This window comes from Bos taurus, chromosome 15 (assembly GCF_002263795.3).
Source record: "Bos taurus isolate L1 Dominette 01449 registration number 42190680 breed Hereford chromosome 15, ARS-UCD2.0, whole genome shotgun sequence".
Taxonomy (NCBI): domain Eukaryota; kingdom Metazoa; phylum Chordata; class Mammalia; order Artiodactyla; family Bovidae; genus Bos; species Bos taurus.
In genome coordinates, this window is record NC_037342.1 from 24,328,091 (window position 1) to 24,440,455 (window position 112,365).

General features: G+C 41.4%; 2 protein-coding genes across 14 annotated transcripts in view; one reads left to right on the forward strand and one right to left on the reverse strand.

Moving 5' to 3' along the window:
* Positions 1-767, forward strand: part of CLDN25 (claudin 25) — a 769-nt gene extending 2 nt beyond the window's left edge. The window contains exon 1 of the mRNA XM_002692993.3: positions 1-767. This exon is cut by the window's left edge and continues 2 nt beyond it. Within this exon, the coding sequence (XP_002693039.2) occupies positions 75-767 (693 nt within the window). The 5' untranslated portion in view covers positions 1-74.
* Positions 768-8,167: 7,400 nt separating this feature from the next.
* On the reverse strand, positions 8,168-71,893 carry USP28 (ubiquitin specific peptidase 28). Of its 13 annotated transcripts, none has more exons than XM_024975127.2 (26): positions 71,802-71,893; positions 52,694-52,771; positions 51,629-51,758; positions 41,927-42,032; positions 40,841-41,000; positions 37,515-37,601; positions 36,679-36,816; positions 35,724-35,797; positions 34,746-34,822; positions 33,439-33,587; positions 31,309-31,436; positions 28,470-28,565; positions 24,131-24,310; positions 21,595-21,815; positions 20,707-20,777; positions 19,626-19,854; positions 17,446-17,640; positions 16,717-16,856; positions 16,446-16,559; positions 15,309-15,404; positions 14,438-14,616; positions 14,263-14,341; positions 12,773-12,852; positions 12,116-12,239; positions 10,497-10,692; positions 8,168-9,388 (listed from the first exon to the last, which is right to left on the reverse strand). In XM_024975127.2, exons 1-26 carry the CDS (start codon positions 71,856-71,858, stop codon positions 9,213-9,215), a joined length of 3,360 nt encoding a protein of 1,119 aa, XP_024830895.1. In that variant the 5' UTR covers positions 71,859-71,893; the 3' UTR covers positions 8,168-9,212. The 13 variants fall into 13 exon arrangements, with proteins under 13 accessions (XP_024830895.1, XP_005215869.1, XP_005215871.1 ...); XM_005215812.5 differs by having other exon boundaries at positions 16,374-16,559; XM_005215814.5 differs by having other exon boundaries at positions 34,746-34,825.
* Between the last annotated feature and the right edge of the window lie 40,472 nt (positions 71,894-112,365).

Sequence of the window (112,365 nt, forward strand, 5' to 3'; positions counted from 1 at the left end):
AGTCCTGCCTGACGCTGTCACTGAGCCGCCTCTCCTCCTTTGCTTTCTGCCTTTATTCTCTGGTGGGAGCAACCATGTCCTGGAGTTTCCACGGGAAAATCCAGCTAGGGGGACTGCTCCTTTCTCTCCTTGGCTGCATCTGCTTATGCGTCACCACTATCCTTCCCCGGTGGAAGACTCTCAGTCTGGAGCTGAACGAAATGGAGACCTGGACCATGGGGCTTTGGGAGGTCTGCGTGGATCAGGAGGAAGTCGCCACCGTGTGCAAAGCCTTTGAGTCCTTCCTGTCTCTGCCCCAGGAGCTCCAGGCGTCCCGCATCCTCATGGTGGCCTCCCATGGGCTCGGACTCATGGGGCTTCTGCTCTCTGGCTTTGGGGCTGAATGCTTCCAGTTTCATAGGATCAGACGGGTGCTTAAAAGGAGGCTTTGTCTCCTGGGAGGGACTTTGGAGGCATCAGCTGCGGCCACTACCCTCCTTCCCGTCTCCTGGGTGGCCTACGCCACAATCCAAGACTTCTGGGATGACAGCATCCCTGAGATTGTGCCTCGGTGGGAGTTTGGAGATGCCCTCTACCTGGGTTGGGCTTCTGGTGTTTTCCTGGCCCTTGGTGGGTTACTCCTCGTCTTCTCAGCCTGCCTGGGAAAAGAAGATGTGACTTTTCCCCACATGGCTGTTCCTACAACAGCCCCACCATCCTGTGCTCCAGCAGAGGTATCTGATGGCTCGTTCTACCTAATGCCAAGACCTAGGACCCTGCTCATCTAGGACAAGCTTCTCTCAAGGAATCTCTGGGACAGAGGAATGTCAGTAGAATCCTTTTTCTTCCTTACCCTCTTCACTCTATATTTGTTTGCCTCATTTTAGGGGTGGTGGTCACTGTCCTGTTTGTTCAGGAATTTGACTGTCTTAGTGATGTGATGATCCTAATTTCAGAATGAAAAATCAAAGCACAGTTTCTAAAAGCATATTTATCTGATTTAGATTTTATTTACATAACATGCTGTTAAACTTATGAATTATATACTTGATTCTTCTATTACCAAGGAAAACATTACAAAATTGCATCCATCCTAGAAAAACTAGTCTACTCTACATGTAGATAGAAAAGTTTAAGAATATACCTTGGCAATTGAAAATGAAATATTGGCCTAGAATAATACCTCAGGATTGGAACCCTCCTTGCCTTCATTTTCAGCTTCAGGTGCATGATTTGAAAGGGAGTGTCACAATATATCTTTGCTGTTTTGTAGATTCTTAATATTCCAAAGGGAAGACATATTCTTATTTCTGCTATGTTAGGAGGCTGTATGTGGTCTGTCTCCCCAACATGAAGGTAAGAAATGGTGTGAGTGAGTGATAGGGTGACCAACAATCCTGGTTTGCCCAGAACAGGGCACTTTCAGCACTGACCCTAGGAAGATCCCTGCGTGGCTGTGCCCAAGGACTGCCCAACATGGGCATATACCTGGAAAGAATTGTCAGCTTCCTGGAAATACCTTTTACTATATGACTCACATCATAAATCCCTTACATTTTAATCCAAGTGTCAGATGACCTACCTAGGCTGTAGCTACCAATAAAGTCCCTTTCACACAATGACCCCAGTTCCTTTGCTTGTCCCCCTTTCCTGACCATCCGCCCCAAATCTTCCCTAGGAATTTCTGCAGGTCCTCAAGAGGAAGCCTCCTGCTTGCTCGTAAACCTGCTCATCAGCTGAAATTACCCTGCAAACTCGCCCTCTTCCTTTCACTACCATCTGCCTCCCACTCCCCTAATTGGCTAAGAGTCACCACTGACCCTATCGACAATTCCCACAGGAGAACAACTAAGCGTGATGGTCCCAATGTCCTCACACAGATCGCTTCTTCAAGTTCAAAGGCACCTTTGCTCACAGGACCCAGGAGACCCTCCCTCCACACACTGGTGGTGCACTTTGCCCTTAGGCTGTACTGTTTGTGTTCAGATGCTTCTCCTTCTCTAATGAAGAGCCCTGGCCTAGCCCTGGCATCTTGAGGTACCCATTGCTCAACAAGAATATGCACATACCAACACAAGAATAAACCGTTTGCCAGCGTAGCCCATATCAGTTCCCTTTATTTTTTCTGAGGAAATGAGTCTGCCCTGGTGCAGCTTTGTCTGCAGTACCTGACTCACATACCTTCTCACCCAGAATAACATCCTGTAGGGATCGGTTTCTCCAGAAAGCTCTTTTCCCTTTTACATATATCCTTTTGTATATGTTCACTTCACATACACAGATCTAAAAGCCTTAGGTAAATGAATTTTTCAGTATAAAAGGGGATTGCATCAAATTTGTATTCTGGCCTTCTCTGGTTTTGATGCCCATTTTATCAACTATCCTTTCTCGATTACATTTCAAAGATCTCGAGGCCAAGTTTCAACCAGGCTGCTGCTGCTAAGTCACTTCAGTTGTGTCCAACTCTGTGCGATCCCATAGACGGCAGCCCACCAGGCTCTCCCGTCCCTGGGATTCTCCAGGCAAGAACAGTGGAGTAGGTTGCCATTTCCTTCTCCAATGCATGAAAGTGAAAAGTGAAAGGGAAGTCGCCCAGTCGTGTCCGACTCTTCGAGACCCCATGGACTGCAGCCTACTAGGCTCCTCCGTCCATGGGATTTTCCAGGCAAGAGTACTGGAGTGGGGTGCCATCGAAGCTCAAATAGCCAAGAGTTGTCCTTGGATCCCATAGGATCTACAAGGAGGACCCATGTCATCATTCATCCATCTCTTTGAACAAATGTTACTGTCCACCTACCACATCCCAGGCATTGTGCTAGCAACCAGGAGTAAGACAAAACTTGTCCCTGCCCCTCATCTAGGCAATTAGGGGACACAAATATTGACAGGGAGTCACATCAGTGGAAATTGTAATTGTGACAGACTTTACAAACTTGGAAAGGTGCATGGTTCCATGGGCTTCCCTGGTAGCTTGGTGATGAAGAATCCACCTGCCAATGCAGGAGACACGGGTTTGATCCCTGGGTGGGGAAGATCCCTTAGAGAAGGAAATGGCAACCCACTCCAGGATTCTTGCCTGGGAAATCCCATGGACAGAGGAGCCCGGCAGGCCACAGTCTGTGGTGTTGCAAGAGAGTCGGACATGACCGAGTGATTAAACACCACCACCACATAGTTCTATACGATCATGCAATAGGAGGACTTTAACCTAGTCAGGTTCGATGAGTGGGTACCCTAAGGAAATGGTAACTGGCTAAAAGCTAAAGGGTGGACAGCAGTTCTAGATGGAAAGAGAAGAAAGTGTAAGGCAAGGCTGGTGAAGTAGGAAGGAACCAGACCTTGCAGGGCCTGTAAGGCCTGAAGAACGTTATCTGTGTTCTTAGAACCACAGGAAGCCAAGCATGGGGCTGGGAATAGGAGCTCAGCTGACCTGCAGCAGGAGCCCACCCCACTTTCCTAACACCTAAGGCTATGGTTTTTCCAGTGGTCATGTATGGATGTGAGAGTTGGACTGTGAAGAAAGCTGAGCACCGAAGAATTGATGCTTTTGAACTGTGGTGTTGGAGAAGACTCTTGAGAGTCCCTTGGACTGCAAGGAGATCCAACCAGTCCATTCTGAAGATCAGCCCTGGGATTTCTTTGGAAGGAATGATGCTAAAGCTGAAACTCCAGTACTTTGGCCACCTCATGCGAAGAGTTGACTCAATGAAAAAGACTGATGCTGGGAGGGGTTGGGGGCAGGAGGAGAAGGGGACGACAGAGGATGAGATAGCTGGATGGCATCACTGACTTGATGGATGTGAGTCTGAGTGAACTCCGGAAGTTGGTGACGGACAGGGAGGCCTGGCGTGCTGCGATTCAAGGGGTCGCAAAGAGTCGGACACAACTGAGTGACTGAACTGAACTGAACTGTCCCTGTGCCATATCCCTGCCACATAGCTGGGTGGGGTTTAAGCATGACAATGCACTTTCACATATCTTGTGCTTTCTTTACTGTTATTTTGAGGGTTGGTGTTTTGTTTTTTGAGCTGGGGAGAACAGATATTGTTTTCCTAATGAGGAAATGAAGAATTTAGGCAACATGCCCACAGTGAGTAATTAGCTGGCAGAGACTTGAATCCAAGGTTTGGATGCTGCCGAAGTCTTTCATCACGCCGCTGGTTGCTTCGTGGGGGTGGGCTGCCGACAATCCACCAGAACAAAGAAAAACCAGCAGCCCAGCAGAAGAAGAAAAAAGACCTGTCAGAAAAATCTCGTTCTCTGTGCATTTGTTGGGGTCTAAACAGGGTCTTTGTTGTCAGATAGCTCACCTGCTCCTGCTGGTGGCTTGCAGCCCTCACCCTAATCCCCAGGGTGCAGGTGCTGACGATGTTTTCCATCAGCATGTGATTATGGCTTCCTCTGCAAAGAAAGGGCACAAACTAACATCTGTTAAAAAAAAAAAAAAAGTCTGTTTTTCTAACTCTCCTTTAAAAAGGACACAAAGGCATTAAACAAAAAAAATTCGGGAGTGGAGCAGGCCCTGTTGATTGATTCCCAAGCAGTCAATAGCATGTCATCCCCTGAAGGAAGTGATCTGCATTCTGGACAGAGTCTCCTTTTCGAGAAAGAATCTGAGCAAGAAGATGTTTTTCACCTAAAACTGCCACGGTGCTTTTATCTACCTGCTACTTTGTAGGGAAAATAATGAGAAATAAAAATAGAACTCATTAAATCTTAGCTTCAGCTCAGTCTTTTCTCATACATTTGTGGCAAATTAGCATTAAAAACATTTCTTTGTTGTGGTTACACATGGAGAAGTGTGTTGTCATATGTATGAAAAACAGAAAGGGACATCAATCAATTAAGGTTTCAAGCCAAAAGCTTTTATTATGTGCAAGGCATTTTAAGAAAATAACTCAGGGACTTGCCAAACTTAATGCAGTTAGAATTTGATGAGTTCCGTGTTATCTTCTCCACTGGCCTTCCTTTGAATGGTGAACATTTCACCATTTGCAAAGAAGGCATTCCAGGAAGTTCCTGTTAAAATATTCATGTTACCCTTCTGAGCCTCTGGGACTAGCTCTAAGGGGAAAGTCGCAAGGGTGAGACACATTTTGGAATGGGAGGAAAATCAGAAATAGATTCATGGGCTTCTGGACTGGAGGTGTGTCTTAGCAGCTAGGGTTAGGGTAATACAACTGTTTAGTCGCTGGCCTCTGATGTAGAACTGAAAGAAACTGGAATCACACTCCACTCTACTAATTGATGGATTTATTTTTAAAGCCAGGTGTTCTTGCTACCTTGTCCATATTTATAGTTGCCCAGAATTTTGAATAGTACCTCAAAGCTAAATCCAATGGGTGACATATGCCTTGGGTTCTTCAGGAAGCCCTGTTTGCTGGACAGAGGAGCCTGGTGGGCTACAGTCCTTAAGGCCTGCAAAGAGCTGGACACGAGTGCATTGACTTAGTACTAGTACTCACTCTAAAGACAGGGGCTCACCACTCCTGCTAGGAAGTAAACTGGTGGTCAGCCTTCACACAGCCCGCCTAAGAGAAGCACCCAGACTCATCAGGGAGGATTCCTGGAAGGGAATTCACAACAGTTGGGAGCACTGTGATGTCTCCACCCTTCCTTGTGAGGGGGGCGGCAGGGAGATGGACCACAGGAGAACCACTCACAGATGCAGCTGCTCCCAGCAGGAAAGACGGTATCTGAAACATATGCATCCCACCCTGCTGAGCGGCGCAAACTCCTGGTGACCGAGGCACAGAGGAGGGTGCCTGAACACCACTGGAGCAGCCCGTGGCAGGGGGCTGGCTGGCTTGGATGGGGCGAGGCAGCAGCACCAGCCCCCCTGCCTTTGACTGGTGCATGGATGGCTAAGTTTTCTGTAACCCGAATGGGTGCCGGGGAAGGCAGCCTGGGTGTCACTGTCCGGAGCACTGCTGGAAGGTGGGAGTGGCAAGAGCAGGAGCTGAGAGGATTGGGAGAGGTCAGTCAGAAAGTCCCAAAGCTGCACCAGGGAATGATGTGGAGGTTTTGCACAGGGTTCTCTTTAGAACCGTAAAATACCCAACACAAGAGCTAGTAATTGGATTCCTGCCATAAAAAAAAGCCAAGAAATTATTTTTTAAAACATTGATTGATTGATTTGCTGTAGTGGGTCTTGGTTGTGGCATGCGGCCTCTAATTGTCCAACCCAATCAGGGAATTGGTGTTTTCAAACTGGGGCACTGGAGAAGACTGTAGAGAGTCCCTTGGACTGCATGGAGATCAAACCAGTCCATCCTAAAGGAAATCAACCCTGAATATTCACTGGAAGGACTGATGCTGAAGCTGAAGCTCCAATACTTTGGCCACCTGATGCGAAGAGCCGACTCATTGGAAAAGACCCTGATGCTGGGAAAGACTGAAGGCAGGAGGAGATGGTTGGACTGCATCCCCAACTCAATGGACATGAGTTTGAGCAAACTCCGGGAGATGGTGAAGGACAGGGAAGCCTGATGTGCTGTAGTCCATGGGGTCGCAGAGTCAGACATGACTGAGTGACTGAACAATAGTTCTTAAAAGAGCTAACAAAGCCCAACAGAAAAGGATTGCAATGCCAGTTAACCAGGGAGAGGTGAATCCCAGTCTCCAGGGAAGTCATGGAGAAGTCATGTAACCTGCCCAAACTCTTGAATCATTCTAGGTCAAGGGTCAGGTTGGTTCTTTTCCCACCTTGTCCCCAACATCCCTTCCGCTCATCCTTCTTTTTCACAACCCTTGAAATAAGTAAAACCATTCTTAGCCTGAGGCACTTTCCTGACCCTAAAAGAAATCTAGCAATACCTAAGGCAGTCCCAGCACCCTGCTGGGTGGTCTGAGCAGATCCACCTCTACAGATGTCCAGCTGTTCCTTTCTTCACCAACTATAGATTTTCAAAAGCTGATCAGGAAATAACTAATGTGAAAAGGCACAAAGCAGTCGAGTAGTTGTTAATAACACAGGTTATGACGGGAGACACACCAAGGACAAGTGTCCTGGCTCCACTACCTAGGACACCTGTGACCTTGGGCAAGCCAACAGTCCTCATTATCATCCCAGGGTTGTTACATAACTGTGCACAGCACTCAGTAATGACAGGGATTTAAAAGCAAAAGGCAAATGGTAAATAGTAAAAGCCTTCCCAGGTGGCACTAACAGTAAAGAACCCACCTGCCAATGCCAAGAGACGTGGGTTTGCTCCCTGTATTGGGAAGATACCCTGGAGGAGGAAATGGCAACCCACTCCAGTATTCTTGCCTGGAGAATCCCATAGACACAGGAGTCTGGAGGGTTACAGTCCATGGGGTCGCAAAGAGTCAGACATGACTGAAGCGACTTAGCACACACACAATCAATGAGTAAGATAATTAATCAATTCCCCATGAAAAAAATCTTTGCAGTGAGCTTTAAAACACAAAAGTACCTCTGAATATCTGTAAAAGATGGCTTAACCATTCATTTGACCAAAATATAAAATATTCAGCATCAAGAAAAACTTTTTTGCCTTCTGAATCAAATTACAATGTGAATACACTCAAGTGCAATGCAACAGCAAATGAGAGGAAATCAGACACCACTAGGCGTTGCTCAAGAAGTGACTTGCCTTTGTGAAATGGAGTATCCCCTGCCCTATCTAGAAAGGAGGTCACAGCCAGCTGTGGTTCAAGGCCTCCAAATGTCCGTTTCTGAGCCCAGAGGGCCCGAACAGGGAGAACAATGCCCCCAGACAGCTGAGATGCATAGGAAAGGAATGAGTTCAGTGAGCCCAGATGCTTGCACCTTCCCATAGAGAAGAGCGCTGAACTCCTTGTGATAGCTGGTTTTCCTTAATTATCAGTAATCTTTGATGTTCAGACTATCTACCTCTCTTTGGTACAAACTTCTATATAACCTGACTCCTTTCCCCGTCGCCTCCTTGGAGCAGTTTCTCGGGGCTACTTGAGAGGCTGCCTCCCAGGCTTGAAGTTCTAAAAACTCCCACCGAATAAAACCTCTCTCTGCTTTCAGGTTGTGACTATTTTTAGTTGACACTTTTCATTCCCATCAAGCTTCTTAACCCTTTAATCTGCTCTTTTCTCTGTAAGAAGAAAAACTGAAACATGAGAAATGCTTACTGAGTCCATCCATTTCCAAAATAGAACATATATAAACAAAGGCCATACTGCATACCAAAGGTAAAACAAATACTTTTATTGCACATTTATAAAATCTGCATAGTTGTAACAAGTCTTTGACCCTCCCACAATTCCCCTGGTAATCTTTAAAATTTGGTTAAAACACAATACCCAATCTGGAGCCTTCTAAAAATGGTCAACGGGATATTTCTCTCTCTACATATACATATATATATTTTTTTTTACAAACCCACATCCCCTACTTTTTAAAAGGAAAAAAGGGGGTGGGGTGTCAAAATGTTCTTCTGGACCAGCAGCAGCCTTAGCCATGTGTTTTAGCCATTTTCAGATGCTAGAAAAATTTACCTTTAAATAGTTAACAACTCTGAAAATGTGATCTTTAGTCAAGTTTCACAATGCTGCTCTTCCATCTGATGTCCTTAATGCTTTCTCCTTTCTTTCACTCGGGACTGAGTATGAGGTTTTCTGGTTTATTTAAAAATATAAAATAAAATAGAAGGAAGAAAGGAGAGGCAGCCTTCTTTTGACTTTTCAGCCTCTTACTGCCACATGACCTTATGTTCTACCCACATGTGAAAGGGTGGTGGCTCATCAACAACCTATTTTTTTCATCTCCTGTCAAGAGCCGGGCAACAACCCATTTTTTCATCTCCTCCCTTGCAGCTAATTTTTTTTAATGTCATCTGTATCTGATAAAATAACGAGTAGCTGTTCATACAGTTCAGGTCCTGATGAATCACCCTTTTAGTCTGCTGTCAAAAATACTGATGCCTGAAGGATACTCTGAGGCTCAGAAAAACCCAGGCTGTCTTGCAGGGACAAGAGACATTTCAGGGCTTCTGCCACAAATCAATGCCTTAATATACTGGTTCCTGCCTTTTTTCGTGAAATTGCTTCTATGATTCTGTACCTAAAAAGTGCAGTTTTATTTTCAACCCTTCTTTACACACACAGCATAGTTAGGATCTCGATCTGAGTCTCACTTTCCCACCTAATCCCTTTCCCAGGGTAAACACTGTGACAACAGACTTCTGTGCAACAGACGGTCAACCAAAGACCAGGCTGGGTCTTGAACACGTGGGGGCTTATTTCACTGTCACAGCTGACACTCCTTGAATTGACTCCATGACAGCTGCAAATCGGCTACAAAGGTCATAGGGAGAATTGGGCCGAATAGTTGGAGGCTCCTTTAAGACAATGATTTCTGCAGAAGGATCTAGAAGTCTGGGTAGAAACTCCCCTAAGCACAGCTGCAGATTTTCTGTGGAGGGAAAATAGATGGTTAGTATACAGCTAAATAAATCTCTTGAGTTAAAACTAGTAAGTCTGCAACAACCTCCAAGTTCAAAGCATTATTCTGGCCAGCTAATGACAAATGACGATTCCTTCAGGCCAAATCAAGAGCAAAGACCTATTTGCCGATTATAGCAGAGTTTTAGGTCATTGTTTTAAGGCATCTGACATGCGGCAGGATAACACTATATATTCACTTCATTATGGACATGTCTTCTAATCAATCATCCTTTAAAATTTGACAAAGTACCATAAATACAATGTGCTGTGAACATACTACTGCCATAAAGATAACGCTGGTCTTATCCTTCAATTAAAATATACCAGTGTGTACATGGCATTAAGTAAAGCTATAACGTCACACACAGTTTAAACAAAAACTGAAAACATTAAAATGAAATTCTTAGCTACTAATTATTATAGATTTTTTCAATAAATATCATAAACTTGAACACTTTGACAAATCACCAGAATATCTTTACATCAGTGAGCAACAAAGAGGCTTCATATTAGGATACATAACAACTTTCTAAGTCAACTAAACTCGCCTAAAAATATCTAGTTTTAGGCTCTCTCTCCAAAATGCTTTGGACAGGCACAAACATCCCATTTACTAATTTATTAACCTTGAAGGCATCACAGTTAATAAAATGTTTATGTCTTGCAACTTCAAGTCACAGGAAAATTTAATTATGGCACTGACAGGTAATGAAGCTGCATAAACAGATTTTTTTTTTATATTTAAACTACAAAGTTCAAGTTCAGATTTTGGCAGATGGAAAAGTAACAGCAGTCTAACATTGCTGGAGCACAGTGATATTTTTTTCCAAATAGAGCTGTGTGGCTAGCTGTGGAGGTGATTCAGCAACCAAAGAGGAGGTAAGGGGAGGCTAAGGACAGGGGTTCAGGGTCCTGTTCCTTGTTTCAATACAACAGATGTAATTTTCATGCATTTATATGCTCGGGGATTCCAATCCCTTAAAAAGGTTTGACAACCAGTGCTACAGAGTCCAACTGTCATTTCTAGAACTCTCAGGGGTCTTAGAAATTATTAGCAATGGCAACAAACAACACACCTGCGATATCCTGCCCAAGGTAAGAGCACCAGTGGTTTCTCATGACCTCAATGGCATCCAGGTCATCCTTGGAGATGTCATTATTAATGATAAGGTGAATACAGGGAATGATCAGCTCATTCATCACATTAATACCCTCTGTTACAGAGTGCTCATCATTTGTTTCAAAGAGAGAAGCTGCTTTGGCATTCAGCTCCTATGGATAAAAAACAGTGGGGAAAAAAGTCTCAAAAAGAAGACAAATATTTAAACAAGTAGTTCCCAAACTTCACTGTACATTGGAATTGCCCGGGATCCTTAAAAACCACAGATACCCTAACACACTCAGGCTGCTTTGATTGGTATTTGGCTGACCTAGGCACTGGGATTTTTTTCTTTAAATGCCCCCAAGGTGATCCGAATGCAGCAAAGCCTCTTATCAAGTGGCCTAAACTTATAAGTCAAGGTCATATTTAACACCTGCTTCTATCAAAAGACCTATTTGATGGTTCTCACTCTTCACCAAAAATCAAAAATCACCTGCAGAAGACAAGGTGGTGCCCAGGCCCCTCACCAGGAGACTGGTTTAACCGTCTGGAGGAGGCCTGGGCACCAACATGTGAAAGCCCCTTAGGTGATTCTGACACACACCGGGAACTGAGAGCCAGAGACGGAAAGAAGCCAAATCCTTATTACTGCCTTCCTGTGGCAGCTGAGCAGGACGTTCAAAACGTAATCTCTATTTGGTGATTTAAAAAATAAAAGCACTTGCGGTCCATCAAATCTACAAGGCTCCCTTTTCAGCTTCAAAGTGCCCTGCCATATCTACAACTGACACAGGAATCCAAGTATAATAAGAAAATGAAGCTTCTGAGATACATACATGTCACAACTTAATCTCTTCCATTTGGCATTAACGAGAGGTAGTGGCAGAAATGCGGGCCTGACTGCTCCTTGGTGGAGGGTGATCCTGCTGGGTGGCAGGGAGGCCCAATGCAAGCTTAGCCTGAGGTTAAGCCGCCTCTGCAGTTTTCTGAAGACAAGCACCTGGAGGGACCCCTGGGGAGGCAGACAGACTATGGGTGCGCCTTCCCACACAGCAGCCAAGTGCAAAACGACCGGGCTAGATCTCCTGTGGTTTATGACAAGAATGTTAACAGAATGGCAGGATCAATCCTTATGGTTCAAACCTTTTAAAAACTGGAGTCTCTTTAGACATCACTAAAGCTTCTCATCTACTAGCTTATTAGTTAGGGAACATAGAAAACACATGTTTATTATATGCTTACTGTGTGCCAGGCACAGAGAAAGGCTGACTAAGAAGAGGGTCTATGCTCAAGGAACTCACAACCTAGCAGAGAGGCGTGTGATATATAAGCTGTGATGCGGCACACATGAAGAGCACCAAAAAGGGGAGATGAGGTTCTCACCTAACTTCTATCAGGGGCGGAAGAAGAATGATGTTCACTGAAGTAACTTAATCTGTTTCAATGTAGAACTACTCTTGAGGGTTTAGAACAATCTAAAACCTGCAGGAGGTTTTTTTTGTTTTATGTTATATTTCTTCCTGGCTTCTAGGAACAGAGGTAAATAAATACAATAAAACACAAAAATTGTCAGGCTTTATACAGAGTACACACCAGAAGGCATTTTCTTCGGTATAAAGCGATCACCGACTCCTTTACGCCCCGCTGGGGCCCCTTCATCAGCAGAGTGGCATTACTTTGGTAGGCATACACCAGGTAGGAAAGCGCTTCTTGGTACCTGAGAAAGTTATCGATGAAAAACAGCTCAGTGCTCCTTTCCCAAACCCAGGGCTTAGTCCCCATCGCTCTCTAATACAAGAATGGAACCGGCTACAGGGATGGAAAAGTCTTAAGCATGGAGGCAGCATGGTGCAGGTGGAAAAGAGGGCCAAAGACCACAGCCAGCCTCAGCTCCTCTGCAAACTGGCCGAGAAGCTCAAGGCAAATCATGGCACTTCCCTGGACTTCTGTTTCTCCCAACTCTACAACAAGGAAGTGGACGAGAGGCTCACTACGGTCCACACTGACTCTAAAATTCATTTTCTGAGTTCATTTTCATTTATCACGAAGAAAATTGGCCATTATATCTCTCAACCAAGAAATCTATCATTATATAAAAGATGAAGATACATGTTTGATGTTCAGTGCAAACGTGAAGCAGAACACTGAAAAAGGTAGAGACACGGTGGGGGTGTGGAAGGGGCTGTGGTCCTTAGAGTTCCTGGTGGGCATCCACAACCAGTACGCTCGGCAACATGAGTCGCCACTTACTTTCCTTTCTGATAGAGTTCCAGGCCTGTCAGCAGATACACAGACACCTTTCGAAACAAACTGTAATCTTCATGCCACTTCTGAAAAGGAATGACAGCCATTCATGATTATGACCAAAACTACTTCTACCCTTTCCCCACAGCAAGTTTCAAACTCAGTACTAATACTTACGGAGCTCATATGGCCCAGCACAAAAACAGGAGACACAAAAGCTTTCAGGTAATAAAGTACTGGACATTTATGATAAAAGTCTACCGCTGACCTTAATTTTCCATGTCCTGTTCCTGCCACCGAGCAACAGAAATATTCACTTCACATGAGCTTTAGAATTTCGGATCTTAACTTCCAACACCCACGCCAAAGTCATTCAGCTCTGGTCTGAATGAATGGCCTCCCGAGTTCTGAGGAAGCCATTCAGATGAGGGAAGACAGAAGGTCAAGGCCGCTCCAATCTCAGGAACAACACTAACCTTGCCTGGGGGGGTGGGGGGTGGGGGCCAGGGGCGATGAGTAGGGCACACCGAGGTGGCACACAACAGTGTTGTACCTACATGATGTGTTTTGTTTTTGGAAATCTGTAGTCAAGCATGTATTTTAATGCATAAAAATTTAGTTTTGAATACAGAAATATTAGAAAACTGTATTATTTAAAGCAAACCAAAACCATGAAGTCACGAATTATATTGCCTAGGACAAGGCTGCTGCTGCTACTAAGTCGCTTCAGTCATGTCCGACCCTGTACGACCCCATAGACAGCAGCCCACCAGGCTCCCCCGTCCCTGGGATTCTCCAGGCAAGAACACTGGAGCGGGTTGCCATTTCCTTCTCCAATGCATGAGAGTGAAAAGTGAGTGAAGTCGCTCAGTCGTGTCTGACTCTTAGCGACCCCATGGACTGCAGCCTACCAGGCTCCTCCGTCCATGGGATTTTCCAGGCAAGAGTACTGGAGTGGGGTGCTAGTGCCTTCTCTAAAGTGAGTATTTAAGGGAAATGAAGTGCTGATCAGCTGAAGAGAAGAATGGCATAAAGAAACTGGCCATTCAAAGGGTTAAGAAAAGATCATTCATTCTGACTCAGCTTTTTTTGAAAGGTGGTGGGAGTCTTGGCGATAATATAAAATTGTTTGCTTTATAGCTTATAAAGTTTATTAATATTACTACAAGTTGTACAAATTGGATTATAAATATATTGGTGCATATGTATAATTTACTATATGAGGAGGAACATATTGGAGAAGGAAATGGCAACCCACTCCAGTATTCTTGCCTGGAGAATCCCATGGACAGAGGAGTTTGGCAGGCTACAGTCCGTACGGTCACAAAGAGTTGGACACCACTGAAGTGACTTAGCACGCACGAGAAGAACACATAAATGACAGCCCCAAATGTTTCAACAGCTTGGCCTCCTTACCTTTTTATTTGTTTTTTAATTGTTAGGGTTGCCTTAGAAATTTATATGTTTGCTTTGTAGACGTAAAGAGAAGACCTCACCTTGTACTCTTCCATATTCATGTCATCTGGACCAATCTCCTTCAGTTTTGCTTGAGCCACCTTCATAATACTGATCGATCTGTGGACAAAGTTAAGAAAGCAATGACCATTTCCCCTCCAGAGGACTAAGTCAACATAGAAGGAAGGGTGGTTCACCGAAGTACTCCCTTCTCACCTTTCATCATAGCTAAGGTTTTTATCGGCAAATTGTTCCAGAAGGGTCCGCTCTACTACCCTTTTAGGCGCTTCATTTTGGAAGAAGTAGATGAGCACGTGCTGAAGACGAGGATCACTGTGAGAGGTGGGGGTCTCCTTGGCGAGCTGATAGAGCCTGGAGTACTCTTCATGGAATGCCTATTGAAGACAGAACTGGTAGTCAGAAAAGGGGGCATGGTGGGCTTGTACACACAGAAACCGCTGCCTAAGGGGGTTTTCATCACTCTAAGAAGACTTCTAAGAAGTTCTTATTGAGGAATGACAGAGGCAAGTGGAGCCTATAATCTCTTTGCCTTTCAAAAAAGAACAAAACTCCTCTAGCACCAGAGACATCCTGTACTCACAAGAAAATCATTTTCCTCATACAGTGCTCAGAAAAACAAAAGTTTTAATTGTTTCAGGCGTTTATCTTTGAGTACCAAGGACCTGAAATTTAAAAATCCAAATGTATTTCTTTTCTTAAATTTTATTCAAACACCTTAAAAAGCATGGCCTACTTTCTTATATTACAGCCTCCAAATTACAAAGGCAAGGTCTCACTCACGGCTTTATTAATAGGCACCTCCTAAGAACCAGGAGGTTACTCCAGGCCAGGTGTGACCTGAGCACCGAGGCTGTGTTACTGCCACGAGGGGAGGAGCCATCAGTGCCGTGGAATGGCTGGGCTGTTGGCCGGGCAGCAAAGGGAGTTTTACGTTTTACTTCAATGAAAGACATTTTTTTAGCATCTGATATAATCACTGCCCCATGATTATGATCCCTGTGGTATAAGGATTAGAATTTAATCCTAATTAAATGAGAATTTAAAAGACAAGACAAAACAGAGATACCTTAATAAGCCCTGCTTCAGACCCATCTCGGTCAAAGGTCTGACGGGCTTTAGCTATGGCCAGGATGACCCCTTGCATGGCAGGGCTCAGCATCACCTACCACAAGAGGACACAAAACACAGAGAGAAAGCAGAGAAGAAGGGTTCAGAAGAAGACTGTGAAAGAAAGGTGAACAGACCGCCGCAGGGAAGTGGGGCGGCGTGCTCCCCGGCCAGCGGCCACTGCAGGGGCAGGCTCGCACACCCCGCTCCACACTAGCGGCCCCTGGCCCTTCTGCACGACCACAGACCTTGCCCATGACCAGCTATTCCTACAGACGCTCTCTAATTTAGCAGATGAATAAAGAGGTATGTCTAAAAATACCTACGATGTGGCACTGCTACACAATCAAGGTAAGTTACAGCTCTCAGAGGGGAAAGGTCTGAGGTGAGAATTCCACCTGAGTTCCGAGGTTTGGGTGTCCATCCTAAATACATCGGTCTTTCAGAGCTTTTATCTGGGTGAACAGCACATTTGAAACAGTCTGAAACTAGCAGGTGCACAAATAGGACTTTATAATGTGAAAACCTTGCAATGATTAAAAAAAAAACCATCCCACAGAAACCTGAGGACAGGATTCAGGACTGTTAGTGTGTGGTGACAGCTGCAAAGGAGGCAGACAGCGAACAGCCCGGAAATCTGCAGCTCCTCCCCGGAGCTTCCGAGTTAAAACCAGGTCAACTCACATTCGACCTGCTCACTAGACAACTGAAATTTTCATATTTGGAGGAAATGCAATGGGCTAATATTACCAAAGACTCCTAATTTAAAAGGCAATTTTGTGTTCAGGATATGACGCATGGAACTAAATTCTACCTTTCTGAGCCACCTGGACTCCACAGTGGCCTTGTAAGGACAGGTCTGAGTAGAGACCTGCTGGCAGCAGTGTGACTAAGGCCCTCTCGCCCACCACCTGTGTCTAGGAGAAAACACTGTTGCCAAACACCTTACACAGCTATGCTTAGTCACTTGAGAAGGAAATACAAGACTGACAACAGACAGCTAGACCCTGACTCATCTCTGTACCTCCTCATCATATCCATCTGCATCAGATCTAACCAGAATCCTTCCCACACTGGGAATCTCGACTTCAGAGACCTCAGCATTAGGCTGGGCAGCAGACTCTGCGTCACGAGCCTGTGGGGGCTGCTCTGACTGCTCTGCAAGGTTTGTTTCCGGGGGCATGGGCTTCTTGGGTTCAGCTTCCTTAAGCTGTGGCAGCAGAATGGAGAGAAAGAGTAAGAAAAAAACAGAAATAAAGAGGGATTGGTTAAATGCAGCAGACACAGAGTAACAGAAAAGTGAGAAAACTGTGGCAATTATTGCCGAAAGCCCACCCCTCCAGATTCTGGGCTTCCCGGCCTCTCACCTCACTCAGTGCAGCTTCTACGCCACTGTTCTCATAGGCATGTGCTGTGTTTGCAATCGCCTGGGCAGTCTGCTCCTTCACGATCACAGCGTGCTCAGAGGACAGGCACCGAGCCCCGTGGGAAGAGGCTACTGAAGATTCTGAGAAAGAACAGCAGGTACGAATCAGCATCTGGTAATAAAACCACTAGAACACTCTACAAGGCACGCAGGACTGGATACAAAGTTTAATGTGCACACCTTCTAACTCACCTTTTGAAAAAATTATGTAAATTTCCCCTAGAAACAAGTAGCTAAAAGAAACAGCTACTTCAGCAAGGAGTCACTGATGACTCTGTAAAGTTTAATGTGCTCCCAATATTATCATATTTCTTCATGGCAAAAAGGCTTCCTATAAATAACTATCCGTTAGGAAGATCACTTTACAGAATAGTTTTCATAAAATCTACCTATTAATCTCACCATAGTTTCTCCTGCAACCTGGGAAACGAGCAAGCACTAAACAGAGTGAAAGTCCAGGTAGCTAGCTGCTAATCCTTCTGCTATTACTTCTGCTCAGCAGAACTGACTGTCTAGAGCCACAAGCTAGGCTGTCAGGCTGTGCAACACCAACTCTGATCACACTGTGCACAGCGTGGCATGGCTCACTCAAAGGATGCGCACGGGGCTGGCTACGGGAGTGCAGCGTGAACTCTCCCAAGTCACTGGCATAAACAGCCTGCTCAGATACCTTGAGATGGAGAGAAGTCCTGTGATGCTGAGCTGGTGGAAGATGCCATCTGAGGAATTTTACAAGACTGCTCTTCTTCCCATTCCTCCACTTCCTGCTCAAACCTCCAGTTATCTTCCTGAATGTAATGCTTAAGTTCAACAGACAGGGCTTCTACTTCTCCTGACATCTGATCTAATTCATTTGGGGCCGCCTCTGAGGAAGAACAAAGACACAGTTAAAACAGAGTCCCACCAAGCAAAACGTCTCAAGGAAACCAAAGCTCCTTTCCAGAAAAAAAGAAAGTAAGACACTTTGTCTTTTTTCTTACTTTTAATGAAAAATACGCACATAACCCATCCATTGTCCGAAGTGCTGACAGTATCAGGCCAATAGTCATGGTACCCTAGTAACAGTGGCTGGCATATTGGAAGGGAGGGACACTGAATATTTGTTAAATGAATCAATCAATGGTAACAAGTGAGGATTTGGAATAGAGGCCAATCACAGACAAAGCAGCAAGAACAAACATTTCTTGGGAATTCAGAAAATCATTAGATTCAATGGAAATTTCAAGATAAACAGTTTTATCAGTGTAAACAGTGCCCCTATTACTGTTAAGAATATCCATCTCCAGGACTTCCCTGGTGGTGCAGTGGTTGGGACTCTGAGCTTCCACTGTAGGGGACATGGGTTTGATCCGTGGTGAGGGAAATAAGATCTCACATGCAATACAGTGTGGTCAAAAAATAATAATAATAAACTGAATTAAATAACAAAGTATATCCATCTCAAGATGGTTGAAAATGAAAACCAAGACATTTATACTGCCTTAAAGTTCACATAATCAAGTGCTACCACAAAGCAAAGGGATACAAAGGTTAGATCAATAGGTCAATAATACCTGGGGTTCACTAAAGGCTATGATGAAAAATGACAAGGCTATCAATGACATATTCAATCTCATTTCCAACCCTACAACCGAAACAAATCATAAAAACCTACAGAAGAGTAGCACATCCACATACTGGTTGCTGTTAACTAGTCTTTCAGTAAATGACAGCTCCCACTTTTTGTCTATTTCTATAGATGAGCCGTACCCGTTATAACAAGGCCCCTATATACCACCCACAGCCAGCACAATCATTTGTACAGAAACTCCCACGAGCAGCTGTTCCTGCCCTCACACTGCAAACACGCAATTAGGACGATCAGTTACTGTGAAGTGAGCGTTCTCTCCATCCCCTACCCACCAAGCCCAAGAGAAAGATCACTTGCTGCCCAGACAAAATGCCTTGTATGCTTCCTTACTTATGCAGCACAGTGAAGTTTGAATATTAAAAGAAGACGCCTTGTATGATCTCAGATGTGAAAGAAGAAAGAAAGAGTAATATACATGGAAAACAGCACAGAATCTGGAACCAGAATATTTACTGGCTGTATGACAAGTACAGAACCTCAGCTGGAAAATGTGGGGGATAAGAATTTCTGCTCTGCCTCCTCCGTGTTAAGAGTTAATAAGTTATTAGAGAAATAAAGCTTGAAAGCATGCAGTAAGGAGGAAAGTACCAGCATAAATGATAATTATGATTACTGTTAGTAGCAGTATTAGGAGAAGTCTGAAAGCGCTGAGGCAAATCCACTTGTAAAATCTAGCTATTCTCCAAAAGGTGCAAAAAATACACACACAAGAATGTCACTAAAAAAGGGAAAAACTAGAGGCAGCTTAAAAGTCTATCAACAGGAAGCTGGTTTAATAAATTATATATATATATATCTTCCATGCAATGGAAATTATTTTATAGCTGTTAATAGGAATAACTTGGTTCTATTTATAAAAATAGAGATTACTAAGAAAAACAGTGAAAAAGATGCCAAACAGAATGGAAAAATATCTCATTTGGGGGGAAAAAATGGGGTGTACATGAGATATCAATAAATAAAACCTAGCATCTGCACAGAACATTTCTACAAGACTACCTTAGGAGCCTAAGAACGGATATTTGTTGGGCTCAAGGCAGTAGGAAAGCAAACTTATTTTTCCTTTTTCTTCTCTTTTATACGATTTGTATTTCTTAAACACATCATTACTTTCTAATAAATCCGAGTTTTTTTTTTTTTTTTTTAAACTACAAGACTGTTCCCTTCCCTGAGAAGTACAAAATCTCCCCTAGCCTGGCCTCTGCTTATAGTATTTTTACCTGCATTGAAGTGGGGCAGCTTGTCGTTAATATACATCAGGCAGTAAGCACTAACATTTCTCTGGCCCCCATAGGAATCTCTTTCAAGTTCTTCCCAGGAAGACTCAGTAACAGAGATGTCGTTGTACTTGAGCCAGACTTGTCGCGGCTGATTATAGACGTAGGCCCAGTAGTGCCCCGCGTTTGCCTGTCCTTCGTGAACGAGGACCGCGTGCAAGCGATAAGGCACCTGCAAGTCAGAAAGCGTTCCCCGTTTTAGGTTAAAGCAAAGTCATCCGACAGGGGTTTACATGACGAAAATTCCAAAGTGTACCCAACCATAAGACCTAAGAAAACTGCCCATTTACACGTGTGTTTGATGTAGGGTTCACATCAACAAAACATCTTGTTGATTCAAGATGAACTAAAAAAAACACAGTAAATTTTTTTAAAGAATAGAAAAGAGAAAATGGTCAACACCCAAGATTCACGTGGTGCATAACTACGGTTTCCCGTGACCCTAGAAACAGGGTTCTCCTCCCACAGTCCCTCGTTTACACAGAAGCCCGTGGAGGGCAGTCCCCTAACTGCAGCCTCTTTCCCGTCTATGCCCAGAATGTTATTCTAAATAAAAACATATGTGGAAAGTAAGAATTTCTAGCATGCCTACCTATCTTTTGGAATTAAGAGAGACATAAAGGTTAAAAATCATACTGCTAAATGAAGGATCATGAAGGATCATGGTACTTTACAAAGGATGGGGAACCAGTCCCTGGTCAGGTTTCCTCCACTGTACCGCTTAATTACCATTTTATGAGAAATTTTATTAATATTTAACAACAAATCTTTCCAATACATGGAAAAAATACCATGTGGCAAACTCAAGACAACTACATTTTACATCCTGTTGGTGGTAGAAGGAAAATACACTGCTTTTTTTTAGCCTAAAATATAGAATAATACATATTTCTTTCCAAAATTAACTTTTATATCTTAGGGAAGTTTCCATTCAGTTTCAAAGAAAACCATCAACTTCTCTGTCTGTATCCCATTAGCACCATTAGAACATGCCTTGACTACTTCCCATCAATTTTCATTCTACCTGACGGAGGAGAGGATCACAGTACATCTGCTCAATAGTCTGGGTAGTGCTTGCAATACTGTTCTTTAAGTCTGTTAAAAAAGAAAACTCAGTTATAATGATTTCATCCCACGTCACACATGCAGCTTTAGCTCTGCAAAGACTACAGCTTCTCTGTACCTGAGGTTTTCACCCTTTCAGCTTCTATGAACCATAAGGAAGCATGCAGTTTTAAAGCAGCTAGTCCTTTAGGTTACAAAGGCTTATAGTTTAATATAACTACATTAAGATTTCTAAAAAAAAACTAGAGAGGAATCTAGATTTGTATCATTTACTTATTTATTGCTCCTAGATAAAAGGAGAAAGAAGGGGAGGACGAGAAACAAGACAAGACCAAAGGATTTTAGGAACAAAATACTGAATAATATGATTTTACACTGCATGCATTAATCAAATATTCTTTGCCTCCTTAACTGTCAATAAAGCATACTGTATGTAGAAAACATTTTTAAAGTAGAAATTCAGGAAACTGCAATTCTAAGTTTGGGTCAACTGAAGTCAGAGTTCAGATAAACTATGGGAAAAGAAATCCAGCAGACGCAGAAAATTCTCTAAGGTGAGTGGCGTTGTGTGTCCAAGATACCCAGGCATTCCCAGAAAATTTGAGGAAGGAATCTAGGGAAGAACTTTTCATGGTTATATTACTAACGCAAAGTGTCTGACACTCATTGTAATTACACATTACAAAGTGTAATCTCACAGGGAACAAAAAGTACCAAAGAGGTCAAATTCCTCAATTCAACAGAATCCATGGCCATGACAGGATGTGTCTCCAGATGCCTAATTTCCATGTATTCACACAAACAGAAAAGGCAAAGAGCAACCCTCTGACAAGCAGAAAGAGCCAACCTTGTATATCCTGTTCAATCTCGTTCCTCCACCTCTGCAGGCAGGTCTTAACAAAGTTTATCTCCTCATCTGTGACTGTTCGAGGAGCTGGGTGTGCGGGCATTTCCACGGAAGAACGGGGAGGTTTAAGTGGCTGCTCTGCCATCCTAGACTTGCGTCCAGAATCTTCAGAGGAAGAAAAGGTTCCTTCAGCTTCCTGAGACGTGCTCTCTTCACTTGTACTGAAGGAAGATTAAAAAAAAAAAAATGCTCAGATGATAATTTCCGAACTACGCGTGTGTGCTCAGTCGCTAAATCATGTCCGACTCTTTGGGACCTCATGGACTATAGCTCTGGAGGAGGGCATGGCAACCCACTCCAGTATTCCTGCCTGGAGCATCCCATGGACAGAGGAGCCTGGTGGGCTACAGTCTGTATGGTCACGAAGAATTGGTCAGATATAACTGAGGCAACTTAGCATACATGCATGGACTGTAGCCTGCCTGGCTCCTCTGTTCATGGGGTTTCCCAGGCAAGAATACAGGAGCAGGTTGCCATTTTCTCCTCCATTTCCAAAATATGTCTTTGCCTAAATTAATGCACTCTGTAAAGCAAGCTGCTCTGTGGGAAAGCACAGCTACAATTTAGTGAGTGTTTACTCTATAAAGTTACTGAGCCAAACCTTTCCTTTACAGGCATCAGCAGCAGCAGCAGCAGCTGATGAGGCAGGTACTATCACCATTCCTATTTTACCAACTTTCAAACCTAAGATTCAGAGAAATAAAGCAGTGTTCCCAAGTTCACCCAGCTAGTAAAGGACAGGGAGGGATTACACTCACATCCGCCTGAATTTACAAGTCTATGGTACCTGCTCTGTAACCACTTGTAACAATGAACCTTCTTCTCAAGAAGAAAGGATGAGAAGGAACATGGAAAAGAGGAGACGGGGAGTGGAGTAGTTAAGGGATCAACTATTGTGTTTCCAAGATGTAACTGACCAAAGTGAGATGGACAGGTGGATCCAGGAACAAAATACACAGAAGAAAAATAGCATCAGCTGTATACCCAGCACGCAGGAACGCAAACTAGGTGGCGCTCTGGGAAGGCACAGGGTGCAGAACTTACAGGCAGACAACTCCAGCTCCACCGCATCTCAGCTAAACACCCAAGGAGACGGTAGCAGCCTCGGGTAAGGAATCTAACACCTCAGCTGAAAGAGGTGGATGTCAACCACTTTACATCATTGTTATAAACTGAGAATAATGTATGTAAAGTAACTGTTAATTTATCTACTAATTAACTACCGCCAAAAAAACTGTACACAGACAAATCAGCAGGAATACAAACCAATCTAACGGTTCTTAGGTTTCTGTTTCACACCAAAACTGAAGAACATAAACTTCCCAGCTCTGACTTAAACTCTCACTCCCCTTCCTCCCTGCCTCTCTCCCATATACAAAATAACAGAGCAAACCTCTTTTCCCTGAGGACCTATAAATATGGGAAAACAAAGCCAATGTAAGCAAAAGAGGAAATGTCTCAATCTCAAAAAAGATTACACACATACACACACAGATAACTTTAAAATCTAATATCAGTCAGTATCGTTTCATATTATTAAACAGATAAAACCACTTTTTAAAAATTAAAATCATTTATATTTTACAAAGGACATGAAAACAGTCTACAAAAATCCAAACACACACCTAAGTAGAGTACAAAAGTAAAGGAACCCTCCCTCCACCCCGTGCCTAGCGCCATCTCCTAGAGATAACTGCTATTACCATTTGGTATGTTCTATCCAAACAGGCACTCTGCACACACGTGAATGAATGAATAGTAACACGTGTGTGTGTGTGGGAGGGGCGGCAAAGGAATGATTGGGTTTCTTTTAAAAACATAAAAAAGTCTAAACTCTTCTATAGGCTCTAGTGTTTTTGCTAGCCAGGACACACAGATCACATTTGATCCGAGCTGGCCCCACTGGCTCCTCCAGACCACAAAGGCTGCTGCACAGCTGAGCCAGAAGAGAACCAAGGCTCGCGTGCCATGGCCTCTCTGTCTCTTCGCTGGATAAGCCGCTGGAGGTTGTCCTCTTCAATTTCTAGCCAGTTCTTTCTCTTATTCTAATTTTCTACTTGTAAGTAAGTTTCCCTTTGCTTGGTGTTTACTTAGATGTGCCGACTCCTTCACAGCAGACGAGTGAATGCCATGTTTTAGAAAATCAGTGGCTGACTTTTCCTCTGGGCAAGGCCTTTCATGGCAGTTAGCTTATAGCAAACTCCGAGCCAGGTGGGCCTGGCAGAGAATGAACACTGTTCCAGACAGTTCAAGATGTCTCTGTAATAATCCCAACTATCCCTTGGGTGAGACGAATACATGAGTGGGAATAATTACGAACAACTCACTCAAGTGGCAAAACCCTTCCCTGAGAGACAAAGAGCTCGTGGCCCGTGAGCTCTCACAGGGCGAGTGTTTGTCGGGTGGAGATGTGGCACACAGCTCAGAGTAAGCCAAAATCACCAATATATACTATTTTAAAACTTGTTTCTGTTACCTTTCCTTGGATGTCAGATCAGAAGTCAGGCAGTGTGCTGAAGAAAGTGGTTCTGTCATGCACGCATCACTTTGAGATGCAGAGCTCTCTGAGGCAGGTTTTGTACTAGCAAATTCAATCACGTATTTCAACATGTCCGGAAGCGGGAACCGGGCTGGGCCCGAGCCATACTTCACATACCTACGAGGCAGAGAAAATGGTACTCTAGTGCCAAAGCATCTTCTTCTTTCAGGCTCGCTACATTATTATATGGAGAGTCAACGGAAAGGCTTATCCCTAAAGGCTATACAATAGTTAATATATTAATCTATAGAGCAAAAGTTTTCTAACTACGAAAGTGAAAACTGACAACAATCTGAATCTTTACACTTGACAGAAAGCATTTCAGGTGGGCTCCTATTCAAAGTCACACCAATGGTGCTTTCTCTTAATTCAAATCACATTTAGGCTCTACTCATCAAAGTAAACTCTATTTTTTAAAGGAAGAGAGATATATTATCATTACTCAAATCTGAAAATAATGCTGTTGAACTATCAGGTTGGTGCAAAAGTAATTGCAGTTTTGAGTTGCTGAAATTTGCCATTTGATGTTGGAATATATTCTTAAATAAACGTGGTTATGTTATACATTGTAATGTGCATTTCTTGCTTTATGTTTTTTTGCTAATGGCTTATTACTTGTTGTTTATTTTATATGTGTTTTAAACTATGGAAATGATGTTAGTCAGAAAGCAAATTCAAGCGATTTTCTTATTCGAGTTCAAAATGGGTCATAGAGCAGCTGAGACAACTCACAACATCAACAATGCCTTTGGCCCAGGAATTTCTAACGAATGTACAATGCAGTGGTGGTTCTAGAAGTCTGGCAAAGGAGACCAGAGCCTGAAAGATGAAGGACATAGTGGCCGGTCACCAGAAGTTGACAATGACCAATTGAGAGGATCACTGAAGCTGATCCTCTTACAACTACAGGGTAAGTTGCCCAAGAACTCAGTGTTGACCATTCGATGATTGTTTGGCATTTGAAACAAATTAAAAAGGTAAAAAAGCTCAGAAAGTGGGTACCCTCATGAGCTGACTGAAAATCAAAAAACTTGTTACTCTCAAGTGTCATCTTCTCTTATTCTACACAACAAACCATTTCCTACGGTTTGTGATGTGCAACAAAAAGTGGATTATACATGACAACCAGCGACAACCAGCTCAGTGGCTGGACAGAGAAGCAGCTCCAAAGCACTTTCCAAAGCCAAACTTGCACCAAAAAAGGTCATGGTCACTGGTGGTCTGCTGCCAGTCTGATCCACTATAGCTTTCTGAATCCCAGTGAAACCATTACATCTGAGAAGTATGTTCAGCAAATGGGTAAGATGAACTGAAAAGTGCAACGCCTGCAGCCAGCACTGGTCAACAGAATGGGCCCAATTCTTCTCCATGACAACGCCCAACCAAACGTCACACAAACAACGCTTCAAAGGCTGAACAAACTGGGCTACAAAGTTTTGCCTCATCTGCCATATTCACCTGACCTCTCGCCAACTGACAACCACTTCTTCAAGCATCTCAACAACATTTTGCAGGGAAAATGCTTCCACAACCAGCAGGATGCAGGAAATGCTTTCCAAGAGTTCATCGAATCCGAAGGTACAGATTTTTATGTTACGGGAATAAGCGTACTTTTTTCTCGTTGGCAAAAATGTGTTGACTGTAATGGTTCCTACTTTGATTAATAAAGATGTGTTTGAGCCTAGTTATACTGATTTAAAATTCAGGGTCTGAAACCACAAATACTTTTGTACCAATCCAATGTACCCAAGGTTTTTTTTCTTTGCTGCGTTTTAGATCAAGTAATCTGCAATTAGGAAAAATGAGAGAGAGAAAGCTGGAAATGGGAAGTAGGTGTTGACAAAGGTCAGAGTTTAAGTCCTATGTACACTATGATTCACGTACTCATTTAACAGTGCAGACCAGGCATAAATTACTGAAGATTTCTTTGGAATCAGTAAATAACAAATGTCTTTGGTATGTAATCAAAATAACTAATTATTTTAGTAATACCCAAAGTTCTGCCATTACTAACACATGTTACACTAAGAAAAGAGATTTACTTTAGTGAATTCTACAGTTCACTGCAGTAGAGAATCTAAATGGTACATAAGTTGACTTACTGGTATAGGTAAACTATAATTCTGGGATTCCATTTACAAAAGGAGAGAATCACATTTTTCTTCTCTAACTAAAGTGAAAGAAACAGCCACAGAACTAGGGAGAAGTAAAACTGTCTGTTTCTATATCAAAAAGGACATTATGAAATGAAAAATAAAATAAAATGCAACTCAAAATCAACCACATGTTAGAGGATATGTAGCAAAGACACTTCATCCTCTCTAATTTAAAAGAGAATCAGAATGATTTCTCCTGTGGATGTGCCTGCCACAGAGAGTTTTGGCTTTCAAAGAAAAGGATATTGAATATATAAAGCTAGAGGAACTTTAAATAACTGTTTCTGGTCTTTAGATCTGTATCTTTGGCTTACTTTCAGCTATCAACTTATCTAAACTTGACTGATCTTTCAAGATCTATTTTCTCCATGGTCTTCTTTCAGCATGTCATTCCCTTGAACACTTAAGGAACATCTCCCATCTCTGAACTCCTTGTCTATCCCACAGACATGGTAAATGTCTTCTTAAGCGCTGTTTGTTGAAAGAATTTATTAGTACATGACTGCCTTGGACCAAAGGAAACATCTTTCTAGAATTGCAGCACTGATAATCTGTCATAAGATTTTAAGCCATCATTTTTCATCTCTAACTCTTTCCAGGTTTGTTGTATTTTAACATGATATTTATACAAAATTTCAGGAACAAATTTTCTTTGAGAAACTTATCTTCAATTCTAAGACATAATCATTTTCCTGTTCTTCTAATGAATTCCTACATACACTGTATTAATTCAGTAGAATTAGAATGAAAGTGGTTTCAAAAAAGATGTCTACACTGTACACAAGAAATCTTATTTTTAATATGATATCAAGATACTTTTACAGAAGAAATGGTGAACTTTTTTTTTTAAATAATAAAAGTAATACATACACCTGGTAAGAAAACTCAAATTCAAACAAGGGTAAAACAAACCATAAAAGCCATCCATTCCCACCTCAGTTCTACTACCTAATGGTATCCATTAGCAAGTTCCTTGCCAAGATTCCCAGAACTGTGTCACACATAGACAAGCAATTTTTCAAAAGTAATTTCTCAAGTAAAATTATCCAAAAATTTAAGTCACTTTATTTTAAAAAGAAAGTCGTATTCATACTACAGAAAATACTCCTGTACGCTATTTAAAATCTAAATAAGTCAGAATGCCTAGCTGGTTACTGGCAAATTGAGTATTTTTCAGCTAAAATACATCCAATATACCAGGTATGTTGTATGAAAACAATTATAACTTTCCAATCTTATAAAGCAACACTCAAACTTTTAAAGTAAAATATTGCTATAGGTATAAAGTCCTGTAAACCACTTCCAAGAGTATCTGAGGACTCAATTTCCAGCTTAAGTCTATTAAGACAACGAGATGATGGATCATAACAAGTCTTGGGTAAATTCTTCCTAAGTGAGAGGGAGGGAGCTGGGAAGTGGCACCCAGAGGTGCAGGGTCTTTCTCAGGCTGGTATAGCGGGGTTTGCCTCTCAGGGAAATCACTGAGCTAGCAATGAAGCAGTCAGAGACGGAGTAGTGGTAGCAGCAAAAATAGTAAGTAGATAAAGGCAAAAAAAAAAAAGCCACTGACATTGTATGGAATCTCCTTTCTAAACTAATAGTCTCTGACTAGAGAGAAGTTACACTGATTCCTTCTTAGGAAGTCATAGGGTGACTTCACAAAAGCAGTCAGCAAGAACAGATGAACAATGATTTCTCCGCAGGAGAAAGGACTTCGTATGTGTCAAAAATACAAGCCCTCTCTTTGAGTCAGCACTGCTGACTTGTTTTACCTTCACCAGGCACTTCAAAAACTGCTTTCTCAAGACAAAGGGATTAGAGTTTTGTGATAGTTACCTCTCCTGTGTTTGTGAACAAGATGGCAAGGAGAGCAGAAAAAGTAAAGAGCTATGAAATCAGAACTTGGCTTCTCTTCAGTACACTGTCAATAACTCACCATGTGACTTGGGTCAAAGGTGTCCTGGGACCACCACTGCCCATCTTAAAGACTGTTTCACATTTTCCTTATCCATTTTATAAAATATATTAGTTAATACTTAAACTCACAATTAATTTTTAGATAAAAGCAAATTATCCAATTTTAATACCCCATTCTAAGTACAAAGGTGTCTATGACTCACCTTTCCAGTTTTTGCTGCAGAATTTTTATTTCTTCTTTGAGTTTTCGAATACAATCTCGCTTACTTCGAACAAGCTCTTTGCTCCTGTACATATACCTAAGCAAATAATAATCCCACAAACACAATTTATATTTAAAAACATTAATAACACAAAGTTTCAGCGAACTTTGGATACAAGGAAACTACCTTAATCAGACACAGGGTTAGTTCTATGTTAGCTCTATGAAAATACAGAGCTAACATCATATTTAATGATGAAAGACTAAAAGTCTTCCCCTCTAAGATCAGGAACAATCCAAGAAGGACCACTCTTGCCTCTTCTATTCAATGTTTTTACTGGAGGCATAGTCAGTGCAATAAGGTGAAAAAAAAGAAATAAAAGTCATATAGATAGAAAAGGAAGTAAAACTGCCTTCATTTGCAGATAACAGGATCATGTACATAGGAAATCTCAAGGAATCTACAAAAATGTATCAGAACTAATAACTGAATTTATTAGTAATGCCAAAAGACACAAAGTCAATTAAAAAAGAAAGAGGAAAAAAAATCTATTGCATTTCTATATACCTGTAAAGGACAAATGAAAAGTACATTTTTTCCAAAGCCTTATAACGTCAAAGGCAATAATTATTTAGGAATAAACAACCAGATATGTGTAAGAACTATACACAAAAAAATTATAAATCACTGCTGAGAGAAATTAACAAACAGTTGGATAAAAGAAGCTATACCATGCTCATGGACTAGAGGACTAAAAATTGCTAAAATGTCAATTTCCCCAAATTGATCTATACATTCAACACAGTCCCAATTAGAATCCCAGTAGCTACCAGGGGTTTTGACAAGATGATTTTAATACTTAGATAGAAATGAACTGAGAATAGCCAACACATTTAAAAAAAAAAAAACAGTAACACAGTAGGAGATTCATACTATCTGATGTCAAGATTTATAATAAAATCACAGTAACTAAGAGAGTGTGGCACCGGCATAAGATTACACAACAGATAGAATAAAACCTCCAGAAAAAGACCCACAAATGTAAGTCCAACTAATTTTTTTAAAAAGTATCAAGGTAATTCAGTGGGGAAAAGGGAGCTGTTTAAACAAATGATGCTGATATATCTGGATATCCACATGCTGCCTGACTGCCTCCTACAAAAATATCCCCTTACCACATACCATATATGAAAATAAACTCTAAATGGTCATAGACATGAACATAAGAGTAAAGGTCACAAAATTTCTAGAAAAAAAGTTTCAAAGACCTTTGTGACCCTGGGTTAGAAGATTTCTTATTTAGAATACAAAAAGGGCAACTGATATATTAGACTTCATCAAAACTAAAAACTCCTGCTCTTCTAAAAATACTAGTAAAGAAATGGAAGAGACAAAGATAGATTTATATTCATATCTAAAATATATAAAGAAGTCTTACAACTCAGTATGAACACAATCAACCAAACTAAAAAGTGGACAGAAGACACCTCCCCTAAGAAAACATATAAATGACCATTAATTACGCACACAAAAAGATGCTCAGTGTCATTACCATGGAAATACAAGTCAAAAGAAAAATAAAGATATCCCTATAAACCCAATGAACAGTGAAAATGAAAGTCACTCAGTCATTTCTGACTCTCTGCGACTCCATGGACTAGCCCGCTAGGCTCCTTTGTGCATGGAGTTCTCCAGGCCAGAATACTGGAGTGGGTGCTAGCCATTCCCTTCTCCAGGGGATCTTCCCAACTCAGGGATTGAATCCAGGTCTTTCGCATTGCAGGTGGATTCTTTACCATCTGAGCCACCAAGAAAAGCCCCAATAAACCCAACAGAATGGCTAAAATTTTAAAGACTGATAATTCCAAATACTGGTGAGGACTTAGAGCAAATGTAGCTTTCATACCCTGCTGACAGAAACACAAAATTGTATAGCCACTTTAGAGAACAGTTTAGAAATTTCTTATAAAGTTAAAAACATACTTTTCATACAACAACCAGAAATCTCACTCCCAGGTATCTTACCCAGAAGCACTAAAAGCCACACCAAAACTTTTATGTGAAAATTCATATTCATAATAGCCTAAAACTGGACACATCTGAAATGTCCCTAAACTAGTTAATGGAAAAAATATTGTGGTATGTCCATACAATGCAATACCACTCAATATTAAGAAAGAAATCACTGATACATGCAACAACACACATGAATTCCAAAAACATTATTCTAAGTGAAAGATGATGACCACAACAGGGTGCATAATGAATATTAATGTCCCTAATTGCAACACTTTATAAATGACAAAACTAGAGGGCCAGAGAATAAGTCAGTGGTTGCCTGAGGGTAGAGGGAAGGGACTGACTGTAAAGGGCATGGGTGATGGAAATATTCTGTATCTTGACTGTGGCAGTGGTTACTTGACTGCATATATTCATCAAAACTCATTGGCTGTACACTTAAGAATGGTAACATTTCTTTGTATGTAAACTATATGTTGATAAAACAGACTTAAAATTCTGTCAGTCTGTCTAGTATTTTTTTCAGGAATACAAATAGTATTCAGATGAGAAAGAAATACACGGCAGCTACTCCACATACTATTCATCATTGCAGAGAGCAGAGCTTTCACCTAAAGCCTAGCTACTCAAATTGTGGTCCAGAGATCAGAAAATAGCATCACCCTGAGAACTTCTTACAAAGGCAAACTCTTGGGCCCCCACCTAGATCCACTGAATCCAAATTTGCATATTATCAAGACCTCCAGAAGAGTACTATGGATATTACATTAACTTACTTCTGCTACAGCACATCAAGAAGACAATCAACCACAGAACTCACCTGTCCATATAAATGATCTGAGGAAATTCAAGCTTATTGTGAATTTTCTCTGGCTGACCCAGGGACTGATTGAACTCAAATCTTGAGAGTTCAAAGGTCAACACTGGAGGTAGCTTTGTAAACCAACGCTAAATCAAGAGTAGAAATACAGGAGATAAAAGTTTAGGAAACAGCAATAGCCAGATTTAAACTATCCCTCATTAGACTCTCTTTTGGTATAGAATTTATATTCAAATCAAACTCATACTGAAATTTTTTTTTAACCCCAAATAGTTAAAACACCCACACAGAATCATGCCTTCTTACAGAATATGGTTAAACGCCCCTCAAGACCCCGAACTTACAAGCCAGTGAACAACATTTTAATTCAACTATCATCATCAGAAATAATGACCTTTAAATATGTGAACTGCACCAAAAATCTACATATCATTCACTACATCATCAGCATTTAAGAAGCTTAAAACCTGGAGAAAATAGCTAGCCCAACCAACAAATTCAAAATTGTCTAAAAAGACTAATACGTGTACACATCCTCTATACTACTTAATCACACACAATTTGAATCCCCTTTACTACTAAAAACAAAATTTGAAATAGCCTCATGATTCTGAGGGTTCTGAAAAAAATCTGTGAATTCCAAGAATTTATGGATCTCACAAAGCACTTTGTCAAATCAACCTATTAAGTTACCTTGAGTTTCAAGAAAAGTACGGAGTTATTAAAAAAAGATCTCAACTGTCACTGATCATAGATGAGGAAAGACTAAACCAGGAAAGGCATTTCTGTTCAATTCACCTGTGTGGCAGAGGTTCATACCAATAACTTTAAAATGTTCCCTTTACCAAAGATGCAAATAGCTATATTCCCTCCACGTACCCTTATTGGCATGAGGTGAACCAGACAGTCTGCCTGATCTCCTCAGAGCTAAATCTAAACAGGCACTGTTTCTAAGTCACTTCAGTCGTGTTTGACTCTGTGCAACCCCACAGATGGCAGCCCACCAGGCTCCCCCGTCCCTGGGATTCTCCAGGCAAGAACACTGGAGCGGTTGCTATTTCCTTCTCCAATGCATGAAAGGGAAAAGTGAAAGGGAAGTCGCTCAGTCGTGTCCGACTCTTCGCAACCCCATGGACTGCAGCCCACCAGGCTCCTCCGTCCATGGGATTTTCCAGGCAAGAGTACTGGAGTGGGGTGCCATTGCCTTCTCCATCTATTTTTTTTAATAGAGAGGTCTGATTCTTGAATAAAAGTCTCCAGAGGTCCAAGTTGTGAATAAACACTCTTTCTCTTTTGTAAGAGCATGCGTCAGCTCTGTACAGATGACACAGATGGTATGCCTCCCAATCAGGAATCAACACGCTCCTTGAAAAGCCAGGGAGGCAACAGTTCTCTCCCCGTTCTAACACTGCTCTACAGCTAATGTACTTTGACAAGGCTCATGTCAGGCTCCCTGTTAAATTCAAGAAAGATTTTCCTCCTCTTTTAAGTAATTAGTGGACTGGACTCATAAAAAGCACAATTCTGTTTCAAAATGTATGATGAAAGGAGAATAATTCAAGCTGTGTGGTGCTGGCAATTATGCTACAATATAACTCACTAATTCTTAACCCAATGGGAATGTTGAGATATTAATTACCCTTACCCGTCCTTCACCTTCCCCCTTTCTTTCCAACCCACAAAAACAAATAAATGAATCTTAAATTTAAAAAAATTTAAAGAAAAGGCAGAATTTACAACTGCGAACAGTAAATACTATAATAGGGAAGATATTCTAAATGGCATACCATAGGAATTAATCACTGTACTTTTACCCTCCGAAAATATGGAGGCAGTGGGTTCTCCCTACTCAGGTACAGGTGGGCTTCAACAGAAAGAGAGAAACTTGATCATACTTAAAACATCAGAGGCAGCATACAACCTTTATATGATTAACTCAAATTATACAAGAATTTAATTATCAAACACTAAGACTCACTACTCTTACCAACTCATGAGACACTTCAGACTAGTACAAGTCCTGCTAAGTGTAAAAAGTTATTTAATACATGATGTGAAAACAGCCTGCCCAAAAGCTCAGTCCTATTTAACTGGCTTTGTCATTGGCAAAAGCAAAAATATCCAACTCACCTCTTGTCCGTACTTCACTGAATGATCGGAAGGAAGCAGCTCAATGTCACCCTCCACCATGGCCCCTTCTAAACATTCGTCTAAGTTACGATAACCGTTTACCTGAAGGGGATACTGGCCGAAGGTCTCATTGTTACAAAAGGGCTTTCCTAGGCAAAGAGACAGATTGCTTTTTTAAAGGCATCACTACTGCTTTCTAAAGCTTTTTTCCTGGCACCACAGAAACAGTATCTTCTTAATTCAGCAATTTGCTGAAATCAGGTTAGAAGTATACATGGCCTTGATGAACCAGTGGATCCATTCACAGATCACTGACAACTGCTAACCTCATAAAAAAGAAAGACAACCAGAGGTAACATGCCTCCTAATCAAAGACTGTCCCGCCATCTACAGATTAGTCTTGACTAATGAAAAAGCCTTACCTGAATCTGGCCAAACTCTAGATCCAACTATCAATTTATGAAATGATGAGCAGAGAGGAATATGCTAAACTATATCACAGATAAGTGAGAGCAAAATTCTAGACTGTAGAGAATATAAGAGAACAACCCAATTTCTTAAAAAAAAAAAAAAATGTATTTCGAGGAAGAAAGAATGGGAGGACGGGATAGTCTGTAGATTCTGGAAAAAACTGAAAAGACATATATCACCAGTCACAAACGAACCACATTTGATCCTGATTAACACAAACTGTAAAAAGTATACACATAGGGAAGTGCACGTATCTTTACATACGTAAAATTATTCATTTATATACACAAAAAATTATAAAACAGATAGGGTATTGGAACACTTGGCTAGTTGTATACAACAGTAAGAAATGCTGTTTTGGGGAAGTGATGATAGTCAATTAGATTGTTTTAAGGAGGCTATCAGAAGGGTAAAAGATGACAAGGGTTAGATGCGGAACGACTGGCCATGTGTCCAATGCACAGCTAGATAAGCCACTAGAAGAGATACACATTTTTTGGCAGTCTGACTCAACAGAACTTTGAGCTTAGATATTATGTCTGAAAAAAACAGAGAAAACTGATAAATATCAGTGTACGTCTGATATTAATACCAGGTTTGGGCCGGGCAATATTATACAATTCAATATAACATCTCTGCAACAAACACTGTGCCCATTTTGCAGATGAAGAGACTGAGGATTCATGATCCAGGATCATGGAGCTTGTCCATGGTCACACACATCAAAGAGGCAGAACTAGTATTCAGACCTGCATTTGTCTGACTCTCAAGCCTCTCCACAGTAAATACACATGTGGCCACAAGTTGAGAATTAACATTTAGAGCAGAGGATTTACCTTCACGAATCCCTTCCGTGAGGAAAGTACCATAGAACAGCTGCACCATTGGATTTTCAGATTTGTTCCTGGGATTGCTACTTTTAAAACAAGGAAACAATTCTGTACCATTTGGATGAGGTAAGCAATATACTAAACCAAACAATCATTCAAAAACAAAAATAAAACATTTTCATTAAGAGCCAGGTATGGTCTAAAGGATTAGTTACTCACTGAACAAGTTTAGTTCAAAACCTCACTGATCAAGTATCTGCCCAGCACTGTACTAAATTCTGGAGACACAAAGGCTTGATTGCTCGTCTTAAGGAGCTGAAAGTCTAATAAGTCATACATGCAAATACATGTATGTGTGTCTGTTCAGTAGATAACATCCATATCCAGTGACAGAAGTATATAAGGTACAGAAGTTGTACAAAAGCAAGAATGAGCCCTCTTGTGCAGTTTTTCAAATGAAAAAGTTTTCCTGGTGGCACAATAGAAATGGAAAGAGAAGTTTATTTCTATAATCCCTTCTTAAATGTACTGGAAAGCTGTTTTATGATACATACTTCTTCCATGTAGAGTTAAAAAAAAAAAGCTTAGGAAACAAATACCTCTGCATCTATATTTGGTAAGAGGTATTTATATTCTTTGCCTTGAATTTTACTTCTGTCAGTAATTGAAACAATTAAATTCAATGTATTCATATTACAGCTCCATTCTCACATCAACGATTGATTTGACCTTTCAATACATTTTACAGCACAGGTGTTGACTTTTGAAAGTTAATAGCTATGGCCCTTTGTTACAGGTTAATGTGATTATCTATAGAGGGGAAAACCAAAGGCAAGGGGGATAAACAATGACAAACATGAGTGGTTACCCCATGGGGTTTGGTAAAAATCAGTAATTTCTACTTGAGAAGAATAATCTTCTCCTGTATCATCACTCTCAGTGAACTGCTATGAGTAGGAGAATGCACAAATCCGCCGCACTCACTTAACATTAACAGCTAGCTGGAAGGCGTCCTCCAGCCAATCCAGGAGCTTGTGTGTGAACTCACTCACATCTTGCTGTAAGAGAGGCACAAAGTGCAGAAGAGTTAGACTCAACACTGTATGTGGGCAAATGAAACTCTGCCCTTACCCCACCGATGAGTAAGGCTCTATGACTGCACAAGATTTCTTGTTCAGGTCCAAATATCATGAAGATACAAGGAGTACTGGAGCCCAAGGCTGCAGACAGCACACGGGGAGCTAGGATCTCTGACTAGAAGGAAACGCAGCCCCTTCCAACCACGGCTATTTGTAACAAACTATCAAACACTTCCAGCTAGGCCTTTTAGAAAGTTTCAAAGAACAGACTGTATGGGAGATTTGTGGGGAGAAAGGAAACATTTTTAAATATTCTGAGAATTCTGTAGAACTGTAGGACCTTTAGACAAACAGAGGAGAAAAAAAAGTAATTGTATGAACAGTGCTAGTTTTGATTTTAACAGGAGACAGGGAAAGGAATAGACTTGTGACTAGACAAGAAAGATTGCTCAGAAAAGCTACTGAACTCGGGTTTAGACAGTTTTAAAATTAGGATTTCGATCTGGGCCATTCCAAGACAAAGGTGCAGAAAAAGGACGGACTTTCTTTTCCTCTGTGACCCTTTGCCATGACTCACTGAGGTATCTTCCAAACTCCTCCTTTCTAATTCAGCAGCCCCTGGAAAACTCTATTCTTTCTCCTACTTCTTTCCTTTAGCACCGCCAGCCTCCTCTACACAACACACACGTGCATGTCCGTCCTTTTCACCGCCTGTTCCTTAAGCATTATAAAGGGCAAAAGCGGGCACTGAAGCCCCACACCGTCACGTTCACAGCTTATTCTACAGCCGAGACAAAGCAGCATCACAGTGATGGTCGCAAGGCATCACTGCAAGCTCCAGGACGAGAGGCTTCCTGTACCTGCTGTTCCTCAGGGGATCGGAACGCTCCCTTTAAGAGGTCCAGGGCTGCTGAAGGGTCGACAAACTTGCGATTTGATCCCATCATCAGAGCAAACAAATATTGAAGCTCCTGCATAAACACGATATTTCTCTTTTCCTGCAGGAAAGACAGCCATACGTACTTATAACCTCGTATTTGGAAAATCAGAACACGTAAAGAGAAAACTGTTAACAATCACTCCCTAATTTATATTTATGAAGATCTGGATCAGAGTCAGGTCTCAAATTGTTACCGGCATTCTGATAAGGGCTGTGGTGGGGACTGCCCTAAACCCAAGCCTACCTGTGTACTGACAGAAGCCAGAGACAGAATGCTATCAGAAAGCAAAAGTGCTCCCTTTCTAAAGCCGCTGCCCTCCCTCCTGCTGGGAACAGCATCACCATGGTGAAACCTTGGCGGGGCAGGGTTGATCTGGGCAGAAGGCTACCCCCTTTGGCAAGAATGAGCTGAAATCTCTTCTATGATGGTCCAGGCCTCCAGCGTCACGTCATCTACTCTGCATCACTCAGTGCAAATGGCTGAAGGAGCCTGAAGGAGGCCCAGTGGCAGAAAAGCTGAGGCCACCAGAGTGACTCGTTGCTTTCTTAGAACTATTTTTATCATTTTATTCCTGCTTAACTTCACGTTTTTGTAAATCCTTATTTCTTGTCACAAAGAAATAAAAGGGGTCATCAGGAAATGGAAACAAATGTTGCAGAAGCCAGAGAACATCACAGTCACCAGCTTTAACCAAAATCTAAAGGTCTTTGGGATGAAAGGGGCTGAACAGTGAAGACTCCTCAACATCAATTTACCGTGTGACTTGGACAATTTTCAAGTACGTTCTGTGGTAGACTATAGCTGAGGACAAGTCTTCGGAATTCAGGCAATTGAAACAGAGACTGAAATAAAGAAGGAAATGGATTAATAGCCTTTCTTTCAAAATAACTGCAGCAAAAAAATATTTTTTATCTTAAAAATATGTGTATAACCCATTAACTTGGTAATTCTATTCTAAGGAAATAATGGCTATGTATAAAAATTTACAAGGAAGAATATTAATCCTTTTTAGAGAAAAACTAGAAGCAACCTAATGGCTAATAGGAAAAGATTACATAAACTACAGTGCACCTGCACAGCAGATTATTATACAGTCATTAATACTGTAGAAACAACGTTTTCATAAAACGGACACGTACACAGTAAAAACGAAGGCTCCAAAGTGACATGTATCAACATGGATGCGTCTCAGAAACATCCCGTGTAGAAAAGTAAGAGTATATGCTGTGTACATGAAGTTTAATCATATAAAACAACACGGTACACTGTTTAGGGTTACATACCCCTGTGGGTGTATCTAGGAAGGTGCGGAAGGGCACAACAGGGACTCAATAGTACAGGGATTTGAAACATTTCTTTCTAAAACTGGGTGGTGAGTACAGCTGTGTTCATTATTCTCCACTCTGTCGTAAGTACTGTATTTTAAGAAATTATAATAATAGATATCTTGGACTGGCAGAATTAGGGAAAGGAATTCCTTTTTATTGCTTGTAAATTACACATTTTTCCAACTATGACTAACTCTCTTTTAAAAGTTGATGTTTTAAAAAACCTCTTGTATGACCCTAACTCCTCATCCCAACATACTCCTCCAGTGAAAAAGCCTTCCAGCCCACAGACCGGAACTCTTGAAGGGGCAGCCTGGGTGGACAACAGGCCTCCAACCTCCCACACTCCATCACAAGCTCTGCAGGTTTCAGCCAACAGTACACCTGGACTGGGAACATCACAAGCTCCACTGGGATTCAGCCAACAGGAGGAGTGGACACCTGGCCTGGCAACTTCAGTCAGGTGAGGCTGGGATAGCAAAGTTCTTTCTGGAGCCAGGCCTTGGGAATGCTCAGCTCTGCTTGCCACCTGCTCTCCTCTCTTCCCACCTCCCCTGTCTACCTAGCCCATCTCCACTCCTCTCAGTTTCATCCCTGTTCTGCTAAGAGGAAAGTTCCAGGAGTTCTCTTCCACCGTGAGAAAAATGGTTTTACATTCCCAAGTCTCCTCACTGCATGTTTTGATCCCATGATCTCTAACCACCCTTCATTAAATTCTCAAACTGCCCTTTCGTTCTTTCATCTAACCCAGCAAATCCTCCAACGTGGATGAACTTAATTTTCCACTTAAGCAGTGTGGAGCACCGCCAAGAGAAAAAGTCTCGATAAAGCAGGGCACACTGATACCACTATGCGTTTAAGTCTATAAGCTCAAGCAGAGCTTCGTATTTTTAGAAATTCTACTGCTGTGGTCTGGTGCCAACTGGTTTCCCGCTGTTGACAACTCTTTTTAACTTTCACCCTCTTAAAGAGATTCTGTCATCTTTTCCACGCTGTCTCAGAAAGTGGTGCTTATTTCAGAGGAAAAAATGACAATTTAGGAACCATTTCAACCTGAGTTAGCAGTCATCACTTCTTCCTTGTCCTCTGCTGTTACTCTGCTGCCCTCTTGCTACTGGAGACCAAGCCCTCCCCACACGCTCCTTGTCCCATCTTCCCATGCTTTCTCTGAAACTTTTCTCAGTTGTCTCCTCATCATCATCTCTCACAGGAGGGACGTCAACTCAGGGCGGGGTTTCAGTCTTGGTCAATCTCTCTCCCTCTCTTTCAAAAGGAAAGAACTGACTGGCATCCCTAATTCCCAATGAACGCCCTATAGCCTGTTCTCGACACAGAAGCCAGTGAGCCGCTTAAAGCGGAAGCAGACTCACAGGACTTGTCTGCTCCAAACCTTCCGACACTTACCACCTCTCATAATTCCTGAGTCCTCGGCATGACCCCCAGGTTTCCCCGTACCCCCACCACCGCTGTTGTCACTGCTGTCTGCTACTCCCCCTTGGTCACACTCAGTCCCAGCTTTCTCCCTATTTCTCAACGTATTAAGCTCCTGACCCTGAGTCTTTGTACTTGCCGTCTGCAGCATTCTTTATGTGATCATAAGAAACATTCTTCATGTAACGACATGGCCCATCCAATGCCTCGCCCAAGTCCAGCCTCTGCTCGGATGCTCACCGTGGCAGAAAGGGCTTACCCAACCCCCTTGAATGAACAGCACCCCTTTCCTCTCTAGTCCCTCTTACTCTCATTCGTCTTTATAGTCCTTAGCACCACCTGATATGTAATTTGTATCCTGTATGTCCCACTCTTTTCAAACTCCCTGGGAGTGTGGGCCTTGTTTTATCTACTGCTGTTTCCCCAGCGCTAAAACAGTGCCAGGCAAGGAGTCAGTTGAAGGAACCCATGGAAGCAGAGGATTCAGTTTTTGGCTGAGCAGTTGGGTTGCTGTCAAGTACAATGAAGGAGAAGCTTGCAGGATGGGGTCAAGTGCTGCACTGCAGCCACGTTAAGTTTAAGAGGCAACACGCTCCCCAGGGTAATTCATCCATCCATCCACGGGGCTTGATCACCAACTACAGGCTACTGATTCCCAGAATTTTATCTGCAGCCCAGGTCCTTTTACTGAACAACAGATTCACAAAGACAACTGCCTACCCAGTAGTCCATGTGGACCCTACAGCTCAGCATGTTTTAAAACCAACCAAACCCCACGTTTAACACACATGCAAATTATTCCTCCTCTGGTGTCAAACGGCACTGCTGCCCACCTGGTAGCTCAAGTCAGAAATGTGGTCTTCCTCAGCCCTTCCTGCACATATCCCTACTAGGCTGCCTGCCATGCCCTATACATCTGATCTCCTGAACACCTTGAGAATGTTTTTATTCCCACCTTCCACAGTTTATGCCACTTTTCCATTCCAGGCCGCGACCACTTCCTTCCTGCTTGGTCCCTTACAATAGCCTCTCAAAGACGGGTTTCTCCTTGTTAATTAACTCGTGCTCTGCTGTAACACACCACTCACTCAACCTATTTAAAAGCACAGAAGACTTTGTTTTCAGTACTGCCCGCTTTAGACACCAGAGCATCTAGGTCCGAAACATAAGAAAGTAACCAAAATACAATCATACCGTGGGGAAAATGCTCCAGTTTTATTTATCTTTCTCCATTTTTTTCAAAGCTGTTTTTCTCATATTTCAGCTTAATACATTACAAAACTGTCTCCAAAAGACACAGTTGTCTCTTAAAAATTTCATACCTGAATAACAGCACTAAACCAACATGTATTGCCAACATTTTTCAGCCCAACTGGCCAACCATCAACTCGTCTCCAGTCATTGGGATTGGGATTTTCTCCCCAGACTTCACAGCGTTTTCTCTTTGAGCGTTTAGTTTCTGCAGAGGTTGCCTCGTGCATCCTATATTGTGCCAACATACCACACATCAAAAAGAAAAGAGTTAAACAACAATAAGGAGGCTGTAGATAACCTTTCATAGGAAATTCAAAATGCCAGGTACACTACTAACTGGGTTATCACTGGGCATATCATAACTTTAGTTTTAACATAAATGAAAAGTAAGGTTTAAACATAAAGTTGTTAACATTCTTCCTAGCAGAGATTATTACCAGTAAGGCCTCTGATGGAACCGAGTTGAGACTCAAGACTATTAAAAGTTTTACATTTCAATGAAAGTGCCTTATTTCAGACTTGCCATTGAAAGAGGTAAGAGAGACACTCTGCGAAAGATAAGAGAGACACTCTGCGAAAGATAAGCGCCTCCAAACTGTTTCACACACATATCATGGTCCTAAGCAACTCCGCAACAGGAGGTGATCAACGTGTCTACAAACTAACATGCCACCCCTGGAACTGGGTATTTGTGAACAATACCAACACTAAATCAGTACCAATTCAAAAAAATATCCGTCTAGTCACTTCTGAGACAGGGGAGTTAATGATAACTTTCCTTTTCAAATAGCCAACAATGTAACTCTCAAAGTTTACAAAGGCTCAAGGTTTATGAACAGAATACCAACTCATAGACACCTTAAAAAAAAGAGAATATGTATTTATCAGATATTTGCACTAGTTTGGTTTCCCTCCTATCAACTGAAAACTACAATACCTTGCAGTTTCTACTCAACTCAAAGACAGCAGGCTGCAGTAAGACTCTTATCATATTTAGCTTCTTCAAAAGTGAACCAAAGAGTAAGTAAGCTAACATGAATTTAAATTTTCTCGTAAAAGAAGTTTCATTTAGGTGCAATTAAAGAAGCCTGGCAGAACTGTCTTCGACCTACACACTAAGGTGTGGCGCAAAGATTATAAATTAAGTCAATAACCTGTTAAGATCTCTTCCATCAGCTTGAATTTTGGGGGACTCCAGCAGACTCAAAGCAATGGCAGCCTGAAGATCATCCTTGCTATCGTGAGTAAGGTCTATCACTTCTGTAAGATAAACAGAAATTTAATTAGTCTACATGCAGGAAACACTGCCTTTCTGTCTATATTGTCTATATTAAAGGCAAAAAGGTAAAAGCAGTCACAAAATTAGCTCTCACTACAATGGCTCATCTGTGAAAAAACAAGTTGATTACTCCTTGCCAGAGTCAAAGTAATAACTTACTGCCACACTGTAACCTTAAGATTAGCTAACAGTACAGTAACAACAAGCTGCTGAAGTACAACGAATCAAACACCCCCTTTTGCAGCCTTACTTCACAGGGTCAGAAATAGATCCCATACCTGAAGGTTAAATAATGTACTTGTTGTAAAGTAGCAGCTAAAAGTTAAACATTCAAAAAAGGGGTACTTTCGATCTCACACAAACTACTCTAGAGAATAGGGAATATACTCCTCAACCCACTTTACACAGCCAGCATAACACCTTGTCACATCCCGAGCCAATCAAGGACAGTAAGAGAAAGGCAAAATGACAAGCTCACGCACGATCACAGACGTGAAAAGCCTGAATATAAGCAAACAGAATCCTGCTAACACACCACAAAAGATTATATATTAAGACCAAGCTGAATTCACTGTAGAAATGAAATACTGAGCTACTGTTAGAAAAGAGACCGGTAAAATTCATCGTCTAAACAATTAAAGGAAAAAATGATCATCTCAATAGATACAGAAAAAAGTATTTGATAACATTCAACCTCTATCAAGGAATAAAAACTCCAAGCCAAGTAGGAAGGGAAAAAGTATTTTTAGACTGAGAAAGAATTATCCATGGAAAACCCACAGCAGACTTTATACTGAATTGTGAAATTTCCTTTAAAACCAAGAGTAAGATGAAGATGTCTCTTGTGAGGGCTTTTACTCACCGTGGCTCTCAAAGTTCCAGGTAGTGTGATAAGAAAATAAAAGTTGAAAAAATAAAGAATGCAAAGTAAGAAACAAAACTGATAATTCACATATACAATGAAGCCCAAAATAATCTATGGAAAATGGGCATAATGAATAATAAGAGGTGGTTAGATAAGCCATCAATGAACAAAAGTTAAATGAATTTCTATACATGAGCAATGAAATAATTTATAAAGACAAAAATCACAAAGAACACAAAACTAATAATCAAGACCTTGTCTACCAGCCTAAGAATAGATGTATGGATCAATGGAACAGAATCAGTGGAACTGAATTGACGGTCCAGGAATAAACCTCATGGTTGTAGTCAACTGATTTTCAACACAGGTACCAAGGCAATTCAACAGAGAAAAAATATCTTTTCAACAAAAGGCGCTGGGACAATTGGATAGCCACAGGCCAAAAAATGACTTTTAACTCTTTCCTCACATCATTTACAAAAATGAACTCAAAGAGTGGATCAAACCCTCAAGATAAGAGGTAAAATAAGTCTTAAAATAGGTAAATCTTCATGACCTTGATTAGACAATGGCGTCTTCCAGATGACACTAAAAGTACAAGAGTTAAAGAAAAAACTGATAAATTTGACATCATCAAATAAATACTTTGGGCTTCAAAGGATACCATCAGGATAGTGAAAAGACAACCCACAAAATGAGAGAAAAAATTTTGCAAATTGTCTATCTGGTAAGGGAACTATGTACAGAATACATTAATTCCTGCAACTGAAAAATAAAAAGACCAACTTTAATATAATAAAATAATACATAATTAAAAAAAAAACTTTAAACGGGCAAAGAATTTCACTGGACAATTCTCCAAAGGAGATACACAAATGGCCAATAAGCACATGAAAAGATGTTTCACATCATTAGCCATTAGGAAATTCAAATCAAAACCACAATGAGATTAACATTTCACACCCACTTGGAAGGCTAAATAACAAGTGTCAGTGAAGATGTGGAGAAGTTAGAACCTCGCGTAGTGCTAGTGGGAATGTAAAGTCATGCAGTTGCTGGGGGAGCTAGAGGAATGGAGTTTGGCAGTTCTTCAAAACGTTAAACACAAAGTTTCACGAAATTGATTTTCTGGATATGACACCAAAAGCATAGACAAAACCAAAAATCAACAAACACAGCTAAATCAAGCTTTGTAAAAAACTTTAAAAGCATGAATGGACACAATCAAAAGAGTGAAAAAGACAATCTACAGAATGGAAGAAAATATCTGCCTATCATATATCTGATAGACAGTTAATATTCAGAATATATACAGAACTTCTACAACTCGACAACAATAAAAACTCAACTAATCTGATTGTAAAATAGGTGAAAGACCTGAATAGACGTTTCTCCAAAGATGATGTAAGATGGCTAACAGGCACATGAAAGCATGCTCAGTGTCACTGTCGTCAGAGAAAGTGCACAGTAAAACCTCAATGTGCTGCTATCGCCTCACGTCCATTAGAATGGCCATCAAAAAAACAACCAAAAACCGGAAAATAACAAGTATTAGCGAGGATTTGGAGAAGCTGGAACTCTTCTGCATTGCTGGTAAGATTATAAAACGGTGCAAATGCTACGAGAAACAGCACAGAGGCTCCTCAAACAATTAAAAGTCGACTCCCATATGGTCTAGCGATTTCACTTCTGGGTACACATCAGGGTCTCAGAGCTATCTGCACATCCAAGTTCAAATGGCTCTACTCACAAGAGTCAAGAGGTGGAGCAACCCCAATATCCATTGGCAGATAAATGGATAAACAAAATCTGGTATACATATACAATGGAGTATTATTCAACCTGAAACAGAAAAGAAATTCTAACATGCTACAATCTGAATGAGCACTGAAGACCTTATACTAAGTCAAACAAGCCAGGCACAAAAGGACAAATACTCTACGATCCCACTTATAAAAGGTACTTAGAGTAGTCAAGATCATGGAAAACAGAAATAACAGAGGTTGCTAGGAGAGGGAGTAATAGGGAATTACTGTTTAATGGGTACAGGTTTCAGTCTTACAAAACAAATAAAGAGTTCTGGAGATGGACGGTGATGCTAGTTGCACAATGACACGAATGTACCTAATACCAGTGAATTGTACGCTTAAAAATGGTTATGATAGTAACTTTCATGTTATGTGTAATTTACCATAAGGAAAAAAATTGGAAAGAAAAGAAAGTCACATGCCACTGCATCAATGAACATTGAGGACATTATGTTAAATGAGATAAGCTAGTCATGAAAACATAAATACTATATGATTCCACTTATATGAGGTATTTAAAGTAGTCAAATTCATAGAAGTAGAAAGCAGAAGGCTGTTACCAGGGATGGGGTAGAGAGAGAAAAGGGTTGCTTAATGGGAATGAAGTGTCAGATTTACAAGATAGTTCTGGAGATCTTTTACACAATAATGTGAATATACTTAACACTACTCAAATATGCACTTAAAAATGGTTAAAATGTAAATTTTGTTAATGTGTTTTTACCACAACTGAAAAAAAGAATTCTAACTAATAAATTACAAGGTAATGATATATAAAATATTATCATTTTGAAATCTCCAATAAAATAAAGAATCTAAGCAATAATCACCAATGGTGGCTGGAAACACTAGGTGGGGAATTTTATGATAAACGAATCAAGCTGACAACCTGAACATACTAACAATTTTAACAACACAAAAAGGGGGTGACTAGACATTATTTGCTTCTTGATATGACAAAACAGGAGAAATATACACAATACTACCTGTGACACTGTCATGCCAGATAAGCACCTAAATTAACAGGAAAGACAGAGGACATAAAACTTCATTAAAGTACACCACAGGACTGCAAACAGCAAATTCCAGAATGTATGAAACACGACAAAAAAAGAGATGGGGAATGTATAGATAAAACGAACCTTAAAATCATTTCAAACATATTTTAACATATTATTTTTTATGGAAGTATAGTTGACTTACAATGTTTCAGGTGTGCAGCAAGATGATTCAGTTATACAAATATACATACATTATTTTTGAAATTATTTTCCATCAGAGGTTATTACAGGATATAGACTATAGCTCCCTGTGCCATAGAGTAAACCTTTGTTGCTTCATGCATTATCTGTTTTTTAATTAGAAATCAAGCATTCTATTCATACTAAGTCAAACAAGTGGAATCAAAATGTCATAATTTTTTTAGTTAGGCAAAAATTCATCCGTTTTTTAAAATATATATAATACATGTTTATATATATGTATACAAAAGATGTTCTACTACACCTGATAAAGGCTTGAGAAAGAAAATTTTAAAAAGAGATGGAAAAGTTGGAGAACATAAACTAAATGAAATGGGAGTACTGAATATGAAATAGAAAAAGTGAAACAAACTAGATAAAAGGTCATCATATAGTCCAGTTGTTTTTATTTAAAATTTTTTTTTACTTTCTTTTTTAACTTTACAATATTGTATTGGTTTTGCCATATATCAACATGAATCTGCCACAGGTATACACGTGTTCCCCATCCTGACCCCTCCTCCCTCCTCCCTCCCCGTACCATCCCTCTGGGTCGTCCCAGTGCACCAGGTCTTTCGAACTCTGTGGGAGAGGGAGAGGGTGGGATGATTTGGGAGAATGGCATTGAAACATGTATAATATCATATATGAAACAAGTCGCCAGTCCAGGTTCGATGCACAATACTGGATGCTTGGGCTGGTGCACTGGGACGACCCAGAGTCCAGCTGTTTTTAAACATGACTGCTCATTAGAAACATATCTGGAGCTCTGGAGAAAATAAGCAATACCTGAGCATTTGTATTTTTCAAAAAATTTCAAGATAATTCTGGTATGCACCTGGATTTTAAAAACTGATTTTTTTCAAAGGCTTTTCTATTATATCCTAGTTTTGGTGATATCGAGCTCATTTTTCTGTTGCCAATCATGATATAATGGTATTAAACGAGTTATAGTTACATAATCACAATAGTAAAAGATGTTTATATGTTTTCACAATCAATAGCCAGAAAAAGAAAAAAAAAGATAATTACAATTGCAAGCCTTAATGGGAACATGATTAACTGAATAATATAAAATAATTATAATATAAAATAATTACATACAATTTGGGGGGGGGGTCAAGCAGAGTGATTGGTAAATGGAAGTGCATACATGCACATGTTTTCATCTCCCCAGCAAGTCTATGTCTTTTGGTTGATGCATTTAATCCGTTTACATTTAAGGTAATTATCGATATGTATGATCCTATTACCATTTTCTTAATTGTTCTGGGTTTATTTTCTGTAGGTCTTTTCCTTCTCTTGTGTTTCCTACCTAGAGAAGTTGCTTTAGCATTTGTTGTAAGGCTGGTTTGGTGGTGTTGAATTCTCTTAACTTTTGCTTGTTCGGAAAGCTTTTGATTTCTCCATTAAATCTGAAGGACAGTCTTGCTGAGTAGAGTATTCTTGGTTGTAGGTTCTTCCCTTTCATCACTTTAAATTTATCATGCCATTCCCTTCTGGCTTGCAGAGCTTCTGTTGAGAAATCAGCTGACAGCCTGATTAGAGTTCCCTTGTAGTGTTTTATTTGTCTTTAATTTTGTCAGTTTGATTACTATGTGTCTTGGTGTGTTCCTCGTTGGGTTTATCCTACCTGGGACAGACACTCTGTGCTTCCTGGGCTTAGCTACTTCCTTTCCCATGCTCAGAAGTTTTCAGCTATTATCTCTTTAAGTATTTTCTCAGATCCTTTCTCTCTTTTCTCCTTTGGGACCCCTATAATGTGAATGTTGGTGTGTTTAACATCGTCCCAGAGCTCTCTTAGGCTCTCTTCATTTCTTCTTTCATTTTTCTATATTCTGTTCTGTGGCAGTGATTTCCACGACTCTGTCCTCCAGGTCTTTTATCCATTCTTCTGCCTCGGTTATTCTGCTGCTGATTCCTTCTAGTGTATTATTCATCTCTATTTGTCTGCTCTTTAGTTCTTCTAGGTCTCTGGTAAACATTTCTCGCATCTTCTCAATCTTTGTGTCCACTCTCTTCTGAGATCCTGGATCATCTTCATTATTATTATTCTGAATTCTTTTTCTGGAAGGCTGCCTATCTCCGCTTCATTTAGTTGTTTTTCTGGGATTCTATCTTGTCCCTTCACTTAAGACATAACTTTCTGCTTTTTCATCGTGATTAACTTTCTGTAATACAGTTTTTGTTTTGGCCATCTGTGAGACTGTGCTACTTCTTGCTTCTTCTGTCCCCCCTCTGATGGCTGAGGCTTATGTAAGCTTCTTGATGGGAGAGTCTGGTGAAAAATTTGATGGGAAAAACTGGGTCTTGCTCTGTTGGGCAGGGCCTTGCTCAGTAAAGCTTTAATCCAATTATCTGCTGATGGCTGGGGTTGCACTCCCTCCCTTGTAGTCGTTTGGCCTGAGGTGACCCAGCCCTGCAGTCTACGGGCTCTACAGTAGGGTTAATGGCAACCTCCAAGAGGGTTTACTCCAAGGGGGCCCTTCCAGTGGCCCTGTCTCTGTGGTGAGCCCCTGCTGACCCACGCCTCCACAGGAGGTCCTCCAACCCTAACAGGGAGTTTTGGTTCAGCCTCCGGTGGGGTCACTGCTCCTCTTCTCTGGTCTTGGTGCGCACAAAATTTTGTTTATGTCCTCCAAGACTGGAGTCTTTTTTTCCCCTCAGTCCTCTGGAAGTCCTGTAATCAAATCCTGCTGGCCTTCAGGGTCAGATTCCCTGGCCTTCCAGTCCCTTTGTCAGATCCCAAAGACGGGAGAGAACTTCTTTGGCGTTATTGTTCTCCAGCCTGTGGGTGACCCACCCAGAAGATATGGGATTTGATTTTTTTCATGACTGTATGCCTCCTGCTGTCTAACCTTGGCTTCTTCTTTTTCTCTGGATGTGGGGTATCTTCTTTTGGTGGGTTCCAGTGTCATTCTGTCTGGCTGCAAATTTTTGCAGGTTGTCCTCCTGCAAAGCTAGTTGCAATTTTGGTCCTCTTGCAGGAAGAAATGAGTGCACATCCTTCTATTATCTGCCATCTTGAACCAGACTTCAAACATAGCTTAATGTTTTATTTTATGTGGGTCATTATACTCTCAAACCAACTACCAACATATTGTTCATGAGACAAGCAGGGAAATTTCTACAATAGTATTTGATGAGATTAAGAAATTGTTATTAATTTTTAAGTGTGTTAATGTAGTAGTCATGGAAAAAAAGGTATTCTAGAATTTTTTTTAACTTAAGCACAAATTGTTATATGATCTAGCGATTCCACTCCTAGGTATATACTGCAAAGAATTAAAAACAGAAATGAAGTAAAATGGAAAACACGAAAATAATGTACAGAGCTAATACTACAGATCAGTGGTAAGTACTACCTTTTCAATAAAAGGTCCTGGGTAGTGAGGGGAGGTGCTGGGGGGCAGTGATAGATCTAACTATATTTCTATCTTATTTCTTACCAAAATAATCCATTTCAGATGAATTAAATATTTAAATATGAAAAGCAAAACATTACAATTTTAGAAGAAAATATAACAGAATATCCTATGACACCATGGTATAGGAGTTCTTAAACAAAAACCATAAACCACAGAAGAAGATTAATAAATGAAAGCTATTTATTAGCTCATCACCACAGAGGAAAAACACAGGTCATCAATAAGAAGGTATTTTGCAAAGCCCAAGTCCAGAAAGACGGATTCATATCAAGAAAATAAGGTCACTATCAGTAAGAATATCAAGAATCAATACCAAGAAACCAACAGAAAAACCAGTAGATACTAAGAGAAATGTCACATGAAGAAACATGAAGGTCAAAAGGGAAAAGATGACCAGTATCATTATTTAAGTTTTTTAAATTCTAGTTAAAAACAGGACAATCATTTTACATCAAAAACACAAGCAACAATTTTATAATCTAACAATCGTAAGAGCAAGAGTTACCCTCAAACTCTATTCGTGGGAGTATACATAGGTTAAAAAATCATTTCGGAAACTAATGTCACCAACGCTGTGTGCTTAGCCGCTCAGTGCTCAGTCGTGTCCGACCCTTTGTGTCCCCACAGACTGTAGCCTACCAGGCCCCTCTGTCCACGGGGATTCTCCAGGCAAGAATATTGGAGTGCGCTGCCTTTCCCTCTGGGGATCCTCCCAACCCAGGGGTCAAACCCAGGATTTCCGCATTACAGGCGGAGTCCTTACCATCTGAGACACCGAATACCTACTAAGATGAAGACAGGCATGTTTCAGTACTCACCGATTACATCCTGAGTTTTTAAACACTAAAGAAACTCTTGCATACATGCACAAAAAAACGCGAATTAAAATAGCTCACAGTAGATTTGTTCATAATGGCAAAAAAATTCAAAACAACTCCAAAGTCAATCAACAAATATATCAATTCTCTTGTGTATTCAGACCAAGAAATACTATACATGAAAAGAAATAACTACAGGTATAGCCAACATGGATGCATCTCAACAAGAAAAATATGGATTGAAATAAGTCACTGTGTATTAAAAGACATATAGAAGAATATTCACAGCAGCAGCACTCAGAATAGCTCGAAACTGCCCAAATATCCATTAATACCACCTGACCCAGCTGGCAGATCCTCCTCCCAGAAGCCTCTCTGGTCTCCAGAGTACCACTCTCTGGGTCTTTCTGCTATGCCTCCATACACTCTTCACTGCCCCCTCCACCTTCCCCAGACATCTCAACATCGGAAGTACCTACTGCTGAGACACGAAACCTTTTCTCTTTTCTATATCCGCTCCCTAGGAGAGCTCATCCTTTCCCATAACTTTATGTACCATTTACAAATTTATGATTTCAAGTTTTATCCAGGTCCAGCCCAGCTCTCTCCCCTGAACGGCACACTTGGATCGCCACTGTCTTTCTGACACTCCACCTTGATGTCTAACAGGCCTCTCAAATTTAATATTGCCAAAATCGATCTTCTCATTTTCCACCCCAAATCTGCTCCATCGGTAATTGTTCCCATGTCAGTTAACTACAGCTCCACCCTTTCAGCCGCTTAGGAAAAAAACCTGGAGTCACCTTTAACCCTTCTCTTTTTTGTCACAGCCCCATCTCCTGTGTAAGCAGATCCTGTGCAGCAAGCACGTGTCACCCTTCCACCACCGCGCCCTGGCCCACACTGCCCTCAGCAGCAACAGCTTCTTGAACGGTGCTGGGCTCCCTTCTCTGCCCCATGCTCACTACTCCCTCCCACAGTTCTGTTCTCAACATAGCAGCCAGAATGATCCTTAGGGAGTGGAAACCAGTTTACAGCATGCCTCTGCAGCAAACTCTCCAATGGCTGGTCCTCCAGCTCAGAGTACAAGCCAAGCAGCTATGAAGCCTCTGCATAATCTGCCTCCCGTTCACTCCCTCCATGGCCTCATCTCTCACAAGGCAGCAATTCTTGTTCCTTTTGTTCATCTCCAGTGCCTAAAAGAGTGCTTGGCACCTAACAGGGGCTCATTAAATAACTGCTGAATGAATGGAACCATTTAAGTGCTGAGAATTGTGCCTGGCACCTCATTATGGCTCAGTAATTAGCCATGATTACCATTATTTCCGAAGGGTTGATGTGATGGAAAGGACACTCACAGAAACTCATCTCTTAATTTCTGCTAGTTCAGAAAAGGGCCCAGCCAGGATATACCTACTTGCTAATTCCTCTTTGCTGGCAGCACTCCCCTCTTCTTCAGATGGTTCTGCAGCAGTCTCTTGGCTGGGCTCTTTAACTCTTTCATCAGTGAGAAGGCTGACGGCCTGGGTGATGTCACCATTACTGGCCTAAGAGGAGGGAAAAAAACAAATTTCAAAAGTCAAACATCATGGCATTTAAAATAAACAGCAAGTGAGTTTGGGGGTTATAACTCCTTACTATCCTGGTGTCATACTAAATCTAGATATAATTCTAGGATATACGGTAGGAAACGTGAAGCGATGCCATCACACTCCCAGGTACAGGAAGGGAGTGGCATGGGCTGATTCCCCACAACACGCAAACAAGAATGAAACCTCACTGCTTTGGATACTTCTCCTCCCAACTGCACAATGGCTAAGGCACGATGTATCAGACTCCAAATGAAGTCAGCCCCTACAATAAAGGTGCCAGTCAGTCATCATATTCTCTAGTGGTGACCATATTTCTATTTCGTTTTAACTTTTTAAACTTTCCTTAGGTAAAAATTCTAACGTATACAACAGAAGTGGGAACATATAACTGAATCCCAAGTGCCCATCACTTGACTTCGATAGTCACTGAGCCACAGTCAATCTTATTTTATCTCTTCTGCCTCCTCTCCCCCAGATATTCTGAAGCAAATCCTAAGCATCTTATTACATCATCATCATTCAACATTTCAGAATGTATCTTTAAAAAAATATACAACCCACAGTGTTATTCTCACACAAATCACCAGTTTAAACTGCCCTGACTCATTTATTTTTTAGTTTGAATCAGGATCCATAAAAGGTCCATACAGGGCAGTTAGTTGATATTTATCTCAAATCTCTGCAGAGTTCCCTGCACTGTCTCTTTCATCCTCAACTTTTTCTTGCTCTTATAATTTATAGGTTGAAGATACTGGGTCATTTGACCTCTAGAACTTCTGTCCCTATACATATGCACTTTCATTTTGGCATAAAAATAGCTTGGACTGACATAACTATGATATGAACAACTGTTTTAAAACCTGTTGACTCAAAGAGGCCTTGAAACTAACCTTCAGAGCTTCATGAAGAAAAGAAGGGTCCTGAATGCCTGTGATTTCTCTCAGTTGATTTAACAGCATTTGGCAGCTCTGTATTTCAGAAACAAAATGAACATAAGACATGTGTCAATCAGAAAGTAAACCGGGATACATGTAACGAAGAGACATGAACATCTAGGGTAAACAGGCTTGAGAATTGCATTTCTTACTTTAAGAAACCAACAAGCTCCAAGCAACAAGGTACTGACTGTCAGACACACTGTGAAATGTCAAATGTATTACTCTTTTAAAAGCTTAATCACAGAAAATGCTTTTGATACTTGTGGAAGAAATACAAGTGACAAGTAAAACTACAAATGCATAAAACATTTAAACGTAACATTCTAGCCTTAATGGACACTTAAAGTGCCTCCTGTTTCTCTGTGAGCAGTGCGTAAGTAGGTCACTATAAGGAGTCCAGGGAATTTGCATGGATGTGAAGATGTGCTATTTTAAGCTGCACTGCACATGCCATTTGTGTGTGTCATTTTTCACTGACAATAAGTTTCCGATCATATAATTAACAAACACCAACAACGTCACATTTGAAACTTTAGGTCTGATTGATTAAAAAGAAGTATAGATAAAGCTGGAATTTTCTGAATTACAAATAAAATTCCAGAGAGAATAAAGTATGGAGTGTTTTCTCTTCACTAATCTGAATCATGGCAAAACCTTCCGTGCTATGAGATCAGTTTATAACCCCTTTCAGCCTCAAAGCCTTCACTAAGCATTTGGTCCTGTTTTGCACAAAGACAAAAGTTAACACAAAACACGTATTTACAAGTAAGCTCAACTTAAACGGTCGGCTGGCCCAAGTGAAGACACAGTGATCTTTCAGATGAATACTAAAAACGAAATAGTTCAAACTTAGTCCAGCCAGCAGAAATCTAATTTATACTATTCTTAAGGTTATCCTAGAATGAAGCCCCGAATCAACAGCTGATGTTGACCACTAACTATCTTTTGGTTAGTGCTGTGTCTCCAAGAGGCAGTCTAGTTCCCTGCCAGCTGTAAGAGAAACAGTATCCTCTGTTCTTCAACAGCTGAGGGCCCAATGCAACACTCAAGTATCACGAACTAGAAAAAACGAACTGAAACACCCCTGTGCAGTCCTCAGAAAAGCATCAACAGTCTTTCTGTTCTAGTCACAGGCCATGGTCATAGGCTCGAAATGGAACCCTACCCTGCTGAGCCCAGCAGTCCTGGAGGCTGGGCATCTGTCTCAGGCAGTCACTGCCTGGGCACTGGGAGAAGGACTTTTGCACTAAGAAGTGTCCAGAGCTAACCTTGGAAAACACTGAAAACACCCAGCATGTGATGTTTAGAAAAGTAATGCATCAAAAAGTCTGTTTTCAAATGAATCCTAATTCCGTGATCATACTGTGTTGCTGCTGCTGCTGCTAAGTCGCTTCAGTCGTGTCTGACTCTGTGCGACCCCATAGAGGGCAGCCCACCAGGCTCCCCCGTCCCTGGGATTCTCCAGGCAAGAACACTGGAGTGGGTTGCCATTTCCTTCTCCAATGCATGAAAGGGAAAAGTGAAAGTGAAGTCGCTCAGTCGTGTCTGACTCTTCGCAAGCCCATGGTCTGCAGCCTACCAGGCTCCTCTGTCCATGGGATTTTCCAGGCAAGAGTACTGGAGTGCGGTGCCATTGCCTTCTCCAGATCATACTGTGTAAAAGTGTGCAAATCTATATAGCTCAATCATATCCAATTTTCTAAAAAGTCCAAAATGACGTATCCAAAAAAGGATGGAATAACAACTGCGAAGGGGAAATGGGTAGTGTATCAGCCTTGAACTGGAACCAAGGAGAGAAGAGTGGGATAGACAGACACACCTTCACCTCAGACCACTCAGTGTTTCAACAAAAGACAATGCCAGGTGGAATAACAGCTCACTCACACTGCTTACTTCCCACCAGGTGCTGTTCAAAGCACTTCAGAGGTATTAACTCATTTCTCTCTCAGAACAAACCTGTGAGAAACACACTGTGGCCGTCTGACAGAAGACTGAGGCACAGAGAGGTTGAGTAACTTACAGAAAGTTACTGCTAGTAAGGGTTGGAGCTGGGACTGGACCCCAGGCTGCCCGACCCCAGAGTCTGCACCCTAACCTCTATGCCATGCTGTATCTGAGAAGATGAAGAAAACAGGCAAAAAACGCCTACTTAATGCAAAACAATGCAAATATTTTATTCTTAAATTTTGACCTTGATCTTAGCAAGTTTCCTATTTTTACTGTAGCTGCCTTTATAGAAGCACAGTTTTGATTACTTAGTAGAACAATCAGTTCCAAATAAGCTACCATCAGGAGCTAGAGAGGTAAACACTAGAAGATACTGAATCTAAGGTGCCATCAGTTATAAAATGGTGTCACCAAAGAGAAAAACTGCTGCTCAACTATGACACAATACCTTCACGACAATCCTAGGAGACACATGACCTGGTCACATCAGCTTCTCGTAGCTCCAAAATGTCTCATTTATGTTGAGAAACACAAGTCACCCTGCTTCCAGGTGCATAGCCTGGCATGCATTAGGTAATTCTTTAGCATATTTCTCAGCAACAACATCAAAAAAGGCTTAAAACACCTACAGTATCTCCCTTTCTGAGGTCCCATGATGCATTCGATTGTAGTTTTGCAAGAAAATCTCAACTTGCAATCACTCCTCCAAAGACAAATATTTTACTTCACATAAAATCAAATCTGTACCCTGCTGTTCTGTTTCTATGCTTTTCTTCATAGTTTTTGTTTCACTGTTGAATCATAGTGTGATCTTTTTAAAGTCGTTTTAGACGGCAAGTAAACTAACCATGCAGTACCAACAGGGTGTGTAACCTGGCTGCCATGGTGGCAGGAACAGCTATGACCAAGCCCACATGTGTGTAGACCATAAAAACTACACCACATGGGCTATGTGGAGGATAGTAAATTAAGGAGCATCTCAATTTCAGAGATCTCAGAATGCCGAGTAAGTGCTAATCAACGAAATATGGTATTCAAATGATAAGTACCTTACTAACCATTACATGTGGCCACAGGTTAAAGTCCCACTCCTCTGTCTCCACGCTGAAAGAGGTAGCAGCAGACATTAACACATCTAGAATACTCTCAGGAAAGGAAACTCAGGTTCCCTTTTTTTTAAAGCTATTGGGCAGAGATGACGACAACATAAAATCATTCTGTGCAGCTCCAAGAACAGTGTTATACTCATTTCATCTCCCTCAAGAACTCTGTGTGTGTGCTAAGTCACTTCAGTCTGACTCTGTGTGACCCTATGGACTGTAACTTGCTAGGCTCCTCTGTCCTTGGGGATTCTCCAGGCAAGAATATCGGAGTGGGCTGCTCTGCCTCCGCCAGGGGATCGTCCTGACCTGGGGACCAACCCGCATCTCCCACGTCTCCTGCACTGGCGGCAGGTTCTTGACCACTAGGGCCACCTGGGAAGCTCCATACTATTCAAGGACTCCAGCCCCTTACTATTCTCTGCCCTTTCTAACCTCCCATGCTGAGGGAACAAACGAGCCTGTAAAGGAATGGGACTTACTATCTTTACCTGCTATTTCTCCCCATGTAGACCTCTGTTTATATGTGAAATTCCTGCCTCCATAAAGACAAGAATCACACAACACACTACCTAATGTGAATTACCCACAGGACAGTGCTGTTCACAGTTGTAACCAACACTTATTGAACGCCTTTCTGTCAGGAACTTCGGATGCCTCATACATCATGTAATGCCTGAAACAACCCTAAAATAGTCAGGGATCATCTTCATTGTGCAAATTAGAAAACTACGGTTTATAAAATCAATTTTGTCATCAAATATCTTGATTAAATGATTCCTCAAAAATAACCATTAAGATTCTGAACAGCACATTTCACAAGGAATAAGCTATGCTATTGGCACACATGAACAAGTGCTATTACATGACTCAGTCCTATAAATATTTAGCTAAACCTAAACTCTCAGTGGCACCCACAACCCAAATCCTAATCAGGGCTTCCCGGGTACAGACAGTAAGGAATCCACTGCAATGTAGGAGACTCAGGTGCGATCCCTGGGCCAGGAAGATCCCCTGGAGTAGGAAAAGGCAACCCACTCCAGTATTCTTACCTGTACAATTCCATGGACAGAGGAGCCTGGTGGTATATCTGACATTTTAATTTTACAACAACAGACAAGCTAAGCTCATTGTGCATAGATAACTCACAGTTTCTCCTCAACTTCACACGAAATTGATTTAAATATTAACTTCACCATAACTATGATGCTACAAATAAAGCACACAGCCAACAAGAGACAAGACAAAGCCTGTGCTCTAGTCATAATGAAGTCAAATAACTGGCAAGAGCCAACAGGTCTGCATTTCCTTAACTAAATACAGATTATTTTCATAAAACAAAGAGCACTCTCTTTTCTTGCCCAGAGGCAGTAAAGAAAGACAGGCACACACAAATCTCTAGAAAGAGCTCAGCTACTCCATGGTTTTGGTGCAAAGCTTCTCTCTACTGAGGTTCTCTTACAGCAAAGATGGCAACTCACCTCATCATAAACAATAAACAGGATTATTTGCATGGTAAAAACATTAAGTTATCAAGTTTTATAATAAACAACTGACCTAATCCTACTGCAACTAAATTAAAACTCCTTGATGAGCAAACTACTGCGATTACTAATCTCACAATCTTCAAAATACCCAGTTTAGCACTGTGACAAGGGTGCTTTCTAGATGATTCCATTCCTTCAAACAGGAATGCTATTTTCACCATTCTGATGCACACATTTACTGATCTCGATTATCTATTTTTACAAGGACATTTCTAAATTTAAAGCTAAGTAATTGATAAATGCTACTTTATTCCAAAGAAATACCAAGGTGTGCCTAATAAAATTCTCTCCAAAGTCAAAGATCTGGTTTTCTAATTTTGAAATAAACCTTAAATATCCAAGGAAAGCAAAGGGTAACTCTAGGAGTCAAAGAAAATACACAGCAGCAACTCCAGAAACCCAGACTATATAACAGAGTCTTAGCACAGTCTGAGACTGCTGCTAACCTTTCCAACTTCCACGGAAAAAGTCCGCAAAAGCCCTGCTATTTTTTCAGTTTTTATTCCAGTAACAACTCTATGTTGGTACAATTTACTCATAACATGGAAATCTAAAGTGCCTCATGACTCCACAAATGACAAATAGCCATTTTTTTCTGGATAAAACTGAATCCCCTGAAATCGATAACTTATTTTAATGGTGCAAAACTTAGGTACATGATGAAAATCACTGTTTCAGTTCATCAAACTGGCTTAACGTTTTTAAAAAGCATTAAAAGCTTTTAAAAGTTAGTCAATCCTAAGTGGTTTAGAGGGGTATGAACTAATATTAAAAGCAAGGAAAAAGAACTAATCATTATTTACTCAAACTTTTTCATCTCTTTTGTCCACATTCACTGAGTAGAAAATTCTAACAGCACAAAATGATATAAAATGAAAGGGAAATTTCCCTGGTCCTTCCATCCAGTTCCATGTCCCAGGAGTAATCACTATTAATAGTTGCTGACATCTTTCAGCAACGGTCTATGCACACGAACGTCTTCTTTCATACTATACACGACGTCCTGCACCTTTTTTTCCCTTACTTTAGAATACACTAAGACAATATTTTTTCATTTCTTTAAATACATATATGCCTCAACCAAATACAGGAAACAGGTCCAGGAAACTAATATGACAAGGTCTTATGAAACGCATCTTCAAAAGTTTAAGAAAATGCCATTTAGCAATCTATTTGCTAAATGAGAAACTAAGAAAATACAGGAAAAGATATAGAAAGCAAGTTTACACACTTATAGTTTCAGAAACAAAATTCTATGTTATTATTAGATGGGCCTCAGTGTGTAGTTTCCATCTTTTATAAATAACAGGGACCAGAGAGGTGATGGAGAAGACAATGGCACCCCACTCCAGCACTCTTGCCTGGAAAATCCCATGGACGGAGGAGCCTGGTGGGCTGCAGTCCATGGGGTCGCTAGGAGTAGGACACGACTGAGCGACTTCACTTTCACTTTTCACTTTCATGCACTGGAGAAGGAAATGGCAACCCACTCCACTATTCTTGCCTGGAGAATCCCAAGGACAGGGGAGCCTGGTGGGCTGCCGTCTATGGGGTCGCACAGAGTCAGACACGACTGAAGCGACTTAGCAGCAGCAGCAGAGAGGTGATGTGGGATGGGATTATGAACAGTTCTAAATGTCAGGATGAGTTTAGACTTGATCTAATGAACAACATAAAATCATTACAGGCTCTTCAGCAGGGAAGAAATGTGAGGGGCAAAAAAGGCATTTTAAAGGGATTAATCTATCACATGTTAACAGCTAGTTTAAAAGTGGTTAAAATTAGGAAAAGAAAGCTTAACCATGAGTTACAGAGCTACTGAATAAACCAAAGATGATGAAAGCAGTTGGAAGCTGGTAGGAAAAATGGAATGGTAGAGTACGGTCTATGGGTTTTTCCAACGGCTCAGTGAGTAAAGAATACACCTGCAATGCTGGAGACATAGGAGATTCAGGTTCGATCCCTGGGTTGGGAAGATCCCCTGGAGGAGGAAATGGCAATCCACTCCAGAATTCTTGCTGATAAATCCAATGGACAGACGTGCCTGGCAGGCTACAGGCCATGGGGTCACAGGGATAGACACAATTGAGCGACTAAGCACTAAGAGTATACTCTGTACATCTCAAAGAGTGAAGAGATGAAGCTTAGTCAAGTATTTGAAAATGGATGCCTAAGAGAATGTGACTGACAAAGACATAAAAAGAAACCATAAAAAAAATAATGTAGTACACCATACTAACACAATGAAGGGGGGGGGGGCGGGAGTCATCTTGATCAATGCAGAAAAAATACAACACATTTGATGATATAAATAATTGGGAAACTAGGAAAAGAACGGCATTTTCTCAATGTGATGAAGGACCTGTATTTAAAAAAGAAACTCAGTTAACATCATGCACAGTAGTGCAAGACTGAAAGAGTCCCCCTTAAAATCAGTATTAATACAAAGAAGGCCATTTTCACCAATGTTATTCAACATTATACTAGAAGTTCTAGCCAGAACAATTAGGCAAGAAAAATAAATAAAAGACACCTACATGGGAAAGGAAAAAGCAAAACTATCTCTATTTACAGATGACATGATATATAAAACACCAAAAAAATCCACTAGAGCTAATAAATAAATTCAGCAAAGTTGAAGAGCATAGGATCTATAGAAAAAAATCAGCTGTGTTTCTATACAGTAACAGTGTACAATCTAAACAGGAAATTAACAATTCCATTCATTATAGTTTCCTAAAGAATAAAACACTTCAGAATAAATTTAACCAAGAAGGTGAAAGATCTGTATACTAAAAACTACATAACACTGAGAAAAAAAGTAAAGCAAACTTTCATAAATGGAAGAACATCCAAGGTAATGGACGGGAAGACCGTATTAAGGTTCTCCAGAAAAACAGAACCAACAGGGCGTGAGTGTGTGTGTGAAGAAATCCTGTGTTCATAGTTTCCAGTATATGTGAGTTAAGAAATTTATTATTACAAATTGGCTCTTGGGATTTTGGAAGCTGAGAAGTTCCAAGATCTACACTGGCTGGAGAACCAGCCAATGGAGTCATTTTAACCTGAGTTGGAAGCCTGAGAACCAGGAAAGCTGATATAACTTTCAGTCTGAGGGCAAGAGAAGACCTGCACCCAATTAGGTAGGTAATGTTTCCTCTTTACCAGCCTTTACTGTTTAGGCTTTCGGTAGCTGGGATGAGGTCCAAAGACATCAGAGAGAGCAATCAGCTTTATTCACCCTACTGATTCAAATGCTAATCTCATCCAGAAGCACCCTCACAGACATAACCAGAATGTTTGACAAAACGTCTGGACACCTCCTGGTCTAGTCAAGCTGACACATAAAATGAACCATCACAAAGACTTAATATTAATACGTTAATACTACCCAAAGTGATCTACAGATTCAATGCAATGTAAAAAAGATCAATTCCAATGACCATTTTTACAGAAATGCTGACCATATCCATATGAAATCCATATGGAATTTCACAAGACGCTGAATAGCCAAAACAATATTGAACAAAGAGGACTCACTCACACTCTAAGATTTCAAAAGTTACTGTGAAACTAGAGTAATCACGACAGTATAGTACTGGCATAAGGACAAGCAGATGGGCAAATGAATTGGAATTGGGAGTCCAGAAGAGAGTCATAATCTCTGGTCAACTGATTTTTAAGTTTTTTTAAAAATTCTATTATCTATTTATTGATTTAACTTCTGGCTGTGCTGGGTCTTCACTGCTGCACACAGGCCTTCTCTAGCTGCAGCAGGTGGGGGCTACTCCTCGTTGCAGCATGCAGGTTTCTCTCTGTGGTGGCTTCTCTTGCTGCAGGGCACGGCCTCTAGGCTCGGGGCCTCAGTAGTTGTGGCGCGTGGGCTTAGTTGCCCTGTGATCTATGGGATCTTCCAGGACCACAGATGGGACCTGTGTCCCCTGCACTGGCAGGCAGACAGTTAACAACTGGACAACCAGGTAAGTCCTGGTCAACTGATTTTTGATAAGGATGTCAAGACTATTTGATGGGGGGAAAAAAAGCCTCTTCAAAAAATGGCATTCAGGATGGTATAAGCATAAGATTGACAGTATTTAAGAGCAAAATTTGCAACAAGTACTAAAGTAGCCATAGAGATTTAATGTAAGGTTTACAGAACATCATAATAATGCACTATAGGTATGTGATGTGATAAATATCAGAAGAGCAAACATATTGTAATATATACACTTACCCAAGGAACATGATGTACACTTTATGTTTACACACTCCACAAACAAAAATGGTGGTAGAACAACTAGATATACACTTGAAAAAGAATAAAGTTTGACCCCTACTTCACACAATATTCAAAAACTAACTGAAAATGGATCAACATCTAAAGTAAAAGAGATAAAATTATAAAACTCTAACAAGAAAGTTAGAGGTAAATCTTCAGTATCTTGAATTTGACAATGGATTCTTTTTATATTATCCCCAAAGCACAAGTGACAGAAGAAAAAAATAGGTAAGTGGCATTTCATCAAAATTAAAAACTTTTATGCAACAAAGGACATTATCAAGAAAGTGAAATGACAACCTACAGGATGGGAGTAAATATTTTCAAAACATAAATCTGATAAGGGTCTAGTATTTCAGATTATATTAAAATTCTTACAATTCAAAAACCAAAGACAAATAAACCCAATTCAAAAACGGGAAAAGGACTGAAACAGACATTTCCCCAAAGAAGAGATACAAATGATCAATAAGCCTAAGAAAAGATGCTTAACAACAACTGCCATTAGGAAAATGCAAACCAAAACTAAATGAGATACCACATCATAGGCAAAGATGACTCCTATAAAACAAAGCAAAAATGGAAAATTACAAGTTTGGAGAGGATATGGAGAAACTGGAATCTTTGTGTGCTGCTGGTGGGAATGTAAAACAGTAAAGATGCTGTGGAAAAGTCTGACGGTTCTTCAAAACGTTATATATAGAATTACCCTATGAGCCAGCAATTCTACACTTAGGTATATACCCAAAATAATTGGAAGCAGGTATTCAAATATTTAGGGCTTTACATGTGGCTCAGTGGTAAAGAATCCACCTGCAATGCAGGAGACACAGGTTTGATCCCTGGGTCAGGGAGATGCCCTGGAGGAGAGCATGGCAGCCCACTCCAGTATTCTTGGCTGGAGAATCCCAAGGACAGAGGAGCCTGGTGGCTACAGACCACGGGGTTGCAAAGAGTCAGACATGACTGAAGTGACTTAGCATACACTCAAATATTTGGACATGAATGTTCACAGAAGTACTACTTGCAAAAGCCAAAAGGTGGGAAAAACTCCAATGTCCACCAATGGAAAAATTACATCTTACATCAGGTAAGATGTAACAGATATATCTGTTATTCAGTCACTCAGTCGAGTCCAATTCTTTGCAACCCCATGGACTGCAGCATGCCAGGCTCCCCTGTCCTTCACTATCTCCTGGAATTCACTCAAACTCCTGTCTATTCATGATGGCAATGCCATCCAACCCATCTCATTCTCTGCCGACCCCTTCTCCTCCTGTTTTCAATCTTTCCCAGCATCATAGTCTTTTCCAATGAGTCAGCTATTCACATCAGGTGGACAAAGTATTAGAGCTTCAGCATCAGTCCTTCCAATGAATATTCAGGGTTGATTTCCTTTAGGACTGACTGGTTTGATCTCTATGCTATCCGAGGGACTCTCAAGATCTTCTCCAGCACCACAGTTCAAAAGCATCAATTCTATCCAAGGGACTCTCAAGAGTCTTCTCTGGTACCATGGTGCAGAAGCATCAATCCTTCAGTGCTCAGTCTTTTTTACAGTCCAACTCTCACATCTGTACATGACTACTGAGGTTATTGATATTACTCCCGGCACTCTTGGTTCCAGTTTGTGTTTCATCCAGCCCGGCATTTCGCATGATGTACTCTTCATATAAGTTAAATAAGCAGGGTGACAATACAGAGCTTTGACATACTCCTTTCCCAATGTGGAACCAGTCCATTGTTTCATGTTTGGTTCTAGAGCTGAGTATCAGCCATTATTGAAAGGAATGAAGTACTGATACATGCTATAACTTGGATAAACTTCAATAAACTAAGTGAAAGACACAATACACAAAAGGTCACATATTATACGATTCCATTTACATGAACAATCAGAACAGGTAAAACGCAGAGACAGAAAGCAGATCAGTGTGGCCAGCGGGGAGAGTGGAGGGGAAATGGGGAGGGACTGCTTGGTAGAATTCGGTTTTCTTTTGGGGTGATAAAAATATTACGGACCCAGACAGAAGTGGTGGTTGTGCAATGTTGTGAATATACTAAATGTATACTTTATGTAATTTATATTATATGAATTTCACCTCAACTGAATAAAAACTGAGCTTTGCATATGTACATGCATACACACAACAAAAAAGAAAAAAGACACCAGGAAAGTACTAACTTGGGCAGGAATATTGGAAAAAGGAAATATTTTCTTAGGATATCTCAAATTTAACCTACCAACCATTATGTAGCAGCTGCTAGCATCTATTCACACAGATCTTTAATCTGGCTATGAATGTCTGGCATTTTGACCTCTGTTTTTATTAGAAAGCCTTGATGGTGGCAATAGCACCAGGTAGCCCCGACTGCACCACACATTAGCCTCTGGGTAAATTTCAACTTTCTTGAGCATCAATTTCTACAGCTGGAAAATAAAGTATACCATAAGCTTTGACAGCACAGGTGTGACTGTGAAATGAAGTAATGGGTACAGGAATTGTTATTAAAATGAAAAAATGAGTTTTTAAATGTAAAATACTGTGATCTGTCCATCTTAACAAAATTCATCTACAGATTATAGTAAAAATACTGATATCCTAGAAAAATAATTGCCTTTGCCAGGGTTTTAGTTTTATTACTTACTAGTTGGGTCACTTTGCAAATTCTGCTTCACACTAAATTTTATTTCATAGGTTTGCTATATGGGTTCAATGAGAAATATATGTTAAAGTGCTCCATAAATTGTCAAGGTAGTCAAAAAGTTTGGTTCTAGAGAGACATGTACTGCAGCAGGCAAAGTCAGAATGGCATGAAGTCTCACCTATGCCATGCTGCATGTGCTCAGTTGCTAAGCCATCTGACTCTCTGCCACCCTATGGACTGTAGCCTGTAGTCCCGCGAGGCTCCTCTGTCTGCGGGACTTTTCAGGCAAGAATACTGGAATGGGTAGCCATTACCTTCTTCAGGGGATCTTCCCGACCTAAGGCAGGAACGCTGCTTCTTCTGCCTTCATCTCCTGCATTCGCAGGCTGATTCTTTATCATTTGAGCCACCTGGGAAGCCCCTCAACCGTGCTACTTAGAATTTATTCTTGAGTGAGTCATTTTTTCAAATGCAATACAGAGACAGACTTTGGTTTAAAATTTTCTTATTAGGACCTTGTGAGTTATATTAATATCTGAGGCTGAGTTTTCCCACTGTAATAAGACATAATAATTCATACCTTATAGGGTTTTTATAAAGATTAAAAATGTACCAAAAACTGGCATATGGCAGATGCTCTAAGTATGTATTTACAGGGCTGGTATAGTAACTGTGGGAAAAGGAGTGAGGCAGCAAATGTTTATCTCAAGTAGAAATGCTCAAAAAGCATTTGGAAAAAGAGGAGTTGAAGTCGTCTGCAATTTGGGATCAGACATGCAGATCTGGAAGCAGTTAATAAAAGGACAGTAACAACAAAGAAAGCAAAGGTTCGCCCCTAGCAGAGAAGAAATGTAGAAAAGCCAGAAAAATAAAGGCCTCAGGGCCTTCCTTGGTGGTGCAGTGGCTGGGACTCTGAGCTTCCAATGCAAGCGGCCCAGGTTCCACCCCTGGTCAGAGAACTAGATCCCACATGCTGCACGTCACAACTAAAGATCCTGCGTGCAGCTAAGACCCAGAGCAGCCAAATACATACACACGTGCATACAAACACACACACATGAAGCACGGGGCCCAAAGGTCCCAGGGCAGAGGGCTCAGGAAGTACAGTAGCAGCAACACTGGGCACACTTACCAGGACACGGAACCAAAGCCTGAGGCCAGGGTTCTGCCACAGACTGTGATCACGAATAAATCAACTCCCTAAACCAGTTACTATATTTGCAAAACCAAGAAAGCTGTAGTAGGGGATTTCCCTGGTGATGCAGTGGATAAAAATCACCTGCCAATGCAGGGGACAGAGGTTTGATCCCTGGCTCAACAAGATCCCACATGCCACTGAGTAGCTAAGCCCGAGTGCCACAACTACTGAAGCCCTGGCACTCTAGGGCAAAGGTGCAGTATGGAATTCCTTGGTGGTCCAATGGTGAGGACTTGGCACTTTCACTGTTAAGGGCACAGATTCAATCCTTGGTTGGGAACTGCTGCTGCCGCTAAGTCGCTTCAGTCGTGTCCGACTGTGTGCGACCCAATAGACGGCACTGGAGTGGGTTGCCATTTCCTTCTCCAGTGCATGAAAGTGAAAAGTGAAAGTGAAGTCACTCAGTCGCGTCCGACTCTTCGTGACCCCATGGACTGCAGCCTTCCAGGCTCCTCCGTCCACGGGATTTTCCAGGCAAGAGTACTGGAGTGGGGTGCCATTGCCTTCTCCATGGTTGGGAACTAAGATCCTACAAACTTGTGCAGCACGACTCCATCCCTCCACACGAAAAAGAGAAAGCTGTAGTACATAAATTCAAACATCTTTTCCAGGGCTAGTTTTCATAAAAGTTATAAAATGATGTCATCAGTTCAGAACTGAGGGCTTACTGTGGTACATCTGTGATAAGACCATGGTGAATGATTCAAGAAAACACGCTGGAATTTTTTTTGTAAAAAGCAGTACAGTTGGTAATAACCAGCAACAAAATCAAGAGCCAAAATAACTATCAACCAAAAAGTGGCCATGAAAAATCATCACAAATCAAACCATGAAAATGGGACTTGAGAAAGAATTTGAATAAGCAAGGATGTAGAAAGAACTAGAACTAAAAGGTCACTGACCTGACCAGAAGGTGATTAGTCACTGGTCACCTCCAAGAGATCCATTTCACTTGCTACTAAAGCCTACTGCTGGCAAGGCTCTCGTTGGGTGCCCTCGGAGATGCTGATCACATAAAACCACTCACTGCCCTACAATCTAATCTTCTGTTGCCTGGTCAGCCTCTCTGTAGGCCTGTGGGCAATCAGCCCTCATCCTGCTGGAGCCTAAGTGATCCCCAGAGTCACCTGCTAACTGGGCTTTTGCAAAGTTGCTGCTGCACCTCAAGTAAAATCTGGGAACCAACTCACTTCAGCCTGGGGAGGGGGGGCCTCCTACCAGCCAAGAGCTAAACCTTGCCTAGGTCTGTATTTTTCAAATCATCCACAAGGAGCTGGAATTACATTGTAACTGGAAAACTGTTTTAGAGAAGAAACAGGTGGACTTACAAGAAAGTAAACAAAATGAAAGATAGTAAACAAAAATAAAGAACAAGGCAGAGACGATTTTGCTATTGTTGCTATTTTGTTTGAGGATTGAGGAGAAGTGTGCATAGCTGAAGGGAAAATGGGAATCCTTTGGAGCAGAAAATTGATCACTTTCACAAAGTTTATCACCCAGGGATCTTGTCAAAAAGCGATTCTGATTCTGCAGGTCTAGGGTGGAGGCCCAGACAGTGGTATGTTGATTTGTCCAGCCTACTTATTGCCTTAGTAGAAATATTTCAACTGAGATTTCAAGCTACTAACATGAGGTCATTGAACACAGAGTTGGGAAGAAATGTATACAGTCACCTGGAGAGGCAGTACAAGTACAAGCTGGCTCCAGCACACCCAAATTTCTACATTTCTGACAAACTCTTAGGTGATATGGATGCTACTGGTCCATGGACCATATCCTGAGTCTCAAAGATGCAGAAGGCAGTGAAGGTACCTGGGAATTAGGCTAGGATAAAGAAGATGAAAGAAAACTTAGGCGAATGAGGAGAAACATCATCTAAACCAGGGTTTCTTAAGCCCCATTGACATTTTGGGCCAGACAACTTCTTGTTTTGGGGAAGGGGGGGCTCTCTGTACACTGCAGGATATTTAGCAGCATTCTTGGCTTCCACTCACTAGATGACAGGAGTATTCTTCCCTAGGAGTCACAATCAAAAAGGTTTCTAGATACCACTGATTTAGATTCATCTCTAAAAGAGGGAAGAAGGGAAGAGTACATCTTCCACTAAGAGAAAAGATTCTGAAGGGGGGAGGACCCCAAGCATGAGATAGAGAGCTCTTTAGGTATCAGTTAGCTCATTCAAGTAGAAAGGAAGATAATCTATTGAGAAAGACTGCAATGAGAACTGAAAATTTAAAACGTCAGGAAGAGAGTTCTACAGACTAACAGGTTCTAACCCAAGACCATTGGTCCATCAACTAAGAAGTAGGATCAGAGATTTCTTGAGCTCTTGGGAGTTAGAAGTCCCTGGGTTCAACCTTGGCTGTACCCTTTACTAGGTAAGTAACCTTGTACAAATTATTTAACAAGAAATAAGAAAACTTCCTGAAGCTGTCCTAAGTACTGAGATAATATGTTAAGTTGTGAGCACAGTCTGGCATATAGTACATGATCAATCAAGGTTATCTACTACTACTATCAGCATCATTATTCTCCTTGAAAAATATGTTTCATCTGGCTATTGCTTTAAATTTCTTTGATGAAAGAAAACACATGGCAAGATCTTGCCTGGTGAGGTGTTACTTGTCAATGGGTTTTATAAATTTACTAAAAGTACTGTGTGAGTAGCAACTGTTTGTAGCTGGAGGCATGAGAGCTGTGGATGCCAACCAAGCACTCACTCACTGATGTTCCAAAAATTACAAGTAATGAGACAAAATAAAAGAGAGTGTAAAACCAATAAATCAAAAGGCGGCACTAAATTTTCTCAGAAACAGGTTTTCATAGGGCTTCCGTTAGCAGGACACACATGTGATGAGCCTTAGTATAGCTGCCAAGGTTGACAGGTTTGTAAGAGCCAATCTGACTTCAAATTACTTGTCCTACTGAGGTAGGAGACAGCGGGTCTCTGGGCCGGACACCTGGTGGTTGTTAAGTGGAGTAAAACTAAGCCTTTGTTCTCAACCAGACACTCGAAGGACAAAGCTAGTGGTAAAAGCTGAGTGCTGCTGAAGCAGAGATAAAGTGCCCGCTCCTGAGGTCAAGGAAGACTTCCCTGTCTGCACATGAGAAGGAATGCTTTTGGGGGTTGAAAAGGGAGGGGACCCCACTCCATAGTAAGTGTGGACATGCACCCACAGGCCTCTACAGTGGGAACTGTCTCAGCAAAAAGTTGCACACGCATCTTGGGCAGGATCCATGGGCCAGTCAGGCATGGACAGAGAAACAAGATAATCGGTCAGAGGTAAACAAAGACCTGGAAGGACAGTCCTACATAAATGATTTACATCACCTCCTCCTCATCCGGGACGGCCGCACATCTCTCTGGGCGTTCTCTGAATGCCTGCGCTCCTCTGCAGGTGTGCGTCCCTGCCTGACTTCTGACTTATGGCACCGCTCCTCATTAGAGAGGATGCCCACACGCTGTCCGGTGTGTATCTCCACCCTGATTCTGAGCTGGATAAACAAGCGCTTTTCCTGTGAGCTCTCCCATATATTGTGCTGTGTCTCTAATAATAAACTTTGTATCTGTTTTTATATGTTTTGCCTCCTTGAAATATTCTTGCTTCAAACAGGGCCAAGAGCCAGCGCCACTTTGACTCTAGCCTCTAGCCCTTGGTGGTCCAGTGGCTAGGACTCTTGGTTTTCATCCAGGTTGCTGCTAAGTCACTTCAGTCGTGTCCGACTCTGTGTGACCCCATAGACGGCAGCCACCAGGCTCCCCCATCCCTGGGATTCTCCAGGCAGGAACACTGGAGTGGGTTGCCATTTCCTTCTCCAATGCAGGAAAGTGAAAAGTGAAAGTGAAGTCACTCAGTCGTGTCCAACTCTTCGCGACCCCATGGACTGCAGCCTACCAGGCTCCTCCATCCATGGGATTTTCCAGGCAAGAGTACTGGAGTGGGGTGCCATTGCCATCCAGGTTACCCAGGTTTAATTCCTAAGCAGAGAACTAAGATCTCTCTTCAGGACTGCTCAATGCTGTCCCTCCGAGAGCACTACAGTAACAGTAAACGCTGCTGCTGGGTTTTCATCTAAGTCAAGAACTGATTTAAATGGTGCATGCTAACTCGCTTCAGTCTCGTCTGACTCTTTTCGATCCCATGGACTGTAGCCCGCCGGGCTCCTCTGTCCATGAGATTCTCCAGGCAAGAATACTGGAGTGGGCTGTCATGCTCTCCTCCAGGGAATTTTCCCAACCCAGGGATCGAACCTGCATCTCTCAAGTCTCCTGCATTAGCAGGTGGATTCTTTACCACTAGCACCACCTGGGAAGCTGCGATTTAAATGGTACCTACCTCTTTTAGACTCAAATGCAGACTGAGAACAGATTTCAAGAGTACTGCGTTTTCGTCCCACTCAAGTTCTTTGAGGCTATAACAGATTCTGCCTGTACCATGTACGCTGACCAATAAGGGAAAGGAAGCACTCTAAGTTTTAAATAGCTGCTGAGTGTCAGGGGAGGAGAGCTCCCCTCAATTAGAACAATTCAAGATCCTTTAAGGACAATAAAGAATTGCTTCACAGAATTTAAAATAGAGTTCATTCTAACATGAAACTTAAGATGAAGAAAATACCAAAATTTTTCCTCTGAGATGGGAAAGGTACTTCTCATATAAGACTCCTGCATTCTAGCCTGCTAACTTCAGGCATTTTACATTAGAAAAAACCAAAAGGGCAAACATTATCAAGCATTCCAAGCTTATCATCTGTCTGTATGGGGAGAATCGCTGGGAAGAACAGTAAATGTCACCACTCTGCAGGTTGCCAGGAATCAGGTCCTCCAGCCAGCCACAGCCACTGGAGTTCCAAAGCTTTCCAAAAATAGCTATGACTTATATACAAGTGTTCATAAAACACCTCACACATGAACGTTTAAACCGAGAAGGCTGAGACAGTGGTCATCTCTCAAACTGCGGCAGAGGTAAATGCAGTTGCTGCTGACCAAAAGGCACATGGTCTCAGCCAACAAATTTAAATATGACTTGCTCTCCCTTAAAATAACATGACGATCTCAAAACTAAGATTTTCCCACCTGCTTTTAAGTCACTGTCCTTTAAACAAACAGAACTGATTTGTGAAACGAGAGAAAATCCTGACTCACATTCCAAGGGTCATTTGTAAACGCCTAACAATATTTCTATTAGAAATCAGCACATGAAACACCATTTGCCTACTTTCATTTTAGAGCCCAGGACCTGGAGGTATCTTTTACTACAGGAATTTAAAAAGGAAGTGCGGTCACTTTATACTCCATTGGTCTCTTGAGTGTCCGAAGAGGGGGGGAAAAGGAGGCGTAAAAGGTTTCTCACATGGAGGTATCTGACAGCTCTGTACTGTAAACAGATAGTTTATGAAATTCCTCACTTCCAAACTCGCATTTAAATACTTCCCATTCTGTCTTGAAAAAGTGCACCACTTGACGGGTGACAGGGTAGTGTTAAGTTAGAACATTCCAAAGTAACATTAGAAGACATTCTCAAATTGCCCACTTCCCAAGGTTTTTTTTTTTTCCACAGACATTAGCCTTTTTTCTCTCAAACCAGTGTTCTTTTCCTCTCACCTTCTTAGCCCAGAAACCCCTGTATTGATTTCAATCTTCTTAGATACTAGGACTAGGAAAGCATTATCAGCATACCTTCTATTCATCACGGTGTTCCTCCCCCTTCCTTAAAAATCTACAGTGATGAATGCAGTAACTGGGGAGGCTGCTTTCTGCTTAAAAATATGGGGGGTGGGGAGGGAAATGTAGAAGGTAGGAAGTGGTAACAAGGACCCTTGGTCTTTCACACGGTGTAGATAAAATCCTCGCTTTAACTTAGATAACTTCGGTCTGCTTTAGACTCTTAAAACAGCACTGCCCTAAAACGGATTCGGGGAAAAAAAAAAAAAAAAAAAATCCAGCAAAGCTGCCCCTTTCCGAAGTTTCGCGGGGGCCAGGAGCGCTCTCTTTAGAGATCCCTGATGCAGACAGCAGCCCACGTCCAGCCCTTTATTTTTGATATCCCAAATTAGCTAATCTCCCTCGAACTTCAGCCCGTCTCTGGACCCCAAGAAGAGTCCTCAATCTCTGCGAGCGAGCCTTGCAGAGACTTCAGCTTCCTCCCGGAGCCCCAGTGCTCACCCCGGCCGGAGCGCTGCCCTCGCCCCCGCCGGGCCCGGGCGCCCTCCGCAGCCCCGCGCCCCATCTCCGCAGGCCCGCCCGCCTGCGCCCCGCGCGGCTCCCGCCTGGGCCCCGCACCCCTACCCCGTGGGACCCGGAGCCCGCCCCCCGGTTCGCGTTCGCCGCCGCGAGGCCCACCGAGCCGTGGCGGTCGGTCGCTCCGGCCGCGTCGTCCTGCTGCAGCTCCGCAGTCATGGCCGAGACGCCCCTCCGTGGGTCACCCTCCTCCCGCCGCCGCCGCCGCCGGCCCAGCCTCGCCGGAGGAGGAGGAGGAGGTGAAGGAGGAGGCCCCGCCTCCGCCCTCCACCCCACTCGAGCCCCGCCTCCGCCCCGCCGCACGCCGGAGGCTCAGCCCACACGCTCTGCCCCCGGCCTGCGCGCGCACGCGAGGCGCGCGGCCGCGGGCCGAGCTGCTTTGCGTGCTCCCGCGTACGCCGGGCTCTGACCCCGCGCAGGCCACGTGACCCCGGCCCCGCCCGTGCCTAACGGTCAGCTTTTACGTCCGTCGGGCGGTCTGCGGCCCGGAAGTGGTGGTGCCGATCCGGGACCCTCCTTTCCCAAGTCTCTTTCTCCGGTGTCGGCCCTCAAAACCTCCTCATTTTTCGGACTCACCGCCGGCTCAAGACTCCTCACAGACGAGTTAAAGCTACTCGCTGTTTTGGGAACCTGTCTTAGGGAACGGGTAATAGAGGATGCCCTACCTCACTGGAGTCGTTTCCAAGTCCAGTGACGCGAAAAAATGCTTCGTCCTGAAGAAAAGGGAAGACTGAGACTCGACGGAGTGGGCAGACGTCCAAATAACTAACTGAACGGACCAGAACTTGTGTTCACTGATGATTGGGGAGGTACCCTGACACCGACCTGGGCCTGGGGAGCAAGAATCGCCACATTGTCCCATTTTAGATTTTCTGACGTTCAAACTAAAATTTCATAGTATTTTGTTAAGCTTGAGCCGGATACATATGATGGCATATAAAGAGCTAAGGTGCCCTCAATTTATTTTCAACAATTTGGTGGAAATGGTAACTGCTAAACCCCACTTCACATTCAAATGTACCACTTGGCTGTTCCAAATCTGTGTGGAGGCTGGGTAGGGAAGGATCTCTTTTAGGGCGTACAGCTGATATCGTTGCCCTGGTCAAAGCCCTTGGGCAGCACCTTCAGTGTGAATTTTATGTGGATGGTGGCCTTTCCTGTGCCCCTGGCATTGTTGTCCATGTGATTGTGATGTTTCACCTGTAGGCCTTCCTAGTCTGCATGTGAGCAGTTTGAGGCAAAAGGAAACAGGTACAGAGCAGGTGCGTCTCCCATGGGAGACCCGATTATTCTCGGGAGCCTGGGCCATGACTGTTGCTACTTCCTTCACCTGGAGCCCTTGCCTGGCAGGTCGGGTGTGTATTTATGTCTGATGGTTGTAGGACTTTTTATGCTTGTGGCTTTGTCTTTTTTTTTTTTTTCCTCATGTGTAATCCTGTGTTCCTGGCCTCAACTTGGAGAGGACGGAGTCATTGCAAAACAAACTGATTTCTCAGTCCAGTTGATTTGCAGCGTTGTGTACTTATACATTGCTCCTAGAGCAGCTCCTATGTGCCTTTGCAATTTTTAGGAAATTGCTTATTTAATGTGTTTAAATGAGCTGGAAACTCATAAATCTTGTTAATATTTCCTTAAAAGACCACCAGAGATCTGTACTCCTATATCTGAAAGATGTATGTACAACCGTTTGGTAAATAGAGGTCTCTTGAGTTTTGAGTAAACGTTTTTCTGCTATATGGTTCTAAACAGTGCTCCGAATGTAATAAATCTGATAGAATCTGAGAGCTGTATATGTGGTAAATCCTCTTAGCCCCCTTGGGTTTAACTACCGCCTGATCCCAGACATGGTGATCAGCTAGAGACATCCTGTCCAACCAGAGTATTTAATGACCACTGTATATCATTGCTTTGCCATGAGTTGTCAATCTTTATGGTGATCATATATCAAAAGTAGGTATCTTGGAAAGTGCTGTCACTACAGAAAACCCCTTCTCATTTTCCCTTAAACCCATACTTGAAGCTCCAGATTAATTGCATTATTAGTTGATAATCCTCAAGAATATTCAGAAAAAAAAAGAAATAATAACAAGCAATAGCAAATACTTGTTTAAAAAGGGCATCATTTCCAGAGTATTTTCCCAAAGGAAAAAATTGAAAAAAAATGTTCCTTTCCTGGAAAAGTTTTTGTCCCAATGCTGAATTATTTTCTGAATCAGTGGATTTATACTTCTGCTTCTGACTTACCTCAATTCCAAGGGTATAGTTTGTTTTAATAAAATGATCCCACTTCGGTGTTACTGAATACTAGTTTGGAGCTTGTGTGGGCTAAATGAGAATGAAGGGGAAATGTTAGAATAAGAAAAGTGAAAAGGAAACAAAGATGTTTACATATATTTCATCTCTGCTTCACCCTGTGAATAGTTTTGCCACTGGCTTCAGAGCAACTGGATTTGAAAGCTGCTGGCTGAGGCTGATTGACAGGTGTGAATGTTTTTTGAGCTATGAATTCCTTTCCTGGAATGATCTGGTCGGGAATGTCCTTAAGAGCCAGCTTCTCAGCAGTTAGGAAATGGTCTTTCTTACTATGGAGGAAAGAATATGGATATTTCTGTTACAACCCCTAGATAAAAGAGTTGGATGAGGTATAAGGTTAAATATAGATGTTAAAAAATATTTGAGGAAAGGCTTTCATTTTGCCAGTCAATAAATGGGTTTCCAACCTTTGTGAAATGTATACTGTAGGCAGTGTAGTTTGTGGAGAAGTGAAACAACTTTCAGTGAAATTAATGAGTTCATTTTATAATAATTTGAGAAGTATTTGGTTTTGGTTCAAAATAACATCAAATTTCCTTCTTTTTGTATCTCTAGAAAAGACAGAGAAACACTTTTTAAAAAAGCTTCTAAAATCTATTTTCATGAAATTTATGAAAACCTTAAACTCTTGGGATTCAGTTTTTCTTTTATAAGAAAGTAAAAACAACTTTAGCCTCCAGATAAAAAGATAAAAATAGACAACTAGAAATAAGCCCATTTTTGCAAACTTCAGTTTTGACAGCATTGTAACCCAGTGGGGATAAGATGGATTTTAAATAAATAGTCCTCATTTCTTCATATAAAAGTTAGTTTTGGACTCTTAGGTTATAAACAAACGTAATCAAAGGTTAAATATAAAAAAGCAAAATTTAAAACTTATGAAACATTTCATTGGAAAATCTCTATTCTTAAGGCATGGGGAACTTTCTTAAATCAGAGACAAAAGCATAGTCCATAAAAGAAAAGATTGATAGCTTAAATATATTAAAATTAAGAATTTCTTATCATCAAAAAGTACCACAGGAAAAATGAAGATACCAACAAACTGGGAAAAATATTTACAACACATATAATTGATAACATATTGGTCCCTAGGACAAATCTCTAGTTTCATTTGACATGATTAACATATTGGGCCTGGTAATTCTTTACTGTGGAGACTGTGCTTTATAGGATGTTTTAGCATCATCTCTGATCTCAACCTGTTACATGCTTCCCCTGCCAAGTTGTGTGACCATTAAAAATGTCTCCAGACATTGCCAAATGTTTCCTAAGGGGCAATTTCTCCTCCATTTGAGAATCACATATTTAAACTACATGAAAAATGATATGTCAGACAAAGACAAATATTCTACATAATGTGGAATCTAAAATATAAATGAATGAATATGACAAAACAAACAGATTCAGATATAGAGAACAAATCTAGTGTTGCCAGTGGAGAGAGGGAAGAAAAGAGGGGCAAGATAGGGGTAGGGGATTAAGAGAGAACACTATGTATAAAATAAATAAGCAATAAGGATATATTATACAACAGATTCTTGAACATTTTTACCAAAATATATGTACAAAAATGTTGATAACACTTTGAACAGCAGGCAAAACAGGAAACAACCTAAATAAATCAACGGTATATAAGTATATAAATTGCTCAAATCTTGTATAGACATTCAGTGGAACATCATACAACATCAAAAAGGAATGAATGATAGCCATGCAATAACATGAATGAAGCTCAGGATCATGGTCTTGTGGGATGAAAAGCAAAGCACAGACGATGACATACAGTATAACTCCATTTATACAAATTTTTTAAATGTTAATATTTTGTCTATGGAGACAAACATGATTAAACTACAGATAAAAGCAAGAACACTATAAACCCAAAATTCAGAATAGAAGCTGTGACAGAAGTGATGGGATGGAGAAGAATCATATAAGGACCTTCAAAGATACTGATAATGTTCTATTTTCATAAGTCAGGTGGTAGATACATGAGTATTCATTAAATCATTTTATATGTGTTCTATAACAACGAAAGATCAGAACTACACTCATCAAAAAATAAAGCTTAAAAGCAAACCATCCTCATTCTCTAATAGCATTTCTGTGGTCCTCACAAAACTGACAAAAATCTCAAATTTACAGAAAATAAAACTATTATGTGATTGATAAGGCAGTCTTGCCTAATAAGTAGAAATTGTAAGTTGACTATCTTCAAGATAAACAAAAATTACCATTCCATTTTATGTAGGATGTGCCAAAAATCCAGATTATAGATTTTAGCAAGTCTACATTGTAAAATATTTTCCCTTTTAGCTCCTAGCTCTTTGCAAAAGACGTCTGTGGGTTGACCAAAAAACAAAACACACAGGTGCAGTTGAGAATTGTGTTTAATTCTGTAGCTTTAATGATGGGTATAGCCTAGGATACAGCCATGTTCTGAGGAATTGTTCCAAGGACGTAAGGGAAAAGGATATATAGGAATTTTTGCAAAAAGGAAAAAGTAGTCAAGCATTGAAAGATTACTGCTAATCACAAAAAAAGACATCTCAAGATGATTTTAGTATTTTTCTATGTAGGAAAGATGTAAGAGTCTGGGCTTAACTGAAATTATTCCTTTGATATACATCTTATCAACAACCTCAGATATGCAGATGTACTGGTCTAATGGCAGAAAGTGAAGTACTAAATTGCCCCTTGATGAGGGTGAAAGAGGAGAGTGAAAAAGCTGGCTTGAAAGTCAGCATTTAAAAAACTAAGATCATGGCACCCAGTCCCATCACTGCATGGCAAATAGAAGAGGAAAAAGTGGAAGCAGTGACATTTTATTTTCTTGGGCTCCAGAATCATTGTGGATCATGACTACAGCCATGAAATTAAGACACTTGCTCCTTGGAAGGAAAGCTATGACAAGCCTAGACTATATTATAAAAGCAGAGACATCACTTTGCTGACAAATGTCCATATAGTCAAAGCTATGATTTTTCCAGTAGTCATGTACAGATGTGAGAGTTGGACCATGACGACTGAGCACCAAAAAACATGCTTTCCAATTGTGGTGCTGTAGAAGACTCTTTTAGAGTCCCTTGGACTGTAAGGAGATTGAACCAGTCAATCCTAAAGGAAATCAACCCTGAATAGTCTTTGGAAGGACTGGTGCTAGAGCTGAAGCACCAGTACTTTGGCCACCTGATGCAAAGAGCCGACTCATTAGAAAGACCCCAGGAAATGATGCTAGGACACATTGAAGGCAGAAAGAGAAGGGGGCGGCAGAGATTGAGATAGATAGTATCACCGACTCACTCAGTGGACATGAATTTGAGCAAACTCTGGAAATGGTGGAGGAGTGAAGAGCCTGGTGTGCTACAGTCCATGGGGTCACAGGTCAAACACCATTTAGTGACTTAACAACAACATGTGTGCTATCAAGGGTCAGAATCTTTTCTCTGCCTAAAATTCCCCTCAGGGCACAACAGGTGGCTTTATGGCTGCTACATACTTTGTTTACTGAAATGGCAGGCGGGACCTACTTTGTCCACATGTGTCATAGTTGGGACCTTGCTTCAAAAACAAAAACATGACTTGGGATAAAAACCAGAAAGCTACCACCCAGGAAAAGCAAATAGAAACTTCTATAATGCAGCGAGTACTGTGACATAAATTTGGGCCCCAGGTGACTTAATTTTTTTTCACTCAGGATCACTATTAAAGTAAAAAATATTCCTCCTCAAAATATCAGAATGGAAAGAATGGATGAGGCAGAAGTGACATATAAATTTTGCTTTTTTTTTAATGATCAGATACTTGACTCTTGAAGTGGGGGGGGTTTTTAGAGGAAGTGATAGCTAACTTTACTGAGCACTATGGACTAGGTGATGTTCTGAGTGCTTTGCGTGTGTTACTCATTTCGTCTTCCCAAGTAAGTTCGATTGTTTTTTTTTAATACCTGCTTCACAAGTGAGTATAAACCACCACAGAAAGGTTTATTTGCCCAAGGACTCTACTAATAAAGGTAGAGACAGGATTCTAAGCTAAGCAATCTCTTTCTCTCTCTATAGCCTGAGGTGAGATATAAAGATTCTGGTTTAGAGAAACCCTAGCTGCGCAAGATGAACAATTAAGAGAACAAAAAGCCTTCAAAGACTTCTCTGAGGAGGTGCTATTTGAGTTGAGAAAGACAATGGGGATTTTGGCACGCAGAAGACCATTTACTGTTGGGGTGACCACAGGTCCCGGATTGCTGGTGCAATTCTAATTTAACCCTATTTTCCAAGCATGATTGTTAGTAGCTCCACCTTTCTCAAATGTATAGGTTTGGGTGATAAATTATATATTCTATCTATTTATGGAGCATTTTAACCTGAATTTAACCAGTGATCCTAGGGAATCTTAACCATAGTATTTCCCGAAGTATTTCTGAGCGAGTATCATTCACAGCTAGAAGGAATAGAGAGTAGCCTGCTGCTGCTGCTAAGTCACTTCAGTTGTGTCCGACTGTGCAACCCCATAGATGGCAGCTCACTGGGCTCCCCCATCCCTGGGATTCTCCAGGCAAGAACACTGGAGTGGGTTGCCATTTCCTTCTCCAATGCATGAAAGTGAAAAGTGAAAGTGAAGTCGCTCAGTTATGTCCGACTCTTTGCGACCCCATGGACTGCAGCCCACCAGGCTCCTCTGTCCATGGGATTTTCCAGGCAAGAGTACTGGAATGGGGTGCCATCGCTTTCTCCGGAGGGTAGCCTAGAGTGAGTGAATTCCCTGCCTGGAGTCCCATGCCCTTAAGGGGCTGTAACTCTTTCACTTTTGTAAGCTAACCTTTATTGGCAAGGGCTAGATGGCCTCAAGGCCAGCCCCGAAGAGATGGAGACATTGTGGAGTTGGGGAGAGGGTGGATAAATAAATGGTCTCTGCCTCAGGGGTAAAAGCTAAGGGCAGAAATTAAATGGGGCTTTCAGCCCCAGGGGTTCACTGGTGGCTCAGACAGTAAGGAATCTGCCTGCAATGCAGAACACCTGGGTTTGATCCCTGCGTCAGGAAAACCCCCTGGAGGAGGGCATGACAACCTGTTCCAGTATTCTTGCCTGGAGAATCCCATGGACTGAGGAGCTTGGAGGGCTACAGTTCATAGGGTCACAAAGAGTCGGACACAAGTGAGCAACTAACACTTTTTAGCTCCCATTGGAGAGGAAAGTTTAGAATTTCAGACCTGAGGAGGCAAAGGTGAGAACACTGGAAGCTCTGAAACAATTATTTGTTGTACTTATTGTCTCTAACACTTCTCCAGAGTAATCCCCAGCAAGCAGCTTAAAACTAAAGGAACAGGGTGCTGAATAGACTGGAACCCAGCTGTTTTTGTGAGAAACTGCAGCACTATAGAATGGGTGTCAGTGGCTTCAGGGAGTTCACGTATTGTCTTCCTGAGGCCACCAGATTAGAGAGATGGTCTCTGCAAATCAAGGAGCTCTTGTACCAAGGAGTAAAAAGCTTTGGGAAAGTATTTCCGTTTAAGATTGTTAGTCATGTTGGGACTTTAGTGGTCCTCAGGTTAAGAATCTGCCTTCCAGTGCAAGGGATGCAAGTTCAGTCCCTCGTCAGAGAACTAAGAGTCCACATGCCAGGGGGTAACTAGGCTAGTGTGCCAGAAGTAGAGAGCCCGCCCATGCAGGCAAAATTAAAAATAAAATAGTCAGTCTTGTTATTTGAAGAAGAGGATTCTCAATTTTTGTGCCCTCAACTTCATGAAAAGATGAGCAGTGATCCTAGTAACTTATTTTATGCTAAATCGTTATTTTGATGGCAAGTCAAGGAGAATGGGCAGAGGGCAAACCAACGCTGTGATTTGTTTCTCAGTGAGTGGGTTCTGAGCTCATCTGATGAACATGAAAATACTGTGACATGAACTGACACTTGAAAAAGTTTTTGTTTTTACAAATGCTAAATATGCATTGTTCAAACTAGATAGGGTAAAGAGCCCCTACTCCATTAGCCTGCAGACATTACTGAGTAAGTCTGCACAATCAGAGCAGATTCTAGAGATTTCCTGAAGCAGAAGTTTGTTAGAGTGACATTTGTGTTTCCTTTCTTGGTTAGCTGTATTTAGTCATGCTAGAAAAACTATGGTACATCTTATGCCTTTTCCATTCTCGTTCACGTGTTAGCTGGGAATCTCTATTGGTAAAATCTAAAAAACTGAACAATTCAAGGATAAGATATCTTTATCTTAAACTAACCTACTAGAGCTATTGTCTCTTTTACAAATGACATTAAAAGTAGTTTTATTTTTCTCACCAAAGAATTTATATTTTAAATTTTTACTTATAGTTCTTATCTATTTTTACTTTCAGGTTTAAAAAATTAATAATAATGAATCATTATTTTATGATTATGTTCAGTTCACAGAAAGTGATACTTTCCTTCTGTATTACTGATAGAGAGTTGACCTTTTTTTTTTTTTTAGCTGCACTGGCTCCTCTTTGCTGCCTGCAGGCTTTCTCTGGTTGCAGTGAGCCGGGGCCTCTCTCCAGTTGCAGTGCATCAGCTGCTCACTGTGGTCGCTTCCGTTAGGGAGAACAGACTCTAGGCTTTAGGAACACGGTCTCTGGAGTTGTGCTGCATGACTTAGTTGCCCTATGGCACGTGGGATCTTCCTGGACCAGAGATCCAACCTGTGTCTCTTGCATTGGCAGATGGATTCTTAACCACTGAACCACTAGGGAAGTCCTTGACTTTTAAAATAAACGTAAATAAAAGTGTAGCAATCAAGAGTACTGCTTTTGACACGGAGGAATAAAATCTTAACAAACCTACCCTCCAACAGATAACAACTATAAACTCTGGACAAAAACCAACCACTTGAAGGATCTGAGCATTAAATATAGGTCTTGAAATCAAAACGTGGAAGTTCTGAGAAAGGGTGTGTGCCCCATTAGGCAGCATTATCCTAACAACAGGCTATAATTTCAGCATGACACAGGGTGGTTGAAGCAATTATAGAAAGCCAATCAGATTTCTGGACTGATGAACCATAAACCAGAGCTTGGGATATTTAAATACAGCCACTCAAAAGCGAGAAAGGGAATTGTGAGAAGGAGCAAAGTAGAGTAGAGCATTCTTGGGTTCTTGTGTAGACTCTGCCCAAGTCTCTGGCTGACTCTTCTCCCATAGACACAAAGTGCCTCAAAAAGGACAAAAAAAAAATCAGCTGAGCTTTGAGCTGTTACCCACCCTAGAAGAAATAGTTTAAAGTTTGAATATAACCAAATTAATTTCACTGCTAAAACAAAAACGTTAACACACACACATACACATCTTTTCTTCCTTTTAGATGTAACAGAATCTAGTCTGAACAAAATAATAATGTGCAGCATACAATAAAAAAGTACTAGATACATAAAGAACCAGGAAAATGTGACCCATTCTCAAAAGACAGTCAGTTCAGATCAAGATGTTAGAATTATCAGATAAATGTTCAATGAAGTAAAGGAAAACAAACGTAATAAATAAAAAATTAGAAAACCCCAACAGATAGCAAAATATAAACAAGACCAAAATGAAAAATTTAGAATTTAAAACATTCAGTATTTGAAATAAAAGAGTAACTGAATTGGCTTTATAACATGCTACGTATTTATGTAAAGGAAAAATATAATATTTTGTTATAGTGTAAATAATACGTGTAGATCGAATACATATGACAATAACAGGAGCTAATAAATTGAACTAAGTGATTACAAAGTTACTACATTTCATGGGAAGAAACAGTTCTAACTCTAAAAGTGGACTGTGGAAAGTTAAGAATGGATATTTTAATCCCTAGTACAATCACTAAGAAAATTAAGTAAAAGGTACAGCTAAAATGTTAATTGTTATTCAGTTGCTCAGTCATGTCCCACTTTGTGACCCCATGGACTGCAGCATGCCAGGCCTCCCTGTCCCTCACCATCTCCCGGAGTTTGCCCAAGTTCATGTCCACTGCATTGGTGATACCATCCAGCCATCTCATCCTCTGACACCCTCTTCTGCCCTCAGTCTTTCCCAGCATCAGAGACTTTTCCAATGAGTTGGCTGTTCAAATCAGGAGACCAAAATGCTGGAGCTTCAGCTTCAGCATCAGTCCTTCCAATGAGTATTCAGGGAAGATTTCCTTTAAGATTGACTGGTTTAATCTTGTTGTCCAAGGGACTTTTAGGAGTCTTCTCCAGCACCACAGTTCAAAGGCATCAATTCTTTGGTGCTCTGCCTTCTTCATGGTCCAGCTCTCACAACCGTACATGACCACTGGGAAGACCATAGCCTTGACTACACGGACCTTTGTCGGCAGAGTGATGTCTCTGCTTTTCAACACACTGTCTAGATTTGTCACAGCTTTCCTGCCAAGAAGCAATCATCTTCTGATTTTATGGCTGCAGTCACCATCCACAGTGATTTCAGAGCCCAAGAAGAGGAAATCTGTCACTGCTTCCACTTTTTCCCCTTCTATTTGCCATGAAGTAGTGGTGAAGAGGAATAAAAAAACTTGGACCCATTAGAAATAACCTCATGCTCCTTCTGCTTCTGCAACTAAGCTAACTCCTTGCAAAGTCATGTAAGTTACATAGTTTTGGGGGAAACAAACTTACAACAATACTAGGAGCTGAACCTTACCTCTCTCACCCTTGTCAATTACCCAGCCCCTGTAATCCTGTTTAACAATGTTTATTTGTGTAAAGGTCAGGCATCCCCTCTGCTCTGTCCTAACCTGCTGTTCCCACCTGCATGAAACCCCTAGTTTGAACTAGCGAATTAACAGTCAACACTGCCCACTAAATCTGGTGTCATGCACTGTCTATTAAAACTCTGTAACACCTTTGTTCCGGGCTCAGAGCTGGAAGTGTTATGCCTCTGGGCCCACCGGTGTAATAAACCTGAGTTCTCCAACTCTCCAAGTTGGTTTCTTGGTTTCTAGATGAACTCTGCAAGAATGAGGCTGGATGCTGGGATCTTAGCTTTTTGAATATTCAGTTTTAAGCCATTTTTTTTTCCCACTCTCCTCTTTCACCCTCATCAAGAGGTTCTTTAGTTCCTCTTCACTTTCTGCCACTAGAGTGGTATCATCTGCATATCTGAGGTTGTTGATGTTTCTCCCACCTATCTTGATTCCGGTTTGTAATTCATCCAGCCTGGCATTTCTCATGATGTGTTCAGCATACAGGTTAAATAAACAGGATGACAGCAGACAGCCCTGTCATACTCCTTTATAAATCCTAAACCAATCAGTTGTTTTATACAGCTTTCTAACTGCTGCATCTTGACCCTCATATAGGTTTCTCAGGAGACAGGTGAGATGGTCTGGTATTCTCATCTCTTTAAGAGCTTTCCACAGTTAGTTATGATCCATGCCATCAAAGGCTTTAGCATAGTCAATGAAACAGAGGTAGGTGTTTTTCTTGAGTTCCCTTGCTTCCTTTATGATCCAGCAAATGCTGGCAATTTGATCTCTGGTTCCTCTGCCTTTTCTAAACCCAGCTTTAATACCTGGAAGCTCTTGGTTCATGTAACACTGAAGCCTAGAGTGCAAAATTTTAATTAAGCATGACCTTACTAGCATGGGAGATGAGTGCAATTGTCTGATGGTTTGAACATTCTTATGCTTCCCTGATAGCTCAAAAAGCCAACAGGTAATCTTAAACAGGAGTTTTGAAAGTGAAAAACTGGAAAAAAAAAAAAAAAGGCAGAAAAGGAGGAACAATAAATGAAACAAATATAGAAAGCAAATCATAAAATGGGAGACCTAAATCCAACCGAATCAATAATTACTTAAAATGTTAATGGAGCAAACATAACCAAAGACATAAATTAACAAAATGTAATTAAAAGCAAGACCCAACTAAGCTTTACACAAGAGATGTACTTTAAATATAAAAACATATGTAAATGGATGGAAAAAGAAGAGATATACTAATGTACCATGTGCAATGGACTAAATGTTTTTGTCCCCTTTAAAATTCATATGCTGTTAACCCCCAGTGTAATGGTATTGGGAAGTGGGACCTCTGGGAAAGTAAGTCATGAGGGTAGCGCTGTCATGAATGAAATTAGTGCCCTTATAAAAGAGGCTGTAGAGAACTTTCTAGTCCTCTTTCAACTATATAAGGATACAAGTAGTCTGCCACCCAGAAGAGGGCCTTCATCAAAGCTTGGCCATGTTGGCACCCTGATCTGGACATTGATCCTTTAAAACTGAGAAATAGGTTTCTGTTGTTTATAAGCCACCTAGTCTATGGTATTCTATTACAGCAGCTCAAAATGATGAAAGACATCCTGCAGCATAACCATAGGAAGGCTAGAGTGGCTATTAATATTGGACAAAATAGATCTTATGACACAGAGGGTCATTTTATACTGGAGAAAGCATCAACTAATCAGGAAGCTGTGAAAGTGAAAGTGTGAGTCGCTCAGTCATGTCTGACTCTTTGCCACCCCTGGACTGTAACCCGCCAGGCTCCTCTGTTCCTGGAATTCTCCAGGCAAGAATACCAGGGTGGGTAGCCATTCCCTTCTCCAGAGGATCTTCCCAACCCAGGGATTGAACCCAGGTTACCTGCATTGCAGGCAGATTCTTTACCATCTGAGTCATCAGGGAAACATATAATAATCATAAATGGGTATGTGCCTAATAACAGAGCTTCAGAAATACATGAAACAAAAATTGAAAGAACAAAAGGGTGGAGGAACATACAATTCTAAAATAGTGGTAGGAGATTTTAACATCTGTAGGAAGAGGTAGAACGAGACTCCCCCCCAAAAAATCAGCAAAAATATAATCTGAACATACTGTCAACCACCTTGATCTAATTGATGTTCATAGAATGCTACATCCAACCAGAGAATACACATTCCTTTCTAGAGGTGCTTTCACAACAATAGATCAGATCAGTCGCTCAGTCGTGTCCGACTCTTTGCGACCCCCATGAATCGCAGCACACCAGGCTTCCCTGTCCATCACCAACTCCCGGAGTTCATTCAGACTCATGTCCATCGAGTCAGTGATGCCATCCAGCCATCTCATCCTCTTTTCCAATGAGTCAACTCTTCGCATGAGGTGGCCAGAGTACTGGAGTTTCAGCTTTAGCATCATTCCTTCCAAAGAAATCCCAGTGCTATGCATTAAAAAAACTCTCAAAATGAAATTATTATAATCATATGTGATCTTTGACCAAAACAAGAACTAGAAATCAAAAGCAGTAAAAAATTTAGAAAACATCCAAAAATTTTAAACCAGCAACTCATTTATTTTTTATTTTTATTTATTTTTTTAATACAGCAACTCATTTTAAATGATACATGGCTCAAGAAATAAATCACAAGAGAAATTAGAAAATATTTAAAACTGAAAAATAGTAAATCCACAGTATATCAAAATTTGTACGATGCCATTTATCCTGTGCCAAGAGGAAATGTATGGTTTTAAATGCTCATGTTAGAAAGAGGAAAAAGGTCTTAAATCAATGACCTAGTGTTCCACTATAAGACCGTGAGACAGTCAAAAAAGAAGAGCAGAATAAACTCAAAGTAAGCGTAAGGAAGGAAATAATAAAGATAAGAGGATAAGACAATGAAATAGAAAACAGACAAAAGAAAGAAAATAGCAAAGCCAAAACTCTGGCTCATTGAAACCAGGCGTAGAAGGAACATACCTCAACATAATAAAAGCCATATATGACAAACCCACAGCAAACATTATCCTCAATAGTGAAAAATTGAAAGCATTTTCTCTAAAATCAGGAACAAGACAAGGGTGCCCATGCTCACCACTACTATTAACCATAGTTTTGGAAGTCCTAGCCACAGCAATCAGAGAAGAAAAAAATAAAAGGAATTCAGAGTGGAAAAGAAGTAAAACTCTCAGTGTTTGCAGATGACATGATCTTCATATAGAAAGAAAACCCCAAAGACAGCACCAGAAAATTACTAGAGCTAATCAATGATATAGTAAAGTTGCAGGATATAAAATTGACACACAGAAATCCCTTGCATTCCTATACACTAGCAATGAGAAAACAGAAAGAGAAATTAAGGAAACAATCCAATTCACTATTGCAATGAAAAGAATAAAATACTTAGGAATAAATTTATCTAAAGAAATAAAAGACCTATATATATAGAAAACTATAAAACACTGATGAAAGAAATCAAAGATGACACAATTATATGGAGAAATATACCATGTTTGTGGATTGGAAGAATCAATACAGTGAAAATGAATATAGCACCCAAAGAAATCTAGAGATTCAATGCAATCCCTATCAAGCTACCAATGGTATTTTTCACAGAACTAGGAACAACTATTTTCACAGTTTGTATGGAAACACAAAAAACCTCGAATAGCCTCGAAGCAATCTTGAGAAAAAAGAATGGAACTGGGGGAATCAAACTGCCTGACTACAGACTATACTACACAGTTACAGTCATCAAGACAGTATGGTACTTGCACAAAGACAGAAATATAGATCAATGGAACAAAATAGAAAGTCCAGAGATAAATCCACAAACCTAAAGACACTTTATCTTTGACAAAGGAGGCAAAAATATACAATGGAGAAAACTGGTCAACCACCAATAAAAAAATGAAACTAGAACACTTTCTAACACCATACACAAAAATAAACTCAAAATGGATTAAAGATCTAAATGTAAGACAAGAAACTCTTAGAGGAAAATATAGGCAGAACACTCTTTGACAAAAATCACAGCAAGATCTTCTATGACCCACCTCCCAGGGTAATGTAAATAAAGACAAAAATAAATAAATGGGACCTAATTAAACTTAAGCTTTTGCACAACGAAGGAAACTATAAGCAAGGTGAAAAGGCAGTCATGAGAATGGGAGAAAATAATAGCAAATGAAACAACTGATAAAGAATTAATCTCCAAGCAGCTCCAATGAATTAATCTCCAATTAATATATAAGTAGCTCATGCAGCTCAATACCAGAAAAATAAATGACCCAATCAAAAAATGGGCCAAAAAACTAAACAAACATTTCTCCAAAGAAGACATACAGATGGCTAGCAAACACATGAAAAGACTCTCAATGTCACTCATTATCAGAGAAATGCAAATCAAAACCACAATGAGGTATCATCTCAGGCTGGTTAGAATGGCTGCCATCAAAGAGTCTACAAACAGTAAATGCTGGAGAGGTTGTGGAGAAAAGGGAACCCTCTTACACTATTGGTGGGAATACAAATCAGTATAGCCACAATGGAGAAAAGTGTGGAGATTCCTTAAAAAACCGGAACCAGAACTGCCATCAATTCAGTTCAGTTCCATTGCTCAGTCATGTCCAACTCTTTGCAACCCCATGGATTGCAGCACACCAGGCTTCCCTGTCCATCAGCAACTCCCAAAGCTTGCTCAAACTCATGTCCATTGAGTCGATAATGCCATCCAACCATCTCATCCTCTGTCATCCCCTTCTTCTTCTGCCCTCAATCTTTCCCAGCATCAGGGTCTTTTCAAAAGAGTCAGTTCTCCACATCAGGTGGCCAAAGTATTGGAGTTTCAGCTTCAGCATCACTCCTTCCAATGAATATTCAGGACTGATTTCCTTTAGGATTGACTGATTTGATCTCCTTGCAGTCCAAGGAACTCTCAAGAGTCTTCTCCAACACCATGGTTCAAAAGCATCAATTCTGAACTGCCATATGACCTAGCAGTCCCACTGCTGGGCATACACACCAAGGAAACCAGAACTGAAAGAGACACATGTACCCCAGTGTTCATTGCAGCACTGTTTACAATGGCTAAGACATGGAAGCAACCTAGATGTACATTGGCAGACGAATGGATAAGGAAGTTGTGGTACATATACACAATGGAATATTAGTCAGCTATAAAAAATAACATGTATGAGTCAGTTCTAATGAGGTGGACGAAACTGGAGCCTATTATACAGAGTGAAGTAAGCCAGAAAGAGAAACACCAATATAGTATATTAACACATATATATGTAATTTAGAAAGATGGTAATGATGACCCTATATGTAAGACAGCAAAAGAGACATAGATGTAAAGAACAGACTTTTGGACTATGTGGGAGAAGATGAAGGTGGGACGATATGAGAGATTAGCATTGAAACATGTATATTACCATAGGTAAATAGATAACCAGTGCAAGTTCGATACACGAAGCAGGGTGCTCAAAGCTGGTGCTCTGGGACAACCCAGAGGGAAGGGGTGGGGAGGGAGGTAAGAGGGGGGTTCAGGATGGGGGAACACATGTATACCTGTGGCTGATTCATGTCGATGTATGGCAAAAACCAACACAGTTTTGTAAAGTAATTAGCCTCCAATTAAAATAATTAATTTTCTTGAAAAAAAGGAAGCATACTTTGGAAATTTGTTAACCCTTATGAATTGTGTTGGAGAAGGCAATGGCACCCCACTGCAGCACTCTTGCCTGGAAAATCCCATGGACGAAGGAGCCTGGTGGGCTGCAGTCCATGCGGTCGCTGAGGGTCGGACACGACTGAGTGACTTCACTTTCACTTTTCACTTTCATGCATTGGAGAAGGAAATGGCAACCCACTCCAGTGTTCTTGCCTGAAGAATCCCAGGGACGGGGGAGCCTGGTGGGCTGCCGTCTATAGGGTCGCACAGAGTCGGATACAACTGAATCAACTTAGCAGCAGCAGCAGCAGCATGAATTGTGTTCCCCTCAAATTTGCACATTGAGACTCTAATCTGTAGTGTGACTGTATTTGAAGATAGGGCATTGAAGGAAATAATTAAGATAAATGAGGTCATAAGAGTGGAGCCCTAATCCTATGACTGGTATCCTCATAAGAAGAGGAAGAGACACCAATGGCATGTGTATATAGAGAAAAGGTCATGTGAGAACAGAGTAAGAAGGAGGCAATCTACAAACCAAGGAGTGAGGCCTTAGGAGAAACATAGGCATACCTTGATACTGGACTTACAGATTACAAAAATATAAGAAAATAAGTTTCTGTTGTTTAAACAACTCTGTCTGTAATAAGGGCTATATAATGACATGAGACAGTGGTTATATGCAATCTAGGAAGTGAGTGCCAGGAATAAATTACTTTGATCTTGGATTTCGCAGCCTCTAGAGTTATGAGAAATAAACCTCTGTTTAAGTCACCAAGTCCATGATATTTTTATTATATCATGAAATAATAAAGTCAGCCTAAGCTAAGACAGATAGGAAGATTCAGTAATTGTTATATTCTTTACAAATTCATCTATGGATTCAATATAATTTCATCAAAATCTCTGGAGGTATTTTTTGGTAGAAATTGATAAGCTGATTCTAAAACTTACACAAACATACCTTATTTTATTGCACTTACCTTTATTGTGCTTTGCAAATACTGTGTTTTTATATAAGTTGAATCTGTGGCAACCCTCCATCCAGCAAATCTATTGATGCCATTTTTCCAACAGCATTGGCTCCCTTCATGTCTCTGTGTCACATTTGGGTAATTCTCACAATAGTGCAAAGTTTTCCATTATTATTATATTTGTTATGTGATCTCTAATGTTACTATTGCAAAAAGATTACTACTAACTGAAAATTGAGATGATGGTTACCAATTTTTTTTAGTAATTAAGAATTTTAAAATTAATATGTATACTTTTTTTTTTTTAGAAATAATGCTACTGCACACTTAATGGTCTATAGTATAGTGTAAACAAAGCTTGCATGTGCCCTGGGAAACCAAAAAATTCATGTGACTTTCTTTATTATGATAGTCACTTTATTGCAGTGGTCTGGAACTAAAGCCACATATCTCTGAGTTATGCCTATATAGAAATGCGGAGGAGATAGAATAACTAATACAGTCTTGAAAAAGAAGAACAAATTGGAGACCTTATACTATGTAATTTCAAGTCATGTGGTGTTGGCAAAAGGATATGCCAGTGACTCTCCCCAGGGACAATTTTGTCCCCCAGGAGACATTTGACAATACGTGGAGACATTTTTATTTGTCACAATTAGGGAATGGGTACTACAGGCATCTAATGAGCAAAGAGGTCAGGGACACTGCTAAATATCCTATTATATAATGCACGAGGGGCTTCCCAGATGGTGTTAGTGGTAAAGAACCCGCCTGCCAATGCAGGAGATGCAAGAGATGCAGGTTTGATCCGTGGGTTTGGAACATCCCCTGGAGGAGGGCATGGCAACCCACTTCAGTATTCTTGCCTGGAAAATCCCACTCAGACAGAGGAGACTGGCTGGCTGTAGTCCATGGGGTTGCAAAGAGTTGGCCACAACTGTGCATGCACATGCACACAGTAGCTACATGTCACACTTGAAGTGTGACTAGTACAGGGCCCTGACTTTTAAATTTTATTTCATCTACAGTTCAGTTCAGTTCAGTTCAGTCACTCAGTCATGTCTGACACTTTGCGACCCCATGAATTGCAGCACGCCAGGCCTCCCTGTCCATCACCAACTCCGAGAGTTTACCCAAACTCACGTCCATCGAGTCGGTGATGCCGTCCTGCCATCTCATCCTCTGTCATCCCCTTCTCCTCCTGCCCCCAATCCCTGCCAGCATCAGGGTCTTTTCCAATGAGTCAATTCTTCGCATGAAGTGGCCAAAGTATTGGAGTTTCAGCTTCAGCATCAGTCCTTCCAAAGAACACCCAGGACTGGTCTTCTTTAGAATGGACTGGTTGGATCTATTGCAGTCCAAGGGACTCTCAAGAGTCTTCTCCAACACCACAGTTCAAAAGCATCAATTCTTCCGCACTCAGCTTTCTTCACAGTCCAACTTTCACATCCATACATGACCACTGGAAAAACCATAGCCTTGACTAGACGGACCTTTGTTGGCAAAGTAATGTCTCTGCTTTTGAATATGCTATCTAGGTTGGTCATAACTTTCTTTCCAAGGAACAAGCGTCTTTTAATTTCATGGCTGCAATCACCATCTGCAGTGATTTTGGAGCCCCCCAAAAAATAAAGTCTGACACTGTTTCCACTGTTTCCCCATCTATTTCCCATGACATGACAGGACCAGATGCCATGATCTTCATTTCCTGAATGTTGAGCTTTAAGCCAACTTTTTCACTCTCCTCTTTCACTTTCATCAAGAGGCTTTTGAGTTCTCTTCACTTTCTGTCATAAGGGTGGTGTCATCTGCATATCTGAGGTCATTGATATTTCTCCCGGCAATCTTGATTCCAGCTTGTGCTTCTTCCAGCCCAGCGTTTCTCATGATGCACTCTGCATAGAAGTTAAATAAGCAGGGTGACAATATATAGCCTTGACGTACTCCTTTTCCTATTTGGAACCAGTCTGTTGTTCCATGTCCATGTTGCTTCCTGACGTGCATATAGGTTTCTCAAGAGGCAGGTCAGGTGGTCTGGTATTCCCATCTCTTTCAGAATTTTCCACAGTTTATTGTGATCCACGCAGTCAAAGGCTTTGGCATAGTCAATAAAGCAGAAATAGATGTTTTTCTGGAACTCTCTTGCTTTTCCATGACCCAGCGGATGTTGCCAATTTGATCTCTGGTTCCTCTGCCTTTTCTAAAACCAGCTTGAACATCTGGAAGTTCACGGTTCACGTATTGCTGAAGCCTGGCTTGGAGAATTTTGAGCATTACTTTACTAGCGTGTGAGATGAATGCAATTGTGTGGTAGTTTGAGCATTCTTTGGCATTGCTTTTCTTTGGAATTGGAATGAAAAGTGACCTTTTCCAGTCCTGTGTCCACTGCTGAGTTTTCCAAATTTGCTGGCGTATTGAGTGCAGCACTTTCACAGCATCATCTTTCAGGATTTGAAATAGCTCAACTGGAATTCCATCACCTCCACTAGCTTTGTTCATAGTGATGCTTCCTAAGGCCCACTTGACTTCACATTCCAGGATGTCTGGCTCTAGGTGAGTGATCACACCATCATGATTATCTGGGTCATGAAGATCTTTTTTGTACAGTTCTTCTGTGTATTCTTGCCACCTCTTCTTAATATCTTCTGATTCTATTAGGTCCACACTATTTCTGTCCTTTATCGAGCCCATCTTTGCATGAAATATTCCCTTGGTACCGCACAGAAGTGCCCAGGCTGCAATAGACCACGCAGAAGCATGGCCAAGAGGAGCTACCCCATGCCTGAGGTCAGGGGCGGCTGCCAAAAGGAGCAACCTCACATCCAAGGAGCGGCGGCTGCGTGGGCACAGGAGGGCCGAGAGGAGCTACTCCACATTCAAGGTCAGGAGGGGCAGCCATGAGAAGATACCCCTCATCCAAGGTAAGGAGCAGCGGCTGCGCTTTGCTGGAGCAGCCATGAAGAGATACCCCATGTCCAAGGTAAGAGAAACCCAAGTAAGACGGTAGGTGTTGTGAGAGGGCATCAGAGGGCAGACACGCTGAAACCATAATCACAGAAAACTAGCCAGTCTGATCACATGGACCACAGCCTTGTCTAACTCAGTGAAACTAAGCCATGCCTTGTGGTGCCACCCAAGACGGCTGGGTCATGGTGGAGAGGTCTGACAGAATGTGGTCCACTGGAGAAGGGAATGGCAAACCACTTCAGTATTCTTGCCTTGAGAACCCCATGAACAGTATGAAAAAGCAAAATGATAGGATACTGAGAGAGAAACTCCCCAGGTCAGTAGGTGCCCAGTATGCTATCAGTGGAGAAATAACTCCAGAAAGAATAAAGGAATGGAGCCAAAGCAAAAACAATACCCAGCTGTGGATGTGACTGGTGATAGAAGCAAGGTCTGATTCTGTAAAGAGCAATATTGCATAGGAACCTGGAATGTTAGGTCCATGAATCAAGGCAAATTGGAAGTGGTCAAACAAGAGATGGCAAGAGTGAACATCAACATTGTAGGAATCAGAGAACTAAGAGGGACTGGAATGGGTGAATTTAATTCAGATGACCATAATATCTACTACTGTGGGCAGGAATCCCTTAGGAGAAATGGAGTAGCCATTATGGTCAACAAAAAAGTCTGAATTGTAGTACTTGGATGCAATCTCAGAAACAACAGAATGACCTCTGTTCGTTTCCAAGGCAAACCATTCAATATCACGGTAATCCAAGCCTATGCCCCAACCAGTAATGCTGAAGAAGCTGAAGTTGAATGGTTCTATGAAAACCTACAAGACCTTTTAGAACTAACACCCAAAAAAGATGTCCTTTTCATTATAGGGGACTGGAATGCAAAAGTAGGAAGTCAAGAAACACCTGGAGTAACAGGCAAATTTGGCCTTGGAATATGGAATGAAGCAGGGCAAAGGCTAAGAGTTCTGCCAAGAGAACACACTGGTCATAGCAAACACCCTCTTCCAACAACACAAGAGAAGACTCTGCACAAGGACATCACCAGATGGTCAACACCGAAATCAGATTGATTATATTCTTTGCAGCCAAATATGGAGAAGCTTTATACAGTCAGCAAAAACAAGACCAGGAGCTGACTGTGGCTCAGATCATGAATTCCTTATTGCCAAATTCAGACTTAAATTGAAGAAAGTAGGGAAAACTACCAGACCATTCAGGTATGACCTAAATCAAATCTCTTATTTTATCTTAGTGAATTTAAATTTAAATAGCAATGTTAGTGGCTGCCATAGGGGATAGTGCAAGTCTATGCAGAGAGCTGAATGGGTGGGTAAGGAGTGGGAAAACACGGGCACGGCATGTAAGTTGGGCAAAAATTACAAGTCCCTGTTGTGTGGGGTGGATTACTTTATAAAACATTTTCCTTCATAGTGAGAGCCAGTGCCGGGAGCCGGCATATTGCATATTGAGTGCAGCACCTTCACAGCATGATCTTTCAGGGTCTGGAATAGCTCAACTGGAATTCTATCACTGCCAGGAGCCAGCGTGAGGAACTCCGCCCGTGGCAAAGGTCATGAGGAAGGAGGCTCGGCATACGCAAAGGCGGGATCGAGCCTCAGGAGTCCCCGTGGAAATTCTCGAGCATCTACCTCCAAACCAGAGTCTGCCTACTTTCTGCTTTGTGCTCTCACCTACACCTCTGACTTCACAGGCGGGCTGTCCCCCACTACCTCTCTCTAAAAGAAGAGTTAGCTTACAGCTCCAGTTAATAATTCCTGGGTGTGACAGTGTTTCAACCTACAAACTCCTTTGGAAATCCTCTAGCCTGCCTGAATAGGTTTTTCCAGCCACATGTGATTGTTCAGAGCCTCCCAACTGTGAGAGGCAGGAGATGTTCTAAACTGTCTAAACACAGATTTTTTGAGTAGTTAAAAGATTGATTAGAAATTGTATTGGTGAAGGGTTTTTCACTTATTGGGCCAATGTTTGCTGCTGAGTCTCCATACTCCTTACCTACTGTGTCCTTGGCAGTGTATTGATTGATATAATGGGTGTATAGAAATGTAAGTAGTAGCCTCAATGTTTGTAACCTTGGACCCTTGAGTTAATTCTTTTCTTGATTGAGCCCACCTCACCTTTGTCCTATAGGAATGCAGCTTTGTCCAATGCTTTTTTGGAGGCTGGCGCCTGACTTTGGAATAATCACCTTTAGAGAAAAATAAGTTTCTTAAAATGTTCACAGGCCTCTGGGCCAGAAGATGATGCAAATCACCTGAACTTTTGCATATGATAAGTTTCCTGGCTTCGATTAGGACCAGGAACTGCTGTCCTTGCATGACTCCACCCCTTCCCCCATTATCCTCTTTGCATAACTTAAGGTATAAAAACTACTTTGGAAAATAAAGTGCGGGCCTTGTTCACCGAAACTTGGTCTCCCCATGTCGCTCTCTCTCTCTCACTCTGGCTGAGTCTCTATCTGGAGCGCGGAACCCACCATGCTTACTAATTATGCCTGGGCTTCTAAGATCTGACTGGGGAGGCCTCAGTGTCTCCTCTCCTTTGGGAGAACGGAAGGACGCCTGTGGCCTACGTAAGTGGTGCAAACTTCTTGTCTTGAAGTTTTATTGGTCTCCTGCATAAACCAAGCTACTCAGCCTCTTTTCTCCACTGAATTTCCTCACTGAGCTATCGTCATTCTATTACTCTTTATATCTTTGATAAATATTTAAATAAATAGGTCGCCTATGCCGTCTCTCCTTCGAATACCCTGGATCAGCCAGGGCTGGACCCCGGCAAGCCAGGATCTCTGAGCTGTGGCTTCTTGAGACTTGGCACTGTGGAGGAGTTGTTGGAGGGGGAGTCAGGTGGGTGATGCAGGGGTAAAGAATCTGCCTGCCACTGCAAGAGATATAAGAGATGTGGGTTTGATCCCTGGGTTGGGAAAATCCCCTGGAGTATGAAATGGCAACACGCTCCAGTATTCTTGCCCAGAAAATTCCATGGACAGAGGAACCTGGCAGGTCTATGGGGTCGCAGAGAGTCAGACACATCAGAAGGGACTTAGCACGCACGCATAATGCACAGGACAACAAATGTCTCCACAAGAAAGAATTATTTGGCTCAAGACATCAGCAGTGCTGAAACTGAGAGGCCTTGTGAAATTGAGAAGCCTTGTGATAGACAAATGTATCAATGCAACAGCGCAAGAGTCCAGAAATAAATTTACAGAGTCAACTGATTTTCAGAAAAGTGCTGATCCAATTCACTGAAAAAGCATTTTCAATAAATGATGATTAAAAATGGATATTTGTATAAAAACAATGAATATTATATATATAATATTATAGTATTACACTTATATTAATATTATAGTATTATGCTATATATTATATACAACAACTAATTCCATATTGGCCAAAGATCTAAATGTAAAACCACTGTGGTGGCTCAGTGGTAAAGAATCTGCTTGCCAATGCAGAAGACACGGGTTTTATCCTTGGTCCGGGAAGGTCCCACAGCTGTGGAGTAACTTAGCCTGTGCACCACAACTATTGAATCTGTGCTCTAGAGCTGGGAAACTGCAACTGCTGAGCCTATGTGCATAACTACGGAAGCCTGTGCTCCACAACAAGAGAAGCCATCGCGGTGAGAAGCTTGCACAGCAACGAACATTCAGCACAGCCAAAAATAAATAAATAAAATTATTTTTAATGTAAAACTAAAATTTCAATGCTTCTAGAGACGAGACAACATAAGAGAGTATCTTTTCTACCTAGACACAAGAAAATATTTGTTTGACAGAACATAAAGAATGCTCAAACTGCAGCACAATTGCACTCATCTCACACACTAGTAAAGTAATGCTCAAAATTCTCCAAGCCAGGCTTCAGCAATATGTGAACCGTGAACTTCCTGATGTTCAAGCTGTTTTTAGAAAAGGCAGAGGAACCAGAGGTCAAATTGCCAACATCCGCTGGATCATGGAAAAAGCAAGAGAGTTCCAGAAAAACATCTATTTCTGCTTTATTGACTGTGCCAAAGCCTTTGACTGCGTGGATCACAATAAACTGTGGAAAATTCTGAAAGAGATGGGAATACCAGACCACCTGACCTGCCTCTTGAGAAACCTATATGCACGTCAGGAAGCAACATGGACATGGAACAACAGGCTGGTTCCAAATAGGAAAAGGAGTACGTCAAGGCTGTATATTGTCACCCTGCTTATTTAACTTCTATGCAGAGTACATCATGAGAAACGCTGGGCTGGAAGAAGCACAAGCTGGAATCAAGATTGCCGGGAGAAATATCAATGACCTCAGATATGCAGATGACACCACCCTTATGGCAGAAAGTGAAGAGAACTCAAAAGCCTCTTGATGAAAGTGAAAGAGGAGAGTGAAAAAGTTGGCTTAAAGCTCAACATTCAGGAAATGAAGATCATGGCATCCAGTCCCATCACTTCATGGGAAATAGATGGGGAAACAATGGAAACAGTGTCAGACTTTATTTTTTTAGGCTCCGAAATCACTGCAGATGGTGACTGCAGCCATGAAATTAAAAGACGCTTGCTCCTTGGAAAGAAAGTTATGACCAACCTAGATAGCATATTGAAAAGCAGAGACATTACTTTGCCAACAAAGGTCCGTCTAGTCAAGGCTATGGTTTTTCCAGTGGTCATGTATGGATGTGAAAGTTGGACTGTGAAGAAAGCTGAGTGCGGAAGAATTGATGCTTTTGAACTGTGGTGTTGGAGAAGACTCTTGAGAGTCCCTTGGACTGCAAAGAGATCCAACCAGTCCATCCTAAAGGAGATCAGTCCTGGGTGTCCATTGGAAGGAATGATGCTAAAGCTGAAACTTCAATACTTTGGCCACTTCATGCGAAGAATTGACTCATTGGAAAAGACCCTGATGCTGGGAGGGATTGGGGGCAGGAGGAGAAGGGAGGACAGAGGATGAGATGGCTGGATGGCATCACTGACTCAATGGACATGAGTTTGGGTAAACTCTCGGAGTTGGTGATGGACAGGGAGGCCTGGCGTGCTGTGATTCATGGGGTCACAAAGAGTCAGACACGACTGAACTACTGAACTGAACTGAAAGTACATTTAACATAAAAGAAGAAATTGATACATTGGTTTCATCAAAATGAAAATTTTCTGTTCCTCAAAAAACTATTAAGAAAAGCTACAAAGTTGGAGAACATATTTACAATAAATGTATCTTATAAAATTATTTATAACCTGATATATAAGGAATGCCTACAGATTATTAAGAAAAAGATAGCTCAATTTTAAAATGGGCAAGATACTTGAACACATACTTTACAAAGTAAGATATATGAATGACCAATATATCAGTAGTCACCAGGGAAATACAAATTAAAACTACAATGTGATATTACTACCCACCCACTAGAATGACTAAAATTTAAAAGACTTTATTAAGTTTTGGAAAAGATATGAAGCTCAAACTCATATACATTACTGGTGGAAGTAAAAGGTGGTAAAACCACATTGGAACACTGAGAGTTTCTTCTGTTTTAAACATACACATGTTCTAAATAACTAGCAATCCATTCCCAGGTTTTTACCTGGGAGAAATAAAAAGTGTGCATCCATAAAAAGACTTGAATAAGAATGTCCATAGTATCTTTATTCATAATAGTCCCAAATTGGACATAACTGAAATGTTTATCGATAGGAGATTGGATAAACAAATTCTGTCATATCCAGGTAATAAAATATTGCTCAGCAATAAAAATCAAATAATTATTGTTATACATAACAACATTTATAAATATAAAACAATATATTTGAATTTCAAAAACAAAAACAATGTAATTGAATTTCAAAAACATTTAATTGTGAAAAAGAAGACTGGTGTGAAAGAATACACTATATATAATTCTAATTATATAAAACTCTGAAGGCAAAGATGTGTTAAACAGAGTAGAAAAAGAACATGAAGAAAAATTTTGGAAATGTGCTTGATTGGGATATTGGCTGCTGCTGCTGCTGCTGCTAAGTCACTTCAGTCGTGTCCAACTCTGTGCAACCGCATAGACGGCAGCCCACCAGGCTCCCCCGTCCCTGGGATTCTCCAGGCAAGAACACTGGAGTGGGTTGCCATTTCCTTCTTCAATGCATGAAAGTGAAGTTACTCAGTCGTGTCCCACTCTTCGTGACCCCATGGACTGCAGCCCACCAGGCTCCTCCATCCATAGGATTCTCCAGGCAGGAGTACTGGAGTGGGTTGCCATTGCCTTCTCTGGGGATATTCATTACATGCTGGGAAAGACTGAAGGCATGAAGGAAAGGGGGAAACAGAGGATGAAATGGTTGGATGGCATCATCATCTCAATGGACATGAGTCTAGAAGAAACTCCTAGAAGAAAACATAGGCAAACACTTTTGATAGGATAATGCAAATCAAATTTCATAGCAAATTTCAATGCAAATGCAAATAATTCATAACAATTTTGTTTTTGGATCTGACTCCTCAGGCAAAGGGAGAAAAAAACAAAAATAAAATAAGACTTAATTAAACTTAAAAGCTGTTGCACAGCAAAGGATATCATCAGCAAAATTAAAAGACAACCTACTGAATGGGAGAAATATTTTCAAATGATATGTCTGATAAGGGGTAAATATCCAAAATATATAAACAGCTTATATAATTCAATAATAAAAAACTAAGAACATGATCAGAAAATAGAAGACCTGAATAGGTATTTTTCCAAAGACGTCATACATATGGCCAACAAGCAAAAGAGAAATTGCTCACTGTTACTGTTACCAGGTAAATGCAAATCAAAATTACAATAAGATATCACTTCACATCTGTCAGAATGACTATTACCAAAAAGACCACAAATAACAAATGTTGGTGAGGATGTGGAGAAAAGGGAGCTCTCATAAACCATTGGTAGGACTATAAATTGATGCAGTCTCTTTGAAAAACAGTATGGTGGATCCTCTAAAACCTAAAAATAGAACTACCATATGATCTAGCAGTTTCACTTTTGGGTGTATATCCAAAAGAAAGAAAACTAATTCAAAAAGATACATGCATCCCTGTGTTCATAACAGCATTATTTACAATAGCCAAGATATGGAAACCACCTAAATGCCCATCAACATATGAATAGATATAGACACGTAGAATGGAATACTACTCAGCCACAAAAAAGATGGAAAATTTGCCATCTGCAACAACATGGAGGAACCTGTAGAATATTGTGCTTAGTTCCAGTGCAGGGAGAATGGGTTGGATCCCTGGTTGGGAAGCTAAGATTCTACATGCCTTGCGACCAAAAAAACAAAACATAAAAAACAGAAGCAATACTGCAACAAATTCAATAAAGACTTTAAAAGTGGTCTACATAAAAAAAAAAAAATCTTTAAAAAAATTTTTATAAAACCAAAAAAAAAAAAAAAAACCCAACCTGAATCCATGCTAATTTTAATAAATAAGATTTTTTGCCAGGAACTTACCAATTTTTCTGAAGTTTGTAGCTTTAGATTTCCTCTGAGGACTAATTATATAATCTGGAGCAAATTCAATCTCTAAGAGTCTTTGAAAGTTACAGACTAAGGATATGAAGGGTTGGCATATTTAGTAGTGATGGAGCACCCAAGAATTTTAGTTTGAAGGATCATACTAGGCTTGTTTCATTACAATCAATAAAAGCAAGTCAAATAAATAAATAAAGGAGCAGACATTGTTATGAGCTGACTTGTGTACACCCGCCACCCCCCACCAAATTTGCATGTAGAGGCCCTAACCTGCAGTACCTCAGAATGCTACTACATGGAGAATATGTGGAGCCAGGGCCTTTCAAGAGGTAATTAAGTTAAAATAGGGTCATTAGGGTGGCTGTTAGTCCAATACGACTGGAATCCTTTTAAAGAGAGAAGATCAGGACACAGGAAAAAAGGCCAAGGGGCAGCAATGTGAAGACACAGTGAGAACGTAGCTCCCTGCAAGCCACGGAGAGAGGACTCAGAAGAAAGCAACGCTACTGACACCTTGACCTTGGACTTCCGACCTCTAGAACTCTGAGAAAATAAATGTCTACCGTTTAAGCGCTCCGCCCCCCCAGTCTGTAATATTGTGTTATGAGAGCCCTTGCAGACTACACATATATTATTTGACAAGCCTCAGAGTTGAATCCAACAGTCATTTATTGAATATCCACTGTACCATTTGACTATGCCCAGTGCTGGCTGGATGATGAAGGCACGGCCTCTCTCCCTTAAGGGGCCTCTAGTTCGGCGAGGCAGACAATCATGGTGGTGAAGAATAATTTCACACAGGCTCAGAAATGTATATGCACCATCAGCTCACATCCTTTACCTAACTGAAAGATATTTGGGGCATAAACTTAGCACCTTGCCAAACTAACATGGGTTGGTTTGTTTGTTTCTATTTTCTGTGCCAGACTTCAGTTGCGGCACGTGGGATCTAGTTCCTGACCAGGGATCAAACGTCAGCCCCCTGCACTGCGAGTGTGGAGTCTTAGCCACTGGACTACCAAGGAAGTCCCTACCATAGTTTTAACAAAGGCTTTTGACTTCCCTGGTGGCTCAGACGGTAAAGCATCTGCCTACAATGTGGGAGACCCGGGTTCGATCCCTGAGTCAGGAAAATCCCCTGGAGAAGGAAATGGCAACCCACTCCAATACTCTTGCCTGGAAAATCCCATGGACAGAGGAGCCTGGTAGGCTACAGTCTATGGGGTCGCAAAGAGTCGGATACGACTGAGCGACTTCATTTTCACTTTTTAGTTGCAAGCAAGAGAAACCAGCACAAAACAGCTCCCAGTGAAAAGGAGCAGCGAGGGCTTTTTTTTTTTTTTGAACCGCAGGCAACAACCTCTTGGTGGTGTAGCTGGGCCACACAAGCTTTGAAGCCAGTTCTTGGAGACATGTCGGCAATCAAGGTCATTCCTCTACTTGCTGCACACTGGCTTCTCATCCTTGACCTCTCTACAGGTCTGTTTTCTTCTCAGTCTCAGTTGTTCATCATTCCTTGCTTCTCTGTGCAAATGGACATCCACCCCCCACCCCCGCTAACCCAGCCCTGGGTCCTTGACACTTTTCCAGTCCCAGCACCACTAACCAATTGGCTGGTAACTTATTGCCCAAGTTCTGGGAGAGAGTCTAGTGGTCCACTGGGACCATCCCTTGTCCTTTTGGCTCGGATCAGGGTGGGTGGGAGAACAGTCCACGCATGGCCATTGGAACTGGAGAAGAAGGCCATCCTCGAAGGGAAGTGAGACAGGGCGAACATCTCGACAGCTTCTGTTTACAAGAATCAGAGTAGAATTCAATAATATTGAATGAAGGGAAATTCATTCCATCCATCTGTAAGTGAATCTATTTGCTTTGATTTAAACATGTGATTTTCAGACCTGATTGCACATGTCACCTGTGGAGTTTCAAAACCATGCCAGTGCCTGGTCCACCTTTTACCATAATATCGGAGTCTGTGAAGGTGGGGCCCATGTAATTTTTTTTTTTTAAGTTTTTAAATACTCCAGTGATTCCCGACATGCTGCCAGGATTGCAAACTTCTTGTTTAGGCTTCGTGCCATTATAGTTTAGACTTCAGATTTTGGATTTCATATCTTATTCTTAAATGATGTGATCAAGTTAGAAATCATGTACCTCTGCTAAAATTTCATCAGAAATGCAGATGACACCACCCTTATGGCAGAAAGCAAAGAGAAGCTAAAGAGCCTCTTGGTGAAAGTTAAAGAGGAGACTGGAAAAGCTGGCTTAAAACTCAACATTCAAAAAACTAAGATCATGGCATCCAGTCCCATCACTTCATGGCATATAGATGGGGAAATAATGGAAACAGTCAGACTTTTATTTTCTTGGGCTCCAAAATCAATCACTGTGGACGATGACTGCAGCCATGAAATTAAAAGACGCTTACACCTTGGAAGAGAAGCTATGACAAACCTAGATAGCATATTAAAAAGCAGAGACATTACTCTGCCAACAAAGGTCCGTATAGTCAAAGCTATGGTGTTTCCAGTAGTCATGTATGGATGTGAGAGTTGGACCATAAAGAAAGATGAGTGCCGAAGAACTGATGCTTGTGATATACGGTATTGGAGAAGACTCTTGAGAGTCCCTTGAATTGCAAGGAGATCCAACCAGTCAATCCTAAAGGAAATCAATCCTGAATATTCATTGGAAGGACTGATGCTGAAGCTGAAGCTCCAATACTTTGGCCACCTGATGCAAAGTGCCAACTCAATTAAAAAGACCCTGATACTGGGAAAGTTTGAAGGCAGGAGGAGAAGGGGCTGGCAGAGGATGAGAGAGTTGGATGGCATCACTGACTCGATGGACATGAGTTTGAGCACGTTCTGGGAGATGGTGAAGGACACGTAAGTCTGGCGTGCTGCAGTCCATGGGGTCACAAAGAATCAGACATGACTGAGCAACTGAACAACAACAACTGCTAAAATTTATAGCAAAATCATCATTGAGTATTTTGGGGCAAGAAGAGCTTTCTTTGGCAGGGGCTAGTAGCTCAGTTGGTAAAGAATCTGCGTGCAGTGCAGGAGACCTGGGTTCAATTCCTTGGTCAGGAAGATCCCCTGGAGAAGGAAATGGCAACCCACTGCACTATTCTTGCCTGGAGAATCCCATGAACAGAGGAGCCTGGTGGGCTACAGTCCATGGGGTCGCAAGAGTTGGACACAACTTTGCTAAACCACCACCAATATTAATTTGAAGGTAACTTTTTATATTTCTATATGATTTGTTGTTTTTTAATTGCTAAGTTGTGTCTGACTCTTTTGTGACCCCATGGACTGTAGCCTGCCAGGCTTAGGTTCTGGAAAAGTTGATTATCAGTTTCTTTGGAATGTAATAGTCTTCTGGAGAAATAATAAAATTAGTGCCTCCCACAAATCTTCGTGGACTCTGCAGTGGAAACCTCCAGCAGTCTTCCCAGATCTCAGATTTCTCTTCACTGTTTCTGGGCTCCCTTCTCTGAACTTCCGTGTGCTATCGCTTCCAAATGCCAATACCTGGAACTTTCATAGGCTTCCCAAGTGGCGCTGGTGGCAAAGAATCCACCTGCCAATGTAGGAGACACTAGAAACATGGGTTTGATCCCTGGTCGAAAAGACCCGTGGGAGTAGACAATGGCAACCTACTCCTGTCTTCTTGCCTGGGAAATCCCATGAATAGAGGAGCCTGGTGGGCTACAGTCCACGGGTCACAAAGAGTCATACGGGACTGAGCATACACACACACACACATACACACACACGTAAACATTTAATTAAAGGGGGCTTCCCAGCTGACTCAGTGGTAAAGAATCTGCCTGCCAATGCAGGAGCCGTGGAAGACTGGGGTTCCATCCCTGGGTCAGGAAGATCCCCTGGAGGAGGCAATGGCAACCCACTCCAGTATTCTTGCATGGGAAATCCCAAGGACAGAGGAGCCTGGCGGGCTACAGTCCACGGAGTCGCAAAGAGTCAGACACAACTGAGCAGGCACGCAGTCAGATAGAGCTTCCCTTGGACTATTGAAGTTTGTCTGCCCAAGAAAAGAGCAGGAAATGCCTGGGAGTTCACCCCTGACGACCCCATCCTACCCCCACTCCCCCTACCCCGGCTCAAAGCCAACCACTGACAGGTATGGTGTGCCAGCCAGGCTCCCTTACTAATGAACAGTCTTTTAGTATGGTTTTCACTGCCATGTCAAGCTAAAGCCATTGTTTCTCCCTAGTTATTTCTATTGTGAGTACTTCTATAATAAATATGAGTTCACAAATTCTTATCTCGGATATTTAATAAATATATAATAAAAAACAATTTAAGACAGTCAACTTCACTTAATTGTATTCTTTCTGTGTAATATTATCCCCTTCATGGGTCGCAGCCTTGTCGTGGCGAGGGGGGTTGCATAACTCAATGAAGCTGTGAGCGGTACTGTGCAGGGCCACCCGAGACAGACGGGTCATAGTGAAGAGTTCTGACAAAACGTGGTCCACCGGAGGAGGGAGTGGCAAACCACTCCAGCATTCCTGCCTCGAGAACCCCTCGGACAGTATGAAAGACAAAAAGATAGGACTCCGAAAGGTGAGCCCCTGGATCGGAAGGCATCCAATGTGCTGCTGGAAAAGAGTGGAGGGCAATTACTGACATGCATTCAGTAACACTATTTATAACCTTCCAGATAAACAGCATCAAGGCTTTACGTCTTCCTGCTCTTAGGAACAGAGTAGGGAAGTAACCCCTTGAGAAGTCACCGAGTCACTGGGAAATTCCCAGGAACAAAGCGTTTGGAGGAAGGAGAGTAAGTAAACGAGCAGGGAGGCATTGGTTGACATTTGTAAACAGAGTGGAAGTAGATTAGATAGGTTGGTGTGAGTTGATGTTGGGGAATATAAAGAGGGATATTCAGAACAAAGAAAAAAGAGTGGTAACACGAACAGAGGCCAGATGGGACTTGAAAATCACCTAAGAGTGCACCGTGTAATAAAATAGAAGACAGCTTGGCGTTTCCTGGGGCTGCAGTTATGACTGCTGCCACAAGGAGGCGCGCTCTGACCACACTCACTTTGCTCTCCTGAGAGCGTTCCATTTTCCCACTCTGCAGTCTTCAAGGGCTCTAACTAGAGGTCTGTCACACTCCAGCCATAGTCAGCCAGCCTATTATTAGTGCCAAGTCTTCCTCCTGGAGCAATGACAGTGTAAATTTCAGCAGTGGCAGAAAGGGGACAAATACAGCTGTTGTGAGTTTTAGGATAATTGCTACAGGCCATTTGGAGACAGCTTTATAATAACAGCACTTAACATCGACTTATACAATATTTCACTTTTCTGTTTAATTTTCCCCCTTGACACTTTTTAACACGAACTTGTTAATCCACTCAACTCATGTGAACCTGGAATTCTTTGCCCCCTAGTTTTACAAAATGAGGCTTGCAGCCCCCTGAAAAGTATATGCTTTTTTTTCCTTCTCTTAAAAAAAATTTTTTTTTTTTATTGGAGTATAGTTGATTTACAGTGTTGTGTTTGTATGTACATATTTTAGGATTCTTTTCCCATATAGGTTATTACAAAATATTGAGTAGATTTCCCGGTGATTTCACTAGGTTCTTATTGATTATCTACTTTATATATATGTGTGTGCGCGTGCTTAGTCGCTCAGTCGTGTTCGACTCTTTTCGACCCTGTGGACTGTAGCTCACCAGGCTCCTCCGTCCATGAGAATCTTCCAGGCAAGAATACTAGAGTGAATTTCCATGCCTTCCTCCAGGGGATCTTCCCCACCCAGGGATTCAAACCCATGTCTCATGGATCCTGCATTGACAGGTGGGTTCTTTGCTACCAGCCCACCTGTATAGCAGTGTGTATATGTCAGTTCCAAACTTCCAGTTCATCCCTCTTCCTCCTTTCTCCTTTGGTAACCATAAATTTGTTTTCTATGTCTTTGAGTCTATTTTTGTTTTATAAATACGTTCATTTGTATCATCTTTTTTTAGCTTACACATTTAAGCAGTATCATATGATATTTGTCTTTCTCTGTCTTACGTCACTTAGCACGATAATCCCTAGGTCCATCCAAGTTGCTACGAATGGTGTTATTTAGTGCTACCGTGCTCTTTCATCTCACTGTCCAGCCTTTTCGTGTGCTATTCCTTCTGCTCTCCAAGGTCTCTCCTCCCCTAGCTGACTATGATCTTCACCCAGAACAAATGCCATTTGTGAACAATCCTCTCCTCACCTCCCCCACATCCAGACTCTTCCCCCATCCTCCCCACCCACCCCTCCCCGAACCAAATGGCATGTGGGATCTTAGCTTCCTGATCAGGGATCAAACCTGTGGCCCCTGCAGTGGAAGCATGGAGTCTTTACTGGACCACTAGAGAAGTCCTCTTTTATTCCATCTTCCCCGGTTCACCCATCTGCTGGCATTTATCTCACTGTATTCTAGGTGTTTCTTATCCATTACCTCCACCCCAAGATCCTTGAACCCTCTTATCTTTAGGTCTCCAGTGTCTACCACAGTTCTCCATACAGTGAATGAATGAACAAGTAAAACAAGCTCTAGAAGGTCAAATCTCTTGCCCATCTTGAGTCTAAAGCAGAGACTGAAATATCTGTAAATTTAGACTCAAACCAGAAAAATCTTACTGGCTGCTGTTATTGACCATTTCCAGGCCTCTCCACTCCTGAATGAACCTAAATGGAAAGTCCTGGGCTCTGTGGTGAGCCACAGGTCACAGGAGATTCCCCAGTGCGGGCACAGCAAGACTTCAAGGCTCATGACCTGTGCATAAGGCCTGGCCAGCATGGCACACTGAGCAAGGCTCTTGGCCTGACTGTGCAGCCTAAGCACTTTCCCGGAACTCCTCTTGTGCAGAGCATACACAGAAACAGCAAGCGCACAGTTCTATATTCCTCTGTCTTTTGGGGGGACATCTCGCTCCTGATGACCACAAGACCCCTGAATTTTAAGCCGCCTCTGAGAAATTCAAAGAGAGGCATGAACTTCCTGCATTTGTGTCCTATGTTTATCCTTTGCATAACTTGCTGGCAGGTTCTGGAGCAAACCAAATAAAAGCAATCTTGCTCTAAACCCAAATCATCTTTTCCCCCCATCCTTCATGAGGTGGATAGTGAAAGAAGAGCATATTGGATGTGCTTGTGAAAAAGCTAGGCCCTTCTTGGTACCATCTTTCTTGCATAAACCAAAATTCTTTTCTATTTATTAATTCCTTCCTCCCTCTCCTCTTTCCATCCTTCTCAAACATTTAATCAGCACTCACTAGGTACCAAGCTCTGTGCTGGAGACAGAAAGATGAATAAGATACAGTGCTCTGCCTACAAGGACTCCACAGAATCCTGAAAGAGATAGGAGAGTAAACAAGTAATGATAATACACTTGAATAAGTGCTGTCATGGAGGGGTCTGTGAAGCCTTGTAAGTTCAAGGTCCTAAGTGTGTTAGTGGGTGTTTAGTGACCAGCTGGTGGGAGGGACCCTGATTTTTAGTGTTTGCTGGTTCCCATGTGGCAAATACTCCCAGCATGGCTGATTTCAAACTACTAACTAATATCATTGAACGCAGAGTTTGGAAGGGATGTATACAGTTCCACCCACCACCCCACCTTTTCTTTGTCATTCTGGATGATTTCAGGATCTTAGTTCCCCAACCAGGGATCGACCCCATGGCCCCTGCAGTGGGAGCGTGGAGTCCTAACCACTGGACCACCAGGGAAGTCCCCCCTGTTGGCCCGTTTGATGCAGTAAGAGCCCGTTTCAATAGACCACCATGATTTCTGCCCTGTGAGATTCTGAGCAGAGAATTTTATTCCTTGCTGTGCCTGGGTTTCTGACCTAGAAAATTTTGAGGTCACAAATGAGCTTTGTTTTAAGTTGCTAAGTGTGTGGTAATTTCTTGTGCAACCATAGAAAACTAAAGAGAGCCTATTATTCCCTTTTTACAGATATGAAGAATGAAGCTTAGAAGCAATAAGCAGTTTGACCAAAGCCATGAGCAGCTAACAAATGATGGAGTTGGGAGGCAAAATAAGATATGTCTGACTCCAAAGTCTGGAACCTTAGCTCCTACGTTCTCATAGAAAACCATGTCACATAACCACAAAAGGTCAGGGTCATGAGGAGTCACCCTATTTGTTTATTTTTAGGGACCAGAAAATGTACATTAGTATTAAAAAATGAAATCCTGTGCAAGGAAAAAAATCAAATGTTGAATGTAGCCTTGAACTTGAAGTGGAACCCAAGTGGTTACCTTGATATTTATTTCAGAGGACAATGCTATGGAGCAGAAGAAATTTCATATGGGACTCTGCTCATTAAATATTTGAGTTTGGCTTCAGCGACCATTTCTGCTTTCCTCCTCCAGCCTGACCAGATGTGCTCAGAAAATTTGGTTCCCCCTGAATATGTACATCTGTCAAAATTCCTGTCAATTTTCGCACGACTGCCAAGGGAGTGAACAAAGAGAGTTAGCGATTAACTTCAAAGAACTTTGTTGGAGAGGAATAAAGATATTTAAGGCCTATTTTGTGAACTAATTGCATTTGCATATTTATGGGATTTACTGATATAGCAGTAATTAAAAACTATTTAGTAGTCTTAAAGGACACATAACTCAGTTGCTGTTTGCATAATAAACACTTCCTTATTATGTTTGCATAATAAACCGTCTCCCCCTGCTTCTTCAAAAGACTGGCCCATCTAAAGGGTGTCATATCTTACTTGGAAATAATGGAAAACAAAGTGTGCAAGGACTCATGGGAATGTGGAGAAGGGACCTCTGAAATAAATATATTTCTAGGTGCTCTCTTAATGATTGACCTGGCCTGAACTGCTATTAGAGAATGGCAGATTTAAACCTCAAATTGTCTTTCTTTTTCCCTGGTGATATTTAAGAAGCCTTACTGAGTATCGCCTGACAATTCCACTTTTTTTACTTTACTACCCTGATTTGTTTGAAGTGCCTGAACAGGGCTCACCTTTTACTCATACTTCCTAAAGAGATGTCTTGTGTGTGTGCTCAGTCATGTCTGACTCTTTGTGACCCCATGGACTGTAGCCCACCAGGCTCCTCTGTGCATGGTATTTTCCAGACGAGAATACTGGAGTGGGTTGCCATTTCCTCCTCCAGGGGATCTTCCCGACCTAGGGATCAAACCTGTGTCTCCTGCGTTGGCAAGCAGATTCTTTACCACTTGAGTCTCCTGGGAAGCCCCCTAAAGATATGTCTAAGGATGCTTTTGAGCTGTCGTGTTGGCAAAGACTCTTGAGAGTCCCTTGAAATGCAAGGAGATCAAACCAGTCCATCCTAAAGGAAATCAGTCCTGAATATTCATTGGAAGGACTGATGCTGAAGCTGAAACTCCAATACTTTGGCCACCTCATGCGAAGGGCTGACTCATTGGAAAAGACCCTGATGCTGGGAAAGATTGAAAGCAGGAGGAGAAGGGGATGACAGAGGATGAAATGGTTGGATGGCATCATGATGGACATGAGTTTGAGCAAGCTCTGGGAGTTGGTGATGGACAGGGAAGCCTGGTGTGCTGCAGTCCATGGGGTCACAGAGTCGGACATGACTGAGTGACTGATTTGAACTGAAGGAGAGAAAAATCTTTGACTGATGGGTGGTAAGAAACGATGTGAGTAAAAAGTGCTGAATTTAGTCAGTGAGAAGACATAGTTTCCATGGAAAATTAAAGGTTGAGCAAGGGACAGACACCAAATGTAAAGGCACTGAATATATTAACTAAACCCAGATGGGACAGTAAGGTTGGGAAAAGAAAGCTCTGAGCCATCTGGTGGTGCAGAGCAGGGAGATCAAGGGAAGATCAGGAAGGATTTGGATGCAAACTACTTCGAAGACAAGTCACTCATACAAACCTTTCCTGTCTCAGCAGAATTCATCATCCAGTAAAAAGCTGTATAAAGCTGTAATAGGCAGGATCACCAGACTGTTGTTAAATTAGCTAATGAAGGTCATAATGTACCTGTATTACACATCATTAGCAATGGCCTTCCAGTAACAGATGGGTGTATGAGAAGGCGAGACAGAAGGGAGGACAAGCATGTCCCGGAGGGGTTGACTTAGAGCCATGGCTTACTAAAGTGTGTGGCAGGATGATAATGTTGATTACCGTTTCAATTAAACCTTTGCATAAAGGCAAGCTTCTGTGTCCCCTGCCCATGACAAAGTGCACTGCTGCATGCAGCTTGCCTTTCTCCTGTCCTAATTCATCTCTTAGGTGGGAACCAACAGTTCAGACCATTTGTGGAAAGTGATGGGACTTTGAGGCCCTGACCAGTCCTCGGTGATCTTACCTCTTGTGCAGACCTGCTCAGTCTCTCGTGTCTTACTCTTTGTGACCCCCATGGACTCTAGCCCTCCAGACTCTGTCCGTGGGGTTCTCCAGGCAAGAATACTGGAGTGGGTTGTCATGTCCTCCTCCAGGGGATCTTCCCAACCCAGGGATCAAACCCGAGTCTCCTGCATTGCAGGCAGATTCTTTACCTCTGCACCAAACACTTTCTCTCAAGGTTATTTCTGAAACTTTCCTTAACTTTGTATTCCGTTTCCTCTGCTAGGTTACATTTCCTTTTTTTTTTTTTCCCTGAAATATGTTCAAATGCACAGCAAAATTAGAAGCGTAGTAGAAATAACTCACTGCCCTCTCCCTGCTAGCCATTTGAGAGTTCTTTGCAAACATGATGACCTTTCACCTGTGAGTACTTAGAGAGTTATTCTTATGAACAAGGACATTAATTTACATAATCTCCATACAGTCAAAATCAGGAAATTAACATCGCTATGTCACTACAGACCCTGTTGAGTTTCACTAGTTCACCCCAAAATGTTCTTTATAACAAAAGTATCCACTCGAGAACCGCACACGGCATTGAACTGTCAGATTTGTTTAATCTCCTTTTGTTTGGTACTGTTTCTCAGTCTTTCTTTAACTTTCATAATCTTGACTCTTTTGAAGATTACATGCCGGCTGTTTTGTAGAATGTCCCTCAATATGGAGTTTCCTCCAGGATACATTCAAGTTATGAATTTTTGGCAGGATGAAGACAGAAGATTGCATCTTCTCAGATCCTATCTCCTGGTGTACAACTCATAACTGGTGATGCTCATTTTCATTATTTGATTGAGGTGTTGTCTGGCAGGTTTCTCCACTAGTAGATTTTTTTTTAATCTCTGTAATTAATAAGTATTTTGTGTTTATGTCCTGTTCCTCATCAAACTTTCACCAACTGGCTTTCATCACCCATTGATGTTTCTTCTGTAAATTAGTTATCACTGTAAAGATTCCATTCTTTCTTCTACATTTATTAGCTGGCATTCTAATTTAAAGGAAAAACTTTCCCTTCTTCACATTCATCTCTTTATTTAAATCAGGATAGACTTGCGGAATATTTGATATCCTATTTTGTAGGTTATAATTCTTTGCTATCATTATTGGTTTTGAAGCTCCCGTCATCAAAGATTGGGCCAGAGAGAGCCCCTTCAAGCTGGCTATGTCCGTGTATCCCATTCCCATAATTTCTTTAGTACTTCTTTATGCTACAAGGAGGTGTTCTAGGCTCTTATATTATACTTTCCTGTCCCAGCCCTGACTCACACATTTCTCCATTTCTTCCTTGTAGGTAGGTGTGCTGTTTAGAGACCAAGTTCTGGGTGTTAGGCGTGCTCACTGCTGTTGGGGTGTCCTGGCTCCCAGGCCCTCTAGTGGACAGAGCTAGGAACATACGCATTTGTGAACAGAGGCACATACGCACCTTTACATTTGTGTTTATTTCTGTATTTAGCCACACGTGTTGAAAACCAAGGGCTCACTCTGATACTTCCAAAACCAGCGCAACACTACAGGATTCATCCTAGTTTTCTCCCTTTCCGTGTTTGCAGTTTCTTTCACCAACAGTGGGAAACCAATCAGGCTACACTGAGAGACAGCTTTGTGATTCTAAACAAAGGGATCAAATAATTAGGAGAACAGGGATCAGGTATATATTTCCCCTCTCAATTTGTTCCATGAAAATTTATCTCAAACCAGTGGGCTCTACATTTGATTTAGAGTAAAAAGCAGGCAGATGCTGGAAACGGTATGAAATTTAATTTTTGTTTCTAGAGCGTCTAGGAGTCTACTAATGGAAAATAAATTTATGTGGAATGATGCATCTTTTTTTCCTTAATAATTAACAGTGAATGGGGCTCAATCGAAAACTGAAAAAAAAAAAAAACACTTTTTAATGAACATTAAACTTTTGTAGTTTCATCTTTAATAAGCCTGTACCCATGCTCTCTTATGTAGTTACTTTCTGAATTGTGGGCAGTGAGAATTTAAGAAGCATTTCTGTCTATCAAAAAAAAATCAATGTTTCTTTTAATGAAAGGGGGTTAGGAAAAACAAAACACACTGTTCCCACTGTACTGTTTGCAGTTGCTGTTCATTTGATGATACCAGGTTTCCATTAGCTTAGTGTAATTCAAGAGTCCAATAAT

Coding starts and splice junctions, on each gene's coding strand:
- USP28 (XM_005215811.5), bottom strand. CDS start 71,858: ATGACTGCGGAGCTGCAGCAGGACGACGCGGCCGGAGCGACCGACCGC. Junction 35,798..36,678: donor GATCCCCTGAGGAACAGCAG/GTACAGGAAGCC, acceptor CCTCTCTTACAG/CAAGATGTGAGTGAGTTCAC. Junction 16,857..17,445: donor GGACTTCTCTCCATCTCAAG/GTATCTGAGCAG, acceptor GTTCTTTCTCAG/AATCTTCAGTAGCCTCTTCC.